Genomic DNA, 144179 nt, shown 5'->3' with positions numbered 1-144179 from the left:
TGAAGAATAATGGTAACTTTAGTATAATTATTGCCTTTGTATAAAAGTGTCACTTCTGTTCATATTTCTATCAATTAATATCAGTATTATATTGTAGCACTTCTCTCTACATAATGTTACAGTAACAATGACCCATGTTACTTAGCTGTAGTGTATCTTGTGAAATTAACTTTTGCACACCAGTGTATTTACCATGCATGACTAACGGTTCAAACTATGAGAGCTTAAATTCCTAGAATTCCTTTGCAAAATATTACATCCTCTTGAATGTGGTCCTCAGATGACCACAATCAAAAAATTTGAGCTAGTTAAGAGTTTAATCAACGGAGGTTATTCCCATGCACCATTCACAGATGGAACAGGAGTCAGAGGAACTGACAGTGGTACCAGAAGTGCTCTTCACTACAAACTGTAAGGTGGTGTGCAGAGCACCCATTTACCCCTCTAATGTTCTTCAGCATTACTAACCATGAAGCAAATAGATCAGATAACCTCAAAGCCCTTTATCTACACAGCATTAGGCTGGCATGTGAAACGTAGATAATTTTTTTCAATGTTCTTAAACAGAAGTAAATATTTACATGACTCTCCAGATTGTGAGAGCATACATTCAAAAAAAATAAGTCAGCTATTCAAAAACCATACACGAATATCTGTCCATGTTATGGAAATACACATTCCAAAAATATTTGGGCAAATTATTACAACCTCCAATATTTAAGTCAATGAAGTTATTACCTTAATGAAGTAGTCAGAGCTATGGGGAGTTTTTGCAACTGTAGTTCTTCCGACAAACTATTAGCAGACACAACAGGGATATGATGGTAATGCTGACAGAATATCCCGCTAATACACACTGAAAGGTTATTTGCAGATTACTCTTGTAGATCTCTAAGGTTCATTGATATTATTAAACATCAAGCATGTAGCTTTAACAACCTCAAAATAGATTTTCACTCTGCAGTGAACTGTGCACTGATATGAAACTTCCTGGTAGATTGAAACTGTGTGCCAGACAGAGACTTGAACTCTGGAGTCCCAGTCCAGCACACGGTTTTAATCTGCCAGGAAGTTTCAACCTCAAATTGATCATCAGTTAAATGATCACAAGTAACTGACAAAATTCTGATTACATAGATTTCAAGATTGGGTTGGCTAAATATTACTTACAAATAAACTATTACTTTCAAAAAAAGCAATACGGATGGGAGGGTATGATGTTGCTACCAAAAGTACCCTGCAATACTCGTACTACACAATTTAAGGTGATTGTGAAACACCCACGTGGACCTTTTATGTTCATCAACATTGTTAAACATGAAGCAAGTCAATCTAATAACCTGAAAGCTCATTACACTGGTCTTCAGTTCAAAACTTTTCTTCTCAGGGCATGGGTATTTTTTTGTGATCTTCTATAAGCAGTGCATACCAAATTTTAAAAAATGTAACTCATGTAGCTCAGTCAGGTCATGTTTTTTCATAACCTCAACATTAAGATAATAGCCTATCACTTATATAAGGCACCCAAATATTGGTAATTTTTAGTTGTATTGCCACAAAGAGTAATTATTTACACATCATGTAAGTATTTGAAATATATGATATGCAATAAATGTGGATAACAACAATGAAAAAATACTTCTACACATTTGAGTTTTATTTACAACACTAAACATGACACTAGAGGTACAGTCATGACTGGTAACCTTGTATACAGAGATGGAGGTGGGAACTCTGTAGGAGACAGAGGTGTGGTTGAGCTGACCTAGCTTCTAGGTTGTAGCAACCTTCAAGTCAGTATGACATGAGCTTTCTGAGTGAAAGCAACAGCATTACAAAATGAAACCATAATCAAAAATCAGCCTGACTGATTTTTCTACATTTGTGGTAGAGTCATCATGCCACATAGGAAGTCAAAAATAGTTCTTTTTGAGAGAAAAATTATCATGCACAGTTTATAGTTAAGACTGGTGATAAATTTAAGTCCTAGGCACCAGATTTACACTGCAAATGAGTATTGGAAGTCTTTGGTGATGGAGCGAAAGACAGCAGAAGTGCCTGAGTTTTGGTATACCTAGAATTTGGAGGGAGGCAAGTGATCATAGTCCCAAGTGTTTTCTCTGCATGACATATTTAAAAGGTAAGATAATGACTTTCATTCTCATGAACTTAATATATCTCTTGGTTAGTGGTTTTAAATTTATCAGAATAAGTACCTGAATTAATTCAGTTGAATAAGTGTATCTGCTTTTACTTTTAGGATAAACCAAAAAACTAAATAAAAAACAAAGATTACATAATCTCCAGACATGCCATCTGACCTGAGGCCACTGCTTCATGGACTGGAATTTCCAATTCCATCACCATCCGGTAAAAAGAGTGACTTTTCCGGTGGATCAAAGTAATCAGCATGATTAAAAATGCAGAGCCCATGTGGAGTTTAATCAACAATGGATCACCCTAGTACCATTCAAAAATGCAACAAGGATGGCAGGAACTGACAGTGGGTTCACTGTTTGACTGACTGATTCATTGGTTCACCAGTGGAACAATATTCGCTGTATGGTAGCCCTCAAATGTGTGTGCAATGTGTCTTATTAAAATAAATATGCCTCTTACAGTAATTATAGCTCTAATACTTACTCCTACTTTTCTAAGTGTGTTATAAATTGTTAGACAGTACAATGTCAATGGAAATTAAATTACTATCTATAGTTCTTTTATTATTTATTTACAGCGTAATTGCTATCATTTATTAATTTTTTTCAGCCATTGGCTAAAGGTGGAGAAATCATTCATTCACATCTTTTATTTCTTTTCCATGGAATAATACTCTGATTGAGTTTTTGACTTGTTTCTTCAGTTTAGATGTAACAGTGACTGTATTTGTTTCCATGGTTATGTATTGTGCTGCTTGTGCAGTTCAAATTAAAATCTTTTTTTATATAAATTATGTTGACAGAGATTTATTCACTTGGAACAGTCAGAATATCTAGCTTTTTAAATAAATCTTTGCTATTCATTACTATTTGTTTAGCACTTTTCTGTATATTGAAACTAGTATGTATTTTCCCAACACTTATTCCTCAATACATTATCCCACTACTGAGGAATGAATATGTGTATCCAAAGTAGGTTACTTTGGATCTTCAGATATGCCCAATGGTGCATAGATTTCCAGGGTGTAACATGCTGAGGGTAGTCTCTTTGCTGAAATTCTCAAATGTTCTGTTCATTTCAACGAACCTTCTACATTCATGTCCAAGAATTTAGTATCAGTTACACAATAAAATAAATTATGATTTACTTTAAATTTAGTATCACTGAGTTTTTCGCATAGTTAGAAGTTTATAGAGTTTCTCTTTTCCACATCTAAAGTAATTCTGTTTTTAATGACAAGTTGTGAACATCTCTTAGAGCTGCATTAGCTTTTTATGTTATCTGTGTTGAATTTCTGCCTGTGATCACTATGATGCTGTCAGCAACAGTCTTTTTCTTACCTGACACCTTGTGGGAGTCATTTAGAGTGATGAGGAGGAGGACTGAGCCCAATGCACCTCCCTCGGTGACACTTCCACAGAACAACCAGAAAAATATGATCACCTACCTAACAGCCGATATTTCCCCTTTGGCTCAGATAACAGTAGCGACACAATGTCATTTGCAAGCAATGAGGTCTTTGTAGGTCACCGGAGGGAGTTGGCACCACATCTGACATCTACTTCTACATCTACATATACACTCTGCTGGCCATCAAGCGGGGTGTTACGGAGAGCACTATTCATGCCAAAGTCATATTTTCTCCCCCTCTGTTCCACTCGCAGATTGGGCTAGCGAAAAACGGCGGTCTGTGAACACCTTAGTACACTAATTCCCGTCACGGTCACATACCAGATGTTTTTGACTGGGTTCAGATCTGGTGAGTTGGGTGCCAGCACATTAACTTGAAGTCACTGCTGTTTTCCTTGAACCAGTCCATCACATCCCAGGCCTTGTGACATAGTGAATTATCTTGGTGAAAAATGTTACTGTCATCCAGGAACATGACCTTCATGAATGAATGTATGTGGTCTGCAACCAGTGTATGACACATTTTGTCTATATTGGTGCTTTACATATAATCTGCTGGACCCTAGGAGGTCTTCGTGAATGTTCCCCAGAGCATAACAAAGCTGCTGCCAGCTTGTCTACATCCCACAGTACATGTGCTGTTCCCCTAGAAGATAATGGATTCGTGCCCACCAATTGGAATGATGAAGAAGGTATCAGGATACATCAGACCACACAATGCTCTGCCACTGTGCCCAAGTCCAGTGCTGATGGTCACTTGCCCTTTTAAGTAGTAGCTGCAGATGTCATGGTATCAACAGTGGCACACACATAGGTCATCAGCTGTTGAGGCCAATTGTTAGGAGTGTTTGGTGCACTGTGTGTTCAGACACAATTGTACCCTGCCCAGCCACCTGTCTGCTTAACCAGTCAGGCCAGCCTATGACATACAACATCTCTAATGAAGGGTGTCCACCCAATTCTACGATGTCTGGACATGGTTTTACCTTGGATTCATCTTGTGTTGAGGATACTGAACACAACACTCCTCGAACACTCAACAACTCTTGCAGTTTTTGAAATGCTTGTACCAGGCTTCCAGGCCATCAGAATCTGGCATCACTCAGACTCATACAAATTGCATGCCTTTCCCTTTCTACACACAGGCAGCATGCTCACTGTTACTATAAGCACAATGCGTGTGTCATATTACCAGTCATTGATCACCAGGTGATGCTGCTATCATGTGGAAGGATTTATATCGATTGTAGGTCAGTGGTCGTCATGTTCTGGATGCCCAGTGTATGTTAATGTATTTTTATCTGATAAACATTTTACTGATAGTCTTTTAGAAATATGTGAGATTTTAATATCTTGCACCCACTTTTCCAAGTATGACTAAAACCACTTCTTTGCCATACCCTTATTCCTAATAGGTCTAATTTGTGTAATTAAATTCAGTGGTCAACTGTGTCAAATACCTTCAATTGATCCAAACAATGCCTGTTACATTCTTGCCTTTGTCTGTATTTCTTTTGCTTGTTTCAGTTATTCAGGAAAGCTGCCAGATCTGAAAGATAAATTGATTATTATTGTTAATGGGTCTTAATGTTGTTTATACACTTTTTAGGGACACTGACTTGAATCTCATTGAACCCTTGCATTTTGTATTGTTTCATTGGTGTGTTATCTGTGCAACATGTTTCTCTGTATTTGGAAAGAGCACCATGGAATGTGGTGGGTAGCTCTGGTGGTGCAGAACATATGTGTCCTGAAATTTCTCTTGCAATTTCATAGCAATGGCACTTAGTATTCATTCACAAAGAGTGCTAGTTTCTTTGACTTGCTGATTTGAACATCTTTGCTAATAATCTGTGTTTCCAAGTGTATTTGTTCAACATTTGGTGTCTCCTGCTTCTGTATGTACCACACTGCTTTGCTTTTGTTATTTGCCTTCAGTAATGTTTTACTGTTTCTAAGTTGCAGATAGCAATAACTTTCTACAAGTTCTCTTGTAATTATTGTGATATTCTGGAAAAGCTGAATAAGTCTAACTGTTTTTCATGGACATGAGGGACCTTAAAGTATCAGAGGACTTTTTGATATTTCTTGTCACACGCATATTTTTTCTTTTGAAGCTCCAGTGGAATTCCGTGTTTTGGGGAATGCTTTCTCAAATATTAGTTTAAAAATTGTCATGAGCTTATTAAACATTTTGTTTACATTTCTTTCACCATACACTTTCTCTTACCCTTCATGTTGTAACTGGGATGATACCTGATATAGGTTTGATTCTGAAAAGACCATTTTTTATTCATTCGGTTTAGCAGACTTTTCTACCCAAATATTTTCTTTCAGAATCCGACATAAATGATCTGATAGTCCTAGCTGTTGAACAAGTAACTGACAGTGCTTGCTTTCTATCTCTGTTTCTACATGGTCTATTTCTGAGGAAGATCTCTTGTCACTCTCGTTGGACAGTTTATGAGTGTTGTTATTCAAGGAAGCAGAGAATATTGAAGCATGTACTACTAACATCATCTTATTTCATTGTGTTGATATTTAAATTCTGACATGCAGGAATGTTCATTTTTGGACTAGATACCTTGTCTAAGCTCTGATTGAGTTTTGACATAAAATTGTCTGTATTACCACTGGGGCATTTATACAACAACAACAAAAATACAATTACTTTTTCCAGACTGCTGTTTTCTGTTATTTCAGTCATTGATAATCAAAAAATTAGTCTTTACTTAACGCTAGAAGGTCTTTTCCAAATATAAATGTACAACTTTCTACACATTTATGCAGGAATCTCCACCTTTCATAGAAATTCTACTACAGGAACAGGCCAGGTCACAGAAAGTTAATGGAAAATATACAGTTTCATTTTCCTTACACCAGTGTTCAGTGATTAATACAATGGTATAGCCTGGTGTTTGCAATTATAGTTGCTGCACTTCATTATTTATGGATTGTATATTTTCATGAAATACTTTAAAACATAGAGATGGGCGTGCAGTGACAGCACCCTCATTCTCTTCATCATCTGGTAAAGATGGATTTTCCATCTCTATGATGGTATTGACTGTGTACAGTGATTTGCACATCTTTCTTTCTGATGGCCATGCAACAGTATAATAGCTCTCATTTCTGTAATGAACACTTCCCAAAAACACTAATTCTCTGGCTGAGTAATGATCCACCTCTTCTATTGAGATAGATGTCATATGCTGTAAAATGATTTCTTTCCAAATCATCTGAGAAAAAAAGCTTTTGGTGTGTACTGGCAAATATGTCTGTAGATCATATTGGCCTTTTAGATCTCTTTGTTTATAACAGAAGATTCCACAAGTTCAAACTTGCATGGTATGCATATCACAATTACCCAATAAACGTCTATCCTATTTACAATATATCTCAGAGCTGTGCTTGCTTTCATATATGTACATACCATTTGCACCACCTAGAATCATGAGACATTGATTTTCTAACACACATCTCTTGTTTCTCTAGTCCTTCAAGGTTTCCCACAGTCCAACTCCCAGTTTCATAACACTGGTAATATTTACATTCTGATGGTAGCTATACATTCCTGGAATCCCTCTGCTGTGACTGTCAGCAAGCAGAACTGTGTTATTTTTTTTCCTTCATTTTCATATCATTGTTAAATGGTTTATTTACATTTCTGTTACAACAGTTATGTTCTATGAAAATGCTCTGACCCTGCTGGTATTTTGAGCTTATTTGAGCTTATTGTGATCCAAACAGGTGTGCTTTATCTGTTTTGCATGCCTCAAGAGTTTTCTGTTTGTAGACCAAATGCAAATTCCAGACTGTTTCCTGAACGAAGCTTGAGTGTTTCTCAAAGAGATTTAGTTTTTGTATGTTTGGATTCACTGTATGTTTAGATATGTTTTCCAGCAGCATGACGTGTTCCTTGGATGTTTTTCAAATATTCCTGCAATTCTTGGTGTTACACATTCTGTTTGAGGCAAAATGACCACACTGTAATATCATTTATCCAACAACTGTAGGCAAGCAACTTTCAATTAAAATGTCTCCCCAGTGTGAGAATATACATAAAGAATATATGAATTCAGGTGGTGGACACAGGGTTTATGAGAAATGGAAGATTCTGTTGGATCATGAAGCATGCTTGGATTGCCCAATGGTAAGGTGACAAGGCATGGTAAATTGGCAATCTGGCCTCAAGTCCTGGTTCAGCACAATTTTTCACTGTCATTATTCCATTACGTAGCTGATGGTTATGATATTCACAACTGTGAATGCATTTCATTGTTTTCATGTTTCATCAACAGAAGTAACTATAAATAAGGGTACTAGTCAGTCTTGAGGTTCAGTGCCTATTTTCTGTACACAACTGACATTCCAAAGTACAAGGACAGACATTGTGAGAATAGTTGAGCAAATTACAACATCCTCCAGTGTGTGAGTCCACATAATTATTTTGATGAAAACCCATAGATCACAAGGATTTTAATGGAGAGTTGTTCCTCTCTAGCAACATTCACACACACAGCAGGGATAGAAGAAAACAACAGTCCTACTGGATGTACCTGGTAGCTGACTCAGCATGATCGTTTGCAAGTACATTTGTAGATCTTTAATGATTATCAACGTTAAATAATACATAACAAGTATGTAAGACAACTCAAAGGCCACTGTTGATTTTAAATGATTCAATTATGGGTTTTTGGTGAAATATTATAGATTGTAATAAATGAACTAAATAATTTCTAGGCTTATGTTACAAACTTCATTATTACATACAGACCAGATTTCATGTAATAAGACCATTTTCTAGTATATAATTTAACCCAAATATAAAAATCAGGCACACATAAATATAACTTTTCAGTCTATTGTTTCTTGTTTTAAATTGTAAATGTTATCTCTGTTGACAGTTTTGACAAAATTACATAAGGATCTACAAATTTCTTCAGGACAGCATTAACAATAACTATGGCTAAACATACAGTGGAATAGAGCTACATATGGAAATGGAAATTTTTTATTCTTCTATGTAGCAGTTGCACTATTATCTAAAATGGGTGAACAGTTCCATTGAGTTTGGTCATACATAAACAAATATTGGAATACCCTCCTAAGTTTCTTAATTTCTAAGGTTTCTAACTGAGTGAGATTGCACCCATTCCCTCTATGCATAGACTTCTGCATCTATTACATATTTCTGGTTTTCATTTACCACAACTAAACTCTGTCTCAGAATCTGGCAGAAAAACCAAAGAGATTCTGATCATACATAAACCACACCAGTGGTAAGATGCAATCAATACCTTGACTGCACAATAATAACAGTGAAGTCACTGCTGACAGTGCCACTAAAGCAGAGTCATTAAACACGTTTTTCTGAAACTCCTTCATCAAAGAAGACAAAGTAAATATTCCTCAATTCCAATCAAGAACAACTGCAAAGATGAGAAATATAGAAGTAGATATCCCCGGTGTAGCAAAGCAGCTTAAATTGCTTATTAAAGGCTAATCCTCCAGTCCAGATTGTATAGCTTTTAAGTTCCTTTCAGAGTAATTTGAGGCAATAGCTCCATATTTAGCAAACATATACAATCACTCGCTCACAGAAGGTTCCGACCTAAAGACTGGAAAAATGCTCAAGACACACCAATACCAATTAAGGGAAATAGGAGTAATTCACTGAATTATGGGCCCATATCACTAACATTGATTTTTAGTACGGTTTTGGGACATACGCTGTATTCGAACACAATGAATTACCTCGAAGAAAACGATTTATTAACACATAGTCAGCACAGATTCAGGAAACATCATTCTTGTGAAACACAATTAAGCTCATTATACTCATGAAATAATGAGTGCTATTGAAAGGGGATGTCAAATTGATTCAGTACCTTTAGATATTTAGAAGGCTTTCGACACGATTCCTCACAAGCGTCTTTTAACCAAGTTGCATGCCTCTGGAATATTGCCTCATTTGTGTGACTGGAAACATGATATCCTGTCACAAAGGCACAGTTCGTAGTAATAGATGGAAAGTCATCGAGTAAAACAGAAGAAATATCTGGTGTTCCCCATGGAAGTGTTATAGGCCCTCTGTTGTTCCTGATCTATATTAACAACATAGGAGACAATCTGAGCGCCCCTCTTAGATTATATGCAGATGATGCTGTCATTTACCATCTTGTAAAGTCATCAGATTACCAAAACAAATTGCAAAATTATTTAGATAAGATACCTGCGTGGTGCAAAAAGTGGCAATTGGCTCCGAATAAAGAAAATTGTGAAGTTATTCACATGAGTACTAAAAGAAATCCGCTACATTTTGATTACATTATAAGTCACACAAATCTGAAGGCTGTAATTCTACTAAATACTTAGGCATTACAATTACAAGTAACCTAAATTGGAACGATCACATAGATAGTGTTGTGGGTAGAGCAAATCAAAGACTCTGATTCATTGGCAGAACACTTAGAAGGTGGAACAGATCTACTGAAGAGATTGCTTAGACCACACTTGTCTGCCCTATTCTGGAGTATTGCTGTGCATTGTGAGATTCACATCATGTGGGATTAACAGATGCCATTGGAAAACTACAAAGAGGTGCAGGTCGTTTTGTATTATCACGAAATAGGGGAGATAGTGCCACGGACATGATACATGAATTGGAGTGGCAATCATTAAAACAAAGACTTTTTTCAGTGTGGCGGGATCTTCTCATAAAAGTTCAATCACAAGTTTTGTCCTACATTTACGAAAACATTCTGTTGGCACCTACCTGCAAATGGAGAAATGAACATCATGATAAAATTAGAGAAATCTGGGCTCACACAGAAAAATTTAAGCGCTCATTTATCCTGTGCACCATTTGTGAGTGGAACAGTGGAGACAGCTTGAAGGCGGTTCACTGAACCCTCTGCTAGACAATTGAGAATAGCAGAGTAATCATGTAGATGTTGCTGTATGCAGTCTTCACCACATTATCAGTTTTCTGATAAAACTTGACTATCGAGATTCTGTGAGCATACATTCCACATTTTGCAGGTAAAACATTAATTCATCCAAAACATTGCTTCTACAAGTGGTAAAGACAAGAACATCTGGCAAATTGCAGTCCACAAGGAGTGTTGTCAACAATTGTTTTTGTATGTACCTTTTGCAATTTTATCTGAAATAAATGATTGTTGCAGAAACAGAATTTCTGTCCAGTACAGTTAATTGCACTGGCATGTGTAGTATAGACATATTTTTTCAATGTTCTTTAACAGAACTAACCATAAGCAAGGAGCTGACACTGTCTCAATGTCTACTATCTATTCCCTGTACACGTTTAACTGCCCAATTTACAAGAGAATATCAAATGTCCATCCCATGTACACGTTTAACTGCCCAAACTACAAGAGCATACTATCCGACAATAGTTGTAAAAATTATTGCAGTCTCTAATATGTGGGTCAATGAAATTAACATGTCCTACATATCTGAGGAAGTAATAGTATTGACAGAAGTACCCTGTCAAAGTAATCCAGTAGGTCACTAATGTATATCAACACTACTATCCACATAGGAGTTACAATTGACGATCTCAGAGTTCATCATTGATAATGAAAATTAATATCTGGCAATATTCTATGAACATCCATTTCAAACTTAACAATCTAAAAATTACTTCACCCTATACACTGCTCTTAGGAGACATATAGACAAGAGCATCGGACAAATCAGAGCCCACAAGGACTGTCAACAGTTGTCCTCCCATGTACAATTTGTGATATAATCTGGAATAAATGGAAATGGTTGTTAGACTCAGACTTCTCCCCACTGCACAGCATTAAGTGAAGTATAGACATATATTTTTCAATTTCCTTAGCAATTAGATCACACAGTCTCAAAGTCTACTATTTGATTACATACATGACTGTCAAAATCATTAGAACATTTTCTCCAAGAATACTTGGCAAATTCTTACATCCTCCAGTACATTGGCCTATTAAATGAACATGGCATAATAATCAGAGCACATAAAGAGTTTAATTGACAGTTTTCCTTCATGTACACACTATGCAAATGCAAAAGGATGGGAGGAAAATAGCGGTTATAGAAGCACTCTCCATAAAATACTGTGTGTAGGTTTTGCTGAGTAATGGTCATCTCTGATGTCCATAAGCAACAAGTAAATTTGGTGACTACTCATTATCCATTTACCAAAAACCATTTCCTGTCAAAATTCAGAGAATATAAAGTCCAAGATTGGTCAGAAAAACTATTTCTTCTTCATACCATTTGCTCCTAAAAGTGGTAAAGATTAAAGGACCTGAAAAAATAGAGCTCATAATGAGCATCATAAACAAGTTGACACTCTTTTTAGCATTCATGATGTATTTCAAATGAAACAGACTGGGAAATGAATCAGAAATACTCTTATCACACAGCATTAAGCTGGCTTGTGGAGTATACATATATGATTTCAATGTCATTTGATGTAAGAAAGTGATACGACACTGCACAATGCTGAAAAAATATTTTCCAAGTTTTGGCTGGCTAATTACCACTCCATCCTGTAAATTGCTCTTAGAACTTATAGCAGGTAGAACACATGACAACTTAGAGCCCATAAGAATGACTGCAAACTGTACTTTTCCTGTGTATTATATGCGATTTTATCTGGAATAAATGTAAATTACTGTTGAAGTAGAAGTCCTCTCCACTATACAGCATAAAGTTCGTATATGGAATATAAACATATATTCTCCAAGTTCCTTAACAGAAGTACCTATAAACTAAGAGCTCTGACATGCCCAAAGCCAAGCACCTATTTACCTTGTATAACTCACTGTCTGGATTATGAGATAATACCTTCCGAGGAAGCTACGGTAAATAGGTACATTGACCAGTACATGCCACCATGAAATTATCATGATGAACAAAATATCACTCATTAGGATTTTAATATAAAATATCTTTCTAGGACTGTTCAGATGGAATTTAGTTTAATAAGGCTCTTTCAAAGCACCATATGTAAATGTCACAAGGATGGGAGTAAATGATAGTGATACCAGAAGGACCCCCTATCACTCGCTTTATGACAGTATCTTCAGTACTCATGTAGATCTGTAATGTTCATCAACTTTTTTAACCACATATGAAGTAGATCTGACCACCTCAAAGTCCATTTTCAATTAAATGAAAATGATTTACAGACAAAATTCTGAGAACATACATTCCAACACTGGTATGGCTAGCTATTACGAGGGTGGTTCAAAAAGTTCTCTGTACAGAATAGAAAAAGAGTACTTACATTACTGGAACTTTTTTTTGCGATGTGGTCTCCTTGTATATTAATGCACTTGGTCCAGTGATGTTCTTGTGCCTTTATTCCATCTCAAAAATGAATTTCTTATAGGCCTGCAAAATAGTTGTCAACTCCAGCTCTCAATTCTTCGTTTGAAGTGAATTTTCAACCACAAAGAAGAATTTTCAGTTTCAGAAGTGATGGAAGTCTGACAGAGCCCTATCACACTTCCACCTCTTGCAGTGTTGCCAGACATACCTTCTACTACACATTGAGATTTGGTTTGCTGAATACCCATGTAGATCTCTAAGGTTCATAAAGACTGTTAAACATCAAGCAAGTAGACCTGACAACATCGAAATCCATTCTCAGTTAAATGAACATGAACTATTGACATAATTATGAGAACATACATTCCAAGATTGGGCAGGGTAAATATTACTTCCTCATACACAGTATTATAAGAGATGATACACCCTAGAACATTCAGCATGTAGCATTCTTGATTTTATCTGTTATAAACACAAATGGTAGTGGTACCAGCAGCTCTCTCCACCAAACAGCATAATGTGGCCATGGGGTGTATAGATGTATGTTTTCAATATTCTTTAACACAAGTATCCATGAACAAGGAGACCTTCTTTAACACAACTAACCATAAAAAAGACCAGATGGTCCCAAAGGTGAATATCTGTTTACTGTAAAGCACCACCTATCTAAATTATAGGAGTATACATTCCACTAAAAGCTGTGAACAATATTACACCTTCTACTATGTGAGTCCAAAAAATTGGCATCAATTAAAAAAGATTTATATGCCTGACGGACGATGGTGATGCTGAAACAGTTCCACAAAATGCACATTCGTTTTACCAGTCTGAGTGGCTATCTTTTCCAGGTCACCATCTATGTCATACTCCCCATTCCTGTCAATACTATTACCAGCCCCACCCACAATCACTACCTGATCCTCTTTAGTAAAATCCCTACATAACCCCTCTATGTTAACAGTCACCTGAGCCAATCCTGCATTAGGCTTCACAATGCTGGTGACCTGGTACTCACTCCCCAACACTTCCTGCAACTGCTGGCCTACACCTCTGCCATGAGAACTACCTAACAGCAGAACCTTCTTCTTCCTCTTCGACTTTGCAACTGCTTTGGCCTGCTGCATACTTCCTACATCTATAGCTACTATAGATTCCTCTCCACTAGACTCTGACAGTTGGTCATATCTATTACAAACACCAATAGTAGAACTATCTGAAAATCTCTTTCTCCTAGCAGATCTCTTGCCAACAGCCAGCTCCCATTCCCCAACCCGCTTCTCCCTCCTCATCATATCTAGCTCCTCATGTGCATTTTTCAACTGCACCTGAAGGGCACAGATCTTATGCTCCTGCTCCTCTATCAGGTTACTCTTGCTACATAACCTGCAGTTCCAGGAAAGGATATCACCAGAATGCCCACTGGCTTCCCCACTGCATTCCCCCCCCCCCCCCCCCCCCCCCGGGAAAATACTTCGAACAAGTTTTACACCACAATCCACTACTATCGAACCTACAGCAAAGCCCACACTTCTCACTCATGAGACAAATAAGAGCCCATAGCAAGCACTGATCATAATTATCTTCCCATATACGATTGAGCTAGCATGTGGTGTAGAGATATATTTATTCAATGTCCTTTAGGAGAAATAGCCATAAACAAGATCAGACAGTCTCAAAAGTCAAGTGAGTTACTATCCACATCACAAAAGGATACACTCTATGAAAAATTTCAGATATTATTACATCTTCCAATACATGGGCCCACATAACTACAATGTTGAAAAAAATCAGAGCTCAGACAGGAGTTTAATTGACAGCACTTCATCCTATGCATCATTCGGAAAAGGAGCAGGGCAGGGAGGAAATGATAATTCCAGTAGAAGTATACTCTACCTTACACTGTGAGCTGGTTACCAAGTACACACACAGATGTTTGATTATTATAAATATTATGACCATGAAACAAATAAATCTAACATCCACAAAATCCATCATCAAATTACCGAAAACAAACTTTTGTCAGAATTTCAAGATCATATGTACCAAGTTTTGTCATGCTAACTATTCCTTCATTTCACGCTTTGCTCGTAAAAATGATAAGGACCAAAACATCTGACAACTAAAACCTCAGAAGGTGGATCATTGACACTGACCATCATATTTACCATTTGTGATTAAACCGACATTAAAACAGAATGATTACTAAAATACAGAAGTTCTCTCCATCATAGAGCATTAAGGTGGTGTCTGGAATATAGACACAGGATTTCAAAGGTCAACAGAAGTAAAAATCAGACAGAGAGATCTGACCATCTCACAGTCAAGTATCTATGTTCCATAAACAAGTAAATGTCCAATTTGCAAGAGAATATGTTTCAAGAATAGTTGGGCAAATTATTACATCATCCAATATGTGGGATCACTAAAAGAGGATGATGAAAGAATCCAAGATCATAAGGACTTCAGTTGATGCTAGGTTATCACATGCACCATTCACAACTACAAGTAGGATGCGAGGAAATAATCCTGGCACCAGATGTACACTGTAAGCTGGTTTGCATAATACTCTTGCATATCTCTAATATTCATCAACATTATTAATCACATGACAAGTAAATGTGACAATTTGAATGTCTTTTATTAGTTTACTGATCATGATTAAACAACAGAATTCCAAGACTACATTCAAAAGTCATTCATGCTATAGTCATTGCAAATAGTAATTGTTCCTAGAAGCTAAAAAGAATCTGGCAAATTAGTGCTTATTAGCAGCTTAGTGCTTATGTACCTGGAATGTCTCTGGAATTAAAGCAAGTGGTTGCAGTACCAGAAGTACTGTGTATCGTTTAACATTAATGAGATATGTGGAGAATACAATACTGATCAACAAAACACACCATCAAAAAAGGTGAACTGACAGTCTCAAAGTATATACTTACCATGCATTCCTAAAAGTACATATATAGATATATGTATTCAATGTGCAGCAACAGAATTAACCTTAGAAGAATCACATAAGTTTGTGTCAGAGTGAAGTATTTATTTACCATATACAACAAACTGCCAGATTCTGAAAGCATATATTCCAAGGAAATGACTAGTAGTGGTACAAGGTGCCCTCTCCCATGCATCATACGGTGGCTTGCAGAGTCTCAATGTAGTTCTAGATGTACATGCAAGACAAGTATTTAAGTGTCCACAAAATGACCACAATAAGGAAAATAGGGCTCTAAAGGAGCTTAATAGCTGGTGATTTTCCCATTCACCACTTTTGAATGGAACAGGGAAGGCAGCCAACTACAATGCAACTTGACGTGCTGTCCACCCACACCATATAATATAGGTTTTGGTAGAAAGATTCAGATGTTCTGTTATGATTAACAGATTTACTATCAAACAAGAAGAATGCCAAAGTCTATGTTAGGTTTCAGTTTGTTGTACGAGTCTTATTTTTGAAATTCCTATAGTGTACATTCCAGGGACTGCAGACCAACACACTATTTACTCACATATAGTGCACCCAAGATGACCACCATAACACAGTTAGTGTAATCAGAACTTGTATGCAGAATTATCAATAGTAGACCTTCCGGGGCACCATTCATAGATGGACTATGGATGGGATAAAACTATAATGGTACTAGAAATGCAATCTACCACACACTACACAGTGATCTGTGGATTATTGCATAGCTATACAACATTCATGAAATAGTGTTAACCATCCAGGAAAGATAATAGTCGATGTCAAAGCAAAATACTAATTTTAACTTCCAACTGTGCCCATAATCACAATCATGCTCATTGTGAATGTCAATTAGAATATCTCAGGTGGAGATAAAATAGTATTAAGCAACTAGTTTGTGTTTCTAATGGTATTAGAATATTATGCTGAATAATGTTGGGACTGTACATAATATGAGTGACTTATAGAAGAGAGGTGTTGATATTTCATCACTAATAATCCTACTAATAATAAGAATGGATAGTAGTGCCATGTGGGAAGTATAGTTTACACTAAGAGAATGGGGAACAATTGCAGCAAAACTGGAGTCTTGCAGTTAGTTATGGAAGAAGTATCAGTGGAGAATACTTGTACTCAAAATACTACTGCAGACAGACTCCTTCCCAAGGATTCGGGGAATTTCTATATGATCAAAACCAATGGTATTGCAGAAATTAGTCATGCCAGTGACACATATTTGAAACCTTGACCTTGTCTACAATTAATTACACATTCAGTGCATGCTGTACCTAGTACCAGAAACTGATTAATTGGCATTCAGTTGTAGAGATAAACCTGGAAAACAGAAACCAAGACCTTGGAAGTTAGAAAACATGTGAATTAAACCACTATTCGCATGTAGAGCTAGCGATTTTTCACACATGCAGTTGCGAACTGTTATAATTCACTGTTGGAGGATTGTTACATTACATGCAGATGCACAAAACTTTAAACAAGAAAACTGAATTTGTTGTTAACTAAATGGAATTTATGGACTAATAGATGTATCTGAAATTCAAGAGTGTTTGTGAGGACCCGTACACTATATATCAGAGGGTATACATCATCACATAGTAAATAATACTTAAATTGAATTACTGCATGCATCATGTTATGTGATGTTCACAAATGGTGCATAAACATCAGCATTTGAAAATCCAGTGAGAAGGATCAAACACAGTTACTAGAGTGCTTCTGGATCCTGTTTTGGTCAATAAACTATTAGGAGGTTGAGTTCCACACCATCACAGTTTAAGACCAGGTGACAAGCAGGAGATATCTTCAATTCATGCTCTTCACAGTTTAACTTGTACATAGGCACTACACATTATCTCCTTAGTTCAGAATATGCTGTTTCCTTACAAACTTTTTACACAGACACGTACTGGAATGGACACCAGGCCACAGGGTGTCTACTTCGAGATAACAGGAGAGGAGGTGAAGCATTACTGCAGCTTAGTAGCTTACAAATACTGAAATCAGTCAAGGGTACACATAAAGACTGGAAGATGCACCAACTACGTGAGCTTGAAGCCTTCACCACACAACTATTGCCATCAGGAATTTCCTAAGTGCAGCCTTGACTGAGACTGCCAGATTTTAGCAATATAATTCTGTGACGCCTTTATAGTGGCAGTCAATGAGGTCTGCCTAAAGATGGTAGCACCAAAGTTACAACTCATTCATTCACAGTCTGCTTTATGGTTCTAAGGAACTAAAATTCTGTGAAAAGTTGTTATTTTTTAAGCCAAGTTGTATGTCAGACACTTACAGTTGACCACTGATTTCTCTTCTGGAAATGAATGTACTGGCTGTGTTCTTTATGAAATACTGTTTATATTGTGTGTGCAGCAACTGCTTTTGGGAAATAAATGAATGCTTAGCATTAGCTTACTGCATTAACATATAAGTTCTTTCGATGAATGTATAAATAAATTCCTGTTTTACAGTATGGATAAACCAAATGACATAGAACAGAATAAAGGCAGACTGGCTGGGTATTTGTCCCCTCCCTCCTAATTCAGATTCTCAGCACTGTCTTGTGTACTTCCTTATTGTCTGATCTGATAAGCTGACATTCAAGTAAATAACAAGCTGCTTGAAATACTTATGAATGCAAAAAAGCCACTGGACTACATTGGGTAATGAGCAATGGAAATTAGAAAGCTTCGAATATAAGCCTTAAATTTGTAAACAAACTCTAGTACTTCTCTTTCCATGATGTTATGTGTAAAAATTTATTGCTCCTATCAAGAATGGTCACATTATATTATTTAAACAGAATCAAAGGAATGCAATAGTCAAAAGCATGCAGGAAAATAAGATCTCCAAAGTAAGTACATGGGAGCTACAGAGGAACTTCTTATTCACATGCAACCAAGAGTTACATTATCAGCCCCATTACTAAAGTTACTTACTCATCTCCATGAAACATGGTCTGGAAATAAAATCAGTCCATCAACTTTCAACTGAGAACTTAATTGTTGTGTTTCTTTGACTGCTCAATCTAGCTGCCAATAGACTGACACTTATAAATTTACACACTAATCTAACTTAAAAAGAAAGAACAACAACATGATAGTAGCCTGGTCCTGCAAAATAACCTTTCTCCCAATTTAACCCCAGTGTCACTACTTTGGGTTTAGTAAAGTACCTGACAAGTCAACCATAAGAAGCATCAACTACTATTACATAGTAAGTAATGCATTGGATCACACCATGAGAAGACAGTCCAACTTACTGATGACAGATGTGAACCCATCTAGCAACCATATCTACCAGGATAATAACATGGGTTGGCTGGTTGTTTGAGGTTTAAGGGACCAAACAGCAAGGTCATCAGTCCCTTGTTTCACAAGTGGTCTATTCCGCTAATGTGACATCTCAGGAAGGTCAGAACAATAAAAGGGAAAAGGCTAAATATGTAAAGGGGCAGTCATGTTGTCAATGGTAAACCCAAAATGAGGGAAGTCAGCAAGATAACGAATCCAACGCTATGCTGAAGCAGCATAGGCAAGGCCACCCGTGACTTAAAAGGTACAACCGCTAGAATGTAGAAAGTACGTGTGGGAAAAGGAGACTAACCAAGCCTTTAAAAAAAAGGTAAAAACAGAGTAAAAGGGGAAGAAAAGAGGATTTCAGTCAGGGAGGTGAATCGGGAATCTCCGAACACTGCTTACAGTGGGAGACACCCAAACACTCACCACCCTGCCCCAATATCAGAGAGAGATTAAAAACCTTAAAACTGAGAATAAAAACCACTTTCCCGAAGGAAACCGAGAACCAGAGAGACCATCTGGGAATCGTCAGCCAACATCAAAGGTAAAGTGTGGGGGAGTCTGTACTTAGCATGCAGAGCCAAAAGTAGGGGGCATTCAACCAAAATGTGGGCCACCGACTGGAAGGCTCCACAACCACAAAGAGGGGGTGGCTCATCACACAAAAGAAAACCATGGGTCAGCCTGCTATGGCCAATGCAGAGACGACACAGTGTGGTCGAGTCCTTTCAGGAGAGGCAAAAGGAAGAAGGCCACGGGCCTGGTGTCACCTTAATCACACAAAGTTTATTACACAGGGGAGTAGCCTCCCAAGAATTGGCCCATGACTGTGCGAAGTGGTATTTGATGTGAAGCCGTAAATCCGCTGCAGGAGGGGTTACAGAAAACGGGGGGGGTAAGTGACTGCTCTCCAAGACAAACGATCAGCGAGCTCATTACCCGGGATACCCACATGGCCAGGGACCCAAAGGAAGTCAATGGAACAAGCAGCACGGTGAATATCAGCGAGATGGCCATGGATGGCAGAGACCAAGGGATGGCGTGAAAAACACCGGTCAATTGCAAGAGAGCCACTCATCGAGTCCGTACATAACAAAACGCGGTTGTGTTGTGTCTGTTTAATAAAGGTAAGGGCCTGGGAAATCGTCATCAATTCCGCAGTAAACACCCTACATGTAGGTGGCAGCAGATGATTTTCCTTTCCGACAGAGAACGTGAAGGCATACCCCACATGATCAGCAGATTTAGAGCCATCAGTGTAAAAAACAACAGCATCCCAAAACTCCCATAAAATTTGGCGGAAAAAGGAACGGAACACCACCGGGGGATGGAATCTTTTGGACCTCGGCGAAGATCCATCCGAATTCGAGGCTGCGGAACTAACCAAGAGGGGGGGGGGTGGAGGGGAGGGAGCGAGGAAGGCAGGACAAAGAAGGAAGCTGAAAATCATGGCAAAGAGATGCAAAGCGGAGCCCAACCGGTAAAACCGCCCGAGGGCGGGAGTCGGGTGAGTGACGTCCATAGTCTGGGAACAGGATAGAATAGGGAGGATGAGTGGGAGAGGAACGGATAGTGAGTGCATAAGACACCAGAAGCTGGGACCACCGAACAGAAAGGGAGGGATCCCAGCTTCAACCAGGAGACTATCAACAGGGCTAGTAGGGAAGGCACCGGTGGCCAAACGGATACCACGATGGTGGACTGGATCCAGCACGTGCAGTGTGGAAGGAGCAGCTGAACCATAAACTTGACAATCATAGTCCAAGCGAGACAGAACTAGAGCACGATAAAGATGGAGAAGGAGGGAACGGTCCGCACACCAAGAGGAGTAGGCAAGGAAGCAAAGGACATTGAGTTTACGGAGACATCCTACCTTCAGATGTCTGATATGGGGCAGCCAAGTGAGCTTGTTGTCAAAAAGAAGACCCAGGAAACGAAACTGTGGGACCACAGGCAATCGGGGGGCATCGAGATAGAGCTCTGGATCAGGGTGGATCGTAGTACGGCGACAGAAGTGGACCACCCGCAATCTTAGAGGAGAGGATTGGATCCCATGTGAGAGGGTCCATGCAGAGGCACGCCGTGTAGCTCCCTGGAGCTGCCGCTCTGCAGATGCCATCGAAGAGGAACTAACCCAAATGCAGAAATCATCCACATAGTGGGCAGGGGTGACCAAAGGACCGACAGAGGCCACAAGTCCATCGATAGCAATGAGGAAAAGAAGGACACTCAAGACAGAACCCTGTGGAATGCCCGTCTCCTGGGTCCGTGGAGAGCTAAAAACAATACCAACTTGAACTCTGAATGACCGATGGAACAGGAACTGGTGGATAAAAAATCGGGAGTGGGCCCCGAAGACCCCACTGATGAAGGGTAAGTAAGATGTGATGACGCCAGGCCGTGTCATAGGCCTTGCGGAGGTCAAAAAACACTGCAACCAAATGGCAGCGCTGGGAAAATGCCTGTCGAACTGCAGATTCCAAGCGAAGTAAATGATCGATTGGAGACCGTCCCTCTCAAAATCCCGAGATTCGAGGACCCACTTGAGTCGACGGGCTACCATCTGTTCAAGTAACTTACAAACAACATTGGTCAAACTAATTGGCCAATAGCTGTCAACAGATAGGGGGTTCTTACCAGGCTTAAGGACAGGAACCACGATGCTATCCCTCCACTGAGAAGGGAAGTCACCCTGGAGCCAGATACAGTTAAACACCCGAAGAAGATGTTGCCGTTGTGGAGCACTGAGATGTTGAAACAGTTGATTATGAATGGAATCTTGGCCGGGGGCTGTATCATGAGAAGAAGAAAGTGCAGAAAGAAATTCCCATTCAGTAAAAGGTTCATTGTAAGATTCTGACTCACAAGGGGTAAAACATAAGGTGGAAGCTACAGCCTGCTGTTTCAGGTGAAGGAAAGCAGCTGGATAGGAGCCTGATGCTCAGGCCACTGCAAAATGGGTTGCAAGATGTTCTGCAAGAACTAATGGGTCTGCACAAAGGCCATCTGGGAGGTGAAGGCCTGGGAGGGTGGACGGCCGATGGCAACCTTGGAGAGAGCGAAGTGTAGCCCATACCCGTGACAGAGGGACAGTAGAACCAAGGGAAGAAACGAATCGTTCCCAACATATCCGCTTGCTCTGTTTGATTAAATAACGGGCTTTAGCATGGAGGCGTTTAAAGGTAGTAAGGCTGGCTACGGATGGGTGCCTCTTGAAGTGTTGCTAAGCTCGACGGCGATCACGGATGGCAATGGCAATGGCCGTACTTCCCCATGGGACTTGCCGGCGATGAAATGGTCCAGATGAGCAGGGGACAGAAAGATTAGCAGTGTGAACAATCGCATCAGACATGTCACATAGGACGTCATCAATACAACCCGAAAAAGAGGGAGAAAACATGACCCGTGCAGTGTATAGAGGCCAATCGGCGCGTTGGAAATACCAACGAGGTAACCTGTCCATTGGGCAGCGGGAAGGGAGCGAGATAATCAATGGGAAATGGTCACTATCACAAAGGTCGTCATGTGGCGACCAGTGTAATGAAGGGAGGAGAGAGGGAGAAGAAAGAGTAAGATAAATGGCAGAAAAGGTACCATGACCGGCACTGAAATGAGTAGGGGAGCCATCATTAAGAAGGCACAAGTCGTGGTCTGCAATAAACTGGTCTATAAGAAGACCTCGTCTAGATGAAAAGGCACTGCCCCACAAGGGATGATGAGCATTAAAATCCCCAAGGAGGAGGAAGGGAGGAGGAAGTTGCTGAAGAAGGGCTGTTAAGGCAGCAGGTGTAAGAGTCCTTTCAGGAGGGAGATAAAGATTGCAAACTGTGACCGCAGAGTCTAGGTGGACCCTAACAGCAACCGCTTCCAATGTAGTTTGAAGAGGTATCCATGTGCTACCAATGTCTGTATGGACCAACATACGGACACCACCAGAAGCCCGCAGGGGTCCGACCCGATTTCGACAGAAAACACGGAAGTCACAGAGGGTCAGTGAGTGAGAATCAGTAAAATGAGATTCCTGGAGAACCACACAAGCTGCAGAGTAAGACGAAAGAAGGGATTTCAATTCCGGAAGGTGATGATAGTTTCCATTACAATTCCATTGCAGAACCACAGAACGATGGTTTAAATGGGGGATGAACACGCTAAAGCCAGTCATACCGCCGGATCCCCACCCGTCACCGACAAGGAGGGGGCGACATCCATGAACGACAGGTCAGAATCCGGTTGTGAAGTCGGGGAAGGGACCTCTGGTGACACCAGAGGCTCTTTGTCCTGGGACTTATGTTTCTTCTTCTTTTCAGGCTGAGATCGAGGAGGGCTGTGTGGCATAAAAAGCCAGCTGCAGCAAGATCAGGAACAGAAAGAGACCGGCGACCTGGGGGCTGACAGACTGCAGCTCTCGCGGTCGTCGCTCGGCAGCAGACCTTTGGCCTGGAAGGTGCCGGGAAGGGGCATCCTGGGAGAGGCGCCCTTGACCGGCAGACGCCGAAGTAGTGGGACACTTCTCCGGCTAGGGAGGGGGAGCAGCGCCCAGAGGAGAAGGTGTGGGAGCCGCAGGGGAGGGGGGGAGGAGAGGGGTCCGGGATGGGGTAAGGAAGGGGGAGGAAGCGGTGAAGATGTAACCAAGGCGTAAGTAGATGTCATTGACACAGGGTGAAGATGTGTTTATTTCTTACGGGCCTCTGTGTAGGTTAAACAATCGAGGGACTTATACTCCTGTATCTTCTTATCCTTCTTATATACTGGGCAATCTGGTGAACGTGGAGAATGACTACCATGACAATTTACACACACAGGAGGGGGAACATAGGGACACCCCTCATGGAGTGGACGTCCACAGTCACCACAGAGACGGACTTGTGAACAGCGGGAAGACATGTGTCCAAAACGCAAGCACTTAAAACACCTCATAGAAGGTGGGATGTACGGCTTCACATCACAGCGATAGACCATAATCTTAACTTTCTCAGGGAGGGTATCCCCTTCAAAGGCCAGGATAAAGCCACCAGTATCAATGCGATTGTCCTTAGGACCCTTCTGGACACGCCGAACAAAGTGAACACCCCGCTGTCCGAGATTGTCCCGAAGTTCTTCATCAGTTTGAAGGATGAGGTCCCTATGAAAAATCGCACCTTGTACCATATTTAGAGACTGGTGGGGGGTAATGGACACAGGAATTGTGCCAAGATGGGTACAGGCACGAAGGGCCGCAGATTGGGCAGCTGAAGCAGTTTTGATCAGCAAACAAACCCGGTCGCATCTTGCTCAGGGAGTCCACTTCGCCAAACTTGTCCTCAATGTGTTCCACAAAGAATAAAGGTTTGGTATTAGTGAAAGTATCTCCACCAGTCCTGGTGCAAACTAGATAACGGGGGAAAGGTTTCGCACCTAGCCAACGGGCCTGACCCTCCTCCCAGGGTGTAGCCATGGAAGGGGAGGCCGAAGGGGCAAGAAAAGAAGCACTTGAAGAATCAGTTCCAAGCAGAGAGACAGCCGCAGAAGAACAGCCAGAGTTCTGGACCTGTATGCGTTTCATTTGCATATCGTCCGCCCTGATACCACCCACTCCGATCAGGGGCTCTCCTCACTGGCACCACCCAGCCACAGCAAGGGCCGTCTGGCACGGCGGCCATTGCCAGGAGTTCCAATGCTCCAGGATGATGAGTAACCACTCCAAGGCATGCATGAGGAGGTCACAGCTCAGGTATCAGAAGTGTGATCCCTGTGTGTTCAGGGGGCTCAATGAAAAGGGTACATAGCGACCCCACCACACGGGCTGGCTACCGTGCTGGCTATGCACCCTAGTACCAGACAATGACGTGAAAGAAAAGGTGGAATGTACGAGGAGGGTGCACGTCGGAGACATTAGTTAAGGTGCTCTTCCCCAAATGGCTCACCCTACGAAGGAGAAATTTTGTAATGGAGGTCAAACCCCAGAGGGGGACCAAGGAATGCCAAAAGGAGGAGATGATTACGCAACAAAGCCGGATTGCGAAACCAACAGAACCAGGGGGATAGCGGGGGCCAACATAAGCAAGGACACCAAGAGAGGGAGAGGAGAGAGCGACGGGAAAGGAGCAAGGAGGGGAAGGAAATGCAACCCTGGAGAGAAAGAAGGTTGCAATAGCTTGGGGCCTCGTGCTTGCCACGCACGTATCCACAAAAGAGTTGTGGACCCCCTGGGGGGTAATAACATGGGAAACTCAATAGTAAACCCTGAGCTTTCTGGGGTCACAGCTCATGGGGTCAGGCCATCAAGGACCTGCTAGTAGATGTACACTCAGTGAGTCTTGACTGCAGTGTATTTGAGTTATGGTCAGATTTCTTATACACTCTGTATCTGATTGCAATATCATCAGACAGCTGGTTGTATAGATTTTACACTAATGAGCACGTAAATGAGTTTTTTTCTTTACATATAGTACATATAGCTATGGGATTTGAAAGTCTGTGTCCAGATTTCAGTCTCCTAAATCAGTGCAAAATAATTTAGAAAAATAAAATACAAAATGTTGCCTCTAAAATTGAGATTATTTCCATGTCTGTTAAGTGGTGGAATACAATTCACACATGTTAATGAGATGCCTTTAGCTGAACATATGGTGTTGCAGGCTGAAAGTAGAACAGTCTCTGGTTTAAATTTCCATTGTGGCATTTTTTTACTGTTCCTTAAGTTCTATATTTTTTGTCAAGTGTAAATTAAAATAAACAAACAGTGAAACATAATTTTCTACTGAAAATAATATTATCTTATTTTCAAATATGGCTAACATGAAATAAATTAAAACTTGAAACAGATATGTGAATGAAGAGTGCAGAAGAGTGTGCACTAAAATAAAACTTCCTCACAGATTAAAACAAGATTAACGTGCCAGGAAGTTTCATCATTTCTCCACAGAATGATGAAAGAAGAAATTAGTGGGCATTAGCAGTTAACAGAGGAGATATAGAATACCGAGGAAAAAGTGCCTTTGCAGTTGACCAGCAGATCTTTCTGTAGATACTACCCAGCCTTTTGAATTTTTATGTAATAGAGTCTAATAGATGACTACAGTGAAGCATGCCTGTCACAATAATTGTTTGTAAAAACCAAACTTTACTCACAATGACTCTCAGAGTTAACAGTCACCATATGAGTTTGTTTATGTAAACAACATTCATTCCATCAAGTATGGAAACAAATGAATTTTTTATGGACTAACTTTATTTCACCCAATTCTTTCTGGTAACAAAGTTTCAGTCTCAGTTTTATCATGATCCAGGACACTAGGCTTTGTACTGGTTTTGGTGGTGTGGATAAATTATGAGCCATTTTTTTTCGTTTGTGTAGTTGGTTACTGTAAGACTGTTGGTGGTAAACAACTATCAGATTGAAGATATTTTGCTGAACAAATCTTATTGACAGTACTTTAGCGTAAAGGTAGCAGTCTCATGACATAGCACACAGGCATATGACATTAATCTCTACTCTGAGGTTTACCTTGTCTGGCATAACATGTGTTTGGACTTTAGCCTTGCACCTCACATGGAAAACAAATCTTAAGACATCTCAATTTGTATTCTCTGTTCTTGTTAGTTTAGCAATTTGTCTCCTAAACAAACTTCAAAGCAGACATACGTAGCACGATGGTGGAGAGGTATTGATGCACCATGATGTACATCAGCAAAACAACACTAGAGAGATAAATTATGGCTCCGATGAGTATAGAATAGTTCAAAACACATTTACTAGCATATTTTCCACAATTTCAACTTATGTTTTTGCCTCAGTGACAGAGCTATAACAGTGAGGTTTGCACTTGGATTTTAACAATATGTACTTGGTGCTACTGTTAGACAGAAACAAGGCTGCCATAGAGGCAGTGGACATTTCTCTATACTGACAATTCACTGAGTTTGGTATCTCCTGGCTGAACTGGGTACCTGTGGCCTCACATCACGAGTCGTGATGACCAGAATGCTCAGGATTTAATGTCGAGTAGGTGGAAACACACTCAACTCAATCAAGGAATTCACTACCACTTCAGTTGCAATGGACACACAAACCTTCACATGACTGATTGGCATGGAGTGCTATTCCCCTTGTAACCTCCCCCTCACTTTCCGACCTTAATGACAGTGAAAAATGAAACCGCGTGTACCTAATGGGAGTTTTGGAAAAGCAACCGTCACCGAAGTTAACCTGTCGGTAAAGAGGGAGGAAAGGGTTACATCTAAATGAAAGGAAATGTGCTAATGAAACTGGTGGAAATTAATTTCGAAAAGGGGTAAAGTTAATAAAGAAAGTAAATGTGCAGCCATTACATTAACAATTAACTAGCGGTAATTAGGTATTTGAGATTTGGGGGAAATCACGGTCGCCAGTCCTAAGGACAATTACTATAGTAACTGAAAAAGAAAGGTTATTACACATATAATTAGCACTAGAAGCGTGGCAACTGAAGGTTGACACGCATAGTGTGAAAACTGAAAGTTTGTCAGAAGTAATAAATTTCGCTACACCCTGACTTAATTTAGCAAAAGAATTAATAAAACCGGAAAATCGAAAGTTAATTTAGTGACTGAAGTTAATAGTGAGCTTTCTTTCTGAAGCACATCGAAATTCAGTAAAATACGGTTAGTCTTGGACTACCTCAACAATCATTTCAAAAACTACTTGAATCTACGCAATTTAGAAATAAGAGATTTAACCTTGAACTTGAATTAAATGATTCTGAACAATTAACAATAGTAAAATTTAGTACGTACCAAGCTGAGCTGCAGTCACAGGTAAGCTAAAATACGGTAACAAAGCTCGCACGCTTAATTCGTGCTTGTGTAATCTGAATATTGTAACCAGCTGTGAATGCCATAATAGAACTTTGAAATTAAAGCAGTGAAAACGAGTTAGCTATATTACTTTAATGCTGGCGTTTGAATTTCAACGACACTCGGGTTCATTTCGGAAAAGGAAGGGACTCTGCTTGGTAATGCAATTGGGACAATGAGCAACAAACGTTCATGCTAAGTTGCTGTAATTATAGTGACGAAAATGGAACAGTTTGAAAAGCTGAGGTCTGCCATACAGTTCTAAAACTTTACGTGCGTCCAGTCTTCCTCGTCGGTTGATTGAAGGTTTGAAGCCGTCGGTCGAGGAGGTGGCGACAGTCACTCATTGTCGGCCGTCGCTGTTGCAGAAGCTGGATGTTGGCGCGCCTTCTTCTCGACACGGTCACCAGACGAAACGGGCTCTTGATGTGTGCTAGTTAATGTTTCCCGTCCGCGACACCATGTCAGAAACTGTCATCGCAAGTCGATCGCAATTACATGCTGCCAAACCCCGAAAGCGCGGCAACTCGCGGGAGCGTCACACAACACACCTGCTCCACTCGCTACTCCAGCCAGACTCCTTCTGCCCAGCCCGCGCTCCACGCGGCAGAGTTAACACTACCAAAGATCCTACACACTTTGATTCTTCACACGACCTATCGACGTAATCGTTCGATAGCAGTTTTCCCTAGGCAAGACCCAGCGTAAAAATACAAATAATATTTACGAAACAAACCAATTATACATCGACATAAATGCATAAATATACAAATAGTAAAACAATTACAATATACAAAGAGACAGAAATGTCATATCTTGAGGTAACAAAGCAAGGAAAGAAAATAATAGCACAATAGATGGAAATAGGAGGATATGCATTTCCGGCGTTACACCCTCACTTTTTGTTTTCAGATATGGTTCATGGAAACTGTGACGAAGTAAACTGTTAAAGAAGTCAACATAAAAGCCAATAAATCACAATGAATTATTAAATAGCTGTTGCTGACTCATCTGTTTGTGTCTTCATTAAGATGGGTGATATTGCATACAGATAGCACTTGAATCTAGAAATCTCCTCTCACTTCAGAGAAGTCACATGCAAATCTGTTTCACATTCGTACTGTACACATGAAGTGTATAATTCCTGTAAAAGAGTTTCTTCAAATCTGTTTATTTGCACTATGCTGTAACACATTTTATTACAACCAAAATGAAGTAAAGGCTGAGTCATGTCCCAAGAAACCATGATGGTCATTCATTAAGTAACACTACATAATACTTTTCTTTGCTAATTTCAGTTGAAACATGCTGAATTTGTTATGGGTATCATGAAGTAGTCCCACTTCAGCCCTATAGTTTCATGAAGTTCTCATAGGTGGCAGGATTCCAAGCAGAGAGTGGTCATTGAGTTTCTTTTGATGGACAACCAGAGCATCACATAAGCATTTTTAGAATGTCCACAGAGACTAGGCAGTGAACAAAAGCATGGTGAGTCATTGTGCAAGGTGTCTGTTGTAGTCGTAACTAGGTCGCACAAAAAACCTGTCCGATCTCCCATGTGCCGGCCAACCACACACAGCTGTGGCTACTGCAGTGTTTGTACATGTGGACACCGTCATTCAATGCAATCAATGAATCACAATCAAACACCTCACTGCTCAACTGAATGAACTTCATTGAACTGTTCTCCCACATCCACCCTACTCCTCAAATTTTGCACCTTCTCACTTCTATGTGTGTGGTCCAATGAAGGATGCAGTTGACAGGAAGAACACCTGGATGATGGAATGGTTCCTGATGCAGCAAGACATTGACTGCAGCATTGACCAGTAAAGTGGTTCCTTGCAAGCATTCAGGCTCTCCCAGTATGATAGCATAAGGCTTCAAAATGAATTAAGCTTATGTTGAGAAACATGGACTCATAGCCAAAAGAACGAGGAATCATATGGTGCATTGGAATCCTGAATAAAACCAGTCTGCTTTCAGAAAAGCAACCCCTTGCAAATAATATATTTAGAAATAAGGGCCCACTTGCAGTACGGATGTTTATAGAGAACATCTTCTGACAGCTTTCATAAGTTGTGCACATTACAGCCCTTGATTGACAAAGCACTGCTTATTCCACAATTGGTTTACTTTTTCTAATTGATCTAACCAATTCAAATATCACAAGCAGAATAAAAGTGCCAGCAAACAATTTGTTTAGGTAAATAATGGTATTTGTATTAGTGTAAGATCACAAAGGGAAAGATAAGTGAAACAAAATGATGGACAACTGTAGCCAAAATGATGATATTCATGGAAAAGAACAGTGTGAAAGGCAAATGCTTAATGGTGCATACTAAAATCATGTATTACTGAGATGAGGATAAGGAGTACTCAGGATACTGCAGGAAACTATCTCCTAACTAGAAATGAAAGCAATGTCTCTATTAAATCAAAACCAAATGGTCATTTTATCCATTGTGTCTCAGTAGCTTTGACACAGTTTCAGGGCTTTATACTGATGTGACATCTTCTTAATGCCATCTTGTTGACAACTGAGGTTAGGTTCAGCACCCAGTAAAAATGAATCATGTGCTCAAGTCTGGAGACGGAAATGAGAAACAGTTACCGCAGTCACATGTGCACAAATTACCAATAATAATCATAAAAATCGAAATGTTAATGATGCATTAAATACCTGAAAAGTATTTAATGTATGTTTCCTGGCATTAGTTAAAAAGTGAAATCAAAACTTTATTGGTACAAGTATACATCAGATGTTTTACAACATGAGTAGGTTCCTCTGTCATAGCTATAGCATACATCGTGTTCTAAAGCCTTGGTGACATTTGTTTTATGGGATTTAGGCCATGGTCTAAAGAATGTTTTTGTGCCTAACATTTCATCTACTACTAAGAATCACAGGCTCAGATCTTATAAAGATGTTGTAAGTTAATTTTATAGTGCCAACTTGTTTTGTCAGACAAATTTTTCAAAAATTAACGAAATATACTTTTTATAATCTGAAAATATCTCACACAGTAGGTGAAAAAACACTAGACATAGAAAGAAGCTTTATACCACAGCTTAATGCCCATGAAACCAATACCACTGTAGGCTATGGATACAGGCTGTGAAAGCCTGGATTGTATTATCTAGTTTTATGTTGTGCAACTGTTCTGCAAATTGTGTTCTTGCCACACACCTGACGGCAGACACCACTGTACCATGAAAGCCATCCTATAAAGTTTTGAAACCAGCATCTAGCGACGGATCTAGGGACATATATACATCTCCAATACATTACTCCAGCATGGATGGCAAAGCAAGATTACACTAATAACGGCACATAAAGACATACTTAAGCGCACATTATTCCTGATCTTGACACACAAACGGAACGTGGGAAAATGTTAATAGGTGGTACATAGGAAGCAGCCTCTGGCATGCACATCATGATGGTTTGATGAGTACAGATGTAGATGCAGATTTAAGTGATTGGGCTACACCGAACAATGTATTGGATCCCTATATTGGAACCATGTTTAACTGAGTTAGGATGTAAAAGATACTTATATCTGCATTTTCACTGAAAATTCCCAAAATTACTACTGAAGAAAAGCACACAACAAGAATGGTAGCAGTAATATTTGGCAATATAAATCACTTACTTCCTAAAAAGAAATCAGGGGATGAGCAGAAGATTTTCGTAATATGAGCTATCACATCAGTAAACATAGCCAGGATTCCGTAAAAATACAGACTAATTGGACTAAAATGCAGGTTAACAACAGAGCAGAAAATGAAAATCCCACCCCAAGAACGGCAGCTACACACAGCTAAAATACCTATGTGGAAGAAACGACAAAATTCGATCATCAAGCACCAAACTAATCAAGTACACAGGCAGGAACCCAAGCAAAGTAAATTCGCCTAAACAAGATGAAAAAAACTTATGCCCAAAACAGAACGTTCTGCTACTAAGTGACAGTCATGTTAGACCGTGCACAAATATTCTGAATAATATTCTCGGAGATAATTACACCATAACTTCATTTATAAAGCCAGGTGCACATTGGTCATAAGTTACAGAAAACATTAGTGAAAAGACCAAAGGCTACAAAAAAACACACAGTGTAATAGTGATTGCTAGAACAAATGGCAGCTACAATGGAGAAAAACCATATCTATTTCGAAACGCTGTAAACGAAGTAGGCCCAATACAGAACACAGTTCAGACGAAATTAATATTGTGTACATTCCCATACAGATACGACATTCCCACCAAGAACAATTCACTTTGTAAGTTAAACAGTCAATTAATGAGAGCTGCAGTTGCGTATGATCATGGTACAGTAATTGATGTTAACACCTTTCTGAGTAGAAATAATTATACAAGGCATGGGCTGCATCTGGTGTTGGCAGGAAAATTGATTTGTGTAAAAGATTTAAACAGAGATGATAAGTGGGGCAAGTAGGAATACATCAACAGCAACTAACATATATATTGAAATCAAAACTGCTACCCAAAATTTATCTGACAATAGAAAGCTGTACTGTGAGATCTCCGCAGGAGAAATGATGAAACCAAATCAAAATCCAATATATGCTGCAGAAGAAGGAATAATGCCACTGGAAATAAAGCCAAAAGACAAAATCAGTGATGAAAAACAACAAATAGTTAGACCTAATGAGACTGGGCTTAATTGTAACATATCCACAGCAGAAACGAAGACAGTAACTGAAAGCCAAAAAGTGGTGAATTTTGAGAGTTCCATAGTAGAAATGACAGAACCAATTCAAAATCCGAAATATCCAGAAGCATAAAAAGTGATATCATTGCAAATTAATCTGAAAGGCAAAACTAGTGATGAAGAGCAACAAAATATAGCTAGGCATAATGAGACTGAGCTGAATTGTAACATATCCACAATAGAAACAAGGACACTAAGTAAAAACCCAAATCCCACCACAGAAGAAGAGCATATGTTACTGGAACTAAGTCCAAAATGCAAAAGCAATAAAGCAGAAGAACAACAGCAAATTCCTGGACAAAGGAAAAAAGAAAATCCTAGTGAATCAGTTCCCACAAGAACTTCGGTGTGAAGAAAGATGATCTCTTAACATTTGGGAGATCATTTTTTATGGTACAGCCAAGAGAAGCAAAGAACTGGACGGTAAATATTAATGTCAAGGAACATGAACATGCTAATCAAATAGAATAAGCAAAAAGAAATTAAGCTCCGAATTCTCCATCAAAATCTGCAATACATGAAAAATAAAAATTAGAAGTATAACTACAGGCAAATGAAATATGCCCAGAAATAATTATCTATGTATAACAGTTAAAAGTTAACACCCGACTCATTATTTGAAGACTGGTTAGAACTTTTGGGTTACAATATTTCAAAATTTCACACGGCAGCGTAACAGTAAAATCCTTATGAATAACACGAAATTAAAATCAGTGCATAAAATTATATGTGGAATTGCCTGTGTTGCCCAAAAATCGTGTTGAGCAACAAAGATATAGCTATAACGATGACGGTTGCATTTCATGAAGAAATTTGCTCAAACTTCTACCATTATTAGCCCAAGAGGCAAAATACCGCCCAGTGCGATCACCTGTGCTGTACTCAATTATGAAAATCAGTTCCGATAAGGAAAGTTTGGGAGGGGTTTTTTGGGGGGCGGAAGATGTATATGATAACAAAACTTTCTATAGTTCTTTCTTAATAGATTTTTTCAGTGGGCTCCTGAATTCTTCCGAGCCGACTGAGCCCTGGATCATTACTCCCACACCTTTCATGGAAAATCTGTTTTCGCTCTTGTAATTGCAATGATACAATAACTGGCATACTTGATCACTTAAAGGAATTGAATAATTTTATTGAAATGAGAGACATTTCAACAAAATTTGGGAGTCAGTTGAGGAGCTTGGGATGTTTTGATGTGCTGAAGGAACTCTTAACTGGTTTCAAAAAATGGTTCAAATGGCTCTGAGCACTATGGGACTCTACTGCTAAGGTCATTAGTCCCCTAGAACTTAGAACTAGTTAAACCTAACTAACCTAAGGACATCACAAACATCCATGCCCGAGGCAGGATTCGAACCTGCGACCGTAGTGGTCTTGCGGTTCCAGACTGCAGCGCCTTTAACCGCACGGCCACTTCGGCCGGCTAACTGTTTTCACACAAGTGGTAAATTTAAATACAAAATTGTAGTAGGAGCAAGATGGTGGTTACCAAAAGAGATTTGAATCCGTTTAACTTTATAGGTAAATCGGCGTAATGTTAAAATTTTTCTGAGTTAACAGACTGATCATTATGTTAGAAGACTATGACGTGTTGTTTTAGCAAACAGGCAATGAATTATACAGGAGTTTTAATTCGTTTGGTAGTACACTGAAGTTATCATATATATACTTGATTTGCAGTTTCCTTTTTCTGTATATATGAAACCAAACTGCAAATTATATATGACCTATATATACACAAAATGTAAAAATAAATAATTGTTTTTGCGGAATAAATGAAAAACACAAGCTTTTTTAACGTTGTCTTTTAACTGATCTGCAAAATCTTGGCCAAGTCCTTGAACGAACTCTTTAATAACGAATATACGAGTATGTAAATAACTGAATTAATGAATGATGATAAAATATAACAATGTATAATAGAAATATGGATATGAATAAATCATTTGACACATATAGAGAATGAATTACTATTGGCTAGAATAAGATTAGGGGTTTGCCCATATGAGGTGTCTAGGATGTGGTCTGGGCGGCGCCAACTTGACTTCCTCCTTCCCTGTTCTAGTACAGAACGGAATCGTTACGGGTACACATAGGGCATCAAGTTCAATTGTCAACTGGAAAAAAAAAGTTGTGTAGCTAATATTTTGTTCGTTTTTCTGTATTCTACGGCTATTGGCTAATATAACGAGGGGTTGTAGATTAGGCGTGGCCAGGGTGTGGTCTGGGCGGGGCAAACGTCCACTTCCTCCTTCCACATTCTGTGCACCTAATACAGAGCGGAATCATTTTGGGTACACATCGCAGTGGACATCAAGTTTAACCATGGACTAGAAAAAGAAGTGTACTTACTTGATCTATTGTTCATTTTTGTACATTCTATGACTACTGACTTGAAACAACATGAAGGGCTGTCCAAAAGGCATGGCGAGTCCGTCCTCTGGGTGGTGCCAAAGTCCACTTCCTCTTTCCACGTTCTATTGTCCTAATACAGGGCGGAATCGTTTCACAGTGGGAATCAAGTTATCTGTCAACTGGAAAAAAAAGCTTGCTTAGTTACATTTATGTTCGTTTTTCTGCATTCCGTGACCAATGGCTAAAATAACACTACTGTGGTGCACATGGTGTGGCGGGGGCGTATAGTCTGGGCAGCGACACACTTGTCATATAAATACACATAAATGGTTACCAAGTTGACATAAGTAATACATTCATGAAGCACTGAAGTACTTCATACTAAATGTATCCAAAACACCTGAATTACGTTTCGCCTGTTTTGCATGAAGCCTACATAACATAGCTGTACTCCAGAATAGCGCAGACAAGTGCAGTGTAAGTAGTCTCTTTAGTAGATCTGCTGTACCTTCTAATTGTTCTGCCAATGAATCGCTGTCTTTGGTTTACTCTACCCACAATATTATCGATGTGCTCGTTGCAATTTAGGTTATTTGTAGTTGTAATCCCTAAGAATTTCGCAAAATTTACAGCCTTCAGATTTGTGTGAATTATCGCGTAATCGAAATTTAGCAGATTTCTTTTAGTGCTCAGGTGAATAACTTCACACTTTTCTTTATTCAGGATCAGGTGTCACTTTTCGCACAAGACAAATATCTTATCTAAATCATTTTGTAACATGTTTTCGTCATCTGATGACTTTACAAGACGGTAAATGACAGCATCATTTGCAAGTAATCTAATAGCGCTACTCAGATTGTCTCCCACTTCATTAAGATAGATCGGGAACACAAGAGAGCGTATAAAACTTCCTTGGCGAACGCCGGATATTACTTCAGTTTTACTAGCTGACTTTCCGTCTATTACTACGTACTGTGACCTCTCTGACAAAAAATCACGAATCCAGTCGCACAACTGAGGTTATATCCCATAGGCACGCAGTTTGGTCAGAAAACGCATGTGAGGAACGGTGTCGAATGCCTTCACGAAATCTAAAAATATTGAATCATTTTGACATCCCCTGTCAATAGCACTCATTATTTCATGAGTATAGAGTGCTAGTTGTGTTTCACAAGAAGAATCCGTGCTGACTATTTGTCAATAAATCGTTTTCTACGTTATACTTCATAATGTTCGAGCACGGTATATGTTCCAAAACCCTACTGAAAATCCACGTTAGTGAAATGGGCCTGTAATTGTGCGGACTACTCGTATTTCCCTTTTTGGGTATTGGTGTGACTTCAGCAGTTCTCCAGTCCTTAGGGATTGATCTTTATGTGAGTGAGCGATTGTATATAATTGCTAAATATGGAGCTACTGTATCAGCGTACTCTGAAAGGAACCTGACTGGTATACAATAACTGATTTAAGCGATTTACTACACCGAGGATATCTACTTCTATGTTTCTCATTTTGGCAGTTGTTCTTGATTGGAATTCACGAATATTTACTTGGTCATCTTTGGTGAAGGAGATTCGGAAAACCTTGTTTAATAACTCTGATGTAGTGGCACTGTCATCAATAACTACACTGTTGCTACCGTGCACTGAAGATATTGATTGCGTCTTGCCACTGGTGTGCTTTGTGTATGGCCATAATCTCTTTGGGTTTTCTGCCAGATACAGGGACAGAATTTCATTGTGGAAATTATTAAAAGCATCTCGCAATGAAGTATGCGCTGTAATTTGAATCTCTGCAAAACTTTGCCAATGTTGGCGATTTTGCATTCTTTTAAATTTGGCATGCATTTTCCTTGCTTCTGCAACAGCGATCTGACCCGTTTTGACTACCATGGGAGATCAGTACCATCACTTATTATTTAATTTGGTATGTATCTCTCAATCGCCGTCAATACTATCTCTTTGAAATCATTCCACATCTTTTCTACACTTAGATGACCCGATCGGAATAACTGTAGACTGTCTCTTAAAAAGGCGTTAAGAGCATTTTTATCAGATTTTTTTAAATAGATATACCTTGCGTTTCTTTTTGATGAATGTAAGTATTACGATATTCTGCCTAGCAGCAACTGCCTTGTGATCGTTAATTCCTGCATTCGTCACGATACTGCCTATTTGTTCAGGATTATTTGTTGCTAAGATGTCAAGTAGGCTTTCGCAACCATTAACACTTCGAGTGGGCTCATGAATTAATTGTTCAAAATACTTTTCTGAGAAAGTATTCAGTACAATTTCGGATGACGTTTTATGCCTGTAGCCGGTTTTAAACGTACAATATTTCCAGCATATCGAGGGTAGATTGAAGTCACCACCGACTATAATTGAATGAGTGGGACACCTATTTGAAATAAGACTCAAATTTTGTTTGAACTGTTCAGCAACTATACCTTCTAAGTCGGGAGGTCGGTAGAACGATCCAATTAACAGTTTAGTCCGATTGTCAAGGATAACCTCTACCCATACTATTTCGCAGGAACTATCTACTTCAGTTTCACTACAAAGTAAACTCTTCTGAAAGCAATAAATACTCCATCACCAACTATATTTAATCTGCCCTTTCTTAACACTGTTAGATCGTTTGAAAAAATTTCGGCTGAACTAATTTCTGACTTCAGACAACTTGCTGTACCTATTACCATTTGAGCTTTCTATTAACGGTTGGAGCTCTTGTTCTTTTCCAACACAGCTATTACATCTACATCTACATTTATACTCCGCAAGCCACCTAACGGTGTGTGGCGGAGGGCACTTTACGTGCCACTGCCATTACTTCCCTTTCCTGTTCCAGTCGCGTATGGTTCGCGGGAAGAACGACTGTCTGAAAGCCTCTGTGCGCGCTCTAATCTCTCTAGTTTTACATTCGTGATCTCCTCGGGAGGTATAAGTAGGGGGAAGCTATATATTCGATACCTCATCCAGAAACGCACCCTCTCGAAACCTGGCGAGCAAGCTACACCGCGATGCAGAGCGCCTCTCTTGCAGAGTCTGCCACTTGAGTTTGTTAAACATCTCCGTAACGCTATCACGGTTACCAAATAACCCTGTGACGAAACGCGCCGCTCTTCTTTGGATCTTCTCTATCTCCTCCGTCAACCCGATCTGGTGCGGATCCCACACTGATGAGCAATACTCAAGTATAGGTCGAACGAGTGTTTTGTAAGCCACTTCCTTTGTTGATGGACTACATTTTCTAAGGACTCTCCCAATGAATCTCAACCTAATACCCGCCTTACCAACAATTAATTTTATGTGATCATTCCACTTCAAATCGTTCCGCACGCATACTCCCAGATATTTTACAGAAGTAACTGCTACCAGTGTTTGTTCCGCTATCATATAATCATACAATAAAGGATCCTTCTTTCTATGTATTCTCAATACATTACATTTGTCTATGTTAAGGGTCAGTTGCCACTCCCTGCACCAAGTGCCTATCCGCTGCAGATCTTCCTGCATTTCGCTACAATTTTCTAATGCTGCAACTTCTCTATACACTACAGCATCATCCGCGAAAAGCCGCATGGAACTTCCGACACTATCTACTAGGTCATTTATATACACTCCTGGAAATTGAAATAAGAACACTGTGAATTCATTGTCCCAGGAAGGGGAAACTTTATTGACACATTCCTGGGGTCAGATACATCACATGATCACACTGACAGAACCACAGGCAGATAGACACAGGCAACAGAGCATGCACAATGTCGGCACTAGTACAGTGTATATCCACCTTTCGCAGCAATGCAGGCTGCTATTCTCCCATGGAGACGATCGTAGAGATGCTGGATGTAGTCCTGTGGAACGGCTTGCCATGCCATTTCCACCTGGCGCCTCAGTTGGACCAGCGTTCGTGCTGGACGTGCAGACCGCGTGAGACGACGCTTCATCCAGTCCCAAACATGCTCAATGGGGGACAGATCCGGAGATCTTGCTGGCCAGGGTAGTTGACTTACACCTTCTAGAGCACGTTGGGTGGCACGAGATACATGCGGACGTGCATTGTCCTGTTGGAACAGCAAGTTCCCTTGCCGGTCTAGGAATGGTAGAACGATGGGTTCGATGACGGTTTGGATGTACCGTGCACTATTCAGTGTCCCCTCGACGATCACCATTGGTGTACGGCCAGTGTAGGAGATCGCTCCCCACACCATGATGCCGGGTGTTGGCCCTGTGTGCCTCGGTCGTATGCAGTCCTGATTGTGGCGCTCACCTGCACGGCGCCAAACACGCATACGACCATCATTGGCACCAAGGCAGAAGCGACTCTCATCGCTGAAGACGACACGTCTCCATTCGTCCCTCCATTCACGCCTGTCGCGACACCACTGGAGGCGGGCTGCACGATGTTGGGGCGTGAGCGGAAGACGGCCTAACGGTGTGCGGGACCGTAGCCCAGCTTCATGGAGACGGTTGCGAATGGTCCTCGCCGATACCCCAGGAGCAACAGTGTCCCTAATTTGCTGGGAAGTGGCGGTGCGGTCCCCTACAGCACTGCGTAGGAGCCTACGGTCTTGGCGTGCATCCGTGCGTCGCTGCGGTCACAGGTCGACGGGCACGTGCACCTCCCGCCGACCACTGGCGACAACATCGATGTACTGTGGAGACCTCACGCCCCACGTGTTGAGCAATTCGGTGGTACGTCCACCCGGCCTCCCGCATGCCCACTATACGCCCTCGCTCAAAGTCCGTCAACTGCACATACGGTTCACGTCCACGCTGTCGCAGCATGCTAACAGTGTTAAAGACTGTGATGGAGCTCCGTATGCCACGGCAAACTGGCTGACACAGACGGCGGCGGTGCACAAATGCTGCGCAGCTAGCGCCATTCGACGGCCAACACCGCGGTTCCTGGTGTGTCCGCGGTGCCGTGCGTGTGATCATGACTTGTACAGCCCTCTCGCAGTGTCCGGAGCAAGTATGGTGGGTCTGACACACCGGTGTCAATGTGTTCTTTTTTCCATTTCCAGGAGTGTAAATTGTGAAAAGCAATGGTCCCATAACACTTCCCTGTGGCACGCCAGAGGTTACTTTAACGTCTGTAGACGTCTCTCCGTTGATAACAACATGCTGTGTTCTGTTTGCTGAAAACTCTTCAATCCAGCCACACAGCTGCTCTGATATTCCGTAGGCTCTTACTTTGTTTATCAGGCGACAGTGCGGAACTGTATCGAACGCCTTCCGGAAGTCAAGTAAAATAGCATCTACCTGGGAGCCTGTATCTAATATATTCTGGGTCTCATGAACAAATAGAGCGATTTGGGTCTCACACGATCGCTGTTTCCGGAATCTATGTTGATTCCTACATAGTAGATTCTGAGTTTCCAAAAACGACATGATACTCGAGCAAAAAACATGTTCTAAAATTCTACAACAGATCGACATCAGAGATATAGGTCTATAGTTTTGCGCATCTGCTCGACGACCCTTCTTGAAGACTGGGACTACCTGTGCTCTTTTCCAATCATTTGGAACCTTCCGTTCCTCTAGAGACTTGCGGTACACGGCTGTTAGAAGGAGGGCAAGTTCTTTCACGTACTCTGTGTAGAATCGAATTGGTATCCCGTCAGGTCCAGTGGACTTTCCTCTGTTGAGTGATTCCAGTTGCTTTTCTATTCCTTGGACACTTATTTCGATGTCAGCCATTTTTTCGTTTGTGCGAGGATTTAGAGAAGGAACTGCAGTGCGGTCTTCCTCTGTGAAACAGCTTTGGAAAAAGGTGTTTAGTATTTCAGCTTTACGCCTGTCATCCTCTGTTTCAATGCCATCATCATCCCGGAGTGTCTGGACATGCTGTTTCGAGCCACTTACTGATTTAACGTAAGACCAGAACTTCCTAGGATTTTCTGTCAAGTCGGTACCTAGTATTTTACTTTCGAATTCACTAAACGCTTCACGCATTACCCTCCTTACGCTAACTTTGACATCGTTTAGCTTCTGTTTGTCAGAGAGGTTTTGGCTGCGTTTAAATTTGGAGTGAGGCTCTCTTCGCTTTCGCAGTAATTTCCTAACTTTGTTGTTGTACCACGGTGGGTTTTTCCCGTCCCTCACAGTTTTACTCGGCACGTACCTGTCTAAAACGCATTTTACGATTGCCTTGAACTTTTTCCATAAACACTCAACATTGTCAGTGTCGGAACAGAAATTTTCGTTTTGATCTGTTAGGTAGCCTGAAATCTGCCTTCTATTACTCTTGCTAAAAAGATAAACCTTCCTCCCTTTTTTTATATTCCTATTAACTTCCATATTCAGGGATGCTGCAACGGCCTTATGATCACTGATACCATGTTCTGCGCTTACAGAGTCGAAAAGTTCGGGTCTGTTTGTTATCAGTAGGACCAAGATGTTATCTCCACGAGTCGGTTCTCTGTTTAATTGCTCGAGGTAATTTTCGGACAGTGCACTCAGTATAATGTCACTCGATGCTCTGTCCCTACCACCCGTCCTAAACATCTGAGTGTCCCAGTCTATATCTGGTAAATTGAAATCTCCACCTAAGACTATAACATGCTGAGAAAATTTATGTGAAATGTATTCCAAATTTTCTCTCAGCTGTTCTGCCACTAACGCTGCTGAGTCGGGGGGTCGGTAAAAGGAGCCAATTATTAACCTAGCTCGTTTGTTGAGTGTAACCTCCACCCATAATAATTCACAGGAACTATCCACTTCTACTTCACTACAGGATAAACTACTACTAACAGCAACGAACACTCCACCACCGGTTGCATGCAATCTATCCTTTCTAAACAGCGTCTGTACGTTTGTAAAAATTTCGGCAGAATTTATCTCTGGCTTCAGCCAGCTTTCTGTACCTATAACGATTTCAGCTTCGTTGCTTTCTATCAGCGCTTGAAGTTCCGGTACTTTACCAACGCAGCTTCGACAGTTTACAGTTACAATACCGATTGCTGCTTGGTCCCCGCATGTCCTGACTTTGCCCCGCACCCGTTGAGGCTGTTGCCCTTTCTGTACTTGCCCGAGGCCATCTAACCTAAAAAACCGCCCAGCCCACGCCACACAACCCCTGCTACCCGTGTAGCCGCTTGTTGCGTGTAGTGGACTCCTGACCTATCCAGCGGAACCCGAAACCCCACCACCCTATGGCGCAAGTCGAGGAATCTGCAGCCCACACGGTCGCAGAACCGTCTCAGCCTCTGATTCAGACCCTCCACTCGGCTCTGTACCAAAGGTCCGCAGTCAGTCCTGTCGACGATGCTGCAGATGGTGAGCTCTGCTTTCATCCCGCTAGCGAGACTGGCAGTCTTCACCAAATCAGATAGCCGCTGGAAGCCAGAGAGGATTTCCTCCGATCCATAGCGACACACATAATTGGTGCCGACATGAGCGACCACCTGCAGATGGGTGCACCCTGTACCCTTCATGGCATCCGGAAGGACCCTTTCCACATCTGGAATGACTCCCCCCGGTATGCACACGGAGTGCACTTTGGTTTTCTTCCCCTCCCTTGCTGCCATATCCCTAAGGGGCCCCATTACGCGCCTGACGTTGGAGCTCCCAACTACCAGTAAGCCCACCCTCTGCGACCACCCGGATCTTGCAGACTGAGGGGCAACCTCTGGAACAGGACAAGCAGCCATGTCAGGCCGAAGATCAGTATCAGCCTGAGACAGAGCCTGAAACCGGTTCATCAGACTAACTGGAGAGGCCTTCCGCTCAGCCCTCTGGAATGTCTTTCGCCCCCTGCCACACCTTGAGACGACCTCCCACTCTACCACAGGTGAGGGATCAGCCTCAATGTGGGTAGTATCCCGGGAAACCACAGTCGTAGTCCGATCGGGGGATGCGTGGGACGAGCTGGCTGTCCCCTACAAACCCCCATCCGGACCCCCACAGTGATGACCATTGGCAACAGCCTCAAGCTGTGTGACCGAAGCCAACACTGCCTGAAGCTGGGAGCGAAGGGATGCCAACTCAGCCTGCATCCGAACACAGCAGTTGCAGTCCCTATCCATGCTAAAAACTGTTGTGCAAAGAACGTCTGAACTAATCTACAGAGAGCGCAAACAAATCGACACAAAATTTAAACGGTTATTAAAATACAAGATTGCCTAGTAAATGCAGTAATGCTGCCACTTGTGCACTGCTGACACACTGCTCGGCTGCGGAAGGAGACTACGCGATTTTACACTATTCAGGTACTAAAACGCGATGCTACAACTCTCAAATACTATAATACGCCCGAAATTTATGAATTAAACAATGCAAGTACCAAAAACACGCAAAGAAATTAAGAATTAAACTATGTAACAAATGAGTGAGCTAGGAGTATACGACTTGCTGCTGCAGCTGCTTATCCAACGGCGGCAGGGAGCACACTGACTGACCAACCGACACTGGCCGTTCAAAACAAAAACAGAAGACAGACGACTACGCGAATTTACACTATTCAGGTACTAAAACGCGATGCTGCAACTCTCAAATACTATAATACGCCCGAAATTTATGAATTAAATAATGCAAGTACCAAAAACACGCAAAGAAATTAAGAATTAAACTATGTAAGAAATGAGTGAGCTAGGAGTATACGACTTGCTGCTGCAGCTGCTTATCCAACGGCGGCAGGGAGCGCACTGACTGTGACCAACTGACACTGGCCGTTCAAAACAAAAACAGAAGACAGACGACTACGCGAATTTACACTATTCATGTACTAAAACGCGATGCTACAACTCTCAAATACTATAATACGCCCGAAATTTATGATTTAAACAATGCAAGTACCAAAAATACGCAAAGAAATTAAGAATTAAACTATGTAACAAATGAATGAGCTAGGAGTATACGACTTGCTGCTGCAGCTGCTTATCCAACGGCGGCAGGGAGCACACAGGTTATAACTTCAGTACCGATCGTTTCTACAAACAAAATAGTGTCATTTACCTGCTGCATAGACGGGCGCCATTTCTGTGAATTCCTGAGATCCTCTAACCTAGAAAACTACCCACTCACTTCCACACAGCCCCTGCTGCCTGTGTAGTCGCTTCCTGTTTATAGTGGACTCCTGACATATTAAGCAGAATCGGTAAACCCACCACCCAAGGCTCAAGTCAAGAAATCTGCACCCCACATGGTCACAGAACTGCCTGACCCTCTGATTCACACCCTCCATCCAGCTCTGCACCAAAGGACCACAGGCGGTTCTATCGACCATGCTGCAGATGGTGAGCTCCTCCTTAATGTCGCAAGCAAGACCTGCAGTCTTTACCATTTCAACTAGATGCCCAAAACCACAGAGAATCTCCTCCTATTAAAAGGGACACATGTCATTGGCACCGACATGAGCCACCGCCTGCAGTAGGCTGCACAGTGCACTCTTCATGGCGTCTGGAAGCATCCTTTCCACATCTGGAATGACTCTCACCCCACTGGTATGCACACACAGTGAACACTGGCTTCTTTCCCCTCCTTGGCAGCCACGTTCCTAACGGGCCCCATTATGAGCTTAACGTTATAGCTCCCAGCTACCAGCAAACCCACCCTTTGTGAATTACCAGACCTTGCAGGCTGAGAAGCTTCCTCTGGAACAGTGTGAATGACTACATCAGGCCTTGAGACTTTGTCAGCCACAGATAACGCCGGAAACCTGTCGGTCAAACGAATTGGGGAGACCCTAGAATCGGCCCCTCAGAAACTCTTTCGCATCCTGACAGACTTTGGAATGATCTCGTACTCGACGACAGATCACAGGTCAAATGCAGTGCAGGCAGTAACTGGGGCGGCCACAGCAGTGGACCAATCGGGCAACACGTGGGACATGCTTGACGTCCCTCGCATCCCCACGTCTGACACCCCCACACTGATTGCCCCTGGCAGCAGCCTCAAGCTGTGTGACGGAAGCCAACACAGCCTGCAGCTGTGAGCAAAGGGTCCGAAACTCAGCTCGCATCTGTACACAGCAATGACAGTTCCTATCAATTACTGAGCTCCCTCCTGTTTGAAGGTCATAAAAACTGAATGATGTACTCTGCTTATTAACAGCAGGAATTCAAACTGCTCTGTCTCTCTGATGGAGTAACCGACACTTAACTGCACTCTCCAAAAGAAACTAGAGCAGGTATGATACAAGGGTCCATAACCACGGCGGTACTGTATGCTACTCTGTTATTAAAATAAAAGTTTGTGACTAGTAAGCCAGTCCAGAACCACGCGACTGATACGGTCGCAGGTTGGAATACTGCCTCGTGCATGGATGTGTATGATGTCCTTATGTTTGTTAGGTTTAAGTAGTTCTAAGTTCTAGGGGACTGATTACCTCAGATGTTGACTCCCATAGTGCTCAGAGCCATTTGAAACAACTAGTAAGCACTCGAACAAGCAAGGAATTACAAACACAAACTAGTAACTACACAGGTATCTGTAAATATACTACTGGCCATTAAAATTGCTACACCATGAAGATGACGTGCTACAGACACGAAATTTAACCGACAGGAAAAAGATGCTGTGATATGCAAATGATTAGCTTTCAGAGCATTCACACAAGGTTGACGCCGGTGGCGACACCTACAACGTGCTGAAATGAGGAAAGTTTCCAACCGATTTCTCATACACAAACAGCAGTTCACTGCGTTGCCTGGTGAAACGTTGCTGTGATGCCTCGTGTAAGGCGGAGAAATGCGTACCATCACGTTTCCGACTTTGATAAAGGTCAGATTGTAGCCTATCGCAATTGTGGTTTATCGTATCGCGACATTGCTGCTCGCATTGGTCGAGATCCAATGACTGTTAGCGGAATATGGACTCGGTGGACTCAGGAGGGTAATACTGAACACCGTGCTGGATCCTAACTGCCTTGAATCACTAGCAGTCGAGATGACATGCATCTTATCCACATGGATGTAATGGATCGTGCAGCCACGTCTCGATCCCTGAGTTAACAGATGGGGACGTTTGCAAGACAACAACCATCTGCAGGGACAGTTCGACGACGTTTGCAGTAGTATGGACTATCAGCTCGGAGACCATGGTTGCGGTTACACTTGATGCTGCATCACAAACAGGAGCGCCTGCTATGGTGTACTCAACGATGAACCTGGGTGCATGAATGGCAAAACATCATTTTTTCGGATGAATCCAGGTTCTGTTTTTAGGATAATGATGGTCACATCCATGTCTGGCGACATCACGGTGAACGCACATTGGAAGCGTGTAGTCGTAATCGCCATACTGGTGTATCAGCCTGCATGATGTTATGGGGTGCCATTGTCACACATCTTGGTCACCTCTTGTTCACATTGACGGCACTTTGAACAGTGGACGTTGCATTTCAGATGTGTTGCAACCCGTAGCTCTACCCTTCATTCGATCCCTGCGAAACATTTCAGCAAGATAATGCATGACCGCATGTTGCACGTCCTGTACGGGCCTTTCTAGATACGGAAAATGTTCGACTGCTGCCCTGGCCAGTACATTCTCCAGATCTCTCACCAATTGAAAACGTCTGGTCAATGGTGGTTGAGCATCTGGCTCGTCACAATACGCCAGTCACTACACTTTATGAACTGTGGTATCGTGCTGAAGCTGCTTGGGCAGCTGTTTCTGTACAGGCCATCCAAGCTCTGTTTGACTCAATGCTCAGGCGTATCAGGGCTGTTACTAAGGTCAGAGGAGGTTGTTCTAGGTACTGATTTCTCAAGATCTATGCACCCAAGAGGCGTGAAACTGTAATCACATGTCAGTTCTAGTATAATCTATTTGTCCAATAAATATCCATTTATCATCTGCATTTCTTCTTGGTGTAGCAATTTTAATGGCCAGTAGTGTAAGTCGCTCCTGTTGGAAGCTCGTAAAAAATATGTAACAAACGAATGGTGTACTCTCCTTATTGGCAGCTAGAAGTCGCGGTGCTCTCTCACTGACGATCTAAACGACACCAATCGTTATTGTCGACAACACATGAATAGACTTTAAAAATTAAGATGTTATGTTAATGAGGGACCTAGAAACGACAGAGTGGGTCCTCCCCCGTCGCACCCGCAGTTGTCCGCAACCCCACGATGACTACCGCAGTCCACTTCAACCCTCCGCCGCCCCACACCAAACCCAACGTTATTGTGCAGTTCGGCCCCAGGTGGACCTCCCAGTGAACATCTCACACCAGATGAGTGTAACCCCTATGTATGCGTGGTGTATGCGTATGTGGAGAACTCGTTTCCGCAGCAATTGCCGACATAGTGTAGCTGAGGCGGAATAAGGGGAACCAGCCCGCATTTGTCGAGGCAGGTGGAAAACCGCCTAAAAACCATCCACAGACTGGCCAGCTCACCGGACCTCGACACAAATCTGGGGGGATTCGAGCCGGGGACCAGCGCTCCTTCCCGCCTGTAAAGCCGTGCGTTAGACGCACGCCCAACTGGCCAGGCTAAAATGAAGATTGTTTATCACCAGTAGTTCTTTATGCAATTGATAAGGCTTGTAACGAAACCATGAACATATCTGTTCTGGATCAGGGTTCGAATCCACATATGAGCCTTTCTTCGAGGCTTGAAAGGGCTTGCAATCTTGCACAAAACAACAAAATGATCGTACTAAGTCTTTGATTTTATCCACACTGGATGAGAGGTCGTGGTTGTGAATGTCAATGTTAAAAAATATATGGCTCAACCACTTGTCTATAGTGTAAAACACTAAGATTGACGAGTTTCGGAAGTCAAGCTTTCATCATCAGAATAATAAAAAGCAAAAAACCTGTTAAAACTCGCTAAAATGGAACATGCACCAGGCACAATGAAATCGATAATAAAATTAAAACATCGTGGCTACACCCTAAAATGGTGTCGCCTATGGTGCTCAGCATGTAACCACATGGCTCTCTCCTCTATCGTCGTAAACCGCCCGTGCGTCTTCGTTGATACCACACACCACGTAGCCAAACACGACACTGAAACGCGAGTGTGCTCACACGCAAGTAAACAAGGAAGTCACAGAGATGTCTATACAAATAGATAGCGTATACATGTTCCAAGTACCTCATGAAATGGTGGTATCCTGCCAATTGCTAAAAATGTAGTTACTAAAAGAAACCAGTGAAATGTTTGAAAAAGTTATTTATATCACCAGTTAGCTGTTCATTAAGTGTGTTCTAATTATCCACGATATGTATCGTAATTTCCAGCTGTTCTAGTAAATCCAGCTTTTTGCCTTTGTGCTGTCTATGTAAAATAACGAGATCCTGATCTATTCCCAACATGGGGTGCCCCATTTCCCAAATATGCGTGGCTACAGCTGACTTCAAAATTATTAAGCCGGAAAGCATCGCTATGTTCTTTGTAACGTACTTTAAAGAACCTACCAGTTTGGCATACATAGCTTGCCTTGCACGTGTTACACTGAATTTTATAGAACCCAGCTCTCTCATATTTGTTCCTTTTCTCCTGTAAATTATTTCTTAGTTTAAATCGGAGCGTATTATTGGTCTGAAAAGCGGTATCAACTTTAAAAGGTTTGAAAATGTTAGCCACTTTTTGCAAAATACTACCGAAGTATGGTATTGTGGCTCTCGTAATATTATATGCGGTATTCTTCCTTGCATTCGCAATTTATTGACAACGTTTTGGTGAAACAACTAGCCAGAGCTAACGGATATCAGCAAAACGTTATCAATAAATTAATACGACAGAAACAGCGCGCGAATTTAGCAGTTGGCAGGATACCATCATTTCATGAGGTCCTTGGAACATGTATACGTTATCTGTTTGTATATCTCTGTGACTTCCTTGTTTACTTGCGCGTTTCAGTGTTGTGTTAGGCTACGTGGTGTGTGGTATCAACGAAGACCCACGGGTGGTTTACGACTATAGAGGAGAGAGCTATGTGGTTACATGTTGAACACCATAGGCGACACCATTTTAGAGTTTTTTATATTTTGACGACTATGTGGAGATGCACCTTGGAAGACACGGATGCAGCAAGGTAAGCAGCCAAGATGTTTTAATTTTATTATCGATTTCATTGTGCCTGGTGCATGTTCCATTTTAGCTAGTTTTAACAGGTTCTTTTACTTTTTATTATTCTGATGATGGAAGCTTGACTTCCGAAACTCATCAATCTTAACGTTCTACACTATAAACAAGTGGTTGAGCCGGTATATTTTTTAACATCGAACTAAGTCGTTCCGTGTGGATCTCATACCACAAAAGAAATCTGAATTCGAATCGCAGTCCTGCATCAAAGTTTTCAGTCTCAGTTTCAAATAAAATAAGAAGCCTGAGACCTTAAATGACAATTGGCTCATTAAATAAAATAAAGTTTTTAGTGCAAGGAAGCTCACTGACGACACAGTTTCTGTTGCCGCGATTTCCGCCTCTGTTATGACCAAACCTAAACCGGCTGTGGCCCAGATGGTAGAGAATGGATATGATGTTCGTGACGCAAATTCTTAACTACGGTGCAACTTAACGTTCTTCACTTATAATTACTACATGTGAAGGAGTTCTGTTCCTTTGTGTTTAAAATACAAGCTGGAAGTGAGAAATCGAACCGATACCTCGCAGCTGTGAAACTGAAAAGCATTCCACAAGAATACTGAAGCCCACTTTTGCTACGTTCATAGTTGTCTAACGTAAGATGGGCTTAGCTTACAAATTAGACACGGTGGAATAATTCATTTCCCTATTAACTAATTTATTATCAACAGGCTTCTAACTCGGAAATTATTCTAGTCTCATGTCAGCTGGATGTAAATACTTTTTGGTATCATAGCCTCGATTGGAAGCCATTTTGAAATTTTAACTGTTTCAAGAAATTTCTTAGGTCGAGATACACCATTGCACAGTGTGAAGTTAGCAAATACGTCTATTATTACTGCCGTTGTCGCTATTAAATTATTAATTCTGCGGCTGCTATCCGCGTGCTTCAGAAAGAATTTAATGCTTCTTGGACATTTTTAGAAGCAAATCTCAAAAAATAGGCGAATATTTAGATCGCAGCAAGCGGATGCGGCATTCTGTGACAACAGTTCCGTTCAATGTAGTTATTTAGTTCTTTCCATCTGTAGTGAAGTCTTTTCAAGTTAATATCGGACATCTCCAATTATTTTTATATAACATTAAAATTAAATTAGGTGATGAAAACGGTACGCCATAAGACAAATTGCGTTGCATTACTTCAATAACTTGCGTTTAGCAACGACGCTTGTAAATTGCCAAGGCCGGTAGTAACCGCCACTTTCAAATACAGAGGATTTTCATATCTTCTGTTAATTCATATCTTCGGTTGATTCTCTCCATAAGGTCGATATCACATATGTCAAATGGTGGAAAGAAAAAAATGTTACAGTAGATCAACAGCTTTTCGTTGTAATACACTCATTCTACGTGGCCCAAGTTCACATTATCACGGAATTACTCGAATTGTAATATCAATTCAACACTGCAGAAAAATATTTCAACGTGGCAAAACTCTCATCCGACTCAGAGGCCTTATACTTAGTTGCCAACCTGAAATTATAGCTATGTGGAACACCAGTTTCAGTATAGTGCTGTTGCGAAGACTGTTTACCACTGGTCTTTCTCACCGGAAAATACGTAATTGAGTTTTTGGATTCCATAGGTATACTGCAACAGTCATTTTGAGTGCAAGCAATGCCAACCAATTGCAGAATTTAATTGTGCCATGACTACTATTTCCATAAATTCCTGACCTTTAGGCTCTGCGTCATTTCAAACGCCAGATACTGCAACGTCTTACTGACACCAACAGGTTTGCTTAATACAAAATTCGTAGTTCGCGTCATGTGATTTCGTAATTATTGAAACAAGTCGCATGATTGCAACATTATAGGTTTCATTTCCTTCTGGGAGATGAGTATCCTGGGTAGTAAGATTTTCCCTTCTAGCCAGCGAAATGCAGTAAAATGTGGCCAGTAATCGCTTCACAAACAGCTATTTAGTGCTGTTAAGACTATTTATTTTAACTTTGTTGTAGGTTAAAGAATGTAGTAAAATCTTAAACAACTTAATCAGGAACGCTCGCAAATTTACCGGATAAAAAAAGATTATAGTCCGGCTAGGAAAAAGTTTGAAGAAAAAAAATCTGCACATGAAACTTCCTGGGAGATGAAAACTGTGTACCGGACCGAGAGTGGAACTCTGGACCTTTGCCTTTCGTGGGCAAGTGCTCTTCCTCATTCTGGATAATCTACACAGTCTGGGCCAGGTCGCTCTTTCCGTCTGATAACACTGCATTATAGTTCGCCTAAGAGGTATCACACTTTGTGTTCCTGAAACTGTGGAAATCTGATGTTGAATCTGAGTGTAACCTCTTAAGAGATTATACAGCTAAAAATACAGAACGATTAATAATAAAAAAATACTCCAGCCGAGGCAACATGATCTGTATAATCTTCCAACATAAACATTCTTCTGCTCACGCGGCGAGCTGTGTAAAACACTGGTTTAAAATGAATGTAGACGTTGAGCTGTTGGACTGGCCTCCAAAGGTGCAATCCTCAGTCACATAGAGCACGTATGGACGAAGATTCAGAAAATTATTAGGAGCGGAAGACCAACACCGATTACCATGCCGGAGCTGTCCGAAACAGTTCATGACCCGACGGAACTGTTGTCACAGAATAACACTCGTACGGGAACTTTTGCCTCCATGCTCCAGCAGCTAAATGCAGTTGTAGAAGAGGGTGGAAACTGCGCACGGTATTGAATTATTGTGTTGCTATCGAGAAAATTTTGGTTGCTGAAAATGAAAGTTTTGTATTCTCTCACAGACGAGGGAAATTAGTTTGCCTTAGCTCACCCTCTGTCTTCCCCTCCCCCTGGCCCTCTGACTCTCTCTCTCTCTCTCTCTCTCTCTCTCTCTCTCTCTCTCTCTTCCTTCAATAGACTCTTGATTTCTAATTTTTTAAGACCATTGATCAAAATGACTGAAACATGAAACTATTTTTTTTCGTCGCATGACACATGACGTCAATGCTGATGTGGCATCAAAGAGAAATTACTTAATGTTTTTTTCTTCAAGAAAAAGCATAGTTCTAATTTGTGTTCTCTTTATCTACATGCAGGCAGAACAACAATACCGAAAAAAGAACAAAGGAGATATCATTTTCTTTTAACGCCAAACTCAAATCACAACGCATGCGGAGAACGAGTGATGCAAGACCAGCGGGTAGATGTAAAGTCGAGTATTTCAGTCCTCTTCATCCTCAGTTATATACTTATGAATACTTTAAAATTATATGTAATACTTCAAAATTTTGAATTCTTCATAATTCTCGTTGTCCAGCTGAACTAATAACTCTACCCACGAATTAAAAATCACGAGAATAACAGGATTCGAATCACTTACCTGCATAGTAGGAACTGACCGCCTGAACCACTATGTCATTCTACAAATAGCTTAGGTTTCATTTACGAAATGGTATAATATGGTTTGTGATGTCACATCTTTTTCATAAAAAAGAAATGAAGCAACGAGTGAAAGTGGCGCAGGGCGTCTTCGACGGAAATGCAGACTGTCCATCTGACTTTGAATTGAATGAACGGAGCTATGAAGAATATAAGCTAACGGAAAGTGACACGAACGGTATTCCGCTAGGTTGTATGAGAGCTGCTTAATTTGGAGATGTTGAGTGTGGCAAAGTGTGAGAAACGTATTAGCTGCTAACGCAAATGCCACACAATTTCGACACGGTGATAGCAACGTTACTCTTGTGGAAACCGTTCGTGCAGAAAATGGTTTGAGGCTCTCTTAAGCACGTATTCTGTAACCATGATTCAAATGTACCAGAAAATGCTATTGAATTTCACACTTATGATACCTATCTTACGACGAAAGTTTTGATGAAATGATAGAAAACTGTTTGTTTCAGGCATAGCATTGAAATGATTCCAGTATATCAGAGTAATCAAACTGTATATTTACAAGGAAATTTATGTCTTCTGATGTTGTTGTTGTTGTGGTCTTCATTCCTGAGACTGGTATCTCTTCTGATACAGATGCAAAAAGAAAAATATGAAAAGCCTTTCTTGATTTGGAACTTCACGTTATCGTAGCATACGTAGGCTCATCGTGGATGTTGCGTTTTGCAATCGATGCTCTGTGGTTGTCTCTTCATTTCTGTCCCTATCTTCCATGGACAGTGTCATTGTAATCGATCTCAAAAAAAGTTTCCCAAGTAAATTGTTATAAAAAACATGTCTTACCTACTCATAAATTTTACAGTGTAACTACTGGAGATGTTCTAAAAATGTGAAAGAAGTCTGGTGATGATCGTTGTAGTTTCAGTAGCTTAAGACAGAAAAACACCAATAGCTGTGATAGTTAATGAAATCATTCGACGTCGAAATTATAATTAATCTCATAGCGTACGTTGCTAGCTTATCTGTCCTAGACAGCACTGGAACAAAAATGGTAAGCTCGACGTTGCAGTACATAAGGGAATCTGGTCTTCAAAGAAGGGTTGCATTTGTTCCCGCTTCCAGTCTCGCTGAACAATACATTCTTAGCCGTTTCCTGACAGAGCTACAAGCAGTCTGATCGGTAATCAGTAAGGAAATTTCGTTTGTTTTATATATGAAATGCCGCATTTCCATACTATTTCACTATGACGCAAGACAGCAGGTAGGCTTAAATATAGACGGTTTCGAAATCCAGAATGAGTAATATCTTTCTAATTTGTGCTGATTAGGCACGCTCGTGTTACAGATACCTTATGTTTTATTGAAATAGACTTCCATCCTACAGATATCGTGGTATTCTGGATTTCATGCTAATTAGCACAGCACATATTTTAAAAGCGTTTTCCGTTACTTAACTGAACACAGTGGTAAATATCAGAGGGAAATTAATCATCAACAGTATATTCTCACGCTTTGTTTAAAACGGTATTAAACGCTAAGGCAGTTTACCGATTCCCTGGCTTTAGAAACTTTATGGATCTGAGTTAAAGATGTCAAACCTGAGAAAACTGTATATCGATATGGCGCTAGAAAGGTAAACATTTGAGGGCGTAAGGTCAGAAGAATAAGTGCGTGAGGGATAACGTTTGCAACTCCTGCACAGTTTTGTTAGTAAAGCCAGCAGAGTACGTTATCGTGTAGTACCAACTCGTGATGAAGTTTTGTACGTAGTTTTTCTTGCACTGTGATCAATACGTGTCTTACAAGGGGAACGCCTCGGACACGGTCAACCGATTCGCCTCAAATTTGGCATGTCGCTTGTGTACAATCTAAAAGGAAGGAATCTAAGATATTTTGGGTCAACACCCCCGCTTTTTTTTAGAAAATGACACCTAAAGGTTATGACGAGCAATCGACTCGAAATTGGCTGGATCGATAGATATTGTAAATAAAGCATTTTTCATCATCAGGTATGGGGTCAGAAAACGCATACTTTTCCATAAATCGAGGTGAGAAAATTTAAAACTGCCGCTTCTGTACCCACACGGTAAACGCTTTTCGCCGATAGCACTGTCTGCGAAGACATTACGTTTCAACCTATGTTCGCACCCAGGGGCTCAGCATTCATTTGCTGAGTACGGGTTTGGCAACCCCGGGGTCCTGAGATGGGGACTGGTCAGCGCCGCCAGTCTCCTGTCACCGTAACCCCCGGACATGCTTCAGCGACCACCGTATGGCGCGGCGGTGGAATGTTGTGTGCTGCGGGGAATGGTAATCTTGGCTTGACCGCCTGGATTGCGAGGAAGGACAACCTCTATAAAAACACCTCAATCTTCCGGTGTGCTCCGCGCCTATGAGATGCATGGCTGTTGGGGTGGAACATTCGCAAGCGGGCAACCTCTGGGGCACCTGCCGCACCCCAGTTGTATAAGGCTTACCTAGGCACGCGGGGCTCTGTCTAGGTGGACTTCTAGTTGCCTAGCTGCTCGTGGGACCGAGATGGATCCTTCGAAATCCTCTTTTCCTCCTCCCAGCGGAAAGGGTGGGCCGCTGGAAGGTTCTAACACCCAGTCTCTGAAGAGGGCTCGTGCAGTCAGTCCCCCTGACTGCAGCACATCTTTGACAAGTCAAGTCTTTAGTAACAGAATGCATTCTGGTAATCAGAATGTGTTTCTCATTGTAAAACGGAAGGAGGGTAGTTTTGAGAAGGTTTCGCCCTTCTATATACAAAAGGGTCTGGAGGGCATCTGTGGCTCCTTAAAATCAGTGAAGCATTTGCGTAATGGGACCTTGCTCGTGGAAACTTCCACTTCCCAGCAAGCCACTAACCTGCAAGCTGCTAAATGCCTTGGGGAGTATGCCATAGATACTGAACTGCACAGCACGTTGAATTCTAGCAAAGTTGTTGTGACATGCCGGGATCTAGCCGCCATTCCCAAAGATGAACTGCAACGTGAGTGGGCTCCGGAAGGTATCGTTGATGTTCAACGTATCATGAAGAGGGTTGATGGCAATCTTGTGAAGTCGGACTTTTTTATTCTGACCTTCAGTAGCACGAAACTTCCAGAACATATTAAAGCTGCCTTCCTTCGCCCTAGTCTGAGGCCTTATTTCCCGTCTCCAATGCGCTGTTTCAAATGCCAGCGTTTTGGCCATACCAACTTAGGGTGTAAAGGCGAAGCGACTTGTGGCAACTGTGGTAAGGCTGCTCATGAAGGAGTTGGTTGCTCGTCTCCAGCCAGATGTACCAATTGCTCTGGAAACCACCCTGTTTGGAGTAGGGACTGCCGAATATTTTTAGAGGAACGCAAAGTCCATGAAATAAAAACATCCCAGCGTATCCCATATGGTGAGGCCAAGAAGATCTATAAGTCGATGCAACCTCCCACATTTGCCACAGCTTTTGCACCCCTGGTTCAGAAACCTACTCCAAAAGTCGATGCCTCAATGCAGACTGAGGTGGTGAGTGTTGGCACTAACACCTGCAGCTGTCAGTGCACTTGCAACGCAGCCAGTGTTTCAGAGCCAGTAGCTCCTACTCGAACGGGAGACAAAGGTACGGTGGCGAACTTTGGCCAGCCCCTGGCACCTCCAACAGCTGAGGCTGTTCCAAAGCCCAGTGCGCCAATTACCACTCCCAAATCAGCTCCCCCAAAGCCCACCAAACCACAGAAAGCTCCTGTACAGCAGCAACAGCGGGTCAAATCCCGTTGTAAACCATCTGACCATGCAGATGTTTTACGTGAGGCTTCATCTGGCTCTTCCCCAGAGTTGATGGAATACGATGTATTTGGGCAATCATATCGCCCCACGCCTGCCCCTCCACCTGCTGCGGTCTCCCCGCCCCGTCGGAGAGACAGGATGAAGGTGCTACCCCCATCATAGATGGCTCCCATACTTCAGTGGAAATTGCAAGGGTTCAGGACGCATGTGGAGGAACTTAGTCTACTCTCTCAGGGTAGACCACTGTGTCTCTGTCTCTAGGAGACTTATTTCCATCCATCATACTCCCCTGAGATACGAGGCTATACACTCCACAAAAAGGACGACCTGCGTGGAGAGAGAGCTAGAGGAGGCGTAGGTATTTTCGTCGGGACAGACTGCCACTCCTCGCCCCTCTCACTTACGACGACTTTACAGGCCGTCGCTGTGTCCGTGCACGTGCGTCATCCATTGACTGTATGCTCGCTTTACTCGCCCCCAAATGATGCACTTGATGAAGCGGCCCTCACCGACCTTCTTCCACAGCTCCCCCAGCCATTCGTTATTTGTGGTGATTTTAATGCCTACAATGTGCTTTGGGGCTCTGCAATTACCTGCCCCAGGGGTAGAGCAATTGAGAGGCTTCTCCTGTCATCCTGTGCCTACTTGCTCAATGGAGGACAGAGTACTCATTTCTGCACAGCGACTGGGTCGTTCTCTGCCATTGATCTCTCGCTTTGCTCTCCAGCTCTTGCCCTCAGTGCTCACTGGGAAGTGGTCGCTGACTTGCGCGGCAGTGATCATTTCCCAATTTGGATTCACCTGCCAGATGGCCTGGGCCCCGAAAGGAGACCACCACGATGGGTGCTCAGTGGCGCAGACTGGACACTTTATAGCCAGTTGGCCCTATTTGAACACTGTGCGACTGTTGAGGTGTGGGTGGATCATATTACCAAAACGGTCCACCACGCCGCTGCAGCATCCATTCCACAGGCTACCGGAAGGGGCCACCTGTGCCTTGGTGGAGTGCCGAATGCTGCTCTGCAATCAGGACAAGGCGTGCAGCTCTGCGTCGGTTCAAGTGTCGGCCGACTGCTGAGAATCTTGCAGCCTTTCGGGTGGCGAGGGCAAGATGTCGCCGCATTATTCGTGAGAGTAAGAAGAGGTCATGGCAACAGTTCCTGAACACCATTAATCGTTCCACCAACAGTTCCATTGTGTGGGAGACCATCAGGAGAATTTCTGGCAGAGGAGGGAGTTGCCCCATAGCTGCTGTAATGAATAACGGCACTCTCCACACGGAACCGCGAGACATTGCCCAGACAATGGCAGCGTATTTTGCCACAGTTTCTGCAACAACCAGTCAGGATCCAGGTTTCCAGTGCCATAGAGCCGTTGCTGAGAGATGTAGTCTGGACTTCCAGTCCACTTCTCATGAGATTTACAACTGCCACAATTTCTATGTGGGAGCTGGATTCTGCATTGTCTGGAGCTCGTGACACATCCCCTGGTCACGACAGGATCCATTAAAGTATGCTATGGCACTTCACAATGCGCAACAGAGAAGTCCTCCTCGCACTTTTTAATGCCATTTGAGTGTCGCCACAATTTCTATGTGGGAGCTGGATTCTGCATTGTCTGGAGCTCGTGACACATCCCCTGGTCACGACAGGATCCATTAAAGTATGCTATGGCACTTCACAATGCGCAACAGAGAAGTCCTCCTCGCACTTTTTAATGCCATTTGAGTGTCGGGTCACTTTCCTGATGCGTGGCGTGAGGCAGTTTTAATCCCTTTTTTAAACCCTGGGAAAGACCGCACGAGCCCAAGTAGCTACCGAAGTGTTGTCCTCACTAGTTGCATAGGGAAGACCTTGGAGCGGATGGTCAACCGCCGCCTTGTTTGGATGTTAGAATCCCGGCGACTCCTTAGTCGCTTTCAGTGTGGGTTCAGGAGGTTTCGTTCCACCTTCGATAACCTTGCCCTCCTGGAGGCGGCAATACAACAAGCTTTCCTACGCCGTCATCACCTTCTAGGTGTATTTTTCGACATCGAGAAGGCCTACGACACCACTTGGAGGCGTCTCATCCTGGAGCAGCTTCACGAATGGGGTTTTAGTGGTGGTTGTCTTCCTCTTCTTATTCAGTCTTTCCTCTCGCCACGATATTTTAGATACCGAATTGGTGATGTCCTGTCTGATCGCTTTGCGCAGGAGAACGGTGTCCCTCAGGGTAGCGTTTTAAATGTGACTCTCTTTGCCATCGCTATTAATAGCATTACGTCCATAGTGAAAAGTCCTGTCCAGTGTTCTTTGTTTGTGGATGATTTCTCTTTGTTTTGCTCTTCTTCAAGCCTTGCAACGACAACTCGCCAGTTGCAACTTACGATTAGGTGTTTGGATGACTGGGCGCAGAAGAGTGGTTTTAAGTTTTCCACCGATAAGTCTGTGTGTGTTCTTTTTAACCGTTCACGTTCGATTTTAACCTTTCCTGAGTTGAGGATGAGGGAGACTATTCTTACTTTTAAAGACACGTTGAGATTTCTGGGGCTCATTTTTGACTCGAAGCTCACGTGGTTACCTCATCTTAAAGACCTGAAACGGCGGTCACTTAAGGCTTTAAGTATTTTAAAATGTCTTAGCCACAGTACATGGGGAGCTGACAGGACTTGTCTGCTCCAGTTTTACAGGGCGTTTGTGCGATCTCGGCTCGATTATGGGTGCACGGAGTATGGGTCTGCGCGGCCTTCTTACTTCAAGTTGTTGGACGTTGTGCACCATGAAGGGCTTGGGTTGGCCACTGGTGCATTCCGAACTAGCCCCATACCAAGCCTCTGTGCATAGGCTGGTGAACCGCCACTTCATATGCGCGACGGCTACTTACAGTGCGCCATGCGTACAAAACTTTGTCCACGCCATACACCCCTGCATACCATACCGTTGCTCAGCCTCCTCTGGCACGATTGTTTCATAACCGGCAACGTCCCACGCAGCCCTGTGGGATTCGCACACAGGATTGCCTCGGTGCGATGTCTATGGCTGGTCTTCGTGTTTTACGTCGCGGTTGGAGCAGATCCCCACCTTGGCTCCTCCGGAGACCCAAACTTATTTTAGATTTCACTAATTTTAAGTAAGATGGCACACCAGATTTTACGTTTCAATCTCTGTTTTTTAAAATATTAGATGTGCATCACGGTTTCACTGTCGTTTATACTGATGGCTCCAAACAGGAGACTTTCCTTGGCTGTTCTGTGGTGTTCCCTGATCATGTTACTCGGATTCGCCTCCCTGCTGAATATACCGTTTTCGCAGCGGAGCTCCACGCGATCCTGACGGCACTGGAGCAGATGAATCGTGTTCGGGGCGATCGATTTCTTCTCTGCTCCGATTCTCTTAGTGCCTTACAATCACTGCAGAACCTATACCTGACTGAGGAGATGGTCCAGCTGATACATGACCAACTGTACTTGCTCCAATGGTGGGGTAAAGAGGTATCCTTCTGCTGGGTGCCTGGTCATGTCGGCATATTGGGCAATGAACAGGCTGATCAGGTTGCCAAGGAGGCCTGCAGAGAGCAGGATGTGGTCCAGTGTCCTATCCCCTTGCAGTCAGTCATCGCTGCACTCCACAGGAAGTGCACGGAGTTGTGGGAGGACGAATGGCTGGTGGTGACGACCAATAAACTGTGGTCGGTAAAGTCAACCACTTGGCCGTGGCGATCCTCCTGCCGGCTGCTCAGACGGGAAGAGGTGGCCCTCACACGTCTTCAGATCGGGCACTGTCCTCTGACGCATAGCTATTTATTACGGCGGGAGGATCCTCCGTTTTGTGATGCTTGTGGTGTGCACATCTCTGTCCGGCACATTTTAACAGACTGCATTTTATGCCGTGATGCAAGGGCAGAAGCACAAGTTGATGGGGATCTGCCCTGTGTTTTAGCTAACGATGAGACGTGTGTGTCTAGGGTTTTTAAGTTTTGTGATGTGTCTGGACTCTGGCCTAAACTTTTAGGCTGGATGTTTTAGTGTATTGCAGAGTGGCTGACTCCTCCCTTTTTTACTTGCGGTCAGCCAGCCACTTCCATCTGCTACATTGTTTTCGCACCCTCTACCTTTTTCTTCCTGTGTTTTGTCCATGTTTTACTGCTGACGCCCTGCTTCATCCCACGCTTCGGTGTGGGTGAGCACATATTTTTGAATGATCGTTCCCCGTGTATTATGTACCGTTATATGAAATTTTCCGAGTTTTTTTCTTGACACCCGTCTCACTATGATACTAAACGGGCGCTGAAGACCTTGCTGTCGTGCGCCCACAAAACCCTTCTACTACTACAACTACTCAACTTTTGTTCAGACTTCGCCCGACCCAAGGCCCTGGAGGTAGAACGATTTATTCGCGATGAAGTCAAAATACCACCAACGGATCTAATTGATATCCACTTGTCCATAGTTAGCAGTATCGTCTACGTCAAAATAATCAACAATGGGGCGTGCGACAAGGTGCTTCAAGAGGCAAAACGTGGACTGCCCTTCTGTCATTCCGACGGCAACGTCGATTACGCAGGTCTCGGCACACGAACGATAAAGATCTTCGAACTTCCGGGCGAACTACCTGCAGACGATGTCAACGAGGCGCTGCGTCCCTATGACAACGTTCTGGAACATGTTGCCGAACGATGGGTACAGTTTCAAACCTATCCCATTTTAAAAGGTGTTAGACAGGTCCGCATCGAGTTACAGAAACAAATGCCTTCCTATCTATGTATTGGAGGCTGCTGTGCCAATATAATGAACAACGGCCAACCTCGGACCTGTTCCGGTTGCGGGAAAGGTTATCTACAGTCTGAATGCATTCAACGACGTGTCGCTCAGCTCCCATTGTCGGGATCTACATCTACATCCACATCTACATTTATACTCTGCAAGCCACCCAACGGTGTGTAACGGAGGGCACTTTACGTGCCACTGTCATTGCCTCCCTTTCCTGTTCCAGTTATGTATGGTATGGTTCGCGGGAAGAACGACTGCTGGGAAGCCTTCTTGCATGCTCGAATCTCTCTGATTTTACATTTGTGATCTCCTCAGGAGGTATAAGTAGGGGGAAGCAATATATTCGATATCTCAACCAGAAACACACCCTCTCGAAACATGGACAGCAAGCTACACCACGATGCTGAGCGCCTCTCTTGCAGAGTCTGCCACTTGTGTTTGCTAAACATCTCCGTAACGCTATCCCGCTTACCAAATAACCCTGTGACGAAATGCGCCGCTTGTCTTAGGATCTTCTCTATCTCCTTTGTCAATCTGACCTGGTACGCATCCCACACTGATGAGCAATACTCAAGTATAGGTCGAACGAGTGTTTTATAAGCCACCTCCTTTTTTTTGATAGACTACATTTTCTAAGGACTCTCCCAATGAATCTCAAGCTGGCACCCGCCTTACCAACAATTAATTTTACATGATCATTCTACTTCAAATCGTTCCATGCGCATACACTGCTACCAGTGTTTGTTCCGCTATCATATAATCACACAATAAATGATCCTTCTTTCTATGTATTCGAAATACGTTACATTTGTCTATGTTAAGGGTCAGTTGCCACTCACTGCAACAAGTGCCTATCCGGTGCAGATCTTCCTGCATTTTGTTGCAATTTTCTAACACTGCAACTTCTCTGTATACCACATCATCATCCTCGAAAAGCCGCATGGAACTTCAGACACTATCTGCTAGGTCATTTATATATATATTGTGAAAAGCAATGGTCCCATAACACTCCTCTGTAGCACGCCAGAGGTTACTTTAACGTCTGTAGATGTCTCTCCATTGAGAACAACATGCTGTGTTCTGTTTGCTAAAAACTCTTCATTTCAGCCACACAGCTGGTCTGATATTCCGTAGGCTCTTACTTTATCAGCAGACAGTGTGGAATTGTATCGAACGCCTTCCGGAAGTCAAGGAAAATGGCATCCACCTGGGAGCCTGTATCTAATATTTTTTGGGTCTCATACAATCGCTGTTTCCAGAATCGGTGTTGATTCCTACAGAGTAGATTCTGGGTTTCCAGGAAAAACATGATACGCGAGAAAAACATATTCTAAAATTCTACAACAGATCGATGTCGGAGATACAGGCCTATAGTTTTGAGCATCTGCTCGACTACCCTTCTTGAAAACTGGAATTACCTGTGCTCCTTTCCAAATTTGGAACCTTCCGTTCCTCTAGAGACTTGCGGTACACGGCTGTTAGAAGGGGGGCAAGTTCTTTTGCATACTCTGTGTAGAATCGAATTGGTATCCCATCTGGTCCAGTGGACTTCCCTCTGTTGTGTGATTTCAGTTGATGACTGCTCTACCGGTCACTTACACAGCGGCTCTTGCCACATCTACAGTTTCGCCCAGTCCATCGCCCGGTACTTCCGATCGGCACATCCCACTGTCCCAGTCACCTACGGACAGTGCTATTTCATCTTTTGAACAAAGTCCTTCTTGAGATACACAAAACACATATTATACACACATGGCCACTGTCTCTGGTCTTTATTAGCCAGAGACAGTGTCCATGCATGTGTGGGTTGCCCTCGTGAAAGTTCTGAAGAAGGCCTTTCTCAGAAAACTAATATACACTCCTGGAAAAGGAAAAAAGAACACATTGACACCGGTGTGTCAGACCCACCATACTTGCTCCGGACACTGCGAGAGGGCTGTACAAGCAATGATCACACGCACGGCACAGCGGACACACCAGGAACCGCGGTGTTGGCCGTCGAATGGCGCTAGCTGCGCAGCATTTGTGCACCGCCGCCGTCAGTGTCAGCCAGTTTGTCGTGGCATACGGAGCTCCATCGCAGTCTTTAACACTGGTAGCATGCCGCGACAGCGTGGACGTGAACCGTATGTGCAGTTGACGGACTTTGAGCGAGGGCGTATAGTGGGCATGCGGAAGGCCGGGTGGACATACTGCCGAATTGCTCAACACGTGGGGCGTGAGGTCTCCACAGTACATCGATGTTGTCGCCAGTGGTCGGCGGAAGGTGCACGTGCCCGTCGACCTGGGACCGGACCACAGCGACGCACGGATGCACGCCAAGACCGTAGGATCCTACGCAGTGCCATAGGGGACCGCACCGCCACTTTCCAGCAAATTAGGGACATTTTTGCTCCTGGGGTATCGGCGAGGACCATTCGCAACCGTCTCCATGAAGCTGGGCTACGGTCCCGCACACCGTTAGGCCGTCTTCCGCTCACGCCCCAACATCGTGCAGCCCGCCTCCAGTGGTGTCGCGACAGGCGTGAATGGAGGGACGAATGGAGACGTGTCGTCTTCAGTGATGAGAGTCGCTTCTGCCTTGGTGCCAATGATGGTCGTATGCGTGTTTGGCGCCGTGCAGGTGAGCGCCACAATCAGGACTGCATACGACCAAGGCACACAGGGCCAACACCCGGCATCATGGTGTGGGGAGCGATCTCCTACACTGGCCGTACACCACTGGTGATCGTCGAGGGGACACTGAATAGTGCACGGTACATCCAAACCGTCATTGAACCCATTGTTCTACCATTCCTAGACCGGCAAGGGAACTTGCTGTTCCAACAGGACAATGCACATCCGCATGTATCCCGTGCCACCCAACGTGCTCTAGAAGGTGTAAGTCAACTACCCTGGCCAGCAAGATCTCCGGATCTGTCCCCCATTGAGCATGTTTGGGACTGGATGAAGCGTCGTCTCACGCGGTCTGCACGTCCAGCACGAACGCTGGTCCAACTGAGGCGCCAGGTGGAAATGGCATGGCAAGCCATTCCACAGGACTACATCCAGCATCTCTACGATCGTCTCCATGGGAGAATAGCAGCCTGCATTGCTGCGAAAGGTGGATATACACTGTACTAGTGCCGACATTGTGCATGCTCTGTTGCCTGTGTCTATCTGCCTGTGGTTCTGTCACTGTGATCATGTGATGTATCTGACCCCAGGAATGTGTCAATAAAGTTTCCCCTTCCTGGGACAATGAATTCACGGTGTTCTTATTTCAATTTCCAGGACTGTATTTGTAGTATCCTTTTTCATTGTCCCCATTTGTCACTTAATGCCTTTTCTTCTTTTCTGTGTAACTGTTGATGAAACATGAAATTTGAAGTGCATATGAAAGGAGATATAACTAACACTTCAGTGCATAACATGATTCTGTTTTGGTACCAAAAGTGTTACTATAGTCATCTTTATTTTCAGATCTGTTATGGGAAACAATAATGAAGAACTTGAGTTCAATTTCATCGAAGACATTATGTGATTTTACTAGTATTGGCGTTGCTGGAAACAACAAGTATTGTGTGAGATGTCACCGTATCTGCTCATAAACTGTGACATGACAAGAAGGAAATTTTGTGAAGTATATCGGGACCTTCTGCTTAATGCCTTCATTCTAATTGATTCTAATTTCTATAGTCATTACAGTATCAAAGGAATAAAATTATTTTACCTAGAGGTCTTTCTCAGAAACAGCGTTTTGAGTAGTTTTGTATTGCACTTACTCTCATTTGTTCACATACAGTACCACACAGGGGTTCAAAAGCCATCAAGAGGACTGGCAAATAATTTCATTCCAGCACATACCAGAATGATTTGATTAAGTGTCCATGGATCTGAGTGTATTATTGTGCTGCAATACCGACTGATATGAATGTATTTTGCTCAAGTGCCTCCAAATTATTGTAAACATTTAGCACAGTCATATCATCTGTATAAAGTATTTTGATTTCATTTTCACATGTTTGTATATTATTCACAAATAAATTGAACAGAACAGGTCCCATTACAGACCCTTGGGAAAACACCATACTTACTGCTTAGAACTTCTGACCTGCATAAATTATTAATGGCTACTTATAGGTTCCTGTTACTTAGATATGATTTTATCCAGTTTGCTGCATTTCCACAAATACCAGTATTCCCTAGTTTCTTTACTGGGACTGTATGATCAACTGTGTCAAACGCCTTGGATAGATCAAGAAAAACTCCAGACACTACCATCTTGTTGTAAAAGGCCTGTATGATTCATTCTGTTAATGATTCAATTGCTGTTTCTGTTGTTGTCCCTTTCTGATATCTTTGCTGTGCTGGAGTTATTACATTTTGTTTTTCCAAATAAGCAGCTAGTCTGTTTAGCATGAGATTTTCTAATATTTTGGAGAAGCCTGATACTAAATATACTGGCCTCTAGTTATTAGGATCATTGTACTTTCCCATTTTGTATATAGGTACAACTTTAACTAATTTGAGATTATCTGGAAATACTCTTTCTTGGAAAGAGCAGTTGGCAATATCGAATAGTGGCATAATAATTTCTGCTGCCACCTGCATGATGAGGTAGTTTGACACTTCATCATGTCCAGCAGACTGTTTTCCTTTTAGCTTTTTCATAACATCTGTCAGATCCTTTTCAGACACTGGTTTCAGGAACATTGACTAGCTTGGCTTATCTGTAACAATAGTTTGATAAGTTCCTTGGCTATTATATCAAATCTTTAGCTTTTCTATTGTATCTGTGTTGTTGTTATTCAGGAGGTTGGCAATTTCTGTTTTTTATGTGATGATTTTGTTATTTACTGTCATAGTTTCTATTTCATTTGTTTTCTGTGAGTATTTTTTCTTACCCCTCTCAGAGTTAATTATATTCCAAGCTGCTCTCATACTACTTTTAAATTCTATCGTTAATTGATTTTGTTTCTCTTCTCTTATCAACTGCCTGTATTTATTTATTTATTTATTTATTTATTTATTTATTGTTCCTTGGGACCACATTCAGGAGAAGGCTCCATTGTCATGGAATGAGTCAATACATGAAAATATAACACGATTGTAGAAACAGATAAAATGAAATATAAGAAACATATTCAGGCGACATGTCATTAGTTTAAATAAAGAAATCAAGAATGTAACACTGGAATTTGCTTAATTTTTTAGCTCTTCCAGGAGCTCCTCGACAGAATAGGAGGAGTGAGCCATGAGGAAACTCTTCAGTTTAGACTTAAGAGTTAGGGCTACTGCTAAGATTTTTGAGTTCTTGTGGTAGCTTATTGAAAATGGATGCAGCAGAATACTGCACTCTTTTCTGCACAAGAGTCAAGGAAGTGCATTCCACATGCAGATTCGATTTCTGCCTAGTATTAACTGAGTGAAAGCTGCTAACTCTTGGGAATAAGCTAATATTGCTAACAGCAAATGACATTAAAGAAAATATATACTGTGAGAGCAATGTCAGAATTCCCAGACTATTGAATAGGGGTCGACAAGAGGTTCTCGAACTTACACCACACACAGCTCGAACAGCCCGTTTTTGAGCCAAAAATACCCTTTTTGAATCAAAAATACCCATTTTGAATCAGAAGAATTACCCCAAAAAATAATACCATATGACATAAGCATATGAAAAAATGCAAAGTAGACTACTTTTCGTGTTGAAATGTCACTTATTTCAGATACTGTTCTAATGGTAAATAAAGCGGCATTTAGTTTCTGAACAAGATCCTGAACATGGGCTTCGCACAACAGCTTACTATCTATCCGTACGCCTAGGAACTTGCACTGTTCCGTCTCGCTTATAACATGCCCATTCTGTCTGATTAAAACATCAGTTCTTGTTGAATTGTGAGTTAGAAACTGTAAAAACTGAGTCTTACTGTGATTTAGCATCAAATTATTTTCCACAAGTCATGAACTTATTTCATGAACTACATTATTTGATCATGTTTCAATATTACACGCAAGATCCTTCACTACCAAGCTGGTGTCATCAGCAAACAGAAATATTTTTGAATCACCTGTAATACTAGAAGGCATATAATTTATATAAATAAGAAACAGTAGTGGCCCCAGCACCGATCCTTGGGGAACGCCCCATTTAACAGTGCCCCATTGGGACTGAACATCATTACCACTCTCAATATTGTGGAGAATTACCTTCTGCTTTCTGTTCTTAAAGTAAGAGGCGAACCAATTGTAAGCTACTCCCCTTACTCCATAATGTTCCAACTTCTGCAGTAATATTTTGTGGTCAACACAGTCAAATTCCTTCGTTAAATCAAAGAAAACACCTAACGTTCGCGACCTTTTATTTAATCCATCCAAAACCTCACAGAGAAGAGACTATAGCATTTTCAGTTGTTAAGCCATTTCTAAAACCAAACTGTACATTTGACAGCAAATTATGTGAATTTAAATGCTGCAGTAACCTTGTATATACAACCCTCTCGATAACCTTAGCAGACACCGATGGCATAGAAATAGGTTAATAATTATCAACATTATCCCTGTCTCCCTTTTTATAAAGTGGCTTCACTACCAAGTACTTTAATCGGTCAGGAAACCGACCACTCCTAAAGGAAAAGTTACAGATATGGCTAAGTACTGGGCTAACATACATGGAACAATACTTCAGTATTCTGCTAGATACCCCGTCATATCCATGAGAGTTCTTGGTCTTTAGTGATTTAATCATTAACTCAATCTCCCTCTTGTCAGTATCATGGAGGAGCATTTCAGGTAACAGTCTCGGAACACTTTTTTCTACGAGCGCTATATGATTCCCTGTTGGGACTAGGTTTCTATTTAGTTCACCTGCTATATTCAGAAAGTGATTATTAAATATTGTACATATATGCGACTTATCAGTAACATGGACATTCCCACTACGCACTGATTCTATATCCTCGACCTGTCCCTGCATACCAGCCACTTCCTTTACGACTGACCATATGGTTTTAATTTTATCTTGAGACTTAGCTATTCTATCTGTATACCACATACTTTTTGCCTTCCTAATAACTTTTTTAAGCGCCTTACAATACTGTTTGTAATGGGCTACTGCATTTAGATTGTGACTGTTTCTAATGTTTGGATATAATTGCCACTTTGTTCTACAAGATATTCTTATACCTTTAGTCAGCCACCCAGGCTTCCTGTTTGTGCTAGTACCCTGTTTTGAACGTTCTAACGGAAAGCAACTATCAAAGAGCACGAGGAAAGTCTCGAGGAAAGCATTATATTTATCGTCTACTGTATCAGCACTATAAACATCTTGCCACTCTTGTTCCTTGATAAGGTTTACAAAAGTCTCTACAGCAACTGGATCAGCTTTCCTAGAAAGTTGGTAACTATATTTAACCTGTGTTGCAGCACAAAAATCTTTTAGACTTAAAATTTGTGCATCGTGATCTGAAAGGCCATTCACCATTTTGCTAACAGAATGCCCTTCTAGTAATGAGGAATGAACAAAAATGTTGTCTATGGCTGTTCTACTGTTCCCTTGCACTCTCGTTGGAAAGAATACGGTTTGCATAAGATTATATGAATTAAAGAGGTCTACCAGCATCCTCTTCCTTGCACAATCACTTATACAATTAATATTGAAGTCACCACATATAACTAACTTTTTGTATTTCCTATAAAGTGAACCAAGAACCTCCTCTAGCTTTAGCAAAAATGTTGTGAAATCGGAGTCTGGGGATCAATAAATAACAACAGTAAGAAGTTTAGCTCCACTAAATTTAACCACACCTGCACAACATTCAAACACCTTTTCAGTGCAGTACTTTGAAACATCAATTGACTCAAATGGGATACCGTTTTTCACATACATGGCTACTCCCCCACACCGCAAAGAGCTCCTAGAAGAGCTGCCAGCCAACCTTTATCCCGATAAAGGAAGCCTCTGAATTATCTCCTTATTTAAGAAGTGTTCAGATATAGCAATAATTTCAGAGTCAACATCTATAAGTAGTTCACTAACTTTATCTCTAATGCATTGTATATTTTGATGAAATATACTAATTCCCTCACTTATCGGATTCCTAAGCTTTGTCGAAAGTGGTTTCTTTGTTAGAGAGACTTCCCTTAAGCAGGAATACTTGTCAGCTGACTTCAATCTAAAAAAGGTACAGCTCTAACACCCACAACTACCGGAATTTTCCCATGAGTGATCCCACCGCCCCCACCTATGCTGTCACCTGTATTTCTTCTGGTGCTGCCTGTGGGTTTTAGTATTCTCTCTCTGTTCATTTCTCTTAAGGTATCTACCTGTTCTATTACTTCCTACATGATAGAATGCTTATTTTCGAGATATTTTCTTTTCCTCTTGGTTTTTGGAAATGGTAAATTGAAGTAATGTGTTATGGTGTCTTGGAAAGCATTGTATTTTTCATCTGTTCCCTGGGCTTGAAGTGTGTCTGTCCACTTTTCTTAACATCACTTTGAAGATGTTGATATTTTCTACATCTACATTTATACTCTGCAAGCCACCTAACGGTGTGTGGCGGAGGGCACTTTATGTGCCACTGTCATCACCTCCCTTTTCTGTTCCAGTCGCATATGGTTTGTGGGAAGAACGACTGCCAGAAAGCCTCCATGCGTGCTCAAATCTTTCTAATTTTACATTCATGATCCCCTCAGGAGGTATAAGTAGGGGGAAGCAATATATTAGATACCTCATCCAGAAACGCACCCTCTCGAAACCTGGCAAGCAAATTACACCGCGATGCAGAGTGCCTCTCTTGCAGAGTCTGCCACATGAGTTTGCTCAACATCTCCGTAACGCTATCACAGTTACCAAATAACCCTTTGATGAAATGTGCCGCTCTTCTTTGGATCTTCTCTATCTCCTCCAACAACCTGATCTGGCACGGATCCCACACTGATGAGCAATACTCAAGTATAGGTCGAACGAGTGTTTTACGAGTGTTTTGTAAGCCATTAGGCTTATAAGCCTAATGTATCCTTTTCCACTTTTGTCTTCTTTTTGTGGGTGCAGATTTCCATATACTTCACAATGCTATGCAACATGATCAGAAATTCATTTTTGTAGAACCTTTGTTGTATTTGCATTGCTATCTATATTAGTGATAATATCATCAATAATTGACTCAGATTCCTAAGTCACTCCTGTTGGTTCCATGACAGTTGCCTTCATGTTGTATTGTAGTAGCAGCACCTCAGATTTTTGCTGTCTCTGTCTCTCTGTTCCCATACCAATTTTGTAATCACCACATATTACACACTCTCTCTTTCTTTTGCTAGTAGAATGGACTTTTTGAGGAAAGGATTTATTTTGCCACTTGGTGATTGGTACACACAGAATACTCTGAACTCATTGTAGACAATACCTGTAATTCTAAAATCATTTTCTTTGCATTTTGGTAAGGTTTTGTATGTATAATTCATACTACTATCATAATTCTCTGCTGTTTGTACAAATATTGCTACTCCTCCACCTCTATTTCTGATCTGCAGAAATAGTCTACAAGAACATAATTTTTATGGTGAGACTGCAAATTTCATTTTCTTTTAAGCCATGTTCACTTATACACAATATGTGTGGGCATATTTCATTTCCCAGTAGTTCTACTACTAATTTTTTATTACTCATTTATTGGAGATTTTGTCGTAGAATTCTGAGCTTAATTTCTTTTTCTTACTGGTACTAATAAAATTTTCAGTCTCTATTTGATTAGTATGTTCATGTTTCTTGACATTAATATTTAACTTCCGGTTTTTTGCTTCCTTGGCTGTACCATGAAAAATCATCTCCCATATGTTGAGACATCATCTTTCTTCTTACTACAGTTCTTGTAGGCACTGATGCACTAGGCTTTCCTTTTTTTCCTTTGTGCAGCAGTTTGCTGCTGTTCTTCATCTTTATTGCTTTTGAGTTTTGGACTTCGTTCCAGCAATATATGCTCTTCTTCTGTGGCGGGATTTGGGTTTCTGTTTAGTGTTCTTGTTTCCATTGTGGGTATGTTACAATTCAGCTCAGTCTCATTAGGCATACCTATTTTTAGTTGCGCTTCATCAATAGTTTTGCTTTTCAGATTAATTTGCAATCGTATTGCTTTTTCTGGTGCTGGATATTTTGAATTGGTTCTATGATTTCTACTACGGAGCTCTCAAAATGCACCACTTTTGTACTTTCAATTACTGGTACTGTCTTTGTTTCTACTGTGGATATGTTGCAATTCCGTCCAGTCTCATTAGGTTTAAGGATTTATCGTTGCTCTTCATCAATGGTTTTGTCTTTTGGATTAATTTCCAGAAACATTATTTTTTCTTCTGCAGCATGTATTGGATTTTTATTTGGTTCCATCACTTCTCCTGCGGAGATCTCACAGTACAGCTTACTAGTGTCAGATAAATTTTGGGTAACGGTTTTGGTTTCAATATATATGTTAGTTGCAGTTGATGCCTTTCTATTTGCCTCACTTATCACCTCTGTTTTCAATCTTTCGCACAAAGCAATTTTTCCTGCTCAGAAAGGTGTTAACATCAATTACTCTAACATGATCAGGCTCAATGCAGCTGTCATTAATTGACTGTATAATTTATAAAGTGAATTGCTTTTGCTGGGAATGTCGTATCTGTAAGAGATTGTACACGATATTAATTTCGTGTGAACTGTGTTGTGTATTACTTCATTTATGGCTTTTCGAAATAGGTATGGTTCTTCTCCGTTCTAGCTGTTGCGTGTTCCAGTAATCCCTATTACACTGTCAGTTTTAGTGAAACCTTAGGTCTTTTTACTACTGCTTTCTCTAACTTTGGACCAATGTGTACTTGGCTTTATAAATGAAGTTATGGTGTAATTCTTTTCTAGAATATTATCAGAATCTTTGTGCACTGTCTACCATTGCGGTCACTGAGTAGCAGAACTTTCTGTTTTGGGGATAAGATTTTTTCATCTTGTTTAGGCGAATTTACTTCGCTTGAGTTTCTGCCTATGTCCTTGTTTAATGTGGTGTTTGATGATTTAGCTGGCTGTAGCTGCTGTTCTTGTGATGGAACTTTTCATTTTCTGCTCTGTTGTTAACTTGTATTTTTGTCCTGTTAGTCTGTATTTTTACAGAACCCTGACTATTTTTACTGATGTGATAGTTCATATTACAAAAATCTTCTTCTAAGGTTTTTGAGTCATATAATGTAAAGTATATTTTTTATCTACAAAAATTTTTGCAGCAACAGAATACTAATGAACTCTGCTGCTAGCGTTCAGTTTTAAAATAACTTTTATGAATGATTCTGTTCATAATGTGACTATGACTTGATAGTTCACAATTTCGCTCAAAAGTAATGTCTGGTTTTGTAATTATAATGACAGTTTTCATGTGGAACAGAAACCAGTCAGCAGTAAATAGTAAACATATTCTGGTCATCCCCTGATTTCTTTTTATGAAGAAAGTGATTTGTTTTCCATACTATATGACTGAAACTATTGTCAAGTATTACTGCTACCCTTCATGTTGTGTGGTTTTCTTCAGTAGTAATTTTGGGAATTTTCAGTGAAAATGCAGTTATGAGTATCTGTTACATACTAATTACTGTTACACAACGTTGCAATATACAAATCCAATACATTCTTGGGTGTAGCCTTCACTTACATTTGCATCTACATCTGTACTCAGCAAACCATTGTGAAGTGTGTACCAGAGGCAACTTCCTATTGTACCACGTATTAACATTTTCCCATGTTCCAGTTGTGTCAAGATCAGTAGTAAGGTGTGCTTAAGTATCTCTTTATGTGCTGTTATTAGTGTAATCTTGCTTTGCCATCCCTGCTGGAGTAATTTATTGGAGATATATTTATGTCCCTAGATCCCTCACTAGATACTTTTTCTCAAAACTTTATAGGATGGCTTGCATGATGTAGTTGTGCCTGCCATCACATGTCTGGCAAGAATACAATTTGCAGAACACTTCTATGACATAAAACTAGATAATACAATCCAGGCTTTCACAGCCTGTATCCATAGCCTACCCATGGTGGTATTGGTTTCATGGGCATTAAGCTGTTGTATAAAGCCTCTTTCTGTGTCTAGTGTTTTGTCACCTACTGTGGGAGATATTTTTAGATGATACAAATATATATTTAGATAATTTTTGAAAAAAAAGTGTCTAACAAAACAAGTTTGCATTATAAAAGTAACCAACAACATTTTTATAGCTTCTGAGCCTGATTCTTAGTAGTAGATGAAATTTTAGGCACAAAAACATTCTTTATACCACAGCCTAAATCCCATAAAATCAATGTCAACAAGGATTTAAAACAGGATGTATGCTATAGGCATGATTTCCCCTTACTTTTATGTGATGGAGGGACCTACTCATGATTAATTTTCACTCATATGTTTTCATGTCGTGGTACATGGGGAAAAATACAATTATTATGACTTCACTGGTCATTTAGCTATCCAATTATTTCAGAGGACTTGTATGAGATCTGTAACTGGTAACTAATGTCACACAAACTCTGTGATGCTTAGTATTAGTGGGACACTACTTGTAGCTATTATGACAATTTATTATGAAGTACGGTATCTTGGACCAACTTATTCCACTGAATCTCAAGTTTATTGGGGTGCCATACATGAAATACCACTCTATGAAAGACAAAAAAAAAATTGACATTCTACTAAGAAGATGCCTCCAGACTGCTGTAATTGTCTACACTTAAAGCAGAGTCTTGAAGAAAAACACTACTCTCCCAATGTAAAAATTAAGACTCAACTTGTTTTCATGTATAGCTTGTAAAAGTAGGAAAGTATAGTTCAGTCATTGGAAGAATTTCTTCCAAGTTGCATAGGACAAGAATATATTTCAATGGAAATCTTTAAATATGTTACACTGTGTAATGTTTTGGAAGTCTAAGACTCATGTTTACTCTTGTACTTATTTTCTTAGTGTTTGTGGAATCATCTGAGCTAAAGCTACTTGATCATGGAGGAGGAGGAGGAGGAGGAGGAGGAGGAGGAGGAGGAGGAGGATATTAGTGTTTAACGTCCCGTCAACAACGAGGTCATTAGAGACGGAGCGCAAGCTCGGGTGAGGGAAGGATGGGGAAGGAAATCGGCCGTGCCCTTTCAAAGGAACCATCCCGGCATTTGCCTGAAGCGATTTAGGGAAATCACGAAAAACCTAAATCAGGATGGTCGGAGATGGGATTGAACCGTCGTCCTCCCGAATGAGAGTCCAGTGTGCTAACCACTGCGCCACCTTGCTCGGTACTTGATCATGGACTAAAGTACTACATCACAACAAAATCTGTAAATTACTACAGGTAATGTTTATAGAGAATAAAAGTGGAATGCCTAAAGGAAGTCTTCCAACTTCAATATGAAAATGTCAGTTTTATTACAACTAGTTTTCATATTTGCTGCAAGCTTATTGGAAATGGAAGCTGCAAAATGATTGTGTTAAGTTATTTATAATTTATGTGAATCACTCATGTCATACTATGTACTGGAATATTATGGGATATCTTACTTTACACCAGACATAACAATATTAACATTTTAATAAGATTGCATGTTGACTGTTTACAGATTATTATATATGTGTAGTAACTGATGTAATATACTAGGGGTCTCTCCTAAGAGTCATTGGGTACGTTCTCCATGGTGTTTCAGCAGATTTTAGCAGTTTTGTAATTTACAGTGTTTAACTTGACTCATCCAAAACAAATACTGCTCATCACATCTTCCATGCACCTCTTGGTGTTGATGGAAAGTGTCAGTTTGTTTCTCCTTGCAAACAAAAGATTTTTGAAGTGCTCAGTTGATAGAGCAGTGTAAAATTAGTCTAGAGTGATGTTCATTTGTTCAGTATGTATTAAGATGGATAGTAAAACCTGAAGAATAACCAATTGTCCATCAGTGAGTGACAACAGGGCTGTTGCATTATGGTAGTGATCATCACAGGCCTAGATGGCACAAGAGTTGCTGCTGGAGTATCGGTTATTCGTGATGTTTTAATATTTCTTTTCATACATATCAATAAAAAAAAATCACACTACACTAATCTCGGACTACCCTATTGAATAGGCACAAAAATTCAGCTTTCAAACTAATTTTGTTTGTAACAAATCAACACTTTCCATTGACATTGGCAGTCATTTGACAAATGTGATGAGCAGCATATGTTTGGGCTGACTCTAGCTACACACTGCCAAAACAAAATCACAAATACCTTGGGAAACATCAGAGAAAATGTGTCTGATAATGCTTAGGAGAGACACTTTGTATAATCTTTTGTGGTACAGAAGGAGTTACACAAGTTTATTTGTTGAGCTTACTTTCAAATGTAGCTTCAGTATGTGATAGTCATTTTGCATCATTTGAGAAAAGCACACAACATGAGGATTATTAACCACTTTCTATGCTTAAGTCAGTTTTAATGAAGTTTATTCCTTGTTCTGATTTTCTGCTTATGGCCATCATATTTCTTTCTGAACTGCAATTTTATCAGTTGCTTCAGTTTTCATGAGTGACTATGTGTATTGAAAAGCAGTAGCTAAAATCCCAAAGTCCTTAAACATATGCTTGTAAAATTAGTCTGGGTTACTACCTTCTAGTGGGGATACAGCATTTTTTTTTCTATAATGCTAAATTTTATTTCTTAAATGTGAGTAACGCCATAATATAATTCCTTGCACATTATTGAATGGTAATAAACAAACCAAACATTCTAAAATCAGAGAGGATACCGATAGTTATTGTGGCCAAATGCAAGTAAACTGGAACTGAAATAGATTAAATGCTTATATACACTTTTATCTTTTTGCAAAGTAATGTTCACAATCAGTGCTTTAATGACTGGATCAATATCTTACCTGAGAAAGGCACCAGTCAGGTAACTCAGCATGACACTGATTTATGGTGACCACTTTGATACATTGTGTCTTCATTTTTTAAACAATTTGTTCAATTTTCTATTTTACATTTTTCTGCATCAGCATGTAATATAACTAGAACTATTTGTGAACACTGGGCTGTAAAACTTCTGATGTATACCTGTACCAATAAAATTTTGGTTTTACTTTTTAAGTACTGCTAGGAAACACACACTAAATATTTTTTTTGGTATTTAATGAATTATTAACATTTTGATTTTTATAATACTTTTTGTTAATCTGTGCACATCTGGCTGTGGCAACTGTTCCTCATGCCCCTCTCCAGACTTGAACAATGATTCATTTTTACATGTTACAACCATGTGTAAATTGTATTCCACGACTTAACAGACTTGAAAATAATCTCAATTTTAGATGCAACATTTTTTATTTTATTTTTTGAAATTATTTTGCACTGCTTTAAGAGATTGAAATCTGGACAAAGACTTTCAAATCCTATAGCTATATGTAAAGAAAAAAACTCATTTACATGCTCATTAGTGTAAAATCTATACAACTTGCTGTCTGAGAGTGCAAGCAAATACAGAGTGCATAAGAAATCTGACCATAACCCAAATACACAGCAGCCTTTTTGTCAAGCCTGGAGAAGAATGACTCACTGTGTGTACATCTACTAGCAGGTACTTTATGGCCTGACCTCATGAGCTGCGACCCCAGAAAGCTCAGGGTTTACCATTGAGATTTCCATGTTATTATCCTGGTAGATATGGTTGGTGGATGGGTGTACATCTGTGACCAGTATGTTGGACTGTCTTCTCATGGTGTGATCCCATGCATGGGTTACTGTGTAATTGATGCTTTTTATGGTTGACGTGTCACATACTTTACTATGACGAAAGTAGTGACAGTTGAATTAAATTGGAAGAAAAGTTATTTTGCAGGGCCAGGCTACTATCATGTTGTTCTTTATTTTAAGTTAGATTAGTGTGTAAATTTATAAGTGTCATTCTAATGGTAGCTAGATTGACCAGCCAAAGAATCAAAACAATTAAGTACTCAGTTAAAAGTTAAAGGACCTATTTTATTTCCAGACCATATTTCATGGAGATGAGTAAGTAACTTGAGTAATGGGGCTGATAATACAACTCATGGTTGCATGTGGATAAGAAGTTCCTCTGTAGCTCCCATGTACTTACTTTGGAGATGTTGATTTCCTGCATACTTTTAAATATTACATTGCTTTGGTTCTGTTTAATTAATATAAAGTGACCATTCTTGTTGGGAGCAGTAAATGTTTACACATAACATTTAAAGAGATGTGCAAGAGTTAGTTTGCAAATTTCAGGCTTACATTCAAAGTTTTTTTAATTTCCACTGCTCATTGCCTTACATAGTACAGTGGCTTTCTGCATTCATAAGTATTTCAAGCAGATTGACATTTACTTGAATGTCAGCTTATCAGATCAGACAATAAAGAAGTACACAAGAGAGTGCTGAGAATCTGAACTAGGAGAGAGGGGACAAATAGTCAGTCTGCCCTTATCCAGTTCTGTGCCATTTTGTTTATCCATAATGTAAAACAGGATTTTATGTACACATTCTACAAAAGAAGTTATATGGTAATGTAGTAAGCCAATGCTAAGCATTCATTTATTTCCCAACAGCAGTTGCTGCACACACACACACACACACACACACACACACACACACACACACACACACACACACATACACACACACACACACAGACACAAAGCAGTATTTCATAAAGAGTTCATTCATTTCAATAAGAGAAATCAGTGATCAACTGTAAGTGTGTGACATACAACTTGGCTCATGAAATAACAGCTTTTCACAGAATTTTAGTTCCTTGGAACCAAAAAGCAGACAATGAATGAATGAATGAATGAATGAGTTGTAACTTTGGTGTGGAACCCAACCTCCTACTACCTTATTGACCAAACCAGGATTCAAATCCTGATCCAGAAGCACTCTAGTAACTGTGTTTATTCCCTCTCACTGGATTTTCAAATTATGATGTTTATGCACCATTTGTGAACATCACTTAACTTGATGCACTCAGTAATGCACCTTAAGTATTATTTACTATGTGATGATGTATACCCTCTGATATATAGTGTACAGGTCCTCACAAACACTCTTGAATTTCAGGAAGCATCTATTAGTCCATAAACTCCATTTAGTTAACAACAAATTCAGTTTTCTTCACAAAAGTTTTGTGCATCTGCATGTAGTGAAACAATCATTAAACACTGAATTATAACAGTTCAAACTGCGTGTGTGAAAAATCGCTAGGTCCGTATATGAATAGTGGTTTCATTCACATGTTTAACTTCCTTGGCCATGGTTTCCATTTTCCAGGTTTCTCTCTACAACTGAATGCCAATGAATCAGTTTATGATACCAGGTACAGCATGCTCAGAATGTGTCATTAATTGCAGACAAGGCCAAGGTTTCAAGTAAATGTCACTGGCATGACTGATTTCTGTAATAGCATTGGTTTTGATATCGAAGTAGTTCCCCTTCATCTCTGGCAAGGTGTCTGTCTGCAGTAGTATTTTGAGTGAAAATAAACTCCCCTAATATGTCTTCCACAATTAACTGCAAGACTCCAGTTTTGCTGCAATTGTTCCCTATTCTCTCAGTGTAAATTACACTTCCCACCTGGCAATACTATACATTCTTATTATTATTAGTAGTATTCTTATTGACAAAATTTTGGGAACTCTGTTACGTGTGTCCCTCATATTATGTACAGTTCCCACATTCTTCAGCATGATATTCTAATACCATTAGAAACACAAACTAGTTGCTTAATACTATTTTAACTCCACCTGAGATATTCTAATTAATATTCACAATCAGCATGATTGTGATTATGGGCACAGTTGGAAGTTGAAATTGATATTTTGCTTTGACATAGACTATTATCTTTTCTGGATAGTGAACTCTATTTTATGAATGTTGTAGAGCTTTGCTGTACTCCACAAATCACCTTATTGTGTGTTGTAGATTGCGTTTCTAGTACCATTATACTTTTATCCCATCCATAGTCCACTTAACCAATAGTTCTGCATATACATCTACATCTACACTGATACTCTTCAAGCCACTGTACGGTGCATGGGGGAGGGCGCCTTGGAATATATGCTTTCAGAATCTGGCAGTTAGTTATATATGGTAAAAAAATAATTTACTCTGACACTAACACTACTGCTTGTTTTAAGCTTAATTCTGTTGCTGGACATTGAATCCCTCATATATATATACAGGGTGTTACAAAAAGGTACAGCCAAACTTTCAGGAAACATTCCTCACACACAAAGAAAGAAAATGTTATGCGGACATGTGTCCAGAAACGCTTACTTTCCATGTTAGAGCTCATTTTATTACTTCTCTTCAAATCACATTAATCATGGAATGGAAACACACAGCAACAGAACGTACCAGCATGACTTTAAACACTTTGTTACAGGAAATGTTCAAAATGTCCTCCGTTATCGAGGATACATGCATCCACCTTCAGTCGCATGGAATCCCTGATGCGCTGATGCAGCACTGGAGACTGGCATATCATATCACAGCCATCCACAATATGAGCATGAAGAGTCTCTACATTTGGTAGCAGGGTTGCATAGACAAGAGCTTTCAAATGCCCCCATAAATGAAAGTCAAGAGTGTTGAGGTCAGGAGAGTGTGGAGGCCATGGAATTGGTCCGCCTCTACCAATCCATCGGTCACTGAATCTGTTGTTGAGAAGCATACAAACACTTTGACTGAAATGTGTAGGAGCTGCATCGTGCATGAACTACATGTTTTGTCGTACTTGTAAAGGCACATGTTCTAGCAGCACAGGTAGAGTATCCCATATGAAATCATGATAACGTGCTCCATTGAGCGTAGGTGGAAGAAATGGGACCCAATCAAGACATCACCAACAATGCCTGCCCAAATGTTCACAGAGAATCTGTGTTGATGATGTGATTGCACAATTGCGTGCGGATTCTCGTCAGCCCACACATGTTGATTGTGAAAATTTACAATTAGATCACATTGGAATGAAGCCTCATCCGTAAAGAGAACATTTGCACTGAAATGAGGATTGACACATTGTTGGATGAACCATTCGCAGAAGTGTACCCGTGAAGGCCAATCAGCTGCTGATAGTGCCTGCACACGCTGTACATGGTACGGAAACAACTGGTTCTCCCGTGGCACTCTCCATACAGTGATGTGGTCAACGTTACCTTGTACAGCAGCAACTTCTCTGATGCTGACATTAGGGTTATCGTCAGCTGCTTGAAGAATTGCCTCGTCCATTGCAGGTGTCGTTATTCTAGGTCTTCCCCAGTCGCAAGTCATAGGCTGGAGTGTTTTGTGCTCCTTAAGATGCCAATCAATTGCTTTGAACATCTTCCTGTCGGGATACCTTCGTTCTGGAAATCTGTCTCAATACAAATGTACCGCGCCAAGTCTATTGCCCTGTGCTAATCCATACATGAAATGGGCATCTGCCAACTCCGCATTTGCAAAGATTGCACTGACTGCAAAACCACGTTCGTGATAAACACTAACCTGTTGATGCTATGTACTGATGTACTGTAGAGCAATGAGTTGCATGTCAACACAAGCACTGAAGTCTACATTACCTTCCTTCAATTGGGCCAACTGGCGGTGAAGCGAGTCAGTACAGTACATACTGATGAAACTAAAATGAGCTCTAACATGGAAATTAAGCGTTTCCGGACACATGTCCACATAACACCTTTTCTTTATTTGTGTGTGAGGAATGTTTCCTGAAAGTTTGGCAGTACCTTTTTGTAACAACCTGTATATATTTAGGAATGCATCGTCAGTAGATACCTTGAGGCTATTAGTTAACCTATTTTGATGGTTTGTTTTGTTGATCAATATCGTATTCTTCATATATCTCATTAATGCAATATGGTACACAGTACTTGTGTTACCGCAACCACTTCCTTTGATTCCAGAGACATTCCAGATACATGAAAAGACAACTGAAACTAATTCTCCTAATAAGCACTAATTTGCCAGATGTCTTTATCATTTCTACGAACAATGTCTGTTTGGATGTAAGAGCATGAACAACTTTTAATGTATAGTCTTGGAATTCAGAAAATTTAATCATGAGCAGCAATTTGATACTAGATGTTCAGATTGTCACATGTACTTCTCATGTCATTAGTAACGTTGATGAATATTTAAGATACACAAGGCAACTTGCAGTGAACATCTGGTGCCAGGATTATTTTGTCCCATCCCTCTTGTACTTGTGAATGGTGCATGTGATAACCTAGCATCAATTGAAATCCTTATCATCTTAGAGTTTATCATCCTCTTTTAGTGGTCCCTTGTATAGGATGATGTAATAATTTGCCCATCTATTCTTGAAACATATTCTCTTGCATTTGGACATTTAATTGTTAATGGTAAATAGATACTTGATTTCAGTAATCATTTTGTTTTGATCTGGGTCTAATCACAGATGGTATATATTATGGTAAGTGTCAATGATTGCCCATCTGAGCTTTTAGTTGTCAGATGTTTTGGTCTTATCACTTTTAGGAGCAAGGTGTGAAATGAACTAATAGTTAGCCTGACAAAACTTGGCACATATGATCTTCAAATTTTGAAAATTGATGATGGATTTTGTGGATGTTAGATTTATTTGTTTCATGGTAACAATGCTTACAATAAATAAACATCTGTGTGTGTACTTGGCAACCAACTCATAGTGTAAGGTAGAGTATACTTCTACTATAATTATCATTTCCTCCCTCCCCTGTTCCATTTCCTAATGATGCATGGGAAGGAGTGCTGTCGATTAAACTCCTTCTGAGCTCTGATTTTGCCCAACATTGTAATCATGTGGGCCCATGTATTGGAAGATGTAATAATATCTGAATCTGTTCACAGACTGTATCCTTCTGTGATTTGGACAGTTGGTCATTTGACTTTTGAGACTGTCTGATCTCCTTGTTTATGGCTATTTCTCTTAAAGGACATTGAGTAAATATATCTCTACACCACATGCTAGCTTAATGTTAGATGGGAAGTTAATTATGACCAGTGCTTGCTATGGGCTCTTATTTGTTAAACTTGTCTGCATCACTTTTAAGAACAATGTAATATTAGGCCTGACCAAACTTGGAATGTATATCCTCAGAATTTTGTCATTGAATCATTGTCATTAAACTGATAATGGACTTTGGGATTGTTAGATCTACTTCATATGTGGTTAATATTGCTGATGAACCTTAAAAGATCAACATGAGTACCAGGAATCCACCTAACAGTGTGTACTTGAGGGTCCTTCTGCTATCATTGTTATTTTCTCCCATCCCTGTTCCATTTATGATTCGTATGTGGGATGATCCATTGTTAACGGTGTACTTCCAGTACCACTGTCATTTTCTCTCATCCTTACTGCATTTCTGAATGGTACATGCAAAGAAAATCCACTCGTAAGCTCTCATTTTTCTGCCATTGTAATTGAGTGGAACCATGTACTGGAGACTGTAACAACCTACCTATATATTCTTGGATTGTATGCTCTCATAATTTGGATGATCAATTGTACGTGGTAAATACACTGGTGTGCTAATCTTAAGTAAAAAAATTAGTTTCACCTGATGTGTCACTGCCATGTAATGTAGCTTGTTCTAACTCCGACCTTACATTGAGAGAACTGAAGTATAGTACTGATCTTCATATACAGAAATACATAAAGAGACCAATAGATGGTGCTTTTATTCAAAGACAGTAATTGCAGTTAAATCACCATTATCCATGATGTTATCCTGGACATGATTCCTGATAGGATATTTGATCACCTCAAATGATATTAAAAGCTCTGCAATGTTACCCATGATGTCCACCAGGTTGGTAAAGTGCTCTTGTGGTACAGCATTCCATTCCCCCACCAGCACGCTTCACAACTGCTGAATTGTCATTGATGAATTTTGACATGCTTCAATATATCTCCACAACACATCCCACATGTACTATTTGACATGGAATCATGGCCAAATGAACTGCTGAAAAAAGCACACTGGGAAATAACACAGTGTTGCAATTACCACGACTGGTGAGTGTACTATGTCCAATGAGGTGGAAGTCGGTACATCCGTGCAACATAATACATTCCCTCAATGCAACTCACAGAGCAGTAAAACGATCATACATGTCAATCATCATGGGTTTATTATACATTGCAGCCTCTCATAATATGAAGGTACATCACTTCTTTGAAAACCTTACACTCACTGGTCAGCATCATTGGGGCACTGTACTCCTTCCCCACGTGGGTATTTTCAGGGGTTCACATGACCCTTATTTCATTTTTTAGGATGAGGTTGCAAGACTCCATCAGATAGTGCAGCTGGAGGAGCTCTTGGAATGATGGGATATTCAGCAAATGGACTGACCTCCTCAATCCCCCAACTTAAATCCCATCTAGCTCATGTGGGATGCATTGGTGAGTATGTATTGCACCATATTCACATGCACGAGTGACCATCCACCAGTTGTCAAGTACATTGGAGAGATTATGGAACATTCTACCACAACTCCTTAGAGTTAGTTCCATGTCATCTTGTACTAGATATGATCAAAGGACTAAATAAATAAATAAATAAATAAACCTTCTGCCTAGCATGGGTAATACTGCAATTTATGTCTGCAGTGAACAAACATCATATTAAGAACAATGTCACAGACTTTTTAATGTTCATCACTTCAATATGAACAACAAAGCCTTCAGTGTAATTCTTGTCTTTGAATAGAGGTATCATTTCTGTTTGTCCCATTGTGAATTTGTTAGTTACTTTCCATACTATAATGGAGCAATTCTATTTATGTATGTTTCCAGTTTCATTGAGCTATGTTATTTGTCCATGATGCATTCATCATATGTTTTGCCCACCAGTGTTGATAATTCAATTAGAGACTGACTGATCTCACTGATCTTTACTTCTGTTAAAGGACATTCAAATCGTACATCAATAATTCACATGCTACCATGAAGCTGGGTTGTAGAGAGAATTTCTGGTAACACATACATCTTTTATTTCAAATGCAAAGATGAATGGTAAATGGGAAGACAGTTGATGCCAGCCTCCTTATGATCTATGAGCAATGAACAAGAGAAAGTATGATTTGCATGAACATTCTTGTTATGTATGGCCTCAGAATAATGTTAGTGAACAGATCAAGTTTAATTGAGAGTGGAAACTGAGGTTATTGGAAGTTCTTGCTTCATGTTTATAATGTTGATGGCCACTAGAATGTTATTTCTATGAATATAATTTGTAAATCATGTTCATTTAATTGACAATGGGCCCTGAGGTTAGCAGGTCTACCTGCTTCATGTTTAACTATGTTGATCAACAAAAAAGATCTACTTGGATACTTTGCAAACTGCCTCTATCGTGCGGTAGGTTGTATTTTTTGTAACATTCCTCTCATACCTGTTGTGTTTGTGAATGGTGTGTGGAAAGAACCACTGTTGAGCTGAATTACATTGTTGACCTGTGAATTATTTGTCTTATAACATACATACACTAATTATTTGATCAGAATTCTGGAAACACATCAAAATATGGTTAACACAATTTCACCTATATAAAGCTACATTTGAAAAGATGGAATTGTGTTTAAACATTAATCCAACATCTTTGCAAAAAATATCTTCACATGTTTAGATAACAAGACAGTTCATAAACTATGTCCTGCTCAGATATTCAGTTCATTGTTCATGGAATCTTCAACTGAGTAATAGCATCACTGAAACTGAGAACCATGTATGTTCTTGGCTTTTAGTTCATTATATTTTCATACCCATATTGTGGGAAGACTGAGGAGATAAGTTAAAAGATGAGCAGGGAGGATAAACTTTACTTTATTTCTTGTATTATAAATGTGATCAAAGAAGTTCTCTTTCCATTATTCTAAATTGGTACACAAAAAACGATAATATCATAGTTATACGGGTAGGGTACTGTTAATAATTTCAGAATTTTCAATGATGGGTGACAGGATTTCCTTGAGAGTTTTGATTTTTTCATCAAGTGCATTACATGGACCTAAGTATTGGAGGATGTAACAATATTCCCAACCATTCTTGGAATGTATGCAGCCAGAAGTCATTGTTTACCTAATGGTTAAAGAAAATTGCAAAAATGAATCTATCCTCCATATACAATGTCTGTGCTGTGCAGTGGAGAATGTTTTGTTCCACAATCATTTCCATTGTTTCCACATTCAGTCAATAATGATATATGGGAGGAGTATTGTTGGTAGTTTTTTTTCTGAGCTGTAACTTGTCAGAAGTCCTTTTTGTATGTATTGGAACATGATAATTGAATTAATGAAATTTTTAATGTGTGCTCTTGGGATTCTGAGAGTAAATCATGCACAATACATTCACAATGGACTGTTAGGTTGTATAATTTACTTGCTCTATGGTTGTTAACATTGATGAACATGAATAATCTCCAAGAGTAAACCACAAAGCATCTACAATGTGTACTGCAGAGCACTTCTTGTACCACTAAAATTTCCTCTCCTCCCTGTTGCATTTGTTAATGGTGTATGTGAAGAAACAATGTCGATTTACCTCTGTATGACTTCTAAATATTTTTTATTATGCAAATTTTTTGGACCCACATAATATAAAATGTAATATTGTGTACAGCTATTCCTGGAATGCATACTCCAATTATCTGGAAAGTTGGTGCTGTATGGTAAATATATATACACTTTTGGGAACATCTGGTCTCCTTGTTTATGATTACTTGTGTTAAAGGAGGTCTCCTTGTTTATGGCTACTTGCGTTAAAGAATATTGAAAACATACATCTATACACCACATGCCCATTTGGTGGAGAGAACCGCTGGTACCACACCCATTTGTATAAATAACAGATACAATAGTTAATGCTACATGCCGAATGTTCTTGGGGTATATCACCTCTCATATTACTGTGTACGAGGAAGTAATATTTACCCTTCCCAATCTTGGAATGTATGTTCTCATAATCTTGTCAATAGTTCATGTTTATTTAACTGAGAATGGATTTTGAGGTTGTCAGGTCTACTTGCTTGATGTTTAACAGTCTTGATGAACTTTAGAGACCTACATTGGCATTCAGCAAACCATCTCACAATGTGTAGTAGAAGGTATGTCTGGCAACACTACAATTCCCCCCCCCCCCCCCCCCCCCCCCCCATCACTGTTCCATTTATGAATGGTGTGAAGTAGTGCTATATATTTAAATCTGCATCAGCTCTGATTATTTCATCATGGTAATTCTGTGGACCCAAAAATTGAAGAACTTAATAATTTGCCAAACTGTTGTAGGACTACATTCTCTTGTAATTCGAAAAGTTACTCATTACAGTAAGTAGATACTCAACTTTGAGACTGTCTGACCTCCTTGTTTATGGTACTTCAGGTGAAAAACATTGAAAAAAACATGTACATATTTACATATATATCACAACTCAATGCCATGTGGTGGAGAGATTTACTGGTTCCTCAACCATTTCCATTTATTCCAGATGAATTCATGAGTAATGGATGAGAAGTCACTTGTTGAAAATTCTCATTATGAGCTCTAATTTGTCAGGCAATCCTGTCTCCATCACTTCTAATATCAATGTATAGGTGTAAGTACGAGGGTGGTTTGAGAAGTTTTCGAAATCTTCATGAGAGGTCAGCACTGGCAAAATCAGTTGTTCTGGTGATATTCACTGACTGTTGCCTGTAAAAACTGTCACATGACTGCTTTCAGAAGAGAGCTGTGGTAGTGACATGACTCTGTTGTTGTTCACATGTAGTGATTCGTGAAGGTGGAAAAAGCAGGATTCAAGTAGTCTTTAAGTACTTCATAAAGAAAGGTATGGAAGTGAAGGATATTCATGCTGATTTCCAGAATACACTAGACGACTCTGCTCCTCCATATTCATCTGTTGCCAAGTAGAAAAATGAATTTAAATTTGGTTGGGAGAGCTAAGATGATGATCTGTGCAGTGGTTGCCCAAGGTGTGTCACTACTCCAGAAATCATTGCAAAAGTGCACAAAACGGTCATGGAGGAATGCTGATTGAAAGTGCATGAAATTGCTCATGGTTGCCATATGTCATCTGACAGGGTATATCACATTTTAACTGAAGATTTATAAATGAAAAAATTATCTGCAAGCTGGGTGTTGCAACTCCTGATGCATACCCACATGCATATGCTGTTCCCATGGCCAAATTACATAAACTAACTTATGAAATGTTACCCCACCCACCTTATTCGCGCTGATACGGCTCTGAGTTTCATGTCATCCCAAAAGTGAAAATTTTTGTTGGTAGACGAAAATTCACTTGAAACTAAGAATTGATAGCTCATAATAGTTAGTCCAATTAGTGTTGGAATGTATGTTCTCAGAATTTTGTCTGTAAATCATTTTCATTTAATTGAAAATGGACTTCGAGGTGGTCAGATCTAGTTTATATGTGGTTATAACAGATGATGAATGTTATGTGTACTGCAGATAATGTCTTAAAGTGAGTGATATTGAGTCCTTTCGGTATCACTATCATCTCCTCCATCCTTGTGACATTTATAAAAAGTGCTTCTAAAGAACCATACTAAACTAAACTCCATTCAAACAGTCCTAGATGGCCATTTTCTATTAAAATCCTTATGAGCAATGTTTTGTTCATCATAATAATTTCATGGTGGCATGTACTGGTCAATGTACCTATTTACCACAGCTTCCTTGGAAGGTATCTCATAATCCAGACAGTGAGTTATATAGGGTAAATAGGTACTTCGCTTTGAGCATGTCAGAGTTCTTAGTTTATAGGTACTTCTGTTAAGAAACTTTGAAAACATAGGTTTATATTCCATATACCAGCTTTCTGCTGTATAGTGGAGAGGTCTTCTGCTTCAATAGTAATTTACATTCCTTCCAGATAAAATCGCAAATAATACACAGGAAAAGTACAGTTCACAGTCATTCTTATGGGCTCTAAGTTGTCTTGCTATAAGTTCTAAGAGCAATTTATAGGAGGAAGTAATAATTAGCCCACCAATACTTGTAAAATATGTTCTCAGAATTTTGCAGAGAGTTGTATCGGTTTCTTACATCAAATGACATTGAAATCATATATGTATACTCCACAAGCCAGCTTAATGCTGTGTGATAAGAGTATTTCTGATTCAATTCCCAGTCCGTTTCATTTGAAATCCATCTACAATGCTAAAAAGAGTGTCGGCTTGTTTATGATGCTCATTATGAGATCTAATTTTTCAGATCCTTTAATCTTTACCACTTATAGCAGCAAATGGTATGAAGAAGAAATAGTTTTTCTGACCAATCTTGGATTTTATGTTCTCTGAATTTTGACAGGAAATAGTTTTTGGTAAATGGATAATGAGTAGTCACCAGATTTACTTGTTGCTTATGGACATCAAAGATCACCATTACTCAGCAAACCCTACACACAGTATTTTATGGAGAGTGCTTCTATAACCGCTATTTTCCTCCCATCCTTTTGCATTTGCATAGTGTGTACATGAAGGAAAACTGTCAATTAAACTCTTTATGTGCTCTGATTATTATGCCATTTTCATTTAATAGGCCAATGTACTGGAGGATGTAATGATTTGCCAAGTATTCTTGGAGAAAATGTTCTAATAATTTTGACAGTCATGTATGTAATCAAATAGTAGACTTTGAGACTGTGTGATCTAATTGTTAAGGAAATTGAAAAATATGTCTATACTTCACTTAATGCTGTGCAGTGGGGAGAAGTCTGAGTCCAACATCAATTTCCATTTATTCCAGATTATATCACAAAATGTACATGGGAGGACAACTGTTGACAGTCCTTGTGGGCTCTGATTTGTCCGATGCTCTTGTCTATGTGTCTCCTAAGAGCAGTGTATAGGGTGAAGTAATTTTTAGATTGTTAAGTTTGAAATGGATGTTCATAGATTATTGCTTGGTAGTAATTTTCACTTAATTAATGATGAACTCAGATTGTCAAATATAACTCCTATGCAGATAATAATGTTGACATTAGTGACCTACTGGAGTACTTTGAAAACAGCCTCATAGTGTGTAAGACAGGGTACTTCTGCCAATACTATTATTTCCTCAGATATGTAGGACATGATAATTTCATTGACCCACATATTAGAGACTGCAATAATTTTTACAACTATTGTTGGACAGTATGCTCTTCTAGTTTGGGCAGTTAAACATGTACATGGGATGGACATTTGATATTCTCTTGTAAATTGGGCAGTTAAACGTATACAGGGAATAGATAGTAGACATTGAGACAATCTCAGCTTCTTGCTTATGGCTAGTTCTGTTAAAGAACATTGAAAAAATATGTCTATATTACACCTGCTAACACAGTGACGTGTACTGCAGAGAACTTCTGTTTCTGCAACTATCATTTATTTCAGATAAAATTGCAAAAGGTACATACAAAAACAATTGTTGACAACACTCCTTGTGGACTGCAATTTGTCAGATATTCTTGTCTTTACCACTTCTAGAAGTAATGTTTTGGATGAAGTAATGTTTTACATGCCAAATGTGGAATGTATGTTCACAGAATCTCGATAGTCAAGTTTTATCAGTAAACTGATAATGTGGTGAAGACAGCATACATCTCCATCTACATGATTACTCTGCTATTCACAATTGTCTAGCAGAGGGTTCAGTGAACCACTTTCAAGATGTCTCCACTGTTCCACTCACAAATGGTACACAGGAAAAATGAGCACTTAAATTTTTCTGTGTGAGCCCAGATTTCTCTTATTATTTCATGATTTTCATTTCTCCATTTGCAGGTAGGTGCCAACAGAATGTTTTCATAAATGTAGGACAAAAATTGTGATTGAACTTTTATGAGAAGATACCACCACACTGAAAAATGTCTTTGTTTTAATGATTGCCACTGCAATTCATGTATCATGTATGTGGCACTATCTCCCACATTTCGTGATAATACAAAACAACCTGCACGTCTTTGTAGTTTTCCGATGGCATCCATCAGTCCCACCTGATGCGAATCTCACAATGCACAGCAATACTCCAGAATAGGGCAGACAAGTGTGGTCTAAGCAATCTCTTCAGTAGATCTGTTCCACCTTCTAAGTGTTCTGCCAATGAATCAGAGTCTTTGATTTGCTCTACCCACAAGATTATCTATGTGATCGTACCAATTTAGGTTACTTGTAATTGTAATGCCTAAGTATTTAGTAGAATTTACAGCCTTCAGATTTGTGTGACTTATAATGTAATCAAAATTTAGCGGATTTATTTTAGTACTCATGTGAATAATTTCACAATTTTCTTTATTTGGAGCCAATTGCCACTTTTTGCACCATGCAGGTATCTTATCAAAATCATTTTGCAATTTGTTTTGGTAATCTGATGACTTTACAAGATGGTAAATGACAGCATCATCCTCAAATAATCTAAGAGGGGTACTCAGATTGTCTCCTATGTCATTAATATAGATCAGGAACAACAGAGGGCCTATAACACTTCCATGGGGAATGCCAGATATTTCTTCTGTTTTACTCGATGACTATCCATCTATTGCTACGAACTGTGCCTTTGTGACAGGATATCATGTTTCCTGTCACACAAATGAGGCAATATTCCAGAGGATGCAATTGGGTTAGAAGACGCTTGTGAGGAATCGTGTCGAAAGCCTTCTAAAAATCTGAAAGTATTGAATCAATTTGACATCCCCTGTCGATAGCACTCATTATTTCATGAGTATAATGAGCTTAATTGTGTTTCACAAGAATGATGTTTCCTGAATCTGTGCTGACTGTGTGTTAATAAATCGTTTTCTTCAAGGTAATTCATAGTGTTCGAATACAGTATATGTCCCAAAACCGTACTACAAATCAATGTTAGTGATATGGGCCCATAATTCAGTGGATTACTCCTATTTCCCTTTATTGGTATTGGTGTGTCTTGAGCATTTTTCCGGTCTTTAGGTTCGGAACCTTCTGTGAGCGAGTGATGGTATATGTTTGCTAAATATGGAGCTATTGCCTCAAATTACTCTGAAAGGAACTTGAAAGCTATACAATCAGGACCGGAGGATTTGCCTTTGTTAAGCGATTTAAGCTGCTTTGCTACACCGGGTATATCTACTTCTATATTTCTCATCTTTGCGGTTGTTCTTGATTGGAATTGAGGAATATTTACTTTGTCTTCTTTGATGAAGGAGTTTCAGAAAACCATGTTTAATGACTCTGCTTTAGTGGCACTGTCAGCGGTGACTTCACTGATATTATTGTGCAGTGAAGGTATTGATTGCGTCTTACCACTGGTGTGCTTTATGTATGATCAGAATCTCTTTGGTTTTCTGCCAGATTCTGAGACAGAGTTTTGTGGTGGGAAATGAAAACCAGAAATATGTAATAGATGCAGAAGCCTATGCTTAGAGGGAATGGGTGCAAATCACACTCAGTTAGAAACCTTAGAAATTAAGAAACTTAGGAGGGTATCCCAATATTTGTTTATCTATGACCAAATTCAGTGCAACTGTTTGCCCATTTTAGATAATTGCGCAACTGCTACATAGAAGAATAAAAAATTTCCATTTCCATATGTAGCTCTATTCCACTGTATGTTTAGCCATAGCCATAGTTATTGTTAATGCTGTCCTGAAGAAATTTGTAGATCTTTATGTAATTTTGTCAAAACTGTTTACAGAGATATATGTACAATTTAAAACAAGACACAATAGACACAAAAGTTATATTTATGTGTGCCTGATTTTTATCTTGGGGTTAAATTATATACTAGAAATTGGGATTATAACATGAAATCTAGGCTGTACGTAGTAATGAAGTTTGTGACATAAGGCTAAAAATAGTTTAGATTATCTATTACAATCTATAATATTTCACCAAAACCTATAATTGACTCATTTAAAATCAACAGTGGCCTTTGAGCTATCTTACATACTTGTTATGTATTATTTAAAGTTGATAATCATTAAAGATCTACACATGTACTTGCAAACCATCATGCTGAGTCAGCTACCAGGTACATCCAGTAGCACTGTTGTTTTCTTCTGTCCCTGCCGTGTGTGTGAATGTTGCTAGAGAGGAACAACTCTCCATTAAAATCCTTATGATCTATGGGTGTTCATCAAAATAATTATGTGGACTCACACACTGGAGGATGTTGTAATTTGCTCAACTATTCTCACAATGTCTGTCCTTGTACTTTGGAATGTCAGTTGTGTACAGAAAATAGGCACTGAACCTCAAGACTGACTAGTACCCTTATTTATAGTTACTTCTGTTGATGAAACATGAAAACAATGAAATGCATTCACAGTTGTGAATATCATCAACCATCCACTATGTGATGGTATGATGACAGTGAAAAATTGTGCTGAACCAGGACTTGAGGCCAAATTGCCCATTTACCATGCCTAGTCACCTTACCATTGGGCATTCCAAGCATGCTTCATGATCCGACGGAAACTTCCATTTCTCATAAACGCTGTGTCTACCTCCTGCATTCATACATTCTTTATGTATATTCTCATACTGGGGCGACATTTTAATTGAAAGTTGCTTGCCTGCAGTTGTTGGATAAATATAATATTAGTATGGTCATTTTGCCTCAAACAGAATGTATAACACCAAGAATTGCAGGAATATTTGAAAAACATCCAAAGAACACGTCATGCTGCTGGAAAACGTATCTAAACATACAGTAAATCCAAACATACAAAAACTAAATCTCTTTGAGAAACACTCAAGCTTCGTTCAGGAAACAGTCTGGAATTTGCATTTGGTCTACAAACAGAAAACTCTTGAGGCATGCAAAACAGATAAAGCAGACCTGTTTGGATCACAATAAGCTCAAAATACCAGCAGGGTCAGAGCATTTTCATAGAACATAACTGTTGTAACAGAAATGTAAATAAACCATTTAACGATGATATGAAAATGAAGGAAAAAAAAATAACACAGTTCTGCTTGCTGACAGTCACAGCAGAGGGATTCCAGGAATGTGTAGCTACCATCAGAATGTAAATATTACCAGTGTTATGAAACTAGGAGTTGGACTGTGGGAAACCTTGAAGGACTAGAGAAACAAGAGATGTGTGTTAGAAAATCAATGTCTCATGATTCTAGGTGGTGCAAATGGTATGTACATATATGAAAGCAAGCACAGCTCTGAGATATATTGTAAATAGGATAGATGTTTATTGGGTAATTGTGATATGCATTCCATGCAAGTTTGAACTTGTGGAATCTTCTGTTATAAACAAAGAGATCTAAAAGGCCAATATGATCTACAGACATATTTGCCAGTACACACCAAAAGCTTTTTTTCTCAGATGATTTGGAAAGAAATAATTTTACAGCATATGACATCTATCTCAATAGAAGAGGTGGATCATTACTCAGCCAGAGAATTAGTGTTTTTGGGAAGTGTTCATTACAGAAATGAGAGCTATTATACTGTTGCATGGCCATCAGAAAGAAAGATGTGCAAATCACTGTACACAGTCAATACCATCATAGAGATGGAAAATCCATCTTTACCAGATGATGAAGAGAATGGGGGTGCTGTCACTGCACGCCCATCTCTATGTTTTAAAGTATTTCATGAAAATATACAATTCATAAATAATGAAGTGCAGCAACTATAATTGCAAACACCAGGCTATACCATTGTATTAATCACTGAACACTGGTGTAAGGAAAATGAAACTGTATATTTTCCATTAACTTTCTATGACCTGGCCTGTTCCTGTAGTAGAATTTCTATGAAAGGTGGGTATTCTTGTATAAATGTGTAGAAAGTTGTACATTTAAATTTGGAAAAGACCTTCTAGCATTAAGTAAAGACTAATTTTTTGAATTATCAATGACTGAAATAACAGATCTGGAAAAAGACATTGTATTTCTTTTTGGTTGTATAAATGCCTCTGTGGTAATACAGACAATTTTATGTCAAAACTCAATCAGAGCTTAGACAAGGTATCTAGTCCAAAAATGAACATTCCCGCATGTCAGAATTTAAATATCATCACAGTGAAATAAGATGATGTTTGTAGTACATGCTTCAATATTCTCTGCATCCCTGACATAACAACACTCATAAACTGTCCAACGAGAGTGACAAGAGATCTTCCTCAGAAATAGACCATGTAGAAACAGAGATAGAAAGCAAGCACTGTCAGTTACTTGTTCAACAGCTAGGACTATCAGATCATATATGTCAGTCTGAAAGAAAATATTTGGGTAGAAAAGTCTGCTAAACTGAATGAATAAAAAATGGTCTTTTCAGAATCAAACCTACATCAGGTATCATGCCAGTTACAACATGAAGGGTAAGGGAAAGTGTATGGTGAAACAAATGTAAACAAAATATTTAAGAAGCTCATGACAATTTTTAAACTAATATTTGAGGAAGCATTCCCCAAAACACAGAATTCCACTGGCACTTTAAAAAAATGTGTGTGTTACAAGAAATATCAAAGTCCTCTGATACCCTAAGGTTCCTCACGTCCATGAAAAACAGTTACTTATTCAGCTTTTTAAAAATTTTACAATAATTACAGGAGAACTTGTAGAAAGTTATTGCTATCTGCAACTTAGAAACAGTAAAACATTACTGATGGCAAATAACAAAAGCAAAGCAGTGTGGTACATAAAGAAACAGGAGACACCAAATATTGAACAAATACACTTGGAAACACAGATTATTAGCAAAGATGTTAAAATCAGCAAGTCAAAGGAACTAGCACTCTTTGTGAATGAATACTAAGTGCCATTGCTACGGAATTGCAAGAGAAATTTCTGGACACACATGTTCTGCACCACCAGAGCTACCCACCGCATTCCATGATGCTCTTTCCAAATACAGAGAAACACGTTGCACAGATAACACACCAATGAAACAATAAAAATGCAAGGGTTCAATGAGATTCAAGTCAGTGTCCCTAAAAAGTGTATAAACAACATAAAAACCCATTAACAATAATAATCAATTAATCTTTCAGATCTGGCAGCTTTCCCGAATAACTGAAACAAGCAAAAGTAATACCAATAGAAGAAAATGGTGATGCAGAAAAAGTAGGAAACCACAGGCCAATTTCTTTGTTACTTGTTGTTCCATGACAATATAAACCATATAGGGAAACAGGCTGATGAGGTCCCCCCAGGGGGTCCACAACTCTTTTGTGGAAACGTGCGTAGTGAGCACAGGACCCCGAGCTAATGTGGCCCTCCTTCCTTTCTGGGCTGCATACCTTCCTTTTCCGCTTCCTTCCCTCTCCCCCATCTTCGCCCCTCCTCCCCTCACCTCTGGCTCTTTCCTTCCCTTTCTCCCCCTCTGGGAGTATGGTTTGTGCCTACGTCCGGAGACAGACGCTCGTAAATGTAACGCATTCTTCGCCTTCTCTGCTTGTATGTCTTAATCCTTCCTTTGTCCTTCTCTTTTCCTTACCTCTTCTCTTTACCCTTTTCTCCGCTGCGGCGTTTGAGACCTCTTCTCTTTCCTTTCCCTTTCTTTGTTTTTCCTTTTCTTTCTTCCTCCCTGTGCATGTCTGAAGGCCGACTCAAGCATTTTTGTGCATAGCCAGTGAAGGGGTAACGCATGATTCCCCGCCCCGGGTAGACAGGTAGGACACGTACGTACCCCCTGGTAACGGCCAAGCCCAGGGAGGGGTGATTACCCGAGCTGATACCTTCCGAAAGTGCCAATTGGTCCCTCCGTCCGTTTCTCGGGAGGTGTGACCTGAGGTGTGAACAATCACCTAAGGTGGGAGTGCCCTCAGAGAGGGCCCCCGCAAGGGAGGAGCACGCCATTGGAGACGCCGGTAACAATGGGGGATTCTTCGGGAATAGTTTCCTCACCTTCCACTATGTCTGCTAACAAGCGTAAGTTCACTGAGACTCAGCCACAGACAGTTCTTCCACCGTTGCCACAGTTCCTTGTTGTTTCTCAGTCTGACGAAGGTCACAACTTCTCCATGGCCAACCCTTTCATTATTCAGAAAGGTGTCAACACAATTGCAGTTCCTGTAAAGTCTTGTTCCAGATTACGGAATGGCACCATGTTGTTAGAAACAGTCAGTGCCCTCCAGACACAAAAATTGCTGTGTACTTCACTGCTCCACACCTTCCCTGTCCAGGTTGAAGTTCACCGCACTTCCAATTCCTCATGTGGAGTCGTTTATACACACTCCCTCGATGGATTGTCTGACGAAGAAATTCAGCACTACCTGTCTGACCAGGGCGTAATGGCTGTTCATAGAGTTATGAAAAGGGTTGACACGAACATCATTCCAACCCGCACTGTCTTCTTGGCATTTGACAAAGTTCAACTCCCATCGAAAATCAAAGCAGGCTATGAGATAATTTCCATTCGCCCTTATGTCCCAAACCCTACGCGTTGCTATCGGTGTCAGCAGTTCAGTCACACCAGCCAGTCCTGTTCCAATCCGACCAAATGTGTTACATGTGGCAAGGATGCCCATGAGGGTGCTTGTCCACCTCTATCCCCTCGCTGCATCAACTGTATGGGTGTCTCTGCTTCCTCTCGAGTATGCCCCATTTTTAAGGACGAAAAGCTCATCCAGGAAATCAGAGTGAAGGAAAAGGTGTTGACCTTTGCTGCTGGATAATTATTCGCCAGTCGACAGCCCACCGTGCCTCAGACAGGAAAATACAGTACTGTCCTGGCTTCTCCTCGGCCAACAAAGGAGGCGGCCACGCAGACGTGCGACCTCGCCTTTAGTGCCACGGTCGTCAGATCGGCCAGCGCAAAGATCGCCCGTTCAACCTCACCACTTTCGCCTGCCCACTCTATGGCTCACCCTTCATCGGGTTCTGCTAAATCTCGAGCCCAAAAGTCAGACACCAAGACTTCGAAAAACGAGCATACTCGTGCAGATTTTTTATGTACCCAAACTTCACAACCATCGGTTCCTCCTTCCTCTAAACATCATATTTCCAAGAAGGCTACAAAGAAACCCAGTTCATCTCCTCCTTCTCCGCCAAGGCGTGTCCCATCTACAGCACCACCTGGCGGAAATCGCCCTCGGCCGTCTTCTGTGTTGCCGAGGTGCACTGCTGGTGACTGATCAACCGGCTGAACGCTGGTGGCAGGAGCTGCTCCTGAACAACCTATGGATCAGGTTCTTCTGCCTTCAGCTGAATGCCATTCCATGCTGTTGGTCGCAAGCTCTGAGCAGTTGTTGAGTTGACGGCAACCTTGGTCACATTCCTCCATTTTCTGTTCACGCTATGTCCATTATCCACTAGAATATCTGCGGCATTCAAGCCAATCGGGATGAATTGTCGACCCTCTTATGATCCTACTCGCCAGTCATCTTCTGTCTTCAGGAAACAAAGCTGCGTCCCCATGACCGCTTTGTTCTCCCTCATTTTCAGTCCATCCAATATGATCTCCCCTCTGTTGAAGGCACTCCAGCCCATGGAGGACTCGTGATTCTTCTCCATGATACTCTCCACTATCACCCAATCCACTTAAACACTTCCTTCCAAGCTGTCGCCGTCCGTCTTTCCCTTTCTAGATACACGTTCTCTCTTTGTACTGTATACATTCCATCGTCCACACCAATGGCACGAGCTGATCTCCTTCATCTTCTTGAACAGCTTCCACCCCCCTATTTGCAGGTTGGGGACTTCAATGCCCACCACCCGCTTTGGGGATCTCCACATCCTTGTCCACGTGGCTCACTATTGCTAGACGTCTTCCACCAAGCGGATCTAGTTTGCCTCAACACTGGGGTCCCTACATTTTTATCTGCCTCCACGACAAATTTATTTCATTTGGACCTTGTGGTCGGTACTGTTCCGCTAGCTCGGCGCTTCGAATGGTGCACCCTTGATGATACACACTCGAGTGTCCACTTTCCATGTGTCCTTAGACTGCAGCCTCAACTGCCATATATGCGCCCGCGATGCTGGAAGTTTCCCAAGCCAGTTGGCCACTTTTTTCATCTCTAGCGACATTCGATGACCGTCACTTTCCCAGCGTTGACGATGAGGTCACACATATTACTGACGTTATTCTTACAGCTGCGGAACGTTCAATACCATGCACCTCCGAATTGCCCCGGCACCCCCAGTTCCTTGGTGGAATGAGGCATGCCGTGATGCAATACGTGAGCGGCGATGTGCTCTTCGCGTTTTCCGCCACCATCCTACTTTGGCCAACTGTATCTGCTATAAGCAGTTTCGAGCGCGATGCCGTCGTGTCATCCGCGATAGCAAGAAGGCAAGCTGGAAATTCTTTATTAGCTCATTTAAGATCTTCACTCCCTCCTCGGAAGTTTGGAGTCGGCTTCGATGGTTCTCAGGCGCGCCTAGTTTCTCCCCGGTCTCTGGGCTCACTGTCACGCATGATACATTAGTGGACCCTGTTGCAATTTCTAACTCAATGGGTCAGCACTTTGCTGAGATTTCGAGCTCTTCTAATTACCCGCCAGCATTTCTCCCGAAGAAACGTGCGGCGTAAGTGCGACATCTTGCTTTCTCCTCTCAAAATCGCGAAAGTTACAATACTGTTTTCTCCATGTGGGAACTCCATCATGCACTCTCTTCTTCTTGCTCTCCGCCCCAGGACCAGATGGTATCCATGTCCAAATGTTGCTGCATTTATCAACCCATAGTCTGTGTTACCTCATTCGCCTTTATAATCGAATTTGGACCGACAGTACTTTTCCCAGGCGATGGCGGGAAGCTATCGGCGTTTCTGTTCCGAAACCTGGAAAGGACAAACATCTCCCCTCTAGCTATCACCCCATTTCTCTCACGAGTAGTGTCTGTAAGGTTTTGGAGCGTATGGTGAATTACTGTTTAGCTTGGTGGCTGGAATCCCGCAGTCTTTTAACACCTGCCCAATGTGGATTCCGAAAGCATCGTTCTGCAGTTGACTATCTTGTTGCTCTCTCCACTTATATCATGAATAATTTTCTCTGGAAACGCCAAACAGTAGCAATATTTTTTGATCTGGAGAGAGCATACAAAACCTGTTGCAGGACAGACATCCTCCGCACACCGTTCTCTTGGGGCTTTCGAGGTCGGCTGCCCCTTTTTCTTCACGAATTTATGACAGAGCGCATATTTAGGGTGTGGGTGAACACTACTCTCTCCTGTACTTTCTCCTAAGAAAACGGGGTACCCCAGGGCTCCGTGCTGAGTGTTGTACCGTTTGCCATTGCCATAAATCCAATTATGGATTGTCTCCTTCCTGATGTCTCGGGCTCCCTCTTTGTGGACGATTTTGTGATCTACTACAGCTCTCAACGGACCAGCCTTCTTGAACGACGTCTTCAAGGATGTCTCGATCGCCTCCACTCTTGGAGCATCAAAACCAGCTTCCGTTTTTCTCCCAGTAAGACCGTTTGTGTTAATTTTTGGTGACGTAAGGAGTTTCTTCCACCCTCCTTACATCTCGGACCTGTCAACCTTCGGTTTTCAGATGTCGCTAAATTCTTGGGTCTTATGTTTGACAGAAAACTGTGCTGGTTCTCCCACGTGTCCTATCTTTCGGCTCGCTGTCTGCGATCCGCCCGTGTCCTGAATGGTACCTCCTGGGGAGCGGACCGAGTGGTCCTTCTCCGCCTCTGTCGCACCTTAGTGCGCTCGAAATTGGACTATGGAAGCATAGTCTACTCCTCTGCTCGGCCGTCTATTCTTCGTCGTCTCGACTCAATCCACCACGTTTAGTGTCTGGAGCATTTTACACCAGCCCTGTGGAAAGCCTTTATGCTGAGACTGCTGAACCTCCGCTGTCCAATCGGCGAGCAGTCCTTCTGAGTCATTGTGCTAGCCATCTGTCTTCCATGCCTGCTAATCCAGCCCATTACATTTTTTTTTACGCCTCCTTTGATGTAGGGTATGCAGGCCACTCCTCCTCCCTACCACCACCGGGAGTCCGCTTCCGTCAACTGCTCCATTCTCTTTCCTTCCACTTTCCTAAAACCTTCTTGACAAATTGGGGTACAGCACCGCCTTGGCTCCATCCCCGGATCTGCCTGCTCCGTGACCTTTGTCGATTTCCCAAGGCTGGTACCCCTTCACTTGTTTATCATCGGGCATTTGCTGCTCTATGTGCACAAATGAAGGAAGCCACATTTATTTACACCGATGGCTCCAAAACATAGTTAGGTGTAGGGAGTGCCTATATTGTTGGCGATACCCCAAATCACTTTCTGCTTCCCGACCAGTGTTCGGTCTATACTGCGGAGCTTTACGCTATTCTCCAGGCTGTCCACTACATCCGCCGCCATCAGCGGATACAGTACGTTATCTGCTCAGATTCTCTCAGCTCTCTCCTCAGTCTCCAAGCTCTTTACTCTGTGCAGCCTCTGGTCCACTGGATTCAGGACTGTCTGTGCTTACTCCACCTGGGGGCGTCTTGGTGGCGTTCCTCTGGCTCCCGGGACATGTTGGTATCTGTGGAAATGAGGCGGCCAATATAGCAGCCAAGGCTGCAGTCTCTCTTCTTCGGCCAGCTATTCAATCGACTCCCTTCGCCGATCTACGGAGCGTTTTATGTCGTCGTGTTGTTCTTTTATGGCATGCACATTGGTCGACACTTCCCCATAATAAATTGCGGGATGTGAAAGCTCTTCCTTGTGCTTGGACCTCTTCCTCCCGAACGCGTTGTCGGGAGGAGGTACTTTTAACTAGACTCCGGATAGGGCACTGTCTTTTTAGCCATCGACAACTTTTAAGCGGTGATCCTCCCCCACTCTGTCCCCACTGCTCTCAGCTGTGGACGGTATGACACCTTTTAATTGAGTACCCCTATTTTAATCCGTTACACTCCCGTCTACAGCTGTCACCTGATATATCGTCGATTTTAGCAGATGACACACGCTCAGCCAATCGCGTTCTCGAGTTTATTAGTGCCAGTGAAATGACGTCAGTCATTTGAAGCTGTTTTTGGGGACAACCAACCCCTTTCTTTAGTACATTTTTAAGCCTTCCTTCTGCTTTTAGTTTCTCCAATTTTATGACTTTGATTCCCATTGCTGCTGGTTTCCATTTTCAATTATTTACTGTTTCCTAAGTCACGGACCGGGCGCTAATGACAATAGCAGTTTTGCGCCCTAAAACCAAAACAAAGAAAAAGCTGATGCGGTACTGAAATAAATACAACACTCTCTGCAATGAACAATTCATTTTCAGGCCCAGAAGATGCACATGGACAGCTAAAACACTGTTATCTAAAATAGTACTTGAAGCACTAGACAAAGGCAAGAATGCAACAGGCATTTTTGGGATCTATTGAAGGAATTTGACACAGTTGACCACTGAATTTAATTACACAAATTAGACTTATTAGGAATAAGGGTATGGCAAAGAAGTGGTTTTAGTCATACTTGGAAAAGTGGGTGCAAGATATTAAAATCCCACATATTTCTAAAAGACTATCAGTAAAACGTTTATCAGATAAAAATACATTAACATACACTGGGCATCCAGAACATGACGACCACTGACCTACAATCGATATAAATCCTTCCACATGATAGCAGCATCACCTGGTGAACAATGACTGGTAATAAGACACACCCATTGTGCTTATAGTAACAGTGAGCATGCTGCCTGTGTGTAGAAAGGGAAAGGCATGCAATTTGTCTGAGTCTGAGTGATGGCAGATTCTGATGGCCTGGAAGCCTGGTACAAGCATTTCAAAAACTGCATGAGTTGTTGAGTGTTCGAGGAGTGTTGTGTTCAGTATCCTCAACACAAGATGAATCCAAGGTAAAACCATGTCCAGACATCGTAGAATTGGGTGGACACCCTTCATTAGAGATGTTGTATGTCATAGGCTGGCCTGACTGGTTAAGCAGACAGGTGGCTGGGCAGGGTACAATTGTGTCTGAACACACAGTGCACCAAACACTCCTAACAATTGGCCTCAACAGCTGATGACCTATGTGTGTGCCACTGTTGATACCATGACATCTGCAGCTACTACTTAAAAGGGCAAGTGACCATCAGCACTGGACTTGGGCACAGTGGCAGAGCATTGTGTGGTCTGATGTATCCTGATACCTTCTTCATCATTCCAATTGGTGGGCATGAATCCATTATCTTCTAGGGGAACAGCACATATGCTGTGGGATGTAGACAAGCTGGCAGCAGCTTTGTTATGCTCTGGGGAACATTAACGAAGACCTAGGATCCAGCAGATTATATGTAAAGCACCAATATAGCCAAAATGTGTCATACACTGGTTGCAGACCACATACATACATTCATTCATGAAGGTCATGTTCCTGGATGACAGTAACATTTTTCACCAAGATAATTCACTATGTCACAAGGCCTGGGATGTGATGGAGTGGTTAAAGGAAAACAGCAGTGACTTCAAGTTAATGTGCTGGCACCCAACTCACCAGATCTGAACCCAGTCAAAAACATCTGGTATGTGACTGTGACGGGAATTTGTGTACTAAGGTGTTCACAGACTGCCGTTTTTCTCTAGCCCAATCTGCGAGTGGAACAGAGGGGGAGAAAATATGACTTTGGCATGAATAGTGCTCTCCGTAACACCCCGCTTGATGGCCAGCAGAGTGTATATGTAGATGTAGAAGTAGATGTCAGATGTGGTGCCAACTCCCTCCGGTGACCTACAAAGACCTCATTGCTTGCATATGACATTGTGTCGCTACTGTTATCTGAGCCAAAGGGGAAATATCGGCTGTTAGGTAGGTGATCATATTTTTCTGGTTGATCTGGGGAAGTATCACTGAGGGAGGTGCATTGGGCTCAGTCCTCCTCCTCATCACTCTAAATGACTCCCACAAGGTGTCAGGTAAGAAAAAGACTGTTGCTGACAGCATCATAGTGATCACAGACAGAAATTCAACACAGATAACATAAAAAGCTAATGCAGCTCTAAGAGATGTTCACAGCTTGTCATTAAAAACAGAATTACTTTAGATGTGGAAAAGAGAAACTCTATAAACTTCTAACTATGCAAAAAACTCAGTGATACTAAATTTAAAGTAAATCATAATTTATTTTATTGTGTAACTGATACTAAATTCTTGGACATGAATGTAGAAGGTTCGTTGAAATGAACAGAACATTTGAGAATTTCAGCAAAGAGACTACCCTCAGCATGTTACACCCTGGAAATCTATGCACCATTGGGCATATCTGAAGATCCAAAGTAACCTACTTTGGATACACATATTCATTCCTCAGTAGTGGGATAATGTATTGAGGAATAAGTGTTGGGAAAATACATACTAGTTTCAATATACAGAAAAGTGCTAAACAAATAGTAATGAATAGCAAAGATTTATTTAAAAAGCTAGATATTCAGACTGTTCCAAGTGAATAAATATCTCACAACATAATGTATATAAGAAAAAATTTTAATCTGAACTGCACCAGCAGCACAATACATAACCATGGAAACAAATCCAGTCACTATTACATCTAAACTGAAGAAACAAGTCAAAATCTCAATCAGGGTATTATTCCATGGAAAAGAAATAAAAGATGTGAATGAATGGTTTCTCCACCTTTAGCCAATGGCTGAAAAAAGTTAATAAATGGTAGCAATTACACTGTAAATAAATAATAAAAGAATTATAGATAGTAAATTAATTTCCATTGACATTGTACTGTCTAACAATTTATAACACATTTAGAAAAGTAGGAGTAAGTATTAGAGCTATAATTACTGTAAGAGGCATATTTATTTTAATAAGACACATTGCACACACATTTGAGGGCTACCATACAGTGAATATTGTTCCACTGGTGAACCAATGAATCAGTCAGTCAAACAGTGAACCCACTGTCAGTTCCTGCCATCCTTGTTGCATTTTTGAATGGTACTAGGGTGATCCATTGTTGATTAAACTCCACATGGGCTCTGCATTTTTAATCATGCTGATTACTTTGATCCACTTGAAAAGTCACTCTGTTTACCGGATGGTGATGGAATTGGAAATTCCAGTCCATGAGGCAGTGGCCTCAGGTCAGGTGGCATGTCTGGAAATTATGTAATCTTTGTTTTTTATTTAGTTTTTTGGTTTATCCTAAAAGTAAAAGCAGATACACTTATTCAACTGAATTAATTCAGGTACTTATTCTGATAAATTTAAAACCACTAACCAAGAGATATATGAAGTTCATGAGAATGAAAGTCATTATCTTACCTTTTAAATATGTCATGCAGAGAAAACACTTGGGACTATGATCACTTCCCTCCCTCCAAATTCTAGGTATACCAAAACTCAGGCACTTCTGCTGTCTTTCACTCCATCTCCAAAGACTTCCAATACTCATTTGCAGTGTAAATCTGGTGCCTAGGACTTATGTTTATCACCAGTCTTAACTATAAATTGTGCATGATAATTTTTCTCTCAAAAGGAGCTATTTTCGACTTCCTATGTGGCATGATGACTCTACCACAAATGTAGCAAAATCAGTCAGGCTGATTTTTGATTATGGTTTCATTTTGTAATGATGTTGCTTTCACTCAGAAAGCTCAAGTCATACTGACTTGAAGGTTGCTACAACCTAGGAGCTAGGTCAGCTCAACCACACCTCTGTCTGCTACAGAGTTCCCACCTCCATCTCTGTATACCAGGTTACCAGTCATGACTGTACCTCTAGTGTCTTGTTCAGTGTTGTAAATAAAACTCAAATGTGTAGAAGTATTTTTTCATTGTTGTTATCCACATTTATTGCATATCATATATTTCACATACTTACATGGTGTGTAAATAATTACTCTTTGTGGCAATACAATTAAATATTACCAATATTTGAGTGGCTTATATATGTAATAGGCTATTATCTTAATGTTGAGGTTGTGAAAAAACACGATCTGACTGAGCTACATGAGTTACATTTTTTAAAATTTGGTATGCACTGGTTATCGAAGATCACCAAAAATACCCATGCCCTGAGAAGAAAAGTTTTGAACTGAAGACCAGTGTAATGAGCTTTCAGGTTATTAGATAGTCTTGCTTCATGTTTACCAATGTTGATCAACATTAAAGATCCACATGGGTGTTTCACAATCACCTTACATTGTGTAGTATGATTAGTGCAGGGTACTTTTGGTAGCAATATCATATCCTCCCATCCGTATTGCATTTGCTGAAAGTAATAGTTTATTTGTGAGTAATATTTAGCCAACCCAATCTTGAAATGTATGTACTCAGAATTTTGTCAGTTACTTGTGATCATTTAACTGATGATCAATTTGAGGTTGAAACTTCCTGGCAGATTAAAACCGTGTGCTGGACTGGGACTCCAGAGTTCAGGTCTCTGTCTGGCACACAGGTTTAATCTGCCAGGAACTTTCATATCAGTGCACACTCCACTGCAGAGTGAAAATCTCATTCTGATATTTTGAGGTTTTTCAAGCTACATGCTTGATGTTTAATAATATCAATGAACCTTAGAGATCTACAAGAGTAATCTGCAAATAACCTTTCAGTGTGTATTAGCAGGATATTCTGTCAACATTACCATCCTATCCCTGTTGTGTCTGCTAATAGTTTGTTGGAAGAACTACAGTAGCAAAAATTCCTCCATAGCTCTGATTACTTCATTGAGGTAATGACTTCATTGACTTACACATTGGAGGTTGTAATAATAACCCCAAATATTTTTGGAATGTATATTTCCATAACATGGACAGCTATTTGTGTATGGTTTTTAAATAGCTGACTAATTTTTTTGAATGTATGCTCTCATAATCTTGAGTCATGTAAATATTTACTTCTGTTAAAGAACGTTGAAAAAATTTATCTGCATTTCACATGCCAGCCTAATGCTGTGTAGATAAAGGGCTTTGAGGTTATCTGATCTATTTGCTTCATGGTTAATAATGCTGAAGAACATTAGAGGGGTAAATGGGTGCTCTGCACACCACCTTACAGTTTGTAGTGAAGAGCACTTCTGGTACCACTGTCAGTTCCTCTGACTCCTGTTCCATCTGTGAATGGTGCATGGGAATAACCTCTGTTGATTAAACTCTTAACTAGCTCAAATTTTTTGATTGTGGTCATCTGAGGACCACATTCTGGAGGATGTAATGTTTTGGAAAGGAATTCTAGGAATTTCAGCTCTCATAGTTTGAACCGTTAGACATGCATGGTAAATACACTGGTGTGCAAAATTTAATTTCACATGATACGCTACAGCTAAGTAACATGGGTCATTGTACTGTAACATTATGTAGAGAGAAGTGCTACAATATAATTCCGATATTAATTGATAGAAATGAGAACATAAGTGACACTTTTATACTAAGGCAATAATCATACTAAAGTTACCATTATTCTTCACATTCCCTTGCACTTTGCAAATGGTTAATCATGGTTCTTAATAGTACCTAAGCAGTCCTAATGAGATGGCGGGTGTGGGAGAAGGGGGAGGTGAGGGGATGGCGGGTGTGGGAGAAGGGGGTGGTGAGGAGGGGGGGGCAAAATGCATGGGGCGTAGGCTTCACGAGTGCCCTTGCGTCTTAAGGAATTGGGTTCCCCTGGGTTCTCATTTCGCAAAAGTCAGACTGCTGCACTGCTATTGTAAGATAAATTTTGTATAGTATTATAAATAAAAGAACATTATCCCAGCATCAGCATAGCCATTTAAATCTTACTTTGAATTTCAATTTTTCACTTTTGTGGGTCTCACATGTCAACAAATTACAATTCTATTTCATGTTTAATGTTGAATGCACAATATTTTCATTAGATATCATGGACTGAAAGCATTTTGGGAGAGAGTCAAAAATGTGCTTTCTTTAAATGCTGTTGGGAATCCTGCCAAGACATATCACCGAAAAGTGAACATGACAGCTGCCATGAAACATAAGCATAATTCAGTAGATTTGCACAAGTTGTTCAAACATAAGGGACTTTGAAGTCCATCACATGGTGATTTTACATAAAACATTCAGAAAATATTTTGCGTTTGTGAGCAAGCACGAAATAAAGTATTTCTATTTATATAATTGTCCTAGAACAACTGTAAAGATGAAGACATGAAACGATGCGATAGAGGTACATTGGCCACGCTGATGCTCAGAAGGAGAGAGGTAATGTTTTTCTGTTATATGTCTGTAGGATAGCCAACTGACATGGGAACTCATGAGATACTTGATGTGTCAGTGTTTCTCAGTCAGAGAGGTTAGCATTTCAGAGCATCATCTCACAAAATTGAACGTCCAAATAAGGAAAATTCCCTTGGAATATTAAAACTCTTGAGTCACCTTGATCCAGTTCTTACAAAACACCTTAGCAATGTCAGACAAGGCCAGGAAGGCAGAACATGTTTACAGGGAATTACCTGTCAAGTGATACTCAGAATACAAGCCTAGCTGTGCCCATTATGTCAGGACTGCCAACCTGAAATAGAGAGAAAATGAAAAGCATTATTCCATTACTGTTGATGGAAGTCCAGATTCAAATTATGTTGAAGAGACAACAATCATGCTGTGCTATATTTGCTTCAATACGTAAACTGAAGAGTATAAAATGAATGAACTGTTTCTGGAATTCATTGAGTGAAATCAAAAGACTGGAGATGCTAGTCCACATTTAACTTGTTCAATACTCATGAAATACTGAATTACAATCAGTGACTACCATTAGCAAGTTTATAATAAGGTTATATGAAGCATGGATGAAGGGCAACAGTCAGTTTCCCATTCCTAGATGCACAGAAAGTATTTAACATGTTGTTCCACTGCAGACTGTTAACTAAGCATAATAGAGCTTTCTCAAAATTTGTGGTTTGCATGGCGAATGAAAACTTGCTCTAAATGTACAGCAACATAAGTTATTGCAGGTTAACAGGTAAAATGATCCTGTAATTTTTGAATACAGTGTTAGTTGTGTACTTTTTTTCCCCAGTCATGTCTATTAAATATCTATGCATAATATAGTAAAGCAATATAAAATGGCATGAGCACATAAGATTGGTAGTAGGGAAGGCAAATTGTTAACTTTGGTTTATTAGAAGGACTTTAGGAAAGTGTGGTTTTTCTGTAAAGGAGATCATCTATAGAACACTAGTGCAACCCATTCTTTAGTATAACTTGAGTGCTTCAGATCCCCACCAGGTTGTGTTAAAGGAAGACATCAAACTAGTTAAGAGTGGAGCTGCTAGATTTGTTACAAGTGAGATTGATCAACATGCAAGTATTATGGAATGCCTTGTGAACTGAAGTGGAAATCCCTGGAGGGAACATGATGTTCTTTTCACAAAACATTACTGAGAAATTTGGAGAAGTGGCATTTGAAACTGAATGCAGAACAAGTCTTCCGCCAGTTAAAAAAATTCTGCAGAAGGTGGTAAAAGATAAGAGCAATTGAATCTCTTATGGAGGCATATAGATAGCCTTTTTTGCTCTGTTTGTGTGTTGAACAGGAAAGGAAATTACTACTTGTGGTATAAGGTACGCTCTGCTGCACACCATACAGAAACTTGTAATGCATGAATGTAGGCAGAGATGTAGAGTGGGTCTTGTAAAGGAGTGAGGCCACATTTTCTTCAGTTGAATCCTCTTGAAAAGTTTTCTCTGTGTGATTGACATAGCCTTATATGGAAAACATGCAGCTGATAGCTGTCATGAAGCAGGTACTTTTTTCGTGGTAATTCAGTTTCCTTACAACCTGTTCAGTTGCAGTCCACAGTGATAGGATATCCCAAAACAATGTGGTGGAAATTCGTTTTGTTCCATGTCTGATTCCCTTTAGAATACATGTCTGATACCTTTTGGAGTGCTTGGGTTGACACTGCAAGGCCGATTGTGGTTCACTTGGATCAGATTGTCATTGCTGTTGAAACTCTTGGTAAGTTTAATTTGTCGGTTGAAACCAATTCTGTGGTACAACATGTTTTCAATTATGTGACGTCTTTCAAGTGTTTATTCATAGCATCAATTTGGTCCGATGTGTTGGTACCAATTGGCTACAGAAGCAAATTATTACAAACTCGAAATACTACTATTGATTTTGAGGTAAGACACTCATCACACTAAGAAGAGGAAATCAGTTCATGGTGCAACCAGGAGTGAAGTGACAGATGTGAATTCAGAAGACTTGTTCAAGATAAATGTTGCTCACATCATTGAAAACCTGATGAGAAACAGTGAAGATTTTATGTGACATATTTGGGTTTTTAAGGAAATACTCAAACATGATTGATCAGTTTGCTGAGGCATGGAAGTTATTTATCAATGAATACCTTAATGGTGTCACAACAGATTTAGAAGATGAAATTAAATATTTGAAAAAATTCATACTTTAAAGTGAGAATACATTACTTTACAGTCTTTTCATTGCTTGAATAATATGCATAATCTAAAAATTTCTAGCTTATTTTCCAATATATGTGCAGCTATGATCATCTTATACAATCTTCCAGTGACTATAGCTGAAACACCTGAGCCTTCATTAATAATTGTCGGAGATCAACTATGTGTTACATGGCAGTTTTCCCCAAGACATTCATGCAAGTTGTTACATGATATTATATGCTGATAGCTTCATTTAAAGTAGTTTCATTACGGTGCATAAAACTGCAGAAGATTTGTTATTTTTTGCAGACCAAAATGCCTCCAAGCTGGCTGGTATGAGATAAGAGTTTACTTAAAGGAACAGGAAGCAGCATCATAAACATGATAGAACTAAAGGCTGACTTACAGCACAGGTAGGTGTGAAGGGAATTGTCATTGCCTGCCCTCTTTCTCCATGAGGTTGACAGGACCAACTATTTGTTAAGAATTGGAGTTGTTCACATGTGTGAAAATCTTTTTATAAAGATGAAAATTGAAGCCAGAGGGAGCCTTTGAGAGACACTTCAGTTTGAGAAACACAGTTTCCCTCAGCAGCCACAATATGGAAGGATGTTCCATTTAAACATGTGGAACAGGTATCCATTCGTTCATAATGCTATTTTCTTCAGAGCACATGCTTTCTTGTGCATGCCTATGTATAAGACCACTTATTTGTCACCTTCAGAACTGTACCATGGTGCGGGAGATGTTTCCATATCCAGTAAGTTGTTAATGGATTGTGTTGTCATACATTTATTAATTTGATGATAATAATGCTTCTAAACATGAAAGATGAACATGAATATTGAGGAAACCATGTTAAACTTTGAAATATAGGTTACCTCAAATACCACTATCCTTTCTTCCCATTCCTGTTACATTTGTGAATAGTGTGTGGGAAGTAACACTGCCAGTTAAACTGCTCATCAGCTCTGAGTTTTGCATCATGGGAATTTCATGTACCCGTGTACTGAAGGATTAATAATTCCCAGTCTTTCTTGGAAGGTATGCTCTAAGAACTCGGGCAGCTACTCATTACAGTTAAATGATAGATGACCTCAAGTTTGTCTGAACTCTTCATTTAGGACTGCTTCTGTTAAAGAACACTGACAGCATACATCTATACTCCACATATCAGAATAATTCAATGTAATGGAGAGCACTTCTCATTCAGTTCCCATTCCTTTTTACTCCAGGTACAATGTAATGAGATGTGTTGAAAGTTCTCTTTATGAGCACTAATTTGTCAGTTGGTTTTATCTTCATCACATTTGAAGCAATTAGCAGGAGAAAGTAATAGTTTGCCTGACAAATCTTGGAATGTATGTACTCAGAATTTTGACAGAGAATCATTATCAGTGAATTGATAAGCATTTTGTAGTTGTCAGATTTTCCTGTTACAGGGTAATAACATTTATAAATTTTAAAGATCAACATGAATTCTCAGCAGACCTACCTAAAAAGTGTAATAATAGGGATCTTGGGTAACCTACTGGTTCCCTCCCATCCCTGTTGCTTTTATGAAGAATGTTTGTGAAGAAACACTCTTGATTAGACTCTCTATCAGCTCTGATGGTAATTTTGTGGACCCAAGTGTTAGAGGATGTTATAATTTGCAAAGTTATTCAGGAACATAGTCTGTTATAGTTTGGGCACTTGGTCGTGTACAGTACTACTTTCCAGGGGCATTCAATAAGTAATGCAACTCTTTTTTTACTGGCCAATTTCAGGTGAAAAAATGCAGAATTTACTGTAGGATATTATGGAATAATGTTGTTTCAGCTCTTGTAGTTTCATTAATTTCTGGTAGGTGGTGGCACCAGAAAGCCCTCAGAATGTCATCTATGACGTAGGTGTATTCCAAGCAGAGAGCTGTCATTGAGTTCCTTCTGTCTGAAAACCAGTGCATCACGGATATTTGTAGGAGCTAGCAGAATGGCTAGGGAGATCTGGCAATGGACTAAAGCATTGTCATTCATTAGGCAAGGCATCTGTCATCACCGTAACAAGGTTGTGCAAATCTGTCTGATGTCCCTCATGCTGTCTGGCTGGACACAGATTTGACTCCCAAAATACTGAAACTAGTGGACACTCTTATTTGAAGTGATCAGTGGATCACAATCAAACATCTTGCTGCACACCTCTAAGTCTTTGTTGGTAGTGCTGACACAGCCATCCAGCAGTTGGGATACTCAAAGTTGTTTTCTGACTACCCAACAGTGTGTCATAAAGAGCAATGAAGGAGCATCTGTGCAGAAATGCTTGCATGTTGCTTGGTGAATCATCATAATGTTTTGTCAAACAACATGACAGGTGACGAAACATGGGTGTATCACTTCAAATCAGAAACAAAACTGCAGTCCAAGGAGTGGCCCCACACCACCTCTCCTCAGAAGAAAAAGTTCAAAGCAGCTGCCCCAACTGGTAAAGTCGTGGTGACAGCGTTTTGGGGCTCAAAAGGGGGTTATTCTGATTGATAAACTCCCTTATGATACAATGATGAAATCTGCAGTTAATTGTGCTAACCTCAGGAAATTGTGGTTATGACTTCAGTGTGTTTGTCACCACTAATATGCAAATGAACATACATCACAATACAAAGCCTCACACAAGTCTGCACACATAGGGGATGTCATAAGACTTGGTTGGGTTGTTCTCCCTCATCCACCCTACAGCTCAGATCTCGCACCTTCCTACTCCCTTCCCTTTGGCCAAACAATAAATGCACTCTGCAGGAAGCAGTACATGGATGATGTGGAGGACATTGAGCAGCATGACGTTGACTCATATGAAGACCAGCAGAGTGGTACCATACCAGAATACAAGCCCTCCAGTAAGTGACCTCTTGTTCGAACTGTTTTGTGACCAGTAGATGTAATAATGTTTGTGGTGAAGGGTGTTACTGTTTTGAATTTATTGCAGTCATCATACAATTTTCTTATTCTCAGATTTTGGAAGAGTTTACTAATAATGATAGGGAAAATATGTAAAAGCCATCTCCATATTTACATGTTGATATCAATCTGTATATTGAGCAAGCAGTAAAGGAAACAAAAGAAAAATTCGGAGTAGGCATTAAAATCCATGAAGAAGAAATAAAAACTTTGAGGTTCGCCAATGACATTGTAATTCTGTCAGAGACAGCAAAGGACTTTGAAGAGCAGTTGAACGGAATGGACAGTGTCTTGAAAGGAGGATATAAGATGAACATCAACAAAAGTAAAACAAGGGTAATGGAATGTAGTCGAATTAAGTCGGGTGATGCTGAGGGAATTAGATTAGGAAATGAGACACTTAAAGTAGTAAAGGAGTTCTGCTATTTGGGGAGCAGAATAACTGATGATGGTCGAAGTAGAGAGGATATAAAATGCAGACTGGCAATGGCAAGGAAAGCGTTTCTGAAGAAGAGAAATTTGTTAACATGGAGTATAGATTTAAGTGTCAGGAAGTCATTTCTGAAAGTATTTGTATGGAGTGTAGCCATGTATGGAAGTGAAACATGGATGATCAATAGTTTGGACAAGAAGAGAACAGAAGCTTTCGAAATGTGGTGTTACAGAGGAATGCTGAAGATTAGATGGGCAGATCATATAATTAATGAGGAGGTATTGAATAGCATTGGGGATAAGAGGAGTTTGTGGCACATCTTGACTAGAAGAAGGGATCGGTTAGTAGGACATGTTCTAAGGCATCAGGGGATCACTAATTTAGTATTGGAGGGCAGCGTGGAGGGTAAAAATCATAGAGGGAGAAGGAGATATGAATACACTAACGAGATTGAGAAGTAGGCTGCAGTATGTACTGGGAGATGAAGAAGCTTGCACAGGATAGAGTAGAATGGAGAGCTGCATCAAACCAGGCTCAGGACTGAAGACCACAACAACAACACATGGATAATACAGTGACTGCAAATGCTTCTTTCTCTGTACAACAGCAAGTGCACATCACTCAGATTTTACATGCTTCTATGCAGCTTTTATTCTTGCCATAGAAGCAATGAACTACTGAAGTTAGCTTGTGATTGTAAGACGCAGAATATCTTCTGGAAAATTTGTTTACTTTATGCCAGTTATTAAAATATGTAACATTGATTTCTATGTAAGTGCAGAAAGACAGGCTTCCTGATTACAGAATTGACACTGAAAGTTAAATTTTCTGTCTTATGTATGTAATTTATTTCCAAGCACATTGTTTGCATTCACATTTCTGATTTCTGCAGATTTTTTATTCAGAATTGGAATAAATTGTCGTTGCTACACATTTAAATAACATTCACAAATACAGTTGCAATTTTCATCATATTTAATCATAATAATTTTTTAGAAAGAAAACAGTTTTATCATACTTGGATGATGTCTAATTGCCAAGATCGTGCTCTAAATTTCAAACACATTTTCTGATGAAGTTCTTCCAACATTTCTATTAGAACACATGGCTTCCTTCATCCCAGTACAAGTTCAAAATGATGCATTACTGACACTGCCTTTTTAAGAAAACTGATTAATTGCATTGTCTCTATTATGTCAGGGAAGTAGAAATACACTCCTGGAAATGGAAAAAAGAACACATTGACACCGGTGTGTCAGACCCACCATACTTGCTCCGGACACTGCGAGAGGGCTGTACAAGAAATGATCACACGCACGGCACAGCGGACACACAAGGAACCGCGGTGTTGGCCGTCGAATGGCGCTAGCTGCGCAGCGTTTGTGCACCGCCGCCGTCAGTGTCAGCCAGTTTGCCGTGGCATACGGAGCTCCATCGCAGTCTTTAACACTGGTAGCATGCCGCGACAGCGTGGACGTGAACCGTATGTGCAATTGACGGACTTTGAGCGAGGGCGTATAGTGGGCATGCGGGAGGCCGGGTGGACGTACCGCCGAATTGCTCAACACGTGGGGCGTGAGGTCTCCACAGTACATCGATGTTGTCGCCAGTGGTCGGCGGAAGGTGCACATGCCCGTCGACCTGGGACCGGACCGCAGCGACGCACGGGTGCACGCCAAGACCGTAGGATCCTACGCAGTGCCGTAGGGGACCGCACCGCCACTTCCCAGCAAATTAGGGACACTGTTGCTCCTGGGGTATCGGCGAGGACCATTCGCAACCGTCTCCATGAAGCTGGGCTACGGTCCCGCACACCGTTAGGCCGTCTTTCGCTCACGCCCCAACATCGTGCAGCCCGCCTCCAGTGGTGTCGCGACAGGCGTGAATGGAGGGACGAATGGACACGTGTTGCCTTCAGCGATGAGAGTCGCTTCTGCCTTGGTGCCAATGATGGTTGTATGCGTGTTTGGTGCCATGCAGGTGAGTGCCACAATCAGGACTGCATACGACCGAGGCACACAGGGCCAACACCCGACATCATGGTGTGGGGAGCGATCTCCTACACTGGCCATACACCACTGGTGATCGTCGAGGGGACACTAATAGTGCACGGTACATCCAAACCGTCATCGAACCCATCGTTCTACCATTCCTAGACCGGCAAGGGTACTTGCTGTTCCAACAGGACAATGCACGTCTGCATGTATCCCGTGCCACCCAACGTGCTCTAGAAGGTGTAAGTCAACTACCCTGGCCAGCAAGATCTCCGGATCTGTCCCCCATTGAGCATGTTTGGGACTGGATGAAGCGTCGTCTCACGCAGTCTGCACGTCCAGCATGAACGCTGGTCCAACTGAGGCGCCAGGTGGAAATGGCATGGCAAGCCGTTCCACAGGACTACATCCAGCATCTCTACGATCGTCTCCATGGGAGAATAGCTGCCTGCATTGCTGCGAAAGGTGGATGTACACTGTACTAGTGCCGACATTGTGCATGCTCTGTTGCCTGTGTCTATGTGCCTGTGGTTCTGTCAGTGTGATCATGTGATTTATCTGACCCCAGGAATGTGTCCATAAAGTTTCCCCTTCCTGGGACAATGAATTCACGGTGTTCTTATTTCAATTTCCAGGAGTGTAGTTAATATGATAAACATTGTGTAATGTTTTAGTTCAACGAAAATCACTTTGAATGTAGTAAAATAGAAAATAGTCATAAACTATGGATCCAGTTTCCCACTGTAGCTTTGAAAGAACTAACACACCATGTGGATGAACCATGCAAGGTTAAATATACCATAAAGAATACCAACACCATGATCCTTTCAAGATGTAGGAGATTGAAAGAATAGGAATAAATATCAGTTTGAAAAGTAGTGAGTTAGTTATGTGTTCCATTGATCAATAGCACGGAAAACAGTTATGAAGTGGAACATGTGAAATGCACAAGAAGTGTGCACAGGAAACAATTTTTTTTTGTTTACATTATAGTGTTATACCTAAATATTTCTATTAGCTATACCATCCCCTTAAATGGCACAAAATGCATATATTATATCTCCAGATTTATTTACTCATATTCAAGAATTCATCTATGGTTGACAAGGAGGTATGATTTCAATTTGTTCTTGAAACAATTACTGCTGTCTATCAGACATTTTATTTCATCTGGTAATTTATCAAAAAGTTTTATAGCAACATACTTTACCCCTTTCTGTGTCAAAGATAGGTTAAGTAGAGGATAGTGTAGTTATTTCTTTTTTCTGGTATTGTAATCATGAATGTTGCTGTTCATTTTAAACGGGTCCATGTTGTCGAGAAAAAATTTCATTACTGAGTAAATGTACTGTGAAGCAGTTGTAAGAATTCCTAACCTTTTAAACAGATGCCTACAAGATATGTGACTATGAACCCCACACATTATTCTGATTACTTTCTTTTGAGCAGTGTTGCCCAAGTGTTGAGTTGCCCCAGAATATTATTCCAAATGACATCAGAGAGTGGAAGTATGCCAAGTATGTTAGCTTATTAATTTCTACATCCTCAAAACTGACAGTTATTCTGATTTCAAAAGTTGCTGAACCTAGTCGCTTTAGGAGATCCAAAATATGAATTTTCCAGTTCAGATTCTCATATATATGTACACCCAACTACTTAGTATGCTCTACTGACTTCTTTTGATGTGTTATATTTATTGAAGGAATTATACCTTTTGCAGCAGAAAATTGGATGTACTGTGTTTGTTCAAAGTTCAGAGCAAGCCCATTTGCAGAAAACCAATTAATAACTTTTCCAAAGAACTTATTTGTATCATTTTCTTTCAGAATTTCTGTTACTGGATTATTAATTATGCTTGTATCACCAGCAAACAGTGTCAGATCAGCATCTTGTTTCACATGAGAAGGGAGGTCATTCACATATATCAAGAACCGGAGGGGACCCATGATCGAACCTTGTTGAACACCTAACATAATTTCACCCCAGTTAGATGAAGTGGCAAACTCCTTTGAATCACTTGAAGCATATAAGGAGACATTTTGCTCCCTGTTCTGTAGATATGACTTCAACCACTTATATGCTGTTCTATTTATACCATAGAATTGTAATTTCTCCTACATAATGTGATGGTTCACACAATCAAATGCTTTGGATAAGTCACTGAATATTTCTAATGGTGACATTTTACTATTCAAAGACTTAATTATGTGGACAGTGAAATAGTATATTGCTGTCTCAGTGGAACAGCATTTCTGAAATCCGAACTGTGATTTACTAAGTATCCCATTACTGTTGAGATCGCTAACCTCTCTTGAGTACATTATTTTCTCAAAGATATTTGAAAATGCTCTAAGCAAGGATACTGGCCGGTAATTATTGACATCTGTGGTTTCCCCCTTGTTGTAGAGAGGCCTGAGAATGGTGTATTTTAACCTGTCTGGAAAATTACCCTGAGTCAGTAATGCATTACATATGTGACTCAAAAAATCAGCTGTAATTGCTCCACATTGTTTTAATAACTTTTTAGAGATGTCATCTACTCCAACAGAATATTTATTTTTCAAATATTTTATAATTTTCCTTGTTTCAAAATAGGTTCTTAGATGAAACTTGAGCTGACTAAAGTTTTTCAAAACTGACACTTCCATGTATTGCTTGGCTTTTTCTTTTGAACTATTCTCACCAATTTTTTCTCCTACACTTAAGAAGTGATTGTTAAATACATTGGCTACCTTTGTACTGTTCGTTAAGATGGTCTCTTTCTCTTTGACAGTAATACTACCCACCCCAGTGGTTACTTTTCCTGTCTTCCTTCTAACAACATTCTATACTGATTTGATTTTATTGCAGGAGTTTTAATTTCTTCTCTAACATAGATATTTCATGATTTCCTTACAACTTTTCTCAGTATGTTACAATAATTTTTATAGTGTAAAACTACTTCTGGATCTGTCCTAGTTCTTGCTGTCTCATAAAGTTTTCTTTTTCTTTTTTGAAGACACTTTAATACCTGTAGTAATCCAAGGTTTCTTTGAAAAGTTTGTGGTGTTACATTTAGTATTTTTCTTTGGAAAACAATGTTCAAAAAAGGATATAAATTTATAAGCAAATATGCTGCATTTATCATTAGCATTTGGCTCATTATATAAATCTTCCCAGTTTACATTTCCTAAACTTTCTGTGAAGTCCTCTACAGATGCTGGGTTGAGCACCTTCATACTTTTACTTAATGGTTTCTGAAGTGTACTCCCTGTTAGGTTTTGTAAGTTAATCAGTTGTGCGTCATTGTCAGATTTACCACAGAGATATCGTGTGTTTTTTCTACATCCTATTGCTGTACTAATACATTCTCTATTACAGTACTACTGTCCTGAGTTATACGTGTAGGGAAATTGATCACTGATTCTAAGTTATGTTGTTAACAATACTTCTAGTTCACTTCTCCTATCAGAATTGCTAAGAAAGTTAACACTGAAATCACCACAGATTAATAACTTCTTTTTGTCTGACAGACAGCATAATAGGGAGTCAAACTATCTTATGAATAGCTCCCAATCTCCTAGTGGAGACCTGTACACTGTTGCTAATATCAACACAACATTATCTAGCATGAAGTTCACATGCACATACCTCAAAGTGCTGATCAACAAAAAATTTGCTTACTTCAACAGTAATGTATTTATACACTTGTTTTATGAAAATGGCAACTCCTCCTTCACCCATACTAGATCTACAAGTGTAAGATGGTAAATTATACCCATTTCTACTGACATTTTCCATCCCCAAAGTTACATGGTGCTCAGACAGACAAAGTATATCAATCAGATTCTTATTTTTGAAATCATCTAAACACATTATCAGCTCATCTACTTCATTTTTTATTCCCCTTATATATTGGTGAGGTAAGTTGATACCACCCTTAGCTTTATCCCTATTTGCTGTGCATGAAGTTTCTTTTCTTCTATTTTTCTTGGTTGTTGTCTATCTGGAATTTGGCTTTAACCCAATAAATCTGTCTGCCTGGTCCCAATAACCACAGGCATCACCCCTTTTGTGACTGTGGCCTCCCTTACAGTATCTGCTAATAGAGAAGCTAACTTATCTTTCGTCTTCCTATTAAGGTGCAGGCCTTGTGTAATGTAACCCCACCTATCAATAGCATCATCTGGAACAACACTCACGAGAGACTTTCCCGGTGTCTGGAGCATCCTGTTCAACTCAGTGTTAACTTGCTTTACAGCAGTGTTTACCCTTTTTCGCCCTCTGCTTGCTACCTTTTCCCAGCGCACAGTCCTTTTGCTCCCTTAGCTTACATAATTCCAAATTCGCGATTTCTAACTCAGCTTTAAGGACACAAATCTTTGCCTCCTGTTCCGTGATTTTTCTGTCCTTTCTACACAATCTACACTGCCATGGAAGAGCCTCATTATCTACCCTCGTTACCTCTCTACTGCACTCGCCCCAACTAAACCACAACCTACAATCTGCACAGAACACCCCCCTCTTTCAAATTTCTATGACAACCACCACAGTTCTCACACATGGTCTGATAGTAAAACGTAACACAAAAGCGGAAAATAACTTCAATGCAATAGTTTCGTAACCTATACTAATACATAAGTAAACACTAACGTAAACAAACTTATAATCTTGCTTCAGAAACTTTTAATTAACCACACAAATTCTGCATGAGAGACACGAATTAATTTAACTTTGATGTGCTAAGTCTAGTCAAAAACAAATATCTACGCTCATACGTAATTTACGCCTAAGTATGTAAACAAACTCGTGACTGCCGGCCTTTACGAAATACTTTTCGATGTAATTACGTCTAGAAAAGCGAAACCTTCAATAGATAGATTAGATAAGGAGTAAATGCACTAGTCTAAAATGTAATATTAACTAAATTAGTCCCCTTATTTCAATATTAATCGCTTAACTAAGTGAGAGCTTCATATACACGCGTCCGCCTGGCTGATTTATTTATTTATTTATTTATTTGATAGTTGTTCATAAGTAAAGACTACCACAGGTAGGGAAATGAGTGATAGCTTCACTGAGACCTACATTCCAAGACAGAAAAGTTACATGAAATTCGAACTTAAAAGTGTACCTTCAGATGCTACTCAATAATGAATTATTGTAAAATGAGTATACACTTTTTTTAATTCCATCTTTTTAATTGAATTTATTTTCATTTATTTTTAAAACAAGAGGCCAATATTATACTATTTGCACAGTGATGAAATGTCTTTGCCAGTAATGCTGCCATAGATAAGATCAGATTAGATTAATACTTGTTCCATAGATCATGAATACGACACTTTGTAATGATGTGGAATGTGTCAGGTTAATAAAAGATGTCTGTACAAGATATTACATTACACAAAATATTGCATCACACCAGTGTTTAATTTTTTTCCCCTTAATTTATATCTAAAAATTCAGCCAATGAGTAAATGAGTAGAAGGAGTTGTCATCTAGAAATTCTTTTAATATATTTTTAAATGTTAGTTGGCTATCTGTCAGGCTTTTGATGCTGTTTGGTAGGTGACCAAAGACTTTTGTGGCAGTATAATTTACCCCTTTCTGTGCCGAAATCAGATTTAACCCTGCATAGTGAAGATCATCGTTTCTCCTCGTGTTATACCTACGCGCATTGCTATTACTTTCGAACTGGGTTGGATTATTAACAACAAATTGCATAAGTGAATATATATATATATATATATATATATATATATATATATATATATATATATATATATATATATATACACCGTGAGGTTACAGTGACGATCCCTACATCCTTAAACAGATATCTGCAGGATGACTGTGGGTGGGCTCCAGCAATTATTCTGATTACACGTTTTTGAGCAATGAATACTTTTCTATTGAACAATGAATTACCCCATAATATAATGCCATACGAAACCAGTGACTGAAAGTAGGCAAAGTAAGCTAATTTACTGAGATTCTTATCATCAAAATTTGCAATAACCCTAATAGCATACGTAGCTGAACTCAGACGTTTCAGTAGACCATCAATGTGTTGCTTCCAGTTTAACCTCTCAACAATGGACACATCTAAAAATTTTGAAAATTCTACCATAGCTTCAGACTTCTGTTCAAAGTCTATTTTTATTACTGGAGTTGTGCCATTTACTGTACAGAACTGTATATACTATGTTTTATCAAAATTTAAAGAGAGACTGTTTGCTGAGAACCACTTAATAATTTTGTGAAAAACATCATTTATGCCGGCCGGTTCTGGGCGCTTCAGTCTGGAACCACTTGACCACTACGGTCACAGGTTCGAATCCTGCCTCGGGCATGGATGTGTGTGATGTCCTTAAGTTAGTTAGGTTTAAGTAGTTCTAAGTTCTAGGAGACCGATGGCCTCAGATGTTAAGTCCCATTGTGCTCAGAACCATTTTGAACATCATTCACAATTACATCACTTAGTTCTTGGTTTTTGATTGTTATTACTATACTTGTATCATCAGCAAAAAGAACTAACTTTGCATCTTCATCAATGTGGAAAGGTAAGTCATTAATGTATATCAAGAACAGTAAAGGACCTATGACGGAACCCTGAGGGATCCCGTACTTGATAGCCCCCCAGTTTGAGGAATCAGCTGTTGTTTTAACATTACATGAACCACTTATTTCAACTTTCTGCATTCTTCCAGTTAAGTATGAATTAAACCATCTGTGCACTGCCCCACTCAAACCATAATGATTTAGCTTGTCTAAAAGAATCCCACCCCCCAGGGGGTCCACAACTCTTTTGTGGACACGTGCGTGGCGAGCACGGGGCCCCGAGCCATTGCAGCCTTCTTTCTCTCCCAGGCTGCATTTCCTTTCCCTTCCCCTCCTTTCCCCTCCATACCCCTTTCCCCTCGCCCTCTCCTCTCCCTCCCTTGGTGTCCTTGCTTATGTTGGCCCCCGCTATCCTCCTGGTTTTGTTGGTTTTGCACTCCGGCTTTGCTGCGTACTCATCTCCTCCTTTTGGCATTCCTTGGTCCCCCTCTGGGGTTTGACCTCCATTCCAAAATTTCTCTTCCGTAGTGTGAGCCATTTGGGGAAGAGCACCTTACCTAGTGTCTCCGACGTGCGCCCTCCTAGTACATTCCACCTTTTCTTTTACGTCGTTGTCTGATGCTAGGGTGCATAGCCAGCACGGTAGCCAGCCCGTGTGGTGGGGTCGCTATGTACCCTTTTGGTTGAGCCCCCTGAACACACAGGGATCACACTTCTGATACCTGAGCTGTGACCTCCTCATGCATGCCTTGGAGTGGTTGCTCGTCATCCTGGAGCATCGGAACTCCCGGCAATGGCCGCCGTGCCAGACGGCCCTTGCTGTAGCTGGGTGGCGCCCGTGAGGAGAGCCCCTGATCGGAGTGGGTGGTATCAGGGCGGACGCTATGCCAATGAAACGCATACGGGTCCAAAACTCTGGCCGCTCTTCTGCGGCCGTCTCTCTGCGTGGTACTGATTCCTCAAGTGCTGCTTCTCTTGCTCCTTCGGTCTTCCCTTCCGTGGCTACCCCCTGGGAGGAGGGTCAGGCCCGTCGTCTAGGGGCAAAACCTTTCCCCCGTTATCTAATTTGCACTACGACTGATGGAGTTACTTTCACCAGTGTCAAACCTTTATTCTTTGTGGAACACATTGAAGACAAGTTCGGCGAAGTGGACTCCCTGAGCAAGATGCGGTCGGGTTCGTTGCTGATAAAAACTGCTTCGGCTGCCCAATCTGCGGCCCTTCGTGCCTGTACCCATCATGGCACAATTACCGTGTCCATTACCCCTCACCAGTCTCTAAATATGGTACAAGGTGTGATTTTTCACAGAGACCTCATCCTTCAAACTGATGAGGAACTTCGGGACAATCTCGGACGGCGGGGTGTTCACTTTGTTCGGCGTGTTCAGAAGGGTCCTAAGGATAATCGTATTGATACTGGTGCCTTTATCCTGGCCTTTGAAGGGGATACCCTTCCTGAGAAAGTTAAGATTATGGTCTATCGCTGTGATGTGAAGCCGTACATCCCACCTCCTATGCGGTGTTTTAAGTGCTTGCGTTTTGGCCACATGTCTTCTCGCTGTTCCCAGGACCCTCTCTGTGGTGACTGTGGACGTCCACTCCATGAGGGGAGTCCCTGTGTTCCCCCTCCTGTATGTGTAAATTGTCATGGTAGTCATTCTCCACGTTCAGCAGATTGCCCAGTCTATAAGAAATAAAAAAAGATACAGGAGTATAAGTCCCTTGATCGTTTAAGCTACACAGAGGCCCGTAAGAAATATGCACGATTGCACCCTGTGTCTATGACATCTAGTTACGCCTTGGTTACATCTTCATCCCTTCCTCCCCCTTCCTTACCCCATCCCGGACCCCTCTCCTTCCCCCCTCCCCTGCGGCTCCCACACCCTCTCCTCTGGGCGTTGCTCCCCCTCCCCAGCCGGAGAAGTGTCCCACTCCTTCGGCGTCTGCCGGTCAAGGGCGCCTCTCCCGGGACGCCCCTTCCCGGCACCTTCCAGGTCAGAGGTCTGCTGCAGCGCGGCGACCGCGAGAGCCGCGGTCTATCGGCCCCCAGGTGGCCCAGTCTCTTTCTGTTCCTGATCTTGCTGCAGCTGGCTCCATTATGCCACACAGCCCTCCTCGATCTCAGCCTGAAAAGAAGAAGAAACATAAGTCCCGGGACAAAGAGCCTCTGGTATCACCGGAGGTCCCTTCCCTGACTTCGCAACCGGATTCTGACCTGTCTTTTATGGATGTCGCCCCCTCCTTGTCGGTGACTGGTGGGGACCCGGCGGTATGACTGGATTTAGCGTGTTCAGCCCTCATCTAAACCATCGTTCTGTGGTTCTCCAATGGAATTGTAATGGCTATTATCGTCACCTTCCGGAATTGAAATCCCTTCTTTCGTCCTACTCAGCAGCTTGTGTGGTTCTCCAGGAATCTCATTTTACTGATGCTCACTCACCGACCCTCCGTGGGTTCCGTGTTTTCTGTCGAAATCGGGTCGGACCCTTGCGGGCTTCTGGTGGCGTTTGTACGTTGGTCCGTACAGACATTGCTAGCACGTGGATTCCTCTCCAAACTACATTGGAAGCGGTTGCTGTTAGGGTCCACTTTGACTCTGCAGTCACAGTATGCAATCTTTATCTCCCTCCTGACAGGACTTTTACACCTGCTGCCTTAACCACCCTTCTTCAGCAACTTCCTCCTCCCTTCCTCCTCCTTGGGGATTTTAATGCTCATCATCCTTTGTGGGGCAGTGCCTTTCCATCTAGACGAGGTCTTCTTATCGACCAATTTATTGCAGACCACGACCTGTGCCTTCTTAATGATGGCTCCCCTACTCATTTCAGTGCTGGTCATGGTACCTTTTCTGCCATTGATCTTTCTCTTTCTTCTCCCTCTCTCCTCCCTTCATTACACTGGTCGCCACACGACGACCTTTGTGATAGTGACCATTTCCCGTTGATTATCACGCTCCCTTCCCGCTCCCCGATGGACAGGTTACCTCGTTGGTCTTTCCACCGCGCCGATTGGCCTCTATACACTGCACAGGTTGAGTTTTCTCCCTCTTTGTCGGGTTGTATTGATAACGTCCTACGTGACGTGTCTGACGCGATTGTTCGCGCTGCTACCCTTGCTGTCCCGCGCTCATCTGGACAATTTCGTCGTCGGCAAGTCCCGTGGTGGAGTACGGCCATTGCCATTGCCATCCGTGATCGCCGTCGAGCTTTGCAACACTTCAAGAGGCACCCATCTGTAGCCAGCCTTTCTACCTTTAAGCGCCTTCGCGCTAAAGCCCGTTATTTAATCAAACAGAGCAAGCGGATATGTTGGGAATGATTCGTTTCTTCCCTTGGTTCCACTGTCCCTCTGTCGCGGGTATGGGCTCCACTTCGCTCTCTCCAAGGTTGCCATCGGCAGTCCACCCTCCCAGGCCTTCACCTCCCAGATGGCATTTGTACGGACCCATTAGTTCTCGCAGAACATCTTGCGACCCATTTTGCAGTGGCATCAGCGTCGGCCTCCTATCCAGCTGCTTTCCTTCATCAAAAACAACAGGCTGAAGCTGTCGCCTTATGTTTCACCACTTGTGAGTCAGAATCTTACAACGAACCTTTCACTGAATGGGAATTTCTTTCTGCTCTATCTTCTTCTCATGATACGGCCCCTGGCCCCGATTCCATTCATAACCAGCTGCTTCAACATCTCAGTGCTCCACAACGGCACCATCTTCTTTGGGTGTTTAACCGTATCTGGCTCCAGGGTGACTTCCCTTCTCAGTGGAGGGATAGCATTGTGGTTCCTGTCCTTAAGCCTGGTCAGAACCCCCTGTCTGTTGACAGCTATCGGCCAATTAGTTTGACCAATGTTGGTTGTAAGTTACTTGAACGGCTGGTAGCCCGTCGGCTCACTTGGGTCCTCGAATCTCGGGATCTATTGTCCCTTTACCAGTGTGGCTTTAGAGAGGGACGATCTCCAATCGATCATTTACTTCGCTTTGAATCCGCAGTTCGGCAGGCTTTTTCCTAGCGCCGCCATTTGGTTGCAGTGTTTTTTGACCTTCGCAAGGCCTATGACACGGCCTGGCGCCATCACATCTTACTAACCCTTCATCAGTGGGGTCTTCGGGGCCCACTCCCGATTTTTATCCGCCAGTTCCTGATCCATCGGTCATTCAGAGTTCGAGTTGGTACTGCTTTTAGTTCTCCACGGACCCTGGAGACGGGCATCCCACAGGTTTCTGTCCTGAGTGTCCTTCTTTTCCTCATTGCTATCGATGGACTTGTGGCATCTGTCGGTCCCTTGGTCGCCCCTGCCCTGTATGTGGATGATTTCTGCATTTGGGTTAGTTCCTCCTCGATGCCATCTGCAGAACGGCAGCTCCAGGTGGCTATACGGCGTGCCTCTGCATGGACCCTCTCACACGGGTTTCAATTCTCTCCTTTAAAATCGCGGGTGGTCCACTTCTGTCGCCGTACTACGGTCCACCCTGATCCAGAGCTCTATCTCGCTGCACAAAGATTGCCTGTGGTTCCACAGTTTCGTTTCCTAGGTCTTCTTTTCGACAACAAGCTCACTTGGCTGCCCCATATCAGACTCCTGAAGGTAGGATGTTTCCGTAAACTCAATGTCCTTCGCTTCCTTGCCCACTCCTCTTGGGGTGCGGACCGTTCCCTCCTCCTCCGTCATTATCGTGCTCTAGTTCTGTCACGTTTGGACTATGGTTGTCAAGTTTATGGTTCAGCTGCTCCTTCCACGCTGCACGTGCTGGATCCAGTCCACCATCGTGGTATCCGTTTGGCCACCGGTGCCTTCCCTACTAGCCCTGTTGATAGTCTCCTGGTTGAAGCTGGGATCCCCCCCCTTTCTGTTAGGCGGTCCCAGCTTCTGGTGTCTTATGCCCTTACTATCCGTTCTTCTCCCGCTCATCCTTCCTATTCTATCCTATTCCCAGACCATGGACGTCGCCCGCCTGACTCCCGCCCTCGGGCGGGTTTACCGGTTCGGCTGCGCCTTACGTCTCTTAACCGTGATTTTCGGCTTCCTTCTTTGTCCTGTCTTCCTCGCTCCCTCCCCTCCACCCCTCCTTGGTTAGTTCCTCGGCCTCGAATTCGGATGGTTCTCCGCCGCGGTCCGAAAGATTCCACCTCGCCGGTGGTGTTCTGTTCCTTTTTCCGCCAAATTTTATGGGAGTTTGGGGATGCTGTTGTTTTTTACACTGATGGCTCTAAATCTGCTGATCATGTTGGGTATGCCTTCACGTCCTTTGTTGGAACGGAAAATCATCTGCTGCCACCCTCATGTGGGGTGTTTACTGCGGAATTGATGGCCATTTCCCGGGCCCTTACCTTTATTAAACAATCCCAACACAACCGCGTTTTGTTATGTACGGACTCGATGAGTGGCCTTCTTGCTATTGACCGGTGTTTTTCGCGCCATCCCTTGGTCTCTGCCATCCATGACCATCTCGCTGATCTTCACCGTGCTGCTTGTTCCATTGACTTCCTATGGGTCCCGGGCCATGTGGGTATCCCGGGTAATGAGCTCGCTGATCATTTGGCTGGGGGAGCAGTTACTTACCCCCCGTTTTCTGTAACCCCTCCTGCAGCGGATTTACAGCTTCACATCAAATCCCACTTTGCACAGTCATGGGCCAGTTCTTGGGAGGCTACTCCACTGTCTAATAAACTTCGTGCCATTAAGGTGAATCCAGGCCCATGGCGTTCTTCCTTTCGCCTCTCCCGCAAGGACTCGACCACACTGTGTCGTCTCCGCATTGGCCATACCAGGCTGACCCATGGTTTCCTTTTGTGTGATGAGCCACCCCCGCTACGTGGTTGTGGAGCCTTCCAGTCAGTGGCCCACATTTTGGTTGAATGCCCCCTTCTTTTGGCTCTGCGTGCGAAGTACAGACTCCCCCACACTTTATCTTTGATGTTGGCTGACGATTCCCGGATGGTCTCTCTGGTTCTAGGTTTCCTCCGGGAGAGTGGTTTTTATTCTCAGTTTTAAAGTTTTTAATCTCCCTCTGGTGTTGGGGCAGGGCGGTGAGTGTTTGGGTGTCTCCCACTGTAGGCGGTGTTCAGAGATTCCCGATTCACCTCCCTGCCTGGAATCCTCTTTTCTTTCCCTTTTACTCTGTTTTTACCCCTTCTTTTTAAGGCTTGGTTAGTTTTTCTATTCGCATACGTACTTTCTGCATTATAGCGGTTGTCCCTTTTCAGTCACAGGTGGTCTTGCCTATGCTGCTTCAGCATAGTGTTGGGTTCATTCTCTTGCCGACTTCCCTCGTTTGTTTTTACTAATGACAACGTGACTGCCATTTTACGTTTCCCCTTTTTCCGTTTTATTGTTCTGCCTTTTCCCGTTAGCAGAATGGAGTCTATTTGAAACAAGGGACTGATGACCTTGCTGTTTGGTCCCTTTCACCTCAAACAACCAACCAACCAACCTACCAACCAACCAACCAACCAAAAGAATCCCATGATTTACACAATCAAAGGCCTTTGAGAGATCACAAAAAATACCAATGGGTGATGTCCGGTTATTCAGAGCATTTAACCTATGATCAGTGAAAGCGTATATAGCATTTTATGTTGAAAAGCCTTCCTGAAAACCAAACTGACATTTTTTTAGTACTTTATTTTTACAAATATGGGAGACTACTCTTGAATACATTACTTTCTCAAAAAGTTTTGACAGAGCTGTCAGAAGAGAGACTGGGCGGTAGTTGTTGACATCCGACGATCCCACTTTTTATGCAATGGTTTTACAATGGCATATTTCAGTCTATCGGGGAAAACACCCTGCTCCAAAGAGCTATTACATACGTGGCTGAGAATCCTACTTATCTGTGGGGAACAAGCTTTAAGTACCTTGCTGGAAATGCTATCAATTCTGTAAGAGCTTTTACTTTTCTGCGAGTTTATTATTTTACTGATTTCAGAGGGAGAGGTTGGTGGAATTACAGTTGTATCAAACTGCACAGGTATGGCACCTTCTATTGGTAGCCTTGCCTCTTCTAGTGAAGATCAAGATCCTATTTTCTCCACAACATTTAAAAAATGATTATCGAAAATATTTTCAATTTCTGATTGTTTGTTAGTACACTTCTCATTCACTTTTATGGCACTAAAATCTTCCTGTGCTCTTGGTTGCCCTGTTTCCCTTTCAATAATATTCCAAATTGGTTTAATTTTATTATCAGAGTTACTGATCTCAGACATGATACACATGCTTCTGGACTTCTTAATAACTTTTCTTAGTACGGCACAATAGTTTTTATAATATTGAACACTATCGGGGTCAGTACTCCCCCTTGCTGTTAGATACAGTTCTCTTTTACGGTTGCATGATATTCTTATTCCTTTAGTTAGCCAAGGTTTTTTATATGTTTTCTGGGAATTATGTTTAACTATTTCCTTGGGAAAACAATTTTCAAATACCCCTAAAAATGTATCGTGAAATAAGTTATTTTTCAAGTTTGCATCGGGTTCCTTATACACTTGATCCTAGTCTAGCTGCTGTAGGCTTTCCTTAAAGTTTGCAGTATTTATATTGTTAATTGAATGCACTGCTTTGAAACTCTGATTTGAGTTACTGCATGGAGCTATGTCATGTACTGTAACTAGCTGTGCACCATGATCTGAAAGACCATTCTTAACAGGATAAGCATTTATGTCCTTAAACATATCTTGGTCTACAAAAAAGTTATCTATCAATGTACTGCTGCTCTTTGTTATCCGAGTAGGAAAATCGATGATGGAGCTCAAATTGAAAGAACTGAGTAATACTACAAGGTCATTCTTCCTATTGCACTCTTTCAGGGAATCAACATTGAAATCCCCACAAATGATAATTTGCTTCACCCTGTCTGACAGATAGCACAACAAAGCAACCAAGTTTTCAAAAAATAGCTGGAAATTCCCTGAGGGGGACCTATACACTGTTACAATTATGAAAGTGCCTTCATTTAGTTTAAGTTCTGTGGCACATGCTTCCATATGTTGCTCTACACACAATTTTGTAGTTTCTAAATTTTTTCAACTGTGGAAGCTTTTGACATATATGGCAGCCCTGTCTACATCTACTTCTGTGAGAGGCTCATCAGTTTCTGACTGAGGCAACAGGTCAAACCTATTTTGTCCATTAATAACAAAGCTGTCAGAAGAATTTCTTGGCCTGTTCCGTATGACTGTTGCCACTTCCCAGCCCTGTTTATCCTTCTCCCCCTTAACCTGCCCAGTTCTCACCTAGCCTCATCTAACTCAGCCTGAAGGGCACCAATTTCCCCTCTTGTTCCACAATCTTTCTATCTCTACTGCATAGCCTACAGAACCACTGTAGAGTCTCGCTCATTTTCCCAATTCCCACGCCACTACAATCGCCCCAATGAAAAAAGTTACTACATCCATTACACCAGACCCCGGAGCTAACGATTCTACGGCATGTCAGGCACTTTACACTCATGGTACAAATCGATTTTAGTGACAGAAAGACAATTAAGTTACCGGAAAACAATGAAAATACGTGTACGAAAAATTAGGCCTACTCGCTACTGTGTAAACAGTGTTCAGAAGTTTTTTTTACTAGAAATTACTTAAGAGATGACGGTTCTCAACAGATATAAAGGGGCAGCAAACGTATTTAGCACACTAAACTATCAGTAAATGCACTTAAAATTGCGGTATGAAGTTTAATCTGAAAGCTCAAAAGTTCGGCCTGGCCGCGATATGTAGGCCTAAACAAAACGAACTTTACGTGATTACTGTGAAAATACGCGAGTAAGACAAAAACTTTTAATGGTACGCTTGAAGCGCACAAAAATAACGTAATAAATTAGTTTAAAGTGTTAAAAACAGTTTATTACTACTTAAATTACTTACCTTGTACGAGAGCTGTGACTCAGGCGTCCGTATAGCAGGCGCAGGGCTATTCTGTCTACGCTTTTTCCCTGGTGTGTCCACACATTTCAGTAAGCAGACAGCAGTGCACTCACAAGCAAATCGCAATGAGTTATGTAGTTAAAATTACCAAATATTGGTTCAAATGGATCTGAGCACTATGGGACTTAACATCTGTGGTCATCAGTCCCCTAGAACTTAGAACTACTTAAACCTAACTAACCTAAGGACATCACACACATCCATGCCCGAAGCAGGATTCGAACCTGCGACCGTAGCGGTCGCGCGGTTCCAGACTGTAGCGCCTAGAACCGCTCGGCCACTCCGGCCGGCCGCCAAATATTCAGCTACCACATGGAGCCCACCACACAAAAGTTATGTAGTTATCACTATATTACAACGTACTTGTCTATAAAACTGTCAGTGGCATATTGCAAGCCTTTTGTTCAGCAAATTTATGATTCACTGATCCAGAGTTTGGTTGCCTTGCCAAATTATATTCAGCTGCAAGGTCCCCAAATCAATGAAATGCTTTTGATGCCTTCTACATGAAAGACACTTTATCATGAGCCACAATGCTGTATGACTTTTTTGTTCCAGCTACAGTACCTGGAAGAGTATGAAGGATGTGCATAACTACACACATAGGCAGACATAAGTTGAACTTTCAAGCCATCCATCTCACTAAAGAGGAATAAGAGTTCAAGAGTAGTGTCTTCAATGATTGAAGCATTAATTGCTTTCAAATATTTACTAAAGCAGTTCTGACATTATTATGGTACTAATTGATTAACTAAATCCATATCTCTGTGACATATCACCAGTCATTTCCATAAGAACCCAAATGTTTCATCAGATCTTCTGCATTTACATCTGCCACTTCATTCTGGGTTCCATGATGAAATTGTTTCCTCTTTTTAGTGTGCACCTCTGAAAATTCAGAACCAATATTAATTTCACCACCAGTAACTTTAGGTATAGGGAAAATTGCGTTCATATTTTTTGTGCAGATATTTTAAGTATTTTAGTAAGTTCTTTATCTGTTTCGCATCAGCATCAGTGGAAGTACTTTGGGCTTTTAATAATTGGCTTCTATGGTCTATTGTTACCAACAACTTTACGCAAATTGATGTCGTGGTTAAGCACTTGAAAAATCTCACATAATCCAAAACACACCACAGCATAGAATGTTTTCCAGCTGACAATTTTAACTTGCTGAGAGTTTCACTAGCAAACTCTGTCTTTGCCAGGTGAACAGCAGTATAAAGAAAACTAATACACTGGTCTACAAGTTACCACTGTTGTGGACAGCAGGAGAATAGGTTGTAAAGAAGTTGCGTTATTATGAAGAAAATATATGCTTCATGACATCTCTCAACTGTGAGTAATTCACATTGTAATAAATCAGAATCTGATGGAAATTTTGCTGAGATAACAAAATATGTGATACCACCTAAATTATCGCCAGATTTGAATTTATTTTCAATGGAAAGTTATGTTATCCATACCTGTAGATGGGCAGCAAGTTTTCCAGTTGTCACGCAAAATCTTGGCATAAATATACTTTTTTAATTTATATATTGGGAGATTGACATACTGCAAGTATACCTATGAAGATAAGTTTGCATATAATTAACAGCAAATGTTCTAAAAACAGAACTGCATTGTTTATTATTTTTTCATCATACAACTGTAAATGCAGACGAAAACATATGTTACTATTTATATATGTTTTATTTTTATACTTTTTTATGTAACCAAAAACACAATGTAACAGATTGTGTACATTTTATAAGTATTACCAATGGATCAGATGCATGTTATTATTTGCATAGTGGGAAAAAGTGCTTTGCGATTTGTTGCCAAACATGCTGAAGTTAACCAATGATATTCAAACTATGCACTATATGAAAGTCTCTACACACCGACACCATCTTGAAGTTGAGTGAAATTTTTAATGAACTGTAAGGCGTTAGCCCCCTTAAAATTCGAAGTACATTGCTACAAAAATATTCTGCACTATTTTTCAATGTCGTGAAGAGAATGAACAGTTTTCTAATTGCTATAGTAAGCGAGAGTCATTATAGGTGGGTGTTCTTGCCAGGATCATAGACATTTTTGAATGAGGCACTATCAGTTTTCTGAGTTCAGACAAACATTACCAGAATATGTATATGTATGATGCATATAATAAGATTCACTGAAGAGACTTGGATCTTTGATTGGAGATTGTAAAAGAATTTTACTTGTAGACAGAACACAAGTTAATGAAAAACAAAAACAACAATTATGAAATGTATAGATTGCTACTTACAGTAAAGATGACACATAAAGTTGTACACATGCATAACAAAAAGACTGTTACACATTAAAGATTGTTCCAAAGTGTTCTTCAGAAAAGAAAGGGAAGCAAACAAATTTGCACAAAAGACACATCTAATCCACATGCTACCAGTATTTCCAGCTATTCTGGCCAGACTGCCAATCAAGAAACAACCTGACAACTTGCGCATGAGACTATGGAACAAAAAACAAGTGCTCAGACTTACAAAACTCAGTTCTCTTTGGGACAAAATACTTTATAAGAATGTTAAAATGAAAGAAAGTGAAGCTCGAGGGGATCTTAGATGTAGGTCAAGGTATTTTTGGCAATTCATATGATGTGCAAGCTGAGAGAAAACGTGATCAGAATGACATACTAACAATGATATTAGGTAAATGGGAGGGATGCAAACAGAAATGGAACCTAATAGGGACCAAATGATACCCAACACCAACGTTTTAAAAACGGAACTTCAAAGTATAGTGCAAAAAGCAGTGACCATTCATATTTGAAACTGGAAAAAATTAAAATGCATTTTGGAGGCTAACAGTGAACAAACAAATAATCAACTTACTGAAGCAAATAATTCTTTCAATGGCATAGTAAATAAAATTAGCAGCATACTTAGTCCAGTTATTGAAGAGGAACATTCAGATGTAGAAACTAGTTCTGCTCTTGTTGTGCAAGAAAATACTGTTAACATAGCCCCACCAAACATTGTCTTGTCTCTGTTGCACGAAGTAGAAAAAATACTAATACACTAATAGAACTGTCGAGAAAACTATTTCGATTTTATTGATTTATTGATACATTTTCATCCACAGCTGCACAATGTGGGAGAGATACTTGGATTATTATGTTAATATTAACAGTTTTACATATAATATGCATTTGTACATAATAACTCACATTAACATATCTATTAATGAAGAATACTTAAATAAATGTTATTACACTATATACAGAGAGATAAAATACAAATGTTCTTCTGAATGAGACTACATTGGGTTAATGCAGAAAAATTTAGTTTTGTAGGTATTCAATTACTGTGTAAAAGCAGTGATCAACCAAGTACAACTTCAGTTTAGATTTGAAGTGACCAATGTTTTGTATGTGTTTAATGGTACCTGGTAAGGCACTGTATAGTTTGATACTAGGATAGATAAGGCCATTTTGAAATAAATTTGTGTTGGTGCTTTGAACATGTACATCCAATTTTTGTCTTTTATCATAGCTGTGTATTGTGTGATTTTGAGTGATGAGTGGTCTTTTTGTTTGTAAGTTTTGCTTTAAATACATTATATTTTCAAGTATATATATGCAAGGAAGTGTCAGGATCATCCATTTTTGAAACAATGGTCTACATGATTTGCAATTATCTACCCCTTCCATTATTCTTATTTGTTTTTTGAATTTTCAATGTTTTGATGGCATCTCCAGAATTTCCCCAGAACATAATCCCATACTGGAGTTGAGAGTGTACAACTGCATAATATACACACTGGGTTGTGTTGTAGCTGGTACAATTTTTAATATGTGTAACACAAAACAAGAAGTACTTAATTATTTGTTCATTTGCTCAATATGTGCTTTCCATTTCAAGTTGGCTTGTAGATGAAGTCCAAGAAATTTGGTACAGGCTGTTTTGGCAATTGTCAGTCCATATAGCTCTAGACTGGATGATATCAGATTTTTTGTATGTACTGTGTGTGTATCCATAGCTACAGTTTTTTCAGTGTTTATTGCTAAGCCATTGTCATCAAAGTAACATGTTAGCCTGTCAGTGGCTTTTTTTTTTTTTTTTTTTTTTTTTTTTTGCAAGAGTTTCGTCTGAGTTTCCTGTAATTAGCACACTTGTATCATCAGCAAATAGATATTTTTTACTGCTGTCATTGCTTATATTGAGGTCATTTACATAGAGTAAGAATAGAACAGGACCCATTACTGATCCATGTGGCGCTCCACATTTAACAGTCAGTAGCTTGGAATTGTATTTCCTAATGACATTGTCCCTTTCTTGATCTATTTCCACATATTGTTCCCTGTTCTTAAAATGAGAGCTTAGCCAGTTGTTAGCTGTTCCTCTAATGACAAGATTTTCTAGCTTGTGTAGCAATTTGTCATGATATATGGTGTCAAATGCCTTTGATACATCTAAAAATATGCCCATGGTAATTTTGTTGTCATCTAATGCTATCAGTGCCTCTAATAGAAAGGAATGAACCGCTAATTCGGTTGAGTAGTTTGTTCTAAATCCATGCTGAGATTCTTACAGAATGCCATTATCCTCTAATAAGTCTGTTAAGCCTCTTATTGAAAAGCCATTCTAATACTTTTGAGAAAACAGAAGTGCCCCTGGTCTGTAGTTGGAAATATCATCTTCTTCATAACTTTTGTTATTTTCAAACATGAAGGAAAAGTTCCTGCAGCAAAAGATAGGTTACATAGGTGCGTTAAGGGCCCACTAATCAAGTCCCCACACTCCTTTATAATGAAATCAGGTTTATCATCTACACCTGCAGAGTATTTCATTTTGAGACTTATTATTGTAACCTGTACTTCTTCTAGATTTGATGGGTACAGAAACATTGATCTGCTTGAGACTTTTTCCCTGCTTTTGTATCCTGTTTTCTATTAGAAGTCTGTTGTAGTAGTTTCTCTGTTGCATTTATAAAATAGTCATTAAACATATTAGCTACTTCCAGTGGGTTATTAATGTTTTCCAGGGCAGCCTTTAATCATATATTATTAACTCTATTTTTGTAAGATTTGGTTTCTTTCTGTACAACTTGCCAGATTGCTTTGGTTCTGTTTGAAGCATCTTCTATGTATTTGTCATTGTCTCATTTCTTTGCCTCCTTTATTATATTATTTAAGATAGATTTATATTTTTTAAAGTAACTATCAAACTCCTGAGATGTGTTGCAGCTTCTTGCAATATTGTGAAGGTACTGTTTTCTAACACACGATTTCCTTATACCACTAGTAATCCACTTGCTGCTTTTAGAGGTTAGGGTTGTTTAGGCTTTCAATGGAAAAGCAAGATCAATATAACATTTAAAAATATTCATATCTCTGATGATTCTTGTTGGAGATAACTATGGAATGTTTGCACTGCAGTATTACTGAAAGTTCTGGCCATGTGTGTAGTCTGCCTCATATAATTATAGGATGGATTAGTGTTAACACAAAAGCTTATAGCCTGTGCATGATGGTCTGCCAGTCCAGCTTTAATTACAACTGATTTATTTTGTTTTGGAGCTAATTGTTTTTAGGTCTATGGTAGTACTAGAATGATTCGTTTCACATGTAGGGGAGTGGATTGTAATCTCCAAATTATTGCCTGTTAATATGTTCATCAGGTCAGATTTTGAATTGCTTCCCTTATTAAAGTCTACATTTTTGGTCTCCACATATAAGAACTGTTTTTCGATTTGTTACTTCCTTATTTAGTAAAGTATCAAGCAGAGTGTTGAATTTTTTTCGGTGGGTATCTGGAGATCTATATATTACATATTACAATCTGGAGATCTATATAAACATATTACAATTAACTTGAATGCTGGAATTTCTATGCCTGATATTTCAAAATCTTTCTCAGTCTTTAAGGTTTCAACATTGTCTAAGTTATTGAATTCGATATCTTTCTTTATGTATATGCAGTTCACTCCATGTGTAAACTGATTTCTAAAAGTTTGTGCTGCTAACACATAATCCGTTATTTTCAATGTCTTTAACTCATTTTCTTTCAGCCAGTGTTCAGTTAAGCACAGTATGTTAACATATCTGAGTTCACTTGATAGCAAGCTTTCAAGCTCTCTTATTTTATTCCTAAGTGACTGTATATTCTGATGAAGAGTGACCTGGTGAAATTTTTGGTTTGTTCTGATTGTACTTGGTTGACACTTACCTTTATTCCTTAATTTAAATTTATTTATTTATTTATTCCATGTGATCTGATGGTACACAGAGTGTTGCAGATGTCGGTAAATGTCATTTAACATTAACATGTATTAATGTAAGCCTATAGTATTCTAATGTATTATATTGCTCAATGTTTTCAATTTAGCACAAACAGCAAGATTACTGATCTAAGTATTGATTTACAGAGTATAAACAGTGACACAACAAATATGACTTCACGGCTTTGCTAAATTTTATGTTGTCTTCGATGGACTTAATACTAGTGGGAAGATTGTTGAACAGTTGGAGGCCCATGTGGAAAACTCCCTTTTTACACAGTTGAGTGTTTGTACGTATAACATGCAGGTTTGCGTTTTTCCTGGTGTTGTGTTCATGTATTTCATTATTTGTGTGGGAAATCTTCATTCTCGTCTAGAAGCATGAGTTGGTTTTTTCCATTGGTCATAAGAAAATGTCCTGATGGTGAAAAGGGATAGTTCTCCATCTCTGTGGTGAATTTACTTGTGTGGTCGATTTTGAGGTGGTTTCTGTTTTTGCTGCAAGGACTGCTACTGGAGGTGGTGGTGATAGGTGCACTAGTTATCCTAATTTGATCTTGAAGCTTTTTGTGGATAAAAACTTTTGTAGATGACATGGGTCAAATGGCTCCATGCACTATGGGACTTATCTTCTAAAGTCATCAGTCCTCTAGAACGTAGTACTACTGAAACCTAACTAACCTAAGGACAACACACAAATCCGTGCCCGAGGCAGGATTTGAACCTGCGATTGTGCGGTCGCACCGTTCCAGACTGTAGCGCCTGGAACAACTCGGCCACCCCGGCTGGCTAGATGACATGGTCGCCTTACATTTCTTCTCACTGGAATTGCTGAACTTCATCCTGTTGCTGGGGTGGTAGTAGTTGATTGTTGGTGTTCACTGATACATGTAAAATTAGATGTCCTTGGTGATACTTTTGAGACTGGATCTGCTGATATCCTTAGTGGGTCTCCTTGTTGTATGTTGAATATCTTCAGGTGTGGCACTTGGTTCTGCTGCTTTTTTTGGGTTATATGCTTTTGCCGGTATCACAGACTGGTTTAGTAGATGGTAGTTTTGTTTCACTGTGTCTTTTTTTAGTGATGAAAGTGTACGGAAATATGGAAGCGTCCGATCCCGCCCGTCTGCCTTGACCCATGACATCACAAATATGGCGGAAACGACCATAAACCACGATTCCAATATGGCGCATATAAAGTCGTTACGTACACATTATGAGGACACAAATACATCGAAAAACAAATACAAACACAAACAAACACAAAAACAAGCCTAATGACACAAATGAGACAAGCGTGGGAAATAGGGGTTTTTTGGGTGGAGACAAACTAAATATAAACAAATTTAGACACCCACCCCCATACAAAACCACGCAAAACGACGAAAAAAACCACACCACAAAACTCCCCAAATACCACTAAACACATCATCTGTAATCGGACACTTCCCTTGACCTATATAGCTCAACAACAACTCACGATCCATGAAATTGTGATCGAACACTTCCCTTTACCTATATAGCTCACCATCAGCTCCCGATCTCATAAATTGGGATCGAACACTTCCCTTGACCTGATATCCTTACGACATTTCCACATACAGCCGTCCGTGGTCCGAGACACCGGAACTTTAAGTAAGCCTCATTTCTTCACGGCATACTGAACACTTCATGACTTCATAAAAAATCTGAATAGTTGAAGAAATTTTATTAGACACAACGCACTGTCCCCAATCATAGCCGACAACCGAAAACTGTTGACCCTGTCAGTCATATCCATACCTACCAAGGACATAAAAAAAGCAATTTACCAAAATTCACACACGACGTCACACTCGCGAACTAAACCAAAAACATCACCTAACACACCACCAGAGAGCACCACTGATAGCATCAAAACGACACCTACAAACACACCACTCTCACAAACTAAATTCCGCGCCGTCATGAGGTTTTATTACGGAGGAGATGTAGTGTTTTTGATCTTGAGAATTGATCATAATTTTTGGACAGTGACGACCATGACTGTCAGAAAGAATTAATACGTTCTGTCTCTTGTTACCACTGTGTATCATTTTTGGGGCACTGGTCGATAGCTTGCTTTTGCAGTTTTCATTTGTATCAACGCTGTTGGTTTTGTCAGGGCACTTCATAACACAAGCACTTGAGTCGTTCGCTGTAGTATTTTTGCTTCTGATCCATTCATGCTGCTTTTCTTTCTCACTATTTACAGTTTTTGTCGGTTTTGTTTTGATTGGGGCACAAGATTCCAGATACCGGTAACCAAACAGTTCGGTATTTTCATTTCGAAGTTTCGTTGGATCATTCTTTGAAGTGTTAACCGCTGCTTCCATACTTATGATACACTCTTTTAAATGTTCAATATCTGTTGCACATTTTTACGTGGTATATTTTCAGTTTCAACGGCTGTTTTTCCGTGTGTTAGAACATTGCGCACATCACACTCGTGAGCCATTTCATTTGACTTCATATAAATATCAGTAGTTTTTTTTAAACATCATTTGATTTATTTGTTTATTTATTCATCCGTAGACAACTTGTGTTGTATGGATGTCATCAACTGTAGACATGGAATGAGTATATACATAATAGTACTTCTGGTAGTACATATTTCTATGGTGCAACTTAATCGTTTGTACACTAAACAAATACACACCAATCTTAGTTACAAATAAATATAAATTTACAAATGTATTCTTGCATGGATTACACAAAACAAATACACACCAATTTTGATTACAGATAAATATAAATTTACAAAGGTACTCTTGCATGAATTGAGGTGAACATACGTAATTTACAGTATTCTTTGACAGTATGGTAACATTTATCTGCTAAATAACTTTTTGCAGCTTTCCTAAAGGCATGTATTCCAGTTTCAGCTTTGATCTCCTCTGGAAGTCTATTATACATTTTTATTCCATTAAATAATAAGCTATTTTGGGCTTTTGTTTTGTTCTTTTCGTATGAGATGCAAATGGTGGCAGGATCTAGTCCAGTGTTGGTGTATAGATCTGTTTTGTGCGTACTGGTCAATGTGTTTCTTTATATATATCACAGTCTGAAAGATGTATTCACATGGTACTGAGAAGATTCCCATGGTTTTGAATAAATCAGTACAGTGATCTCTCTTGCTGCTTTTTGTTATTATTCGTACAGCCCTCTTTTGCAGCTTGAAAATTGCTTGTATGTTCTGCACATTTGTACCCCAGAAGGTTATGCCATAACTAGTTATTGAATGCACATATGCAAAGTATGTAGTCTTAGCAAATGAACTATTACATACTGACACAAATATCCAGAGTGTATAGCAAGCAGTAGCAATTTTCTTTTCTAGTGCTGCAATATGGTCAGTCCAGTTAAGCTGTGAGTTAACATGCATTCCTAGGAATTTTGTGTTTGTGACACAATCTATAAGTTCATTTTTAACTTTTAGGCCTATGTTATTATGTTTTTTATTTATGTGGAAATTAATACTGTTTGTTTTTTTTTAATATTGAGGGTTAATTTGTTGCTTACTACCCACTTGCATACATGATCGAGAGTTTCTTCAGCTTTGTCTCTCAATTTGTCTGGTGACTCATCACTGATAAGGATGCTGCTATCATCTGCAAATAGTATTGCTTCCCCGTATTTGACACTCTGGGGAAAATCATTGATATATATTAGGAAGAGTATTGGCCCTAACACACTTCCCAGAAGGACTCCTATGTTAATATGTTCTGGTTTGGAAATGTGTTTTGTCAATCTGCTGAACTTCGTTTGTGAGATCTCTACACACTGTACTCTGTTTTTCAAGTACGATTGAAATCAATTATGTACTGTTCCCCTTATTCCTAGTGCCTCCATTTTGTTTAGTAGTATTTTGTGGTCTACCGTGTCAAATGCTTTGCTAAGGTCAAGGAATATGCCTGTTACATGTTCACCTTCGTCAAGCTTCTAAGACAAAATTTGTGAAGTGTGCTACTGCTGAACCTGTGCTTCTTCCTGGCCTGAAACCAAACTGTCCTTTACACAGTAGGTTGTACTTGTTTAGGAAATCCATTACTCTCCTTTTCATTATATTTTCTATTACCGTGGAAAAGGATGAGAGTAATGAGATGGGCCTATAGTTTTCTATATTTTCTGCATCGCCTTTCTTAAATAGAGGCAGGACTTTTGCACATTTTAAGTATTCTGGGAAGCAGCCTGCAGTGAAAGATTCATTTATGATGTGTGCCAAAGGATGTTGTATGCTGTCAATGCAGTCCTTCAGTAAGCACACTGGCACTTCATCTAAACCTGCTGATGTTTTATTCTTTAGAGTCTTCACAACCATCCTTACTTCTTCTGTAGAAGTCGGTAATAGTAACATTGAGTTAGCCATATAGTTCAATTTTTGTTCAGGCTGCTTTTTGCCTAACTTTTGCTGTAGCTTGGTAGCAACACTGCTGAAGTACTCATTTACAGTATTTACTAGTGTATTTGGGTTATGTATAATAGCACCATTATGTTTAATTTGAATGTTTACTGTTTTTCATTTATTACTGTTTTTCATTTATTACTGTTTGTTTCCTGTTTGGTAACAGTCCAGGCTGCTTTAATTTTATTTTCTGCCTTTTCTATAATACTGTCATTGTGGGCTTTTTTTGCATCTCGTAATACTCTTCTGTACATTCTTTTGTATGTGTGGTAGTAGTTTAGGAAACCAGGATCACTATGGTAGTTTAACCTGTTCAGTTGTTTGAGTTTTGCAGAGGATTTCCTTATTCCTTTGGTCACCCAGGTATTTCTTTTGTGTGAGTGTACTGCAGTTTGCATCTTTAGGAATGCTTCATCAAATCTGAGTTTAAACAGTGACATGAATTTAGAAAATTTCTTATTTACATTAGTTTCAGCATACACTTCTTCCCAAGTTATACTGTTTATTTGCTTGGCAAATTCTGATCTGTTTGGTTTGGAGAAAACCCTTCTGTATGTGTATGTTTTAGTTGTATTGTCTATATTTATGTTTAATTTTAGGATTTGACAGGAGTGATCAGAAAGACCAAGGTTATCTACAATAATTTATCAACTTTCTTTATCTATGTCTGTGATGATGTGATCAATTGTTGATGATGAGTTTCTGGCTATCCTTGTGGCTCTGTTAACTAATGGTGATAACTTATAACAGTGCAATATATTCAAGAATGAGTTACAGAATCTATCTGGGTTTTGTGTGTTTATATTTAAGTCTCCACAAATGAGAACCTTCCCTTCAGGATTCGAAGCCATGTCTAGAATCTGGGTTAGTTTTGCAGTGAAAGTATCTATATCACCACTGGGTGAACGGTAAATACATATTATAGTTAACCTTTGTGCCTCATCTGTCTTGCTTATCTCTATGGCTGATATTTCTATGTGTTTTTCCTCATTTACATAATTAATATCATTTCTAATTTTATAGGCGATTCCTTGCTTAACATACATACATGATCCACCACCTCTAATTGTGGTTCTACTATAATGACATGCTAGTATATATGAGTTTAAATTTATTAATGTTATTTCAGTTCCTCTACACCAATGTTCAGTAATGCATGTGACTGAACTGTTTAAAGTTTGTAGTTCCACTTCTAATTGTTGCACTTTCTTTCTGACAGATTGTATATTTTGATGAAAGACTGAGAAACGAGCACAGTTTACCTTGCCTGTATCTTTTGTTCACTATTTCTAGACCGAATTTCAAGGCACTTGAGTTGTTATATCACGCACAATGCATTTACGATTGCAGTAGTCACTGATTTTTAAGTATGTCGTACATTTTTCGTTCAATTTACGTTTATATTTGTAGAGCTGACACACTCCCACTTTACACTTTCCGCCATCTTACCATAACAAGGACAGATGTAAAATCGTAGAAGAACTATATACTGGAAAAGTGTAAATCATAAACAATGATGCCCATTTTATCCAAGAAATTCAATAATATAGTTTTATTTGTTTCAAGTTTTACGCAAATTTTAGCTTCAGTGATGTATCAAGAAAGCTAAAAATTGCACTCTGGAAAGGTCAATTTCAAATTGCAATTTCTAAGTCACATATTTGATACAGAGTAACAAAAAACACAGCTTAAAGGTGATTTAGATATTTTTCTTGGGAGTGTGCTGTTTTTCCACTGAATACAGTGGGGGGTAAAATTGAAGCTTTTCATTGTAAACAAGATGGAGACGCATATAGATTTTGTAGTAAATCGGTCCATAAATTGCGAGTATTTAGCGTCTATAAGGTGCAAGTTAAGCGACAAAATCGTATCAAGTGGCATTAGAATTTGCTCAGTGTTGCATATTTGGTGTCATTCGCATTGCTTCGCGAAAATAAATCAATAAAACATTTCATGTACGTGTGGAACAAAGTGTAACGCACGTCTGGCAGCATGTGAAATGTGCCGTGCAAATCGTGAAATCATAGTACTCGAATCACTGCAGAAAGAACTGAAAGCCACAAGAGAACATGCTCTGTTGTTGGAAAACATTATTAAAAGCCTATCTGACCCATCACATAAAGAACTCGGTCAACTTCAGGAACACAGTGAACCCAAGAAATGTGCAAAACCTAAATTTATTTCTAGTGAGTTAAAAGTTCCGTTAAGAAATCGATTTCAACATCTTATTACGGATTGTGAACTTAAAAATGTTGAAACCACCAACTCACACTAAGCCTACGAATCGGAATCGGCGGGCAGGAAATTTACAAAGCGTAATAAGTCAGTAAAACGTAACTGCCCCGATGTTGCAAACAAAGTGACTGCTAAAAGCTTTATAAGGCCTACAGTTTTGCTTGCTGACAGCCACGGAAGAGGAATTGCAGGAATTCCAGTAGGATCTCAATATTACAAGTGGGAAATACGGGAGCGTCATTTCCCACCCGTCTGCGTTGACCCATGACGTCACAAATATAGCGGAAACTACCATACACCACGATTCCAATATGGCGCGTGTAAATCGTTACGTGCACATTATGAGGACGAAAATACATCGAAAAACAAACACACACACTTTCGACAAAAAGCCTAATGACACTAATGGGACAAGAGCGGGAAACGGAGTGTTTTTTTTTGGGGGGGGGGGAAGGGGGGGCAAACTAAATATAAACAAATTTAGACAACCAACACTATACAAAACCACACAAAGAGACCAAAAAAACTGATATCACAAAACTCCCCAAATACCACTAAACACAATATCATCTGGAATCGGACACGTCCCTTGACCGATATTGTTCAACAGCAGCTCCCGATCCTATAAATTAGGATCAAAAACTCTTGGCCTATATAGTGCAGAAACATCTCCCAATACCAATACCAACATACACAGCCACACATTGGGTTCGAACACTTCCCTTGACCTGCGCACTGTTAATTTTATCCGTCACATTCATTCCTGAACAAAAACAATCGATTAATTTTACTAAAATTACCACACTACATACAGCGAACAACACTAAATTAACCTTCACACAAAATCTTTAACTCACTGATCAAATTTCACTACAAACACAACCGACACTCTAACAATTCTGGATAATGAGCAAAGGCAAACTGAGTCCATTACACCACACAAACGAAAACCCTGAACATACCACCAGAGAGCACAACAAACCACAACACGACGACATCTAGAAACACGCCACACTCACAAACCAAACTCCGCGCCGTCATGACGTCACACACAACACCCTTACGCCACGGGTCAAAGCCGACGCGTGGGATCGGACCACAAACCAAACTCCGCGCCGTCATGACGTCACACACAACAGCCTTACGTCACGGGTCAAAGCCGACGTGTGG

Source organism: Schistocerca cancellata, chromosome 4 (assembly GCF_023864275.1).
Source record: "Schistocerca cancellata isolate TAMUIC-IGC-003103 chromosome 4, iqSchCanc2.1, whole genome shotgun sequence".
NCBI classification, from domain to species: domain Eukaryota; kingdom Metazoa; phylum Arthropoda; class Insecta; order Orthoptera; family Acrididae; genus Schistocerca; species Schistocerca cancellata.
This window is presented reverse-complemented; position numbering follows the sequence as displayed.